The sequence below is a fragment of the Dendronephthya gigantea genome, unplaced genomic scaffold (genome assembly GCF_004324835.1).
Source record: "Dendronephthya gigantea isolate DGI-Jeju-01 unplaced genomic scaffold, DenGig_1.0 000006F, whole genome shotgun sequence".
NCBI classification, from domain to species: domain Eukaryota; kingdom Metazoa; phylum Cnidaria; class Anthozoa; order Malacalcyonacea; family Nephtheidae; genus Dendronephthya; species Dendronephthya gigantea.
This window is the reverse complement of record NW_021163016.1, coordinates 3852792-3990477: the sequence shown is the minus strand read 5'-3', so window position 1 is coordinate 3990477 and position 137686 is coordinate 3852792. Positions and strand designations below refer to the sequence as shown.

Genomic DNA, 137686 nt, shown 5'->3' with positions numbered 1-137686 from the left:
GTGTTTGTTACCATAGTACTGCATTTTATAGTTGTACAGTGGTGTGTAGTGCTGTAAGTTTTGCACAATATTATATATTGCTGTATGATGAGGCTTAGACCACTGTGCTTAAACTTATTAACATAAATGGCGTGCTAAAACGACAACAGGGTGGGTCATGACGTGTATTCATTGTTCACCGCACATTGCCGCCGCTGAAATTCATTTATTTATTTGGCACAGATCCTGTAGGCAGTTAATTTAATAGTCACGAACATTGGAAAACGAATATAGTGATTAAATATAGCTAAATATGTAAATCATAATTCTGCAATTTCACTCCCGCGTCATGAAATAATTCAAGATAAAACGTCTTATGATTGAGGAGGAAATATAAATTATTCAATACTGGGTTTTACTTGTCGCTAAAGAGATGTAATGTTTATGAGCTTTTAAAGAACTGTGTGGGGTATCAAAAAACTGTCATTTTGCCAAAATGTCTGCCGCAGTTATCAACTTTAGTAGTAGTAGTTTGTAAGCGTGAGGCTTGGCAAAACCGATGACCTCAGAAACTGCTACTGGTGGTCATTAGAATGAATGAACAAATTCATTTTATGATGAATTTTTCATAAAATTATTTCGCGTGATATAATGGGGCGACACAATTCAGCAAACTTGACATTGGGAGAACGCTGCTGCATGTTATTCAAATGCTGATAATATTTTCTTGATAATTTAGACGAGGATATGTTAAAACAACGTTGAAGAGTAATGTCTATTTTAATAAAATAGATTATCGGATAAATTTGTTTTTTCCTATAATCATGATAATGTGTACCTCAGGAACGGACGTGGGCAGTGGAAATAACCCAGCCAAAGAATGCTCTGGTTGGTTGCTGGCTTCCTTACTCATATATAGAGATGAAGAATGGGCCTCATGCATGAAAAGCACCTTTAGGACATACTGCATGCACAGACAAAATCAAGTGGAATGATTATTCCTAAGGCAGTAAAAGTATCTTTCATCTGAATAATTAAATGCGAACTAACGAGAAAAGTTTATTATTTCTTCAAAAATGAAATGTATAAATCAATCATCTTTATCACGAAGAAAGACAACATGCAATGCAAATGGTTTTCAAACAGAGACTTGTCTAATTTATAAGCCAAACGGGTGAAACAATGATTTTAATCCTTTGCAGAAAAAAAATGGATCATTGGAATGAGTGACGTGTTTGTCAAAAAATGCCCGACGGATATGAGAATGCACTTTCGCCTCTCTTACGTATACTGTCTTGCATTACAAATATTCGTTATACAGTTTATGCAACGAGTGAAATTAATTAAAATCAATAGCATTAGTTATTATTCTTGGTAACCGCACAAGACAAACGTCTTGAGACTTGATAGACGCCGGTCAACCGGGCGTCATTCCACGCAAACTTTCTTATGAACTGCATGTATATTCTAAAACAATTTATTATTCCGCGGGTTAGTTTGTGTTGTCTAAAAATTCACTGATTGCTATTTATTTTATATCAACATTTATTTTCCATTTCAATTGTTTTGTGTCTCTTTTAAATCCTTCAAAGGTAAAGCAAAGCATGCCATTCGAAACAAAGTTGGCAACGTCATATAGCCGCCATATACATATTATTGGTATAGAGTTAGGTAAAACGGAGACAAATCTTATTCATTTGTGCTCCAATACATAATTGATCCGTTGTGTAATTTCATCTAGCCATGCATTTTTTAAACTGTTTTAATCGAAATCAGTGAAATTTCAATGACGTGAAAATCGCAGCACGAGATGCCGTGATAGACTATTACCACAGGAGTCAATCCTTAACTTACAACCTACTGAACAATTGAAAGAAAAATAAACCCTACTTCTATAATCCTCTGTTTAGTTCACCTAGAGAGAGTTGATATTCCCTGATTGAATGTTATTCAACAATCAAAACAAGAGCATTAAATAAAACCTGAAAGTTCTTGATATGACGTGAACTTGAAATAAACTCAAGAGTACTCAAGTGATTAAACCTTTATTATGATAACCTAGAATTACTTTGACCCAAAAACGATTCATAATCGGTTTTCATGCATTAATCATCTCATGACAGTGGTAGACCTTCTTTAAACTGTCGTGCATTAAACGATTAAAAAAGGTTTCTTGAAAGATTCTAGCAACAATGAAGAACCGCTAAATACGATTACACCTTGTCGATGCGCGCGTGTTCACTCAAATTTCACACAAATGATTTCAATGTGTCAAAAAGACACACAAAGTAATCTCCTATCTATTTAACCATAGACCAATGGTTCATATTTCTACAATCGTATTGAAATTTAACCTACATGCTATGTTAATAATAGTTTGTTCCTGGGAAGGGCGACATGTCAAGTTTCAACACTAAATGAGCTTGTTTTTATTCCCGCGCTGCAATGGCGACGCTATTAATGCAAATGTTTTAAACGGAGACCTAAATTTAAATGCATTTTCCGGTCGGTCTGTGCACAGTAAGATGTCGCGTACTTACGCCATAAAATCAACATCAACTCGATATTAACACAACATGAACCATTTTTTGCATTGCAAGAGTATTTAGACTATTTTCATGTGGTTTCCATGAGTTTGGGGTAATAATTTATATACTAAAGGTCATATACTGTTCAGTGCACACCTTAGACTCAGTGCAGATTTATATATACATATATACAACTTTCATAGATCATAAAATAATTTAAAGCAGTAAGAATGATAACATCCACCGCAAACATTCCGATGAAGCATATATTATATATCATATATATACTATGTGGGTGCTTCTGAAATATTGCCTGGGCCTCATGATAACAGTATACTAAATATTTTCATAGAATGTTTTCTTAAAAGGTTTGAATGTGTTTATTTGACATCAATTTGCATTTGGTCCATGTTAATTGATTTTAAACAACATTAATAGGACATACGTGATATGAATGCACTGGGAAGAACGAACTCAACGGTCATGAATATGAACTGAGAGAGACAAAACTCATTGTTGCAAGTGTAATCCTTCGCATCTACTAAAACTTCCTTGTTTAAGAGCGTGTAAAATCTGTCATGCTTATCTCAAGTAATTGGATAATTATTGTTACGGTGCGGATACACAAAATAATGGATTAGGTATGGCATTATCTGTCTTGTATTTTATAATAGTCTTGCAATCAAAGGTACTGCATACATCAGTGTTTAAAATAGTTTCCATTAAACCCTTATCTTAATGGACACTTTCATCCGCGCTAATTCCTAATATCATTACAGACTTTCCGTAGATAGGCGTGCCTCGCCATATTGTGTGTTATCAAACCCCCTGAGGTCTGAGTATCGCACTGAACGGGCCAATTAATTTCATTTATCAAGATTTAATTGTACAATTGATGTGATCACGACTTAATACGCAGCATTCAAAAGTGTTCAATGTGGGTGGTTGTTCAATCTTTCACATACTGTCACAAGTGAAGCACAGCTCTAGATCTGTTACCAGAACTACCCAGGGCGCGAGTTGTTTTGAGACAAATCAAGATATCAAAACAAAAAATGTCCGCTAGTGTGAAACGAAAGTTGGCAAAATCAACAAACGAAAAACCACCTCATTCTTATATTGCTTTGATTGCTACAGCGATATTGAAATCACCAGAGAGACGTCTCACGTTGTCCGAAATTAACGACTATCTCATTAAACACTACTCTTTCTTTCAAGGACCTTACAAAGGATGGAGGAACTCAGTGAGACACAATCTATCCTACAATAAATGTTTTACAAAGATTCTGAAAGATCCAAGTCGACCATGGGGAAAAGATAATTACTGGACTATAAGTTCATTGAATGATTATTTACAAGAGGACGGAAGCTTCAGACGTCGCCGCAGAAGAAGACCCAAAGGAAAGACAATTAAACAAGAAGGATTCGTCTTAGAAGATGACGCAAGCGATGTGGATTTAACAACAAAACAAGATTATGACATTAAAGAACTTAGCTCGGACTATAATAATTTAGGACATGATCTAAACTCGACAACAGAAACCTCTTCACAACCTCAAAGCTCGTCTGCAACATTCAACAGTTCATTTTCAATTTCAAGTATTCTTGAAGAAAAACAACCCAGGCGACAGTCTATACACGGTAAGCCAGATCAATTATTCCTTACCATAGACCTGTAATAATATTTATGAAACGGTGATTGGACGCGCAATATGGCAAGATACACTGAATATGACCTTTGCAAAACCAAACAGACCCTAGCTGATATTAATTTTCGTAGGAGATTCGAGCACTTCTTTGTGTGCTCCATACGCCAGATTCCTGTCCATTTAATCGTGTTTGATAAATAATATGTAAATTATGTTTACTTAAAACTAATCAATGTCTTATCTTGCGATTTACCTCGCGTTTGTGTGAGGAAGATACCCTCTAAATTGTTTACAAAGTTCCGATGTGTGACCTAGTGTGTATAAACATTGATAAACCCTATGTGTTTCAAGGGAAAACGTACACCTGTGATTTGATTTAATATTCACGTTGTTTAACTTCAATACGCCTGGGAGAATACTTGATAAAGAAACGTAATCTAGTTTGCCGTTATCGCGATTTATGCAAAATAACCCACCCACGCGCGCGAATGCGGTTACACTGACCAAAATAAGGTAGCGCAAATGACACAGCGCAAAGCAGTCGCGCGGAAACTGTGCCCAAAACAAACATTTTGTTTAAAAGTGCAAACACATCACGTATACGCCAAAAATAGGCGAAAATTGAAATAATAAAGTTGCGCAAATGAATTCAACAAATTATTTTGATCTAAGTCAAGCTTTCATCGCGTCTCAGTGAGATCAAATATGCTTGTCAGTTTATCGACATCTGTGCAATATATCAAGTATATCAACGAACAGTGAATATCCTCCAGCTTTTAGCATATAAAATTTGTATGGAACGTAATCATGTACATAGCTCCAGATCAGTCTTTTTGAAAGCACTAAATATCCTCAGCGAGTCAGCGTTTTCATGAATGAAGGTAGCTGGAATATCCGATTATCGTAATTTCTTCAGCTAAATCAACCTTTCACCAACAAATACAATAAGCATTGACAGTACGTCTAAGCTTTTACTTCTGTCGTTACGGTTAATTCCTAATAAGTAGCAAACATTCGCATATTGTGCGCAAAATATGTGTGTCTTTGATGAGGTCTGATTTTAATTCCCCAATATTCTCGTCACTAAATGCGAGAAAAACTAGTACAACAGAATTGCTATTGCTTTTTGTAAGTTATCAGAATATATACACGCAGGTTCGTGCAGAAAAACACACACAAGCAAACAGTGATTATTACACTATAAACATCTGTTCGGAGAAGATTTGTGGGGTAATAAATCATTCAGAATATATATACTTCAGGTTGTGATTATTGCCTTGGGCTGTGATTTAGTAAGTGGAAACCTGATTCTAAAGCTTTTAAGTTAAAGAGTCTGAAAACAGTAGCATATTTCAAAAGCAATAGAAATATCGCTAGTCATTTTGACTAGATTTTCCAATCAAATAGCACAAAAGAACAGGCGGCAATTGTCTAATGAGATTAAACAAAACTTTTCAGGATACAGTCGAAAGTGCTAACAGGATTAGATTGAGATAAAATTTGTAAAACAAGTCAGCATTATATTGCTGCACTTCCCGTGAAAAATAACCTTTTTAAGGATTAAATTTTATGATATTCTCATAATCAATTTCCTTCGCGTAATCACAAGCAAGCACAGCGCAAGAACTCTCTTCCCAAAACGGCACATGCAGAAGTATACCAAAGTCCTGCATGACAATATCAAGTAGCCTTCATTTTCGGCTCTATGGCTTGTTAACCAAATATTTGTCCAACTAAACAAGTGCATGGCTATTTAAAAAGAACAATTATCAACTATGTGCTAAATTCTGGTCATGCATGTTTTCTTGTTAGGATATTATTTCCGTCAGGGACGCATATGTTTCATATCTTTAGCGCTCGCTTTAAATCTGTAATCCATTCAATGAAGTCACATGAAATATTTTTTAAGATATTCAAGCAATCGAGCTGAAGTTGCAATGTTTCTCATAAATACGCAAAGATATAAGCGTTGAAGAGCTGCAGATGTAGTTATTATTTTATTATGTTATTCTTGGCTGCATATATGAAGAATATTCACTGACAGTCTGATATGTTTAGAATAAATCTTAACATGATGCTTCCGCTTTGATAAAGGCCTTCCTTCCGAATTGAAATATTTGTTATACCTCAACTTTATCAAGAAAATATTTTTAATCGCAATATTTTTCATTCCATTTTTTGGACTGTACAAAATTTACTTCTAAGCAAAAAATTCACTTTGTTCGCCCAATTTAATGTGGTGTTCATGTTGAAAAGAGCATCATATGTTGATGATTAGAGGACATCTGTGATAATTACCCTGAAAATATGGCACAATCACAGCAGCAAATGGTGTAAGAATACTTATTAAATACGACTCATTGTTATTTTGCCTTAAAGAGAGCTTTCTAATTTGTGCCGTCAACGGGATTTAGGGCTCACGTATCCCGTATGGCTACAAAACAGCTGAAAGTTGATTACATTGTGTGAGGTAAACGAGTGAACTTTGTGAGTTATCTGGCAAACACGTCAATAGCGTTATGTTGATGAGTGAATTTTATCAAGTTGTGCCAGCTGTTTGTGTTTGACTCCACAATGAGAGTATACAAAAGGTCAGACCAAATCATTAAGACCTAGCCAAGTATTAACACAATGGTCTTCACTAGTTATCGCACGCAATTTATACTCATCTTAATAACCGTGCACAAGAAAGCCAAAATTGACAATATTCTGCATATTCTTTTCTCCTAAACATGCAACAGCTTATAATATAAAGTCTACATATGTGGTCCCTTAGTAATCTCCCGTCTTGCCTACACGCGGTTCTGTGGCTAATCTGTAATCGAGTAGATTATTTATGATAGGATAACAGTTTTCAACTTAAGAGATAAGCATATTAACACAAGTACCTCAAAACATTGAGCAGTGTGATTTCCTGAACCAGAACGGAAATATTGACAAAGAAATATTCGTGTCTTTATATAAAGTATTGTAACTAGACTAAAAACATTTCAAATACTGGGAATCGTAAATACGCGCAAATTATGCAAATGTCACATTGATAGTTTACAAGCAAACGATACCGGCCCGTGTCTTAAAAGATTTTGAGCTGAAAGGTATTAGAATGCTTGATTATGATAGCAAATATTAATTGGTTAATGCTAGGCTATTGATGTTCCACATCTGTCAAAAAGATTAACTTTCAAATATAGACCATTGTGGGTTCAAATTAATTGATTGAAGGGTGTGTTCTGTTTGTTTTTCTCTCTAGGTAGTGTCTGTCGTAATATTGACCTCGGACCACCTGCTATGTACCTAAATCATCCCCCACATCAACAATCAAATGGGATACTTCATGTCACTACAGCATCATGTCCTACTATGTTTAATACTTACTATGGACACATGCCATCCTGGTTCTTCTCCTTAGGACCGTCTTCTCCAAATGTCGCAAATCGTCGCTGATATCAATTAACCTGCCTCTTGTTCAACCGTCGCTCTCTAAACCAGAACAGTTGTAGTTTAGTGAAATAGTAGCTACAATGAAATTGTAAAATGCAGTAAAATGGAACATACCATTTCCACAAATACAATTCCAACAATTTCTAAAGAGGACTACTTCGGTTATCACAATACAGTTTTAGGAAAAACTGTTGGCGGCATTAGCCGTGCATGGGGTTATTCCCAACATCATCTATATTTATTTAAAACCCAGCATGCTAGATAAGATCAGTTTTTACAGTTGAATATATAATCAATGTACATAATCCTTTGAGCTACTTACGTAGTGTGAAACCAAACACTATAACAGGTCGTTCGACGACATGCAAAATTTGTATGGTTTTCAATATATATATATATATACATAATTTGGTTTTCAATTAAATAGATAGGATAAATTATGTAAAATTATTCGTTTCCTCTTTTAATCATGTAACAATCTTCAATCCGCTATCAGGATTTGTTACTATCACAAATCCGCTACATCTGAAATCCTACTAGTATAACTTGGAACACCAAGAAAGACGTTGCTTTAAATTTGGATCGACACAAAGCACTTAATATTAGGGCGTTGTCAATGAACACAGACAGAAGTGTGTGCAAGATCTAATTGTTGAAATAGATTAGAAAGCAGCAGTCTAATGAATTTCGATTTTAGAAGAAGTTGATTTTTAGTCGAAATTAACAAAACCCTACGATACGAAGTTAAGACAAAAATATTCGCCTAAGCATGAAATGAAATTCGCCTAATTACAGGATGATAATTCTACAATTTAAAGCGCAAAGATCAGATCACAGGATGATACTTTACAATTTAAAGCGCAAAGAAGAATAATCCAACGGATTTTCAAGAGTTTTGGAACGCAAGCTAGAAAACAAACAAACAGAACAACCGGATCAAGTACAAATAAAATAAACAAACAAAATCCCTGATTTCTCAGCTTCATTGTTAAGGTTTAACTCTAGAGCTAACCAAACTATTATTTTGAGGTTTGCTTTTCCCCAGCGTCCGGCTTATCAACAAGTATTTCCTTATTTGTCGTACTAAACTACAAAGATTATTTTGCAATAAGACCACTTGTACTGGTGTCTTGTACAAAAGTAGCGCGTACTTGTATTGTTAAGGCTTGACTGAAGAAAGAAATATAATTGAAAATTCGCAGTGTCGCGATTGGACGTCTTAAAATTCAATAGGAGTAAAATTCTATTGTTACATTTCACCAAAAGTTGTCTTTGAAAAATGTCGGTATAATGAGATCAGGAAGCGTGCCGTGAAATGATAAGATGTATTGTCCATAGAAATAACAGGAAAAGAAACATCATTTCAACGACGTAATTTAATAACAAAAACCCTAAGGTTAAAAACGTTGCATGGTTGGGTAAAGTAATCAATATTGTCTCAATTAGACCATAAATCATGGCAAACGTCCAGATTTATAAAATCAGTGTTGATAGTTTACAAGTACAGCAGACTATAGTTGATATTCAAAAACATATCAGGGATAGTAACAAGCCAATATCGTATGCACCAACAGGAATATGAAAAAACCCATTGTCATTGCACGGGATTGTTTAGTTCTAATAATTCATCAAAGGAATTTCCATATAATTTAGCTATATTATGGTTAGTTGCATTACAAGATAGAATCTTGCCCTTTGGCTGACACCAAACTGTCTACACTGCACAAGACAGAAAGCTAACTTAAAGGGACACCCTTTGGGACATAGTCACCTTTTGTGTTCGAATATTTCTGTCCAATTTCTGTCAACATTGAACGCATTAACACTTGAAAAATTGGCAAAGTAATGAATGTTTATGTTGAAACAGGTTAAGCAGAAGGAAATAAATTGATTATATGCACCATCATGAACAATCTTTTGACACTTTTAATGATAATTAATGATGATTATAACAGATGTAGTACGAAGTCTTTGTGGTCAAAGTCCCATGTTCAGAAAAACCACAAAAAAAACATTGCATATACCCCAGAATACTAAAAAACCAACATAGTCCTTGCGTTTCTAATTTCAATATTTTTAGTTGTAAATTAGTAGTTTTCCCATGACAATAGCATAATACCTTTACACCTAAGTTAAAACAATGCTTTATTTTCGGCAAATGAATAATCTATTTCATAGGTTGGGTAGGACAGGTTTAACTCTAGGCAATTTGCAATTATCCATTAATCTTTGCAAGTACATGGTAAGATACTACTTACGAAGTGATACTTTAATTTGCTATTCTAACCCCCAGTGGAGAAAAAACAATCACTTCTAACCCATTCAATTGGATAGTTAACAGTCAATCTTTGAGGACAAAAAAGTTAAGCTTATGATACCCTTAAAGGATTTGTCTGTTTCCAAGTTAAGCTGCTCTGAAACTGATGCATAATTTTGCTTCAGGGTTATTGCTAAGTACCAGCACTAGACTTGTGAGATGACATTTACTTGCATACCATTAACTGTAGTACACTTACCAGGGTATTGCAAGATATTTGACTATCTGCCAGGGCTTCTTGTCAATCCATTAACTAGCAAGTATATATATCCACTTGTTCAGAAGCCAGTCCATTCAACTCTGAGATAAATCCTACAATAAATTAGAGACATTGAATTAAAGACTGCTGTTCCAGTTATATATTAGTTTTTATTTTACACTGGAAACACAAGTCAAGGTCATGGAATACAGGATAGCTCAGTCTTCACAGTAAATTAAATTTGTGAAATATTTACAAAGTTGGAATTCAACCTAAGAACCAGGCTCGCAATTTTCCTTTTACAACTTGCAATGCAATTCTACTCCTGAGCCATCTAAAGTCGACAAACACAAACATTTCTTATGTAGTTATGATCTGCTAACGAGAACACTCTTTGCAAATTAAGATTCCTCAAAACTCTAATTGCATTGCAAGTTGCAGGCTCCAAAAATCTAATCTCATTCACAGAGCCATTTAAGTTATGGGAAGAGATTGTTGTTGAAGTCTAGGTTCATGTGAAATAAGCAAGCTGACAATGCACGACTATACCAAGGCAAGGGGTCATGTGCTAGAACCAAATCAAGTTAATCAACCAATGAACAATATTACAAATCATATAAAACTAGGAATACATACAACATCCTACCAACAGATCAGTGGGATTTAAAGAGTATTTTTAATGATTAAATACATACCAGTTTTACGTAAATATATTTTTGAAGAGAGAATAAATTTCATACTTTACTAAAAGTCATAAAAAAGTACTATAAAATGACCATTGAAGTGATTGACCATGTAACTCGTCCCATACCTTTGACTGTTGCGCGGCATGACATGTGATCAGATTTTTGTTCGGACTTGTCGGGACTTGCCCGAGTATTTGAGTCAGGGAAATACCCTAGACGCCTTTTTCAACCAATCACGGAGCACCATTTCGCGTGTAATGTTTCTATATTCAGAGACATTAGTTGTCTTTTATTGGTCTTAGATTGTCTCAATCATGGCAAGCGTTCACTCATTTTTGAAGGATATTAATCTCGAAAATTACGCTTCCCTCTTAATTGGTCAAGGATATTTTGATGAACAAGATATTTTTTTACTTACCAGTGAAGATTTAGATGCCGTACATATAATGGACCATGCAGAGAGATCTACCATCTTAAACGCGGGTTAGTATACTGTAAATATTTCATACTATCAATTTGTATGCCCCTTGCCCCTAAAGAAGAAACGCGGCGATTGCATTTTCCTGCGTCTTATAGACTTATTCCTCAGTATCTTGAATATATAGGCGATCCAAATAGGAAAAGCTTCTTGCTTTTATCACACAATTCGTAAGTCCATGAGAACCAATTTTACGTTTCCTTTGTTTACTTTGGAATAAAGTATAAACGGATAAAATTATAAAAACAAACCGTTCCTGAATATTTTCTGTTTTTGTACGTGACTGTTCAACTCTATAAAGCGGTCAATTCCATTTACATTTTCAAAGTAGGGCCAGGGGAATCCTCAGGCGACGACACGATAGTAGAAATTTCTTTTCAGCTAATTTTAGTAATCACTAATCACATATCATTGTGCTTGGCGATCAATAGTGATTACGTGATTATTTAGTTGCGCAGATTGATATATCCACATGGCTGACATACTACAAACTAGAAGAGTACGAGAGATATTTCAGAAAACATAAAATAACAACAGTGAATGAACTAAAGAAATGTGTAATGTGCGACGATTTGATGGACGAACTGGAGGTGATGGTACCTGGTCATAGAAAGAGACTGAGAATGGCAGGTAAGTGAGAAATCCACTTCTACTCTTCAACTCCGTCAACGAGCCACCCAGATTATTTTATTGTATTTAGTTGCCGTGAACTTCGTCTGTGCAGCGAGGAAGGTTATAAATAACTAGTTTGGATATTTACGAGAAAAAGAACTCATAGCTATAGCTATAGCCATGGGAAGTCTAGTGATAAAACAACAGGATCCGAAAAACCTTTTCTTTGTCAGAATTACTGTAATTATTCTTCCTTGATTCGTTGCCGGGCGATACGAATGTTAGATTTGTCATACTTTTACTTCAGCAAGCCACATTTGCCTGTCAGCCAACAGCGAAGATACGGTGACGACAACGCGGCAACCGGTAGCGTACGGGTATTGGGGTAAGAACGACGCTGTTCCTACCTTTACCAGCGATTTTCTTTGGGTAAACGAGTGTAAAATCAAATCAAACGTAACAGGACACGACTCTGTTGAATTACTCAACTGTTTAGTGGACACAGGAAGTGAGGTGGTCACCATTAGTGAAAATATTTTACCTGAACTGGACCTAGAGTTTCTACAAACCATCAAAAGCAAAGGAATCCACAAAGTCGAGGAGAAACCTCTCTACCGTGGAGTGTTGTTGTTTGGAAACAAGGAAATTGAAGTCGATGTAAGTTTGAGTAAAAATCAAATCTGAAATTATTTGGATAATGATCAAATACAGGACAGGGAGGAAGTGGATAACATTGTACGTAAGAGGATTGTGATAGCTATTTAAATTGCAATGCAAATTCGTATTTCAGGTAATGCCAGACAGTTATAATTCAATTGGATGCAACGTATTTCAAAAGTTTTCCCACTTCATAAATGGGCGAAATCATATATGGTTAGATTCTCCTCGGCCTGTTTCATCAGCTGACTAACCCCGTTCTTCCTGGTGATAAGCGCGTTATACCCAAAGAAGAAACCTGGAAAACCAGTACCAAGACAAGTCATTACCATTGACTGCAGGCTCGACCAGGTGACGAACCTGTTCCACTGGAAAAGAATCTGCACAAGTTGGGTTTTAAAAAACAATGATATTCTAAGACAATCGTTTACATGAAACAGAGCATTGTTGGATTTTATTGTACATTTGTCATTTCTAAATTCGTTAGTTTTTGCATTTCAATTTTTTCAATTAAATCGTCAAGTTTAGAAAATGTATTCCGATAATAAATTATACTGGCCAAGTGAGATTGAAATATTCCTCTGTCTCCAATATTTCATAGAAATAATTCCCAGAGTAACAGAACTTCAATTCTGAATGCTAGATTTGAGACCATAATTAGACCAATACTTGCTAATGTTATGTTTGCCCAGTTATCCGTCCACTGATCTGAAAACAACAGAAAAATGACAGATTGAACACTCTAACTTCGTTTGAAACATTCTAACACTCTTTGCTTCGTTAAAAATCTCACCATGTCCATGACTATGACTATGTCATACAGTTCATTCATTCTTGAGGAAAATTATTTACATTACTCTACAGAAGTCTGTATAAGATAAACCCTAAGTATTCAAGCCAAAACTACTAACCTGGAACTTCCTGACAAACCAATCTACAATACGACATCTTTACCAACGTGGATAGCAACAATATAAAAATTTGGAAACACTTTCTCATTTTTAAGAAAAGACTTGACAAATCAGAACATCGCGTGGAAGCAATTATGACGTAAGCAACATGAGCAATTAACGCAAATTAGCTCAATAAACACTGCGTGCGCAATTTAGCCCGAGTAATTTGACACAATCTCTGAGTCTGGTCTAATCTCACATCAGTACCTCGAGATAGGTATGGAATGGCGCGGAAAAGGGGGTTGTGTATAAAGCGGCCGGGTTATGCATGCGGTAGAATGAACAACACGGCATCACCGAACGATATGATTAGAAATTGTTGACTACTTTATTTCAAATACTAAATGAATTATTGAAAAATTAAGTCTTATGGCTCTTTGTTTGGCGTGGCTCGTTATTCATTTTTAATTAACTTGAAAGAATTGCTTCATAGGCTTCTTGGACGCCTTTGACTACATCCATTGCTTGTGTCTTCAAAGCCAACTAAACAAGACAAACATGGCGACAATTATAGTCTTGTGAGGGTAAAGTGATCATAACAAGTCTCAATCTTACCTGAACATTGGTATTATTAGGCTCCATCTTCAGTTCAGCCAACACCCAGATGTTATTGGTAAATTTCAAGGATTGATACAACATGTCCTGTTATATTAAAGCATGAGATCACTGTAAGTCGCACATCCCCAAAAATAACTTTCACACCCCATGTACGCTAATATAGAGTCTGGCTTAGCACCAGTGTTTCATTACCTGACCATCCACTGTACGTTTGGCGACAGTGAACACATTGTTTGCAGCAAGTTTTTGCTGAGCCATTTCTGAATTAAAGAAAAACAACTGTCAGTACATTATTAAATAATTTAACACATTAAACCAATTTACAGCATGCTATCAAATGAAATGTAATGTGCTTTACCCGAAGTGATATTACAATGGAACTGTTTCTGGACTTCGTTCGATGCAGGAATCTCTTTCCACATCGCTAAAAATACTTTACGATCTAGAAATAGGAAAATGAAATACATTAAGGAAAACAAATAGATTGGTTGACATATAGATAAATATTAATCCAGCTACGTAAGATAACCAACCCATTTGACCAGTCTCGATGAAAAGAACGTGCATTGGAACAATGCAACTGAAGTAAAATACATCAATGTTGTTCTTAATTGCGACCTGAATGTTGGTGAGAGGATCCATCCGTTGAATTGGACCAGCTGAAAAAATAGAACAAGGTCAGGGAGGCCGTGTTTTGACATTTGAGATAAACTAGCGCTAGCCACAATGTTGATGAATGATTCGTGAATTATGTTAGATTTCTTACTTGTTGTAAGCAACAAAGATGTTTCAGCAGATTGGTTCGCAGGTAAAGGACTTGGAACATGTAATTGAGCTCCAGGGACGAGACCAAAACTTTAAATAATAAAGCATTATTCAACCTACTTTATTTCTTTATTTTAACCATTTCCTAACTTAAGTGCATATTAAACACCGTAAAAAACTGTCGTGTGGATTGTTTCATAACATCACTACCTCTGAATTAGACAGAACACGTGATAGAACACGTGATAGATGTAACGAAAATTTCGTGTAAAGCCATTCGTGATGAAGTTCGTAGGAATATTAGCGAGTCACCTGTTTTTATTGAATTGTATAGCAAAATTCCCAATAGCTTGCATTGCTCGATTGGCGATTGAGCATTCCATAAAGATTTGACCTTGACGTCGTGAGAAGGTTCCTAAGAACAAGAATGACGATGGCAAAAGGCAGAAACGACATTAGGGAGACAGGGATATCGAGGGATAGACAGAGATAATGAGAGACAGACACAGACATAGTATCTTACCAGAAATTTCAAGACCCTTTCCTTTCGCAGCTGGCAACCAAACCTTTGAAAGAAAATAAAGAACAATAATGCATAATTCCAGGAAGCTCTGTTCCAAAAGGCGATTTTAGAATGCCTAATTCAAACCATTAGTGACTTCTGCAGGATACAATGCTTGTTTGCTTGATATTTCTTTGACTTACCTCTTTGGAGGTAACATGACCAGCCGTGAGTCCAGCACCACCAGACAAACTGAATAAATCACCAAGACCACCTGATGATCCTGGTACCACGCCAGCATTGGGTGGGGCTGGAGCACCAGATACTCCACCGCCAAGCTATGAGAACACACAATTTTCCTTATGTAAACACAAGTTTGCTAAAACAGCACCCTCTGCCATTCTTTGTCTCTTGTTATGAAGTTTTAACACATGAAATAATCTTTGGAGAATATACCTGCAAACCTCCAAGATCAGCTCCCAACAGATCAATTCCACTATGGCTGTTACCTATATTAGAAGGCAGTCAATAGATCTCCCCTTCTCATTTCAACAACTTACAAAATAAAAAACTGGAAGAATCAGGTGCTTGGCGCAGTGGAGGAAATAAATTGCTTGCTTGGATATTAAAGAGAGGCACCAGGCATTTTGTCTCAATTGAGCTATATGATTTACAAATATATCATTCAACTTACTCATAGCTGCAGGTGGCATGGGTGCAGCAGGCTGAGCAGGCATACCACCTCCAAAGTCCATTCCAATGAGATCACCAATCAATGAATCTCCTTGTGGTGGATGTGAAGGAATGACAGTAGCTTGTTGAGCAACAGGTGGGGTTGATTCAGTCTGTGCACTAGGAGGGGTTGGTTCAGCTCTTGCAGGCAATGTAAAACGACGAGCACAAGTACGGCCCTCAACAAAGGCACTGGGTGGTTTATGATAGACTGAAGCCAATGATGAAATATGACATATGAGTTCATCCAGTAAGGTTGGCTCCAACAAGTCAGTGTCTTCAGAGATCAGTGGTTTCTCTGCCAACACAACTTCCTACAGTGAGAAGGAGAATATGACACCCAGCATAATTCAGGTCCAGCATATATCAATAATCAATACCTTTGCAGCAGCAGGGTCAGTTGAAAGCAATCTCCAGTATATGTAGCCTCTATCTCTAAGATCAGGATTATCACTGTCTTGTGTGGCAAGACTCAGCACTTGTTGAACCAACTCTTGAGTTTCAGATGGCCGTTTGAGAAACAGTTTTACAATTCCAGTCAACAGTTGTAATTGAACCTAGCAAAACAGATTACAATGTATATTCTACTTATTTATTATAATGTTGTAATGATTATCAAGATGAAACTCATGTCTTGATTTAAGTACAGCAAGTGACATGCACCTGGGTATTTTCATCTTGGAAACCTTCAAGGAAAGATTCAAGTAGTTCAGCTGCATTATCAATTCTCTCTGCATACTCTCCAATGATCCAAATCATTGATGCTCTAAAAACATTGTAATCATGATGCTTTTGTGGTGAAGCTGAAGGAAAGTGAATAAACTTTGAATTTTTTACAATGCCAAGTTGCAAATGTATGTCAACAGTGAAGAGGTCAGCATGGATAAAACTGGACTCTTGTCTGGCAGACTTTCCTTAATTTAGGAAACTATTTCAAACTTAAGGCATGATGAACTGCCTGCCATTATTTGAAGCTTCCAAAGATATTGAAAAGAATGAAAAATTGTGTAACACAGACATTTTTAAAGCACTTGTACCATACCTTGCTTCAGACTCATCAAGAGAGTCTAGGTTTTCACACAAGGTTGATATGATGCTCTCATACTTGTTTGGATATTTACGAAAAATATCCTGCAAGAACAATTATTTTATCACATGTAGCTTATATTCATGTGCGTATTATATCATTTTGCACATATGTTGCATGTATTTGAAGTAAATTTTTAAACTTAAGGGAATAGAATATACCTTGATAACCACAATGGCCTCCTGCACAACATAGTTAACTTTAGTCTGGATAAGATCCAGCAATGTGCTGACACACTTTTCTGCTGATTGCTAAAATACAGAAACACAATACATATATGAATGAATGTAAAGGGAATTATTTCAAAGATGATTAATAAACATATTTTAGTACCTCAACTTTGATGGCACAACGACCAATTGCCCTTACAGATTTCCTCACAAAATCAACATCTACTTCTGTAGCATATCTAAAATGATTTAATATTACTTGGAGATGATCTTTGGATTGTTAACAGGGCAGCTTACCAAGGGTTATACAGTTTACAATGCCTGCTCTTTAGTTGTGTAATGTAAACCAACTGCACAAATTTCTACTCACTCTTTCAGTTCAGCTAAGACTTGTGCGATGTTTTGTTGATTTGCAAGACGAATCATGATGTCCAACTTTTCCAGCTTCACATATATTGGATCATTGTACTTCACAAAAAACACTTTCATCTCATTCCGTAGAATATCAGGTCTAAAACACAGAAACCAAACAAATATAACAGCATAACATGACTTTAAGTTAACACGAAGTAAATCCAACACAAACTAACCTCTTTTGAACAATCAGGTTTATATTCCTCAAGGCCACATACTGAACTTCAGGCTCACTGGACAGTAATGTCACTAATATCAAAGATAAAATAAGTTCAGAGATAAATTTGTCATGTTACAGCATTTAAGGTCACAACACTTGAACTTACAATACAACTATATGATTAAATACACTGTAGCTAATCATTCTTTAAAGATTCATTCTTACCAAGTGGTGGCGCCAGTTTTTTTATCAGGCTTTGAGTGAATGGGGAACCCTCCAAGATTTCCATGTATTTCATGAGAACCTATGCAAAATATATCCATTTATATCTGTAGAACTAACAAAATCAGTTCATGAGTGGAGACCGTCAGAATATCATAGTTGATATATACCTTTACAGCCGAGAGAACAACAGCAGCATTAGCATGAGACAGTCTTGGTGTCACTCTTTCACATACACTAGAATATGAAATTTAATTACCACTGATGCCATAAAATATTGTGGTAAACAATCACTGTGATACCTTTGAGCTTCCTTGTCATCACGAGGATTGTAAGTTGCCAAACAATCCAGAATGAAGATTTGACCCCATCTACAAATATATTCAACAGAAATATTTTCTAAACTGAAAATACATACTGAAACATCAATTATAACAAGTGAGAAGTTTGTTATCAATACATACTCAGTGCATTTCATTTAATGCTGTGCATAATTTGTTCACTGTCTGTGAATTAAGTTCCAATGCTTCAGCAGCAGATGTTGACACATCACTAATCTCACTCAATGCAGCAACAGCATTTGCAACAACCTAGAATATAAAGAATACCATGTTTGATAGAAAATCTTGCAACATTCAAATGAATATTACTTATTGTGAAAGTGATTGATGGCCATGACTAATTACAGTAAAAATTTCAACATTACCATAGGATTAGAGTCAGAGAGCAGTTCTTTCAATTGGTCCAGAAATCCTTGATCTTCCACAAGCTGTGCATTAATATCATGAAGTTTTGCAACACAGACAGCAGCAGTTTTTCTGACATATGGATCTTCATCTTTCAAGCATTTTCTTAACGGCTCACACAAATACTCAGTGATCTTATCCACTCTGATACAACCCATAGTACGCACAGCTAAAGCTCTGATCAGTGGGTTTGGATCATCACAGTCCTGAAGATGAAAATAATTTTATCAGTGGTTGTTACTTCACAGTTTTTCAGAGCGAATCTCTGACTAAGCAGCCATCCATCCATCTCTACGTAGACTGTCGCACAAGCTTTTATAATTTAAAAAAGATTCTAATTTACCTTGACAAAGGTATTTACAGCCATGATAGCCATATCAGGTTGAGATTTAGCGTAATTCATGAGATAAAGATAGACTAATTTCTTTAACTCTAAGTTGTCAGTTTGCATACAGTTAACAACATCAGGAAATAATGAACTGAAAAAAATTAGAACAAGTTTAGTCAAAGTAAAAAAAACCCAGAACAGAATCCATGTTCATAGCAATATAGCTGAATCTATGTAAATGTTACTTTTTGCAATGTCAGCTTTTCTAGCTCTGTAAAAGACTTGCATGGTGTTTGTGAACATGTGAAAAAATTAATTCTACAAAAATCGAATTTTAAACCAATCCAGGCTTAGAGGTGGACCATTGATGTAAAAATAACATAGGTACCTGACATCTTTCCCTACAGTCATACTAGCGATCACTTTTTTAACAGCTTCTTTTTTTCTATCTTTTTTCTCACTGTTCAACTCAGCTTTCAGTTCAAATATTTCACCTGAAATGCATCCAATATTCCAATTGTGTTTGTTGATGGCAATGAAGAGGAAAAAGAACAAAATATTGTCATTACTATCATAATTTCACAAACTTGTCACCAAAATTATATGCTGTACACTGGACAACCCTCAATACAAGTTCTTTGGAATAAAGTTTAACATTCTTATTGCAGACTGCTTGTAATCAGGTGACTCTCAAGTGCCATTTTTACCCAATCAATTAATTTAGCCCCTAAAACCCAGAAAATATATATCATTTTATATTATCATAGCACCTTTCTTGGTTGTTGTAAAATACTTCGAGTCCGTCATTGTTGCAGCAGTCAGTGAATTCTATCAACGTAACTCTGAAATAATAAAACATAAAAGATAAATGCACACAATATTTCAACAATATGGAACTTTATAAATAATATTATGTTGTGTACTTGTGTATACAGTCAACACAAATAGGATAGAAGAAGAGATTATTCGAGGTAATTATTCTCTGTTATAAATTCATATACGATACATTCAGTGACCAAAAGGAAGTTTTACTTGCAAAATTGTAATATACATAATGTTGAAATCTGAGTTCCGCCTGGAGGCCATATTGTATTAAACATGAAATATTGCTAAGGTAAATGTGACAATCCAAGTGTTCTCCATCCAATTTCGTTAAGACCTACTATCCACAAACATTTAACTATCGTGAGAAAAGAAACAACTTACTTTGTGTTAAGATTTAAGAAGAAATATTTGATATTTCACAATATTTCGCCCAGAATTGAATCACCTTTGGAACGCCAGTACGACACCTCTGGCCGGAAATCCTCGAGGGTCATGCCCAGTCTTTTCATGGCAGAGGAGTCGCGAAAACGGAAGAACCATACAACCATAGAACCATAAAACAATAGAACCGTAGAACCATAGAACCATAGAACCATAGAACCATAGAACCGTAGAACCGTAGAACCATAGAACCATATAGAACCGTAGAACCATACAATCATAGAACTATAGAACCCTAGAACAGGACCTCTTTTAACCATAGACTGGGGGCTCAAGGTACCCCTATTCCCCATGTTGGTCCCCCTGTTGAAAGAAAAACATTGATAACAGTTCACAACAATTCGTCGAGAGAGGTCCCACTTTGGCAATCTCCCCTCCACTCGAAATCCCTTAAAAGAGTTCCTGCTATTGAACGACAGTTCTACCATATAACCTAGAACCATAAAATCATATTTCACATTTCACACCGTAGTTCATATTTCATCATAAAATAGGACAGTGCCGGAATAAATTTTAAATTCAAAACACCTTATTTATTGGTTATGGATTCAAAATAAAAATCTACCAATGCGATTGCGAAATTAAGCTGTAGTAAATTATTCTGACTACCCCTACAACCGCGACTGAAATAGAAGTATTTTTGATTTTAAAAATGCTATGGAAATTTTCATAAAAAATTGCACCTTTTTCACACGAAACAATCTCGCTTTTAAAAAAGTAGAATTTCAGTTCTTCCCCCCACTGGTCACTTTTATTTACCAGCTGAATGATGTCGCTGTCTCTAACTATGCTCTAACTCTGAAATGTCTTTCACGTTTCAGAAAAGTTTGTTTAGACACACTTCGTGCATTATCTTTGCCAGCCACAGTAACTGTTTGCCCGATCAATCTTACCAAGTTCCCCGTGTGGCCGTTTTTAACAAACGTGCTTAGTGCTAGTTTGTAAAAGAAGGGTGCATGGTAACGCATAGTTAGTGTTATTTATTGTTTCATTATATAAACACCATATTCTTACTGGTGTTCTGCCTCACTGGGCTCATGTTTGTTTTTTAAGCAAACTTAACAGCAAGTATCAGAAGCAACTTTTGGTGGGGTAAACAGCAAGTTAAGTTCAGAGATGTCATGTATTGCAGCACCCAGGTCGAAACTCCGTACGAAGTTCTTCGAGAAAAACAATCTGGGAGACAATTCACAACGGGTTGTCTTAAAAACCCAAAATTAGAAGAAAAAAAATTGTTGAAAATAATGAAGATGTGAGCGTTATTCTTTTGTCAAACCCAATCGATTTCTTTGAAGCAAACCTTTATAACTAAAAACTGCCTGAAAACGTATGAACTGATATCAGTGCTGTTCTATAGGTGTATGAAACTGCATGATGAAAATGCTAAGAATAATCGTACAACAGTTGGTGACCAACCTGCCAAAACACAAAAATTAAAATTATAATTGACCATTATTATATGTAGTATATTCTGGTAATTGAGACAAACGGATAATTTATTGTCAAAACATTCAGAAACCTAGAACTAGCTAACTGCCAAAATATAGTTAAACCAATTTGATCAGTTGTGTTTCAGGACAGTTCTGTTTTCCTCAATTACCAGGCACCAAGCTAATGATCTTCCTAGCCTTACGTGTGGGATACGACTTACACACAGTCTTTTGATTATATCTTTTAGCAAAATTAGCCTAATTTTAGCTTTTACAGCTATTTGCTAAATTGTTAGTTCCTAGCAAATGACTTATTATTACCAATCGATGTCGTCAGGCAAGCTGGAATACTTTCTTCTTCGTGGTGGAAGCCTACAGACTTTCATATATGATAAAGATTTAAATAATCGCTTGAGATGGTGTCCGGTTTTACAATGAGCTATTGACCTTTTTCTTAGTGCATGAAGCCTTCACACGAAGTCATATTAAACAGCAGGGTGGCATGAGACAGACTTGGCAGGAACATATGATCAGCTCTCAAACAATGCTAGGTATCCTATATAAATGCGTTCTTAAATAGCTGTTAATTGCGACAGTTAAATGTTCCAGAATATCACAAGGAGAAGAGTTGACAAAAAAGAAGATTATCACAAAGCAGAGAATGGCGAACTTCCAACACGTTCCAGGGCAAGATATGGGTTCTAGGACATTTTCAAACCAAAATCAAGTTGATTTCAATTGCAGAACGGAACACCATACCTGTCCTACAATGCATTACTCTTATTTTCCTTATGTTCCTACCCAGCCTCAGGAATATATCTGGTCCCCATGTAAATGTATTTCTGGTAATGAAGACAAGGTGAAACCGCCGTACAGTTATATTGCCCTAATAGCCATGGCGGTTGAAAGTCAACCAGATAAAAAGATTACACTGAACGGTATTTATCAGTTCATTATTGAACGATTTCCCTATTACAGGAAAAATCGTCATGGATGGCAAAACTCTATCAGACATAACCTAAGTCTAAATGATTGTTTTGAAAAAGTCCCTCGCGATGATAAGAAATCTGGCAAAGGATCTTACTGGACTCTGCACCCGGATAGTTACAACATGTTTGAAAATGGCAGTTACTTACGACGTGAGAATAAATTTAAAAAGAAACCAGGTCAAAACTCAGAAAGAAGTTACGGCGAAACTTCATCACGAAGCACCAGTCAGTCATCTCGTGACACAAGTCCTGTGTCAGCACAAAATGAAAACATAGAAGACGATACATGGCCATCTCGTGAAAGAACAAGCGTTATTAACAACACAGGGTATTTTCCTTCTGCTAACACGGTATCAACGCTTTCACCTCAAGACAACAACCCTTTCAGACAGCAAGGTGGAGAGCTTCCATTTCAAGCAGGAGAGAAAGATATCACACTTCCTTGTGAAAACCTAACACGATATCCAACTCACAGAACAGAGCAAAATATTTCCTCGTCAAATCCTACCCTTCCCTATTCAGAATTGTACTATCCACCAACACAAAATCCCCATGCTGTAATGCCATTAAACACAAACTCAACACAATACGCTTTCAACTCAAACGTTCTTCATGGCAAAGATAAAATTCAGCCAAGGTTTTGTCCAAACTATTCCTCTTTAGGAGAAGAAGTCTATCCTAGCCCACAAGTTTCTCCACCCTACAATGTTGTTCCACCCAGAACTAATCCTATCTTGCATAGGTCATGTAATGCTCCGACCAGAGCTTTATATGAAGAAGACAGACAGCCTAAACATTACACAGAAAAACACGCAAGAAATCATGCTAATAACTTTCAATCATCATTCCCAAATCATTCTGAGTACACGCCATTTGACGATATTCTCAACCAAAGATGTTTAGGAGACGGACAGAATTGAATGCGTCAAAAGTGTGTTCGTCAAATGAAGCTCAATGGAGTGGTTTCACTTCAGCAAGAACAGATCAAGGAACTAACTTTTTTGCGCGTCATCCTTTCAAGAACTGCTCATGGTCTTAGCTTTTAATCGACGGACGAGACCCTCAATTGTGTCAGCAAGTTTTGTTATTTTATTCATCTAATTAAACCGAGTTATTTGTCGGTGACTTGGTATAGTTAGAAAGTTAGTGTTTTCTGGTTTCAAGGTCCTTTCCTTGTCTGAAGGTTCATATATTGGGTATGTCGTGTATAATATTAATATAGATACTGCATGAGTCATGAATCCAAGTGAGATAATTTTTGTCTCCAAGAGTTGATGCTATTGTTATTTCTGACCAAACAATTTAATCAATATTGAAAAAAACGTACAAATAGTTTATAGTTCAGACTTCACAACTGCTTGTAGAAAAACCCGTTCATCTCGTTTCGAAGGCATTTGGCTATAGTCTTACTGATTGGTCTAATTTCAAAGAACTGACATTTTCACAGAAGTTGATTAAAGCCTCCGAACAACTCGCGTAAAGTTTGATGTAAATTATCCTTTAATTTCTGTGAGCTTCCATTGAAGAGAACCTGAGAACCTCATGGATAATTATAGCCAATATAACTTGTGACGAGATGAGATGGATTTTAATCACTTTAGAATAGTTGTGGTATATTTTACTCTTAAATAAAATTGTTGTTTAACTGATATTATGTAGAACACTAAAGATTCTGTATTCAATATCTTTAAATTGAACAACTGTAGTGGTGAAAATAAAAAGGGATCTATGTATCAAAACATTCGAGTCTTTGTAATGTGTCTGATCTATATTATTTGACTAATGAACGAAAATGATTTACTCCATCCGGTTGATTAGGCAGGTCAGTTCCAAAAGATTTGGCAGATTTTACGAGCTTACAGTAAGAAGAGAAGATCGACGTCAACGTTGTATAAACAAATATTATTAATCTACTGTATTGTGAAAGAATTGGCATTAATTTTCCATCTTAAGAACTGCAATCTGACCACCTTAGTTCAATCCAAAAAGACTTTCATATAAAGAATTTCAACTCGTTGTAATAGTTGAGGCCGCGAAGACAACTTCGAAATGAAATTACTTTCGAAATAAAGTTTTTATATGGTCCATTGATAACATAGGGAAGATGGTCACTTCGTCAGAGTGAAACCAATTATTTAGATTGAATTATTTCACTTCCAATGATATTTCGAGTAACCAAGAAAATCCGTTAAAATCCTTTCTATAGGAAAAGCGTCGTAATAAGGGAAATCTTAAAAGAGTAATCTGGTTATAAATAAGAGTTGTATCAACATGTTAGAACCTATACTGTGGCTTATACTAAACGTTGTGAGTTTGTACGTTGTGAACGTAAAATCCTGACGAAAACGCCAGTGATTCACGCAAGCCACTTCAACCTTACGATTAGTTTCTTTGTTTAGATTAAATGTGAATTCAATATTTTTGAACATAGCAAAAAAATGCAGGAATTCTATAGTCTGTCAAAATAAACGATTTACGAGTTATTGATTAAAAACAAAAAACAAGAGAGTTCCCGTTTACGTTTATTCAGAAAATACACAAACGCAGTAATAAAGCAAAGCCTTTTAGTCCAATTTTTTGCCATGTTATTCTATACACATATATAAACGAAGTTTATTGACAAGAACGCTTACTCAACGTTTAACTCAACAAAGTTTATGCTGAGCATGTTATGATAAAAAATTATCGGCAGCTAGATAAATTGTTTTGCTTCAAAGAAAATTTGTTCAGTCGTCGCAAACGTACGTTTGTCCGCTGTGAATGACTGAATTGCAGAACGTACACCTTGCCTTTCTTAACGTTTAATTGGGAAACAATTATTTCCAGAGCTAATATTAATGAAGTATGAAAGGGATAAGGAAGTATTTTCACACTCGGAGAGCGAAGGTCATACCTTGTACAGATGATGCATGGTCTCACACTTCATTACAGTAGCACAAGTTTCCTGCAGGCACTGTATAAAGATGCTTTTCTACAGCCTCGGTCAACTAAAGAGTTTTATATCTAAGAAATGGTTGACAAAGTGCTAACTTCATTGCTTCAGTAATATAATCTTATCTTTCAATGCTGCGAGCTTTTGCTGCTGGTGTTAATTCAGAAAAGATTTAGTTTCCATATGGTTGTCGGTGAACCTAGATCACCTCTGGAGTTCATGTTTAATTGGATATAAATGAATCCTTGCTGAACTGAGATGTGAATAAGATATCTATAAAGGTAAGAATGGGTATCACAACCTTAATCTTAGAAAAACCAAACTATATCTTCTCACCTTTTAAAATTCAGTTTAAATCGTAAACCTTTGACCTTATTCTAAGCTTTATGACGTAACGATTTTTATCATATATGATTCAATACCAGCCTCTTCCGAGCAGCAAAGCCTTCTAAAATTAAACTTAGTTTTCATTTTATAAATTGTTTGTCTGGAATCATTTTTCTCTAGCAATGTAAACTAATATAATGTGTTTCCTTGATAACACAACAATTCGTCGAGAGAGGTCCCTCTTTGTCAATCTCCCCTCCCCCGCTCGAAATCCCTTAAAAGAGTTGCTACTATTGAACGACAGAACCATAGAACCTAGAACCATAAAATCATATTTCACATTTCACACCGTAGTTCATATTTCATCATAAAATAGGACAGTGCCGGAATAAATTACACTGCTTAATTTTAAATTCAAAACACCTTATTTATTGGTTATAGATTGGAAATAAAAATCTACAAATGCGATTGCGAATTTAAGCTGTAGTAAATTATTTGACTACCCCTACAACCGCGACTGAAATAGGAGTATTTTTGATTTTAAAAATACTATGGAAATTTTCATAAAAAATTGCACTTTTTTCACACGAAACAATCTCGCTTTTAAATAAATAAGTAGAATTTCAGTTCTTCCCCCACCGGCCACTTTTATTTACCAGGGTCCGGTTGTTCGAAAGGCGTTTAGCTTAAACGGCGGATAAGCCAAAGTTTAAAAATACTCTCATAGATCTTGTGAATGACTGAACCTGCATCCTATGCATTAAATATGTACTTCCATTGAAAATTAAACTATTTACATCGAGAGATTTCAGCTCAGTTGTTCAATAAACAGATAATTTTGTTTTCCACTTTGAACTTATCCAACGTTTAAGCTAAACGCCTTTTGAACAACCGGACCCAGCTGAATGATGTCGCTGTCTCTAACTATGCTCTAACTCTGGAATGTCTTTCACGTTTCAATTCCGAAAAGTTTGTTTAGACACACTTCGTGCATTATCTTTGCCAGCCACAGTAACTGTTTGCCCGATCAATCTTACCTAGTTCCCGGTGTGGCCGTTTTTAACAAACGTGCCTAGTGCTAGTTTGTAAAAGAAGGGTGCATGGTAACGCATAGTTAGTGTTATTTATTGTTTCATTATATAAACACCATATTCTTACTGGTGTTCTGCCTCACTGGGCTCATGTTTGTTTTTTAAGCAAACTTAACAGCAAGTATCAGAAGCAACTTTTGGTGGGGTAAACAGCAAGTTAAGTTCAGAGATGTCATGTATTGCAGCACCCAGGTCGAAACTCCGTACGAAGTTCTTCGAGAAAAACAATCTGGGAGACAATTCACAACGGGTTGTCTCAAAAACTCAAAATTAGAAGAAAAAAAATTGTTGAAAATAATGAAGATGTGAGCGTTATTCTTTTGTCAAACCCAATCGATTTCTTTGAAGCAAACCTTTATAACTAAAAACTGCCTGAAAACGTAGGAACTAATATCAGTGTTGTTCTATAGGTATATGAAACTACATGATGAAAATGCTAAGAATAATCGTACAACAGTTGGTGACCAACCTGCCAAAACACAAGAATTAAAATTATAATTGACCATTATTATATGTGGTATATTCTGGTAATTGAGACAAACTGATAATTTATTGTCAATATATTCATTCAGAGACCTAGAACTAGCTAACTGCCAAGATATAGTGAAACCAATTTGATCAGTTGTGTTTCAGGACAGTTCTGTTTTCCTCAATTACCAGGCACCAAGCTAATGATCTTTTTAGCCTTAGGTGTGGGATACGACTCACACACAGTCTTTTGATTATATCTTTGAGCAAAATTAGCCTAATTTTAGCTTTTACAGCTATTTGCTAAATTGTTAGTTCCTAGCAAATGACTTATTATTACCAGTGGATGTCGTCAGGCAAGCTGGAATACTTTCTTCTTCGTGGTGGAAGCCTACAGACTTTCATATATGATAAAGATTTAAATAATCGCTTGAGATGGTGTCCGGTTTTACAATGAGCTATTGACCTTTTTCCTAGTGCATGAAGCCTTCACACGAAGTCATATTAAACAGCAGGGTGGCATGAGACAGACTTGGCAGGAACATATGATCAGCTCTCAAACAATGCTAGGTATCCTATATAAATGCGTTCTTAAATAGCTGTTAATTGCGACAGTTAAATGTTCCAGAATATCACAAGGAGAAGAGTTGACAAAAAAGAAGATTATCACAAAGCAGAGAATGGCGAACTTCCAACACGTTCCAGGGCAAGATATGGGTTCTAGGACATTTTCAAACACAAATCAAGTTGATTTCAATTGCAGAACCGGACACCATAACTGTCCTACAATGCATTATTCTTATTTTCCTTATGTTCCTACCCAGCCTCAGGAATATATCTGGTCCCCATGTAAATGTATTTCTGGTAATGAAGACAAGGTGAAACCGCCGTACAGTTATATTGCCTTAATAGCCATGGCGGTTGAAAGTCAACCAGATAAAAAGATTACACTGAACGGTATTTATCAGTTCATTATTGAACGATTTCCCTATTACAGGAAAAATCGTCATGGATGGCAAAACTCTATCAGACATAACTTAAGTCTAAATGATTGTTTTGAAAAAGTCCCTCGCGATGATAAGAAATCTGGCAAAGGATCCTACTGGACTCTGCACCCGGACAGTTACAACATGTTTGAAAATGGCAGTTACCTACGACGTCGGAAAAGATTTAAAAAGAAACCAGGTCAAAACTCAGAAAGAAGTTACGGCGAAACTTCATCACGAAGCACCAGTCAGTCATCTCGTGACACAAGTCCTGTGTCAGCACAAAATGAAAACATAGAAGACGATACATGGCCATCTCGTGAAAGAACAAGCGTTATTAACAACACAGGGTATTTTCCTTCTGCTAACACCGTATCAATGCTTTCACCTCAAGACAACAACCCTTTCAGACAGCAAGGTGGAGAGCTTCCATATCAAGCAGGAGAGAAAGATATCACACTTCCTTGTGAAAACCTAACACGATATCCAACTCACAGAACAGAGCAAAATATTTCCTCGTCAAATCCTACCCTTGCTGATTCAGAATTGTACTATCCACCAACACAAAATCCCCATGCTGTAATGCCATTAAACACAAACTCAACACAATACGCTTTCAACTCAAACGTTCTTCATGGCAAAGATAAAATTCAGCCAAGGTTTTGTCCAAACTATTCCTCTTTAGGAGAAGAAGTCTATCCTAGCCCACAAGTTTCTCCACCCTACAATGTTGTTCCACCCAGAACTAATCCTATCTTGCATAGGTCATGTAATGCTCCGACCAGAGCTTTATATGAAGAAGACAGACAGCCTAAACATTACACAGAAAGACACGCAAGAAATCATTCTAATAACTTTCAATCATCATTCCCAAATCATTCTGAGTACACGCCATTTGACGATATTCTCAACCAAAGATGTTTAGGAGACGGACAGAAATTGAATGCGTCAAAAGTGTGTTCGTCAAATGAAGCTCAATGGAGTGGTTTTACTTCAGCAAGAACAGATCAAGGAACTAACTTTTTTGCGCGTCAGCCTTTCAAGAACTGCTCATGGTCTTAACTTTTAATCGACGGACGAGACCCTCAGTTGTATCAGCAAGTTTTGTTATTTTATTCATTTAATTAAACCGAGTTATTTGTCGGTGACTTGGTATAGTTAGAAAGTTAGTGTTTCCTGGATTCAAGGTCCTTTCCTTGTCTGAAGGTTCATATATTGGGTATGTCGTGTATAATATTAATATAGATAGGCTACTGCATGAGTCATGAATCCAAGCGAGATAATTCTTGTTTCCAAGAATTGATGCTATTGTTATTTCTGACCAAACAATTTAATCGATATTGAAAAAAAAAACGTACAAATAGTTTATATTTCCGACCTCACAACTGCTTGTAGAAAAACCCGTTCATCTCGTTTCTAAGGCACTTGGTTATAGTCTTACTGATTGGTCTAATTTTAAAAAACTGACATTTTCACAGAAGTTGATTAAAGCCTCCGAACAACTCGCGTAAAGTTTGATGTAACTTACCCTTTAATTTCTGTAAGCTTCCATTGAAGAGAACCTGCATGAGAACCTCATAGACAATCATAGCCAATATAACTTGTTACGAGATGAGATGGATTTTAATCACTTTAGAATAGTTGTGGTATATTTTACTCTTAAATAAAATTGTTGTTTAACTGATATTATGTAGAACACTAAAGATTCTGTATTCAATATCTTGAAATTGAACAACTGTAGTGGTGAAAATAAAAAGGGATCTATGTATCAAAACATTCGAGTTTTTGTAATGTGTCTGATCTATATTATTTGACTAATGAACGAAGATGATTTACTCCATCCGGTTGATTAGGCAGGTCAGTTCCAAAAGATTTGGCAGATTTTACGAGCTTACAGTAAGAAGAGAAGATCGACGTCAACGTTGTATAAACAAATATTATTAATCTATTGTGTTGTGAAAGAATTGGCATTAATTTTCCATCTTAAGAACTGGAATCTGACCACCTTAGTTCAATCCAAAAAGACTTTCATATAAAGAATTTCAACTAGGGTTGTAATAGTTGAGACCGCAAAGACAACTTCGAAATGAAATTACTTTCGAAATAAAGTTTTAAAATGGTCCATTGATAACATAGGCAAGATGGTCACTTCGTCAGAGTGAAACCAACTATTCAGATTGAATAATTTCACTTCCAATGATATTTCGAGTAACCAAGAAAATCCGTTGAAATCCTTTCTATAGGAAAAGCGTCGTAATAAGGGAAATCTTAAAAGAGTAATCTGGTTATAAATAAGAGTTATATCAACATGTTAGAACCTATACTGTGGCTTATACTAAACGTTGTGAGCTTCAAGCAAGGCGGTAGGTTGAACAGCCTGGAGCCAAGCATGAAGTTTGGTGCAGCAACAATTTAAGACATTTCTGAGAGGGAACTGAGAATTCATTTTCAGTTTGAGCACAACTATGAATGATGTTTAAAAACGTTGTTAACTCATGATAATCTGCGGCGGTCCCATGCATCAACCGCCTTGGCATCGATATTATTCTCATCATTTGCGCGCGCATCGTATCATTCGTATGTTAATTTGCGCAGTGTGAAGTATTTCCAAATGTTATTTTAGCACGAAATTCTTTTTATATCCATTGCACTAAAATATCAACATGCAAAATATCTCAATGTCACCCCATTTTGACATACGTTTTGAATTTAGTTGGCCGGGCTGGATATTTATTACAGTGCTATTGTCCTTGCCTAGAAGTAAATCAGTTAAACACACTAAATTCGTAGGTAAATGCTAATGAAGACGCGATGTGGCAAAATACTTGAAGCAAAAAGGTTTCACTTCAAAATCCTGACGAAAACGCCAGTGATTCACCCAAGCCACTTCAATCTTACGATTAGTTTCTTTGTTTAGAATAAATGTGAATTCAATATTTTTGAACATAGCAAAAAAATGCAGGAATTCTATAGTCTGTCAAAATAAACGATTTACGAGTTATTGATTAACAACAAAAAACAAGAGAGTTCCCGTTTACGTTTATTCAGAAAATACACAAACGCAGTAATAAAGCAAAGCCTTTTAGTCCAATTTCTTGCCATGTTATTCTATACACATATATAAACGAAGTTTATTGACAAGAACGCTTACTCAACGTTTAACTCAACAAAGTTTATGCAGCATGTTATGATAAAAAATTATCGGCAGCTAGATAAAATGTTTTGCTTCAAAGAAAATTTGTTCAGTCGTCGCAAACGTACGTTTGTCCGCTGTGAATGACTGAATGGCAGAACGTACACCTTGCCTTTCTTAACGTTTAATTGTGAAACAATGATTTCCAGAGCTAATATTAATGATGTATGAAAGGGATAAAGAAGTATTTTCACACTCAGAGAGCGAAGGTCATACCTTGTACAGATGATGCATGGTCTCACACTTCATTACAGTAGCACAAGTTTCCTGCAGGCACTTGTATAAAGATGCTTTTCTGCAGCCTCGGTCAACTAAAGAGTTTTATATCTAAGAAATGGTTGACAAAGTGCTAACTTCATTGCTTCAGTAATATAATCTTATCCTTCAATGCTGCGAGCTTTTGCTGCTGGTGTTAATTCAGAAAAGATTTAGTTTCCATATGGTTGTCGGTGAACCTAGATCACCTCTGGAGTTCATGTTTAATTGGATATAAATGAATCCTCGCTGAACTGAGATGTGAATAAGATATCTATAAAGGTAAGAATGGGTATCACAACCTTAATCTTAGAAAAACCAAACTATAACTTCTCACCTTTTAAAATTCATTTTAAATCGTAAACCTTTGACCTAATTCTAAGCTTTATGACGTAACGATTTCTATCATATGATTCAACACCAGCCTCTTCCGAGCAGCAAAGCCTTCTAAAATTAAACTTAGTTTTCATTTTATAAATTGTTTGTCTGCAATTATTTTTCTCTAGCAATTCAAACTAATAATCCTGTGTTTCCTCGCAACAAACAAAACAAAACAATTAATTTAACATCCAACCGTACTTGGCTGGAGAGAGTTTCCTGTTCTCACTGCACTGCATAAATAACTTTTAAATCAAGCCAAGCGAAAAGTCTATTTTTGAAAAATGCTGTCTTCCTGTAAGATTATGAACGCAATTAAAAGAAAGGGAATTCAATTGTTTTCCCGACATGAAGCATTAAGACTGGAAGACCACCACGCTGAGAACTGACCCTATGAAAGACCAGTCAGCAAAATTCTATCGAGAGTTTTTCACAAGAAAATGCAATTAAAAACAAGAAATGTAGATATTGTTAGAACTTGCTAACAATCAGACGATAAGGCAAGTTAAGACTGCAATTGACATTTATGATCACTGACATATGATCAAATCTTTCTACAGCAATTTTTCACAAAAAACAATTGACAACTATTTTTTTATGTTAGTTTATAATGAGGAATTACTAGAGAAGGGTTGTGAATATCGCACAAGTCATTTTGAAGAGCAAATGTGCTTATTAAAACTATGACTTCCTATCCCAGTATGAATTTTATTGGCGTCCTGCATTGAGCTGGTTAACAGCTAGGGAGGTCTTTCTTTCACAGACATTCTCACAATATGATCAGCGTGAACTCACTTCATGAAACTCTTTGATTTAAAAGTTTAGAGAATAAACAATAGCATGTGGTAAGAAGGAACTAGTGTGTTAACTGCGCCGTGAAAGGTATTGTTTGGGACGAAATATATATAGCTACAAACATGTCTGATAGTTTACTGAACACTTCAGAGTTACTTCATAAATGTCATCTCTTACAGATAAACTAATCGATGGATTAAAGACTGACGTATTATACATATATATAACTTGCTATATTTAGCCTATTCGTTTGTGGGCCGGAATGATACAGGAGTCCAGATACATCATGAAGCTCAGAGCTGAGTTCTAATGTATAGTAAATTGATGAAATTTCCAAAGTTAATCCTAGCTATGTATACTGACTGTAAACCTAATCCAATCCCAATCTCTAACAGCAGCAATCCTAACCATTCCCATATAGTTCTAGCTCTATATGCCCGCTATGGGAGATTCGTTCCATGTCCTGTCATGTCGAGAGCTGATAGAAAACAATTTTTTTGATTGCGTGAGCAAGTATGGCAAAAAATACGTCTGACATTTTAACAACCAACTAATCGTTTGGTTTAAGAAGGATTAATCATTATATAAAACTTTATAGTTCTTGACGTTTTAAATATGACGTTAATCTGATGTGACAAAATGCATGTATTCATGCACTAGAAATTGATGAACACGAAACACTGTAAATAATTCAAGCGATTGATTCGTTAGGTCATAAATCATTCCTGAGTTTTTCATAAATCATTCTTCCTTTTATAACGGTTTTTTGTTTAGCAAAATTTAAGTGCTTTCTTATAGTTTGAACTTGCATGCATGGTGGTCAATCAGGCAATATAAGAAAATATCCGTCTGTGATTCTAAATGTTTGAACTGAAAGATAAGTCAAGTTTTTTACCAAGGATGCTTCGTTTTCCGACACTTGGCTTGGCGGCCGTTCATGTAATCATGAATTATAATTCATGATAAGCAGATTACAAGACAATTTAAATGTTCTTTCCATTAAAGAAATAAACCTGAGGCATTATAATAAACAAATAATCTCAGCGAATGAATAAGATGGATGGAGTGGAAAATTACAAAAAGCAAAATAATAAAAACGGATTTCTGGAACCAGATCCAGAGAAAATCAAAAGATTAGTCAGAAAATAGCGTTTAAGAAGATTGTAGGAAAAAGTCAAGAACAGGCTATTTTTGACTGGTTGGTAAAGATGGTGACAGATGTCTGTAAAACAATAGATACAAGATTTTTCAGAATAGGATGTAACAATGACCATTTGTAACCACTATTTTCCAACATAAAGAAAACACTAGATGTCCAATTAATAAAACCGTTTTTTAATGCTGCTGGTTGGCACAGAATGCCTGAAACAAACAATGGGTCTTTCACTCGTCCCAACCCGGATGAGATTAAACAACTAGCTCACAAAAGGCATGGTAAACCATTCTTAATCAGATAATAAGCATTGGTTTAAAATCCTTCCTGTCAAAAATGGAGTTAAGGCAGGAAATCACGCTCGCAATTTAATTAAGCTTTGCTTTGTCTTTTGTCGCAATCTAATTCTCTACAAAAGCTTGATGCATCTGCATGGTTCCATTATTCCATTTCAAGCATGGCTACTGCTTTATCAGCTGACATGATCACTTGATATTCTGCTATTAAACTACTTTGAAAAAGCTCTTGTGAAATGGGTTGAAATATGGAGGGAAAATTTGCGGGTTGAAAAATCAGTAAAATGATATCATGGCCAATCTCTTCTCTTATTCTCGGGATGAATAATATTTTTAGTAGCTACTGAAAATTACGTTAGAATATATCCCCCAGTCTCCATGGGATTCTCCGGTGAACATCCTCCAGGACATTATTGAAATTATTATAGAGTTTCATCAACAAAAGTGGAACTTCTATATTATCTTGTAAGAAGTGTTTGAAATCCTTTAATTCAATTTTAGTTTTTCATTTCTGCGGTAGATCTTCGTTCACTTCAACCTTGCAGCTCTTTATAGTCGCCTACGCCTGCGCTGTGACCAACGGTATATCACGTGGTTTCAACTATGGCAACTCCTATTCTAGGTTTTAGTGGCGCTTAAAATTGTAATAAATCATCTTCGTTTGTGAGTGTTGAAACGTTGTTAAGAATTGGTATTGTCTTCCCAAAGGCAAGCCTTTCTTTATAACATAAAAACACCGAAAGTTTTATAGCTCTATCTTTTCTGCATGCATCTAACCGTTTATCTTGAACGAAAAATCAGAATTCTGATATATTTTTCCAAGTTCCAACTATTACAAACAAGTTGTCAGAAATCGCAGATACACAAAAATACCAACCCTACGTTTATTCATGAAATTATTGTTTTGAATTAGGTGACAAGGAGAACGCTAGATGAACTGATCTTGCTGCAAATGTGAACAAGTTAAGCACCATCTGCTGTCCCTGTAATGCTTATTGAATTCCGCCATCACAGGCCACTAATCAAAAAATATGAAATGAAATTTGAAGCATATATTCCATGCACCACATGGTTACATGATGTCTTGTTTATGACACAGCTGCTTGGGTGGCCTGTAAACTTTACGAGCTTCAATTTCCTGAATCATGTCATTTAAGTAGAAGTGATGAAAGGTATGCAGAAGGTGGAGATCATCTTGGAGTTGTCACTTGGTTGCCTGGCCTGACATGAAATAAGATTGGCTTAATTAATCTTATTAGTAGCTTTTTGGCTTCTAGCCTGTCATAAAATACAAATGACCAGCGTTAAGGTGTTCTGCTGATTGAGCATTTTAATGAATTTCCCTGATAGTTGACAGGGTGTGAAGTTAGGCTGTGTCCTCTGTTGGGAAATCTTTAGACACAATTAAGCGTCTTGAAAATAATTTGTACAGAATGAATGCATTCGAAGTTGTGAATAAAAAACTGAGTTGCCTTTTTTGGGAATATATTCATTTAACACACAACTTTGTCAAGTCTATCAAATGCAAGCATATTTGGCAACTTAGAATAAGACAAACATTCTGGGAGGTGTATTTACTAAGCTTGTCTGCATCTGAAGTCCTTTTAAAGTGAATAAACATCAACATAGGAATTTATTCTATTTAAGTGTTCGTGACTGCTTGCTTGTGAAGTTTGCAGTAGTTTGCACAACGAAAATTATTCGAGTTTTTAGGCAAGTTCTCTGGAGTCTCAGTCACCATGGTGGGTTGCGGCACTTAAGATTACTAGTAATACTGATTCCATGCACATTTTTAATCTTTTCAAATTCTGCTTTCATACTATATAGCACCTCCCTTTTCCGTATCATGTATTTAAACCGTGCTAACGGCAGGTTTTTAACAAGCTTTAAAAACCAGGCAATTCATCTTATCTCGTGTTGGTCTATCATATCTTCAATACAATTTCAGAGCAAATTTCATTTCCTGGGTGGCCGCTTACTTGACACAGAACGATGGAGTTGAAACTGCAACACAATTAAATTATTCTGGTTTCTTTGAGAGGAACATTCAATTGCTTGTATATCATAAACAGTAAAACGTTAAACGGGTTTAACAATGTTGACCCTACCCTAACCTAAAATCTATTTTATGCATGTCATGACACACGATATGAAACAATTTTCATGACAATTCTTAGTGACCACCACTGAAGTGAATGAATGATCATATTTTGCCCAACAAGTGGAGACCTCCTCATGATATTGACCTTCAAAATCCGGGGCAAACAAAGTTAAATTTCTGTCAGTAATTTTTCACATATCCTTATCACAATGACCCAGCGAAAACCTAGACACCTTGGGAACCCGAACCCTTGTCAATGCTTAAGCTTATATTTTTCCTTTTTACTGTAACATTGTACATTAACTTTTTTAACCCTAATCCTTATTTAAACATGGTAGAAAACGAATATTTGTGGCGGCGAGGAAATGTAAAAATGATTGAGAGATTGATTGAAGCTCTGGACTTGTTATGATAAATATTTTCATATTTAGGAACAGAAATCTTCGTGTCAGCTAGGTTACCCAATAGGAAGCTTATCTATTCTTTACGACGGGACGTATAATATTCTTATAAAGCTTAACTCGTGTATATTAGCGTGGATATTATCTCCCGCATTGCCGCGAGTTAAAGAGGATATATTCTTCTAACATTGACCAGCTACGACAAACATGAAAAACACCAGTGCGCACGAAAATACGAATAATGTTTAGGTTCATGATCGACCTCTCGAATCATCCGCTGGTGTAAACATGAAGACAATGAGTTTGATTAGTGTATTTGGTTTAGCCTCGAGTAAGAAGATAACTCTGCGTTTATGCAGGATGCAATAACTGGGTTCTACCTCTAGTTTGACGAGAAACCTGAAAAAATTTGCTGGGTTTAGTTTTAAAAGTGAATGCCCTAGCAATACATAAAACAGAGCACTTGATTTTTCTATAAGTATGAACGCCCACACAAAATGAAGAAGCAATGCTTTGTTACTCAGTTGGTTTGTGTCCGTGCAAACACAGTTAATATGGTGCAACGCCCGGCTGACTTGAGCCATCTGAGTCACGCAAGGCCACAACCGAGTACTTTGATCAACTCCACTGCACTGATGCACGCACCGCCTCAAACTCTATTGAGCTTTATCGTACACGAGCTTAGATCCACATTAAGTAAGGGAGGAAAATTTTAGGTTGTCTCTTAGGTTGCCCAGCGTTGTCTCTTTATGAACTAATGCAGTTCAACCACAGTGTAATTCCTAAAAATTATTAACATTTTTCACGCATATGAACGCGTAAATTATGTTGATTTCTCCGCAGCTCGGAAATGAATATTTAGGGTCATGCAATGTTCGTGTGTATGATGGAGGTATTTAACAATATGTGTTGTGATTATTTCCAGGAAGGAACTAGTTCATCTGCGGAGTTTAAATTAACTTCTCAGTTTCATAATCTTCGGTCCTAGTGTGACTGTAAATTAGCCGTCATTCATGTTTCTATTTAACGCGCTGAAGTATGAATTGTTCCCCCGCAGCTCAGTCAAAATGAACGAGAATTTAATTTTGTCTTTATTTAAACGTTGCTGGCTTACCATTGAAACAATATCAGACTGAAATGACGAACGTAAAAAAATGAATGATTCATTTTTATGCTCTTATTATAGTAGCTATAACCGCCGGCAGGTGGAGCCCGGCCTCCTGCATAGTTGAACATTGTATTTACTTACTTATTCAAAAATCGAAACCACGAAGTCATATTTAGTAAAATCATCGAAGTCTGTTAAAATTACAATGCAATCGCGAAATACGCAGAGCCACAGTTTCATTTCTAGCAGTTGCGCGTGCGTAAGTAGCATTGTGAAATATATACATATAAATAAACACATCAAAGACGTTGCTTCAAAAGTTATTAAAGCCATCAAAGTGTGCCAGATGTTGAAAATGCAAGTGGTTTGAAACCATTCAATTGATTAGTAGAGGTTTAAACGCTTTGACGCAGAAACAACGAGAAATATTTAAACACCCAGTTAAATGCATGGATGTTTTTCAGTAGCATTGACCGCAGTCTGATCTTACACAAACAACATCAAGTTTTTTCGTCAATACTTCTGATTTGCAAAGAAAATTCAAATCCAGTATTCTATCTTTTCTAAAAGTACTCACATAAATGGTATTAAAACGATCAAGTGCATGGCAACAGAAGAGTTTTTAAATTGAGAGGAATACGAGATATCTTAACTCGGCAACGTTATTTGCAAATGAGTCGTACGTGCTTGTCTGCACTGAAACAAGAAGTTACTCATGATGGAATAGACAAAGATGGTTGGCTAATTTAACAACATTACGTTTTCACAGAAATAATTTCTATCGATTAACCACAGTTTATACAACAATCTATGATTCAAGCAAAACTTTATCAATTGACGCCCTTTTAAAGTTCGAGAAATTTTGAGGCCCAAACCTGTCACAACTGTGCATAATATAGTTAAAAAGAGAGTTTTCGTTGGCCACTTTCGATAGCCTTTTAATTTGGAACAAAATCACGGCACCCAACTTTGAGGCTAAAACTAATCCAACTGTGCCTTACTACAGTTGATTTCCTTTAGCTCAGTTCACCTGCGGTTGTCATTAAAGAACACAAGCAGTTTTTGTGGGAAACAATTATTCAGCACAAAATAGTGCGTGACTTGTTTGAAAACGCACGACTGAAGAACGCAAAACTGTTGCCACCTTGTTAGTAGCTTAGTCTTAAGAAAGCGGGCTTAACGGCTCTCCAAAGTTTATTTCGCAGACTGAATGATATTAAACAAGGCAGATCATTTCTAGTTTACTCCTTAAATAACAAGTCCGGCGGTATCGTTCAGCGACCATGCAAGGTATATATATATATATATATGCATGCATGTATATTTTCACTCGGCGAAACACAATTTTATACTGCCGCAGCGTAACTCCGTCGCTGATAGTAGCTACATACAAATAATAAGTATATTCATCTATTAATGTTTTATATCTTACAAATCCTATGCACAAAATAGCATTTTTACAACAGAATTAAATACTTACGCCAAATAACGGACTTATTTATAAACACGCATGAAGAAGCGAAGTTTAACTATAGTTGATTATCCCAAAGCGGATACGGGAGAAATTGTCAAATACTATCAGTTCAACCGTTCTTATATTATACTAAATATCAAGATACTTAAAACTATATTTTACCAACTATTGCTTGCTTGAAAATAACCTGATTCAATGTTACCGTAATTTGAGTTCATTAAATGTTCTGGGTTTTGTGAGTTTACTGCTAGACGTTGCGCTTCAAACATTTCCCGTACGTTAGGAAAGCCTGATGCCGCGGTGTTTTGCATAATTTGCGTGTTATCGGGGCTAGAATATGGCGGGGTTGTTTGTTCGCGTAGATACCACGAATTTGTTGTATTCATTTGTGTGTTAGCATTGCGTTGACTTTCGTTGTAATGATCTTGGCTAGGATATTGTGGTAAGTATGCATGTCTGGATGGCGCAGTTTCCGATTGTACGATGTGTGGGGAATGATTTGCCACACGAGGCGAATGTGGGATGTAACCATTGGCGTAATTTTGAGGAATTTGTTGTTGTGGGTATTCACATTGGGACTGGTAGTTATTTGTGACTTTTTCCATTTGGTGGTAAGGTGTTTGAGGATAATTGTAGGACGAGGCAGGGAAATTAAACTCGTTATAACCACCAGGTAGACTACACGAAGGATTGATGTGATTTCCTCGACTATCTTGGGCTGGCGATGAGCTGTTTGAATGAATAGGACTTTGTGCTTCTAGTTTTGGACTTTTCATAACTGGTGAAAGACTTGTGATATCTGCGTCTGTTCTGAGACAATGTTCTTTATCGTTTCTTAAAGTACAATGTTCCTGCTCATTTCTTATGCCACAATGATCTTGTTTCTTCATACAAGACGATTTCAGTTCTTCGTCTTTGTTATTATTTAATAAACTTTCATCATTTTCTTCGCTCTGCAGACTTTCAGCAGAGGTGCTGGCAGCTCTTTCGGTCTTATCTTCATTTTTACCCGCGTCGCTTCCCGTCTCAATTTCGTCCTTTTTCGCTTTTCTTTTAAAGCGTTTTCTTCTTCTTAAATAACTTCCATTCTCAAACATATTATAACTATCAGGATCTAGCGTCCAATAACTACCTTTCCCAGGCTTTTTGTCATCTCGAGCGACTTTGACAAAACATTCATTTAGACTGAGATTATGTCTAATAGAGTTCTGCCAGCCTTGTTTATTATCGCGGTAGTAAGGGAATCTATCCATAATCCATTGATATATTCCTGAGAGTGTGATGCGCTTGTCATGTTGATTTTGAATGGCCATGGCTATTAAAGCAATGTAGCTGTATGGTGGTTTAACCATATCTTTAGCGGCGGTACTTGCCCTAACCATAGTTGCATTATAATAAGGATCAGGTCTGTATTGAGAACCAGGGTATGTCATTGGATAATGCATACTAGGGTAAGGATGATTTGGACGATAGAAATCATAACCTTGGTAATGCATCATTCCGTTTGCGCCCGGTTGTGTTGATGAGTAAGGATACATCGCCATCATTCTCGCCTCTTTGACTGTTTTAATCAACTGCTCACTTCTCTACTCGCTGAAATATAAGTCACGCGCAAGCCCAGCTCAGATATATGATTAAGTTACATTGTTTTCACCCGTCTATTGTTAATGCCTTTAGATCTCAGCCAATCAGAGCTTCCCTCCCGCAGTGTGACCACACACATGCACAGAAGCCAGCAAAGGCAATGGCCGTTTTTCTGTGACTGTCATCAATTAAGTTCTTGTCAACACCATTGCTATGATAGCTGACCAACCACGAGAAAGATTCCTCCCACCCATCCGTCGAGAAACTTCAATGCATAATTACCAGCACAGAAGATTCAAGCAGTTCGAGAAATAAGATCTGGCTTGTTTTGTCCATGTTTAATCAGGGTTTAATCTGAGTCTTAGAAGCTTTTGAAATGACACTTATCTTACGATCATTCCCGTTGTCCCTGAAGTATGCATAAGACTCCACTTTGCGCATATTCACTTCTTGGCACTGATCAAAACCACGGCTCTATTCAGCAACTGTAACCTAAATACTTTAGTTTAAAAGAACTTCCCACTTCCCGCTAAACTTGATGTCACCTAATGTCTTGAACTATGCAGTTTGATCGGAAATTATTGAATCGTTTACTTCAATGGTCGTTCTCAGTTCATACGAGAGTGCAAGGTGTTTCAGTTGGCAAAGGTTTTTACCTTGATAACTGCTATTCATTGTTACGATATTGGTATATATTTTAGAATATTGCCATAGTTTAAACAACACTCGTGTGTTAATCCGGACACTAAACATACTTTAACAATCCCGCATGACATTTTGAAGAGAAACAGCTTATTCTCAATCTGACGTATGGATACAGCCCTCAGAGGCAGTGCTGTGGTAGAACTGATAACTTTCCTCACGACTGCGCTAACCGATGCCGTTAAATAACAAACTTTCTTTACGTATTACGTCTGCATGTTTAAATTGACAATACTCCAAGCGAGCGGAGACGTTTCTTCCTCTTTGAGAGGAAGGCGAACACGGCTGTTTTGCATAAAGATATAAAACAATAAATCGCAAATTATTAGGAAAAATCGCTGCTACGGTTAGGAATATTAAACGATTGGATTAAAGCTGACAACAGAAGAGACTGTGTGAGAAGATACAAGTATAGGATTCATTCAAATGATACGATTTCGAAGCAGTTTCAGAACTCACAGAAATTACATGAATAAACTTGGTTTCATTTTCAAACATTGCGCAAATTCTACTAATGTCTCGCCGGTCCGAATAAAATTTTTAAACGTGATAAGCGCAATTTCGCCCGCGCGCGGCTTCTTTACAACCGCAATTCAAGAAGTAGTTATCTTTCACAGTTCACCGACAAATTGCTGCTTCAAGTGCGTTATCATAAGACGCGCGACCGCCGCGTTGTGGTTGGTTAGGAACGAGATCTTATCAGGACATCCGAACATATCTCCAGGGCTTTTGAACATCAGTGTTCATTTCTCCTCTACTCCAAACTTGTCAGCAATATGTTTACAAATTCATAAAACCTATTAATGACTGCTCAGATGCAATTTATGCTTCGAAACCAAAATAAACAATCATTTTTCTTAATCATTCTATCGCTGTTTCACTTTAAGACTTTATGTTTTGCACTTCGAGTCATGTACATGCAATATCACCACGCGCAAAAACGTTTACCCTTAAACTGCTATTCCATTTAAGATCCGTGTTTGGAGCTGATAAGATGGTTTAATAGGTATAATGGACGGAGGTGTAAAATTACAAGTGCTATGCTATTTTTGACAAGGCGGGGTAGACGTGATCTTCTCACCTTCAATGATATAACATTACATTTGCTTCGAAGATAATTTAAGTGGAATTTTGCTATACTTCCTTAGTCCTGAAGTAGTTACAAGTATTCTCAAGTATTTTGTTAAATGTTGTGATATTTGATCAGTTAGATTTTCCTACACTGGCTAGTTCAGTCATGTTTTCATATCATTCACTAAAATAGTCGCGCACGATTTCTTCAATTATAACCTGAATTTTGAAATATTTTACAACAGGCAGTTAATACGACAACATGTAAGCAACGAAGAGCAACTCCGTAGACCGAACGAATAAACTATCAACGTTGTATATAAACACATGACATAGGGATATATATGACCTTGAGCTCTCAAAATCAAATTTCACCTATCGTCTGACATTAAATATATTGCGCAACTTTTAGTTAAATGACGCAGAAATTAGCATTAACTACGTAAGGCTGCGTGAATGTTTTAAACAATATTTTAATGCTTTACGATAATTGCCCTTTCGTTTTGGCCACAAAAATTTGATCAATTTACCGATTGTTTGAACATTTTACTAATTAGAATTTTTACTGTGCCGGTGATAAAACTAACAATGAAATTACAGCTGCTATCTTAGCTGCCAAAATAAAACAAAATTCCAAGGTAAAAAACAAAAGCATATTTTACAGCGCTGGGTGAATCTGTTCAATTATTTACTTGGTCAATAACAACCCTTTTAGCTTGGCAATTATTTACGTTTGTTTGCCAACATTCCAAGGGATGACTGATATAAATACCAATCTCTTTAAGAGAAAATACCTTCGCAATTCCTAAACAACGACACAACCTTTTTTTGGAAGGCTGGTTTCCGAATACACACAATCGCCACCTTTTACATTAAATCAGGGTTGACTTAGGACAATGGCAGGTGTAGCTTCCCCTAGTGTACTAGACTATGGTGATGTCGTTTTTGACTGAATCATTGTCAACGCTTTCTTAAGTGCGGTCCAGTCGGTGATTGTTATCTTACTTGCAGACACTTCAAACTTCAAGTTTTGTAAAGTTATCTCGACAATACAAATACCATCACGGTCGTGCGGAGATAAAATAGTGCGGAATTCCGAGGCTGGGGACATATGGTTACAACTTACACATCAGTACAGCAATACAATATTATATATAATAAATAGCAGACTATATGAATTTCCTTTCAGAAATAAGAAATTAAATCTTAATTCAGTAAATATCGAAAGATAAAGTCACACCAATAAGCCGACACTATACCAAACTATCATAAATCTTAAGATATCTATCAACTAAGGACATTTCATACCTTGGTTGTACCTTGGATATATATATGTATCAAACAGTTGATAGCTGACATTAGCTGTAATTCATAATGGTGAAGACAGGTTGAAGACAACAAATCTATTTATCGTAGAAAGGTAAGAAACAGATCAAATTAGTCATTTTGTGATACCTGGAGCAGGCTTATAAAAAATTAGTGTTTAGTATTATTTCCAGGCCCTAGCTTTACCTCTGAAATCTTGGGCGTTTTCTCCTTTATTCCACGTCTTATGAGAAAACTACCCTAGATAAAAACCAAAAACAAACTTAATGTTATGAACTTTTAATACAACAACATTATCCTAGCCGTTTCATATCTTTCCTTCGAATAATATCAATTCTAAAAAATGCTAAAATTGCAACCAATTTAATGTAATAGTGAAAACTGATTGAACTTCGTCAATCGTCATCTCGAGCACAGACAAAGGACCTACTTGGAAAGAGGGCACTCCGCCAAAAAAGCCTGTAACGCGCTGCCAAAAACTTCGTCATGTGCGCGTTTGAGGGGCATTCATTCCCCCATCCTCGCTCCCGAACTTAAATTTCAAGATGGTGAGATTTTAAACCATTTAGAGACTAGATGATCAGGAAAAAGATTTTTGCGGTATTTTTTCTTGTATAATCGCCCGCCATTTTTCACTGAAGTTTTCGGTTGGGTGCATGCTTCCCAAACGCGCATGCAGTGGCCAAACTTTTCGTTTGTACAACAATTACACCTCTGGCTCTGTCCAAGAAGGTCCTCTGTGTCCCTGGAATCCCGGCAGATATATTTTATTTTTCTGACAACAGCGACCAGATCGTAGAATAAGATTATTCCTTTTTAAAATACCCTCAATACCTTTCATAGTTTGAAGGATTTTTTAAATAACATTTTTTGTTTTTCCTCGCATCAAGTGTTATTATTTGCCACAAAATGATTGTTTTTAATCTAAACAGGTAAAACTTTTTGCAGACATATAAATCCTAAATATACAAACAACTTATTAAGGATTTATCTTACTTATAAAGTATACTAATCTAGGTCGTATTATACCGCACGATTGCACTCAGAGCAGCCGAAAAAACATCGATGGGGTGATTGGGATCATTGGATTAAGTTATTACTGGTTATTACCAACCTACCACGCCAAAATATTGAAAACATATTTGATACTGAATGCCATCATACGACATCGTCAATTAATGATGTTGTCAATAACATTGTCAAAAAGAAACGTGTGTTTAATTTGGGATTATAACAGTTCTCGTTCAGGGAACACAGCTTTTTCTTTGTTTCAGAGAAAAGTTAAGCCTATATTTCCCTACTTTTTTTTGAAAGTACTGCAAAATATTTTAGTTCGTAAAATTGTTTCTTACTGTTAAAAAAATAAAACAAAGAGACTACAAAGAAAGTTCCGAGGTTCTTTTTTTTATACCACTTGTAGACCATTGACCATTTTATTTTTTATCTTAATTTATAAATCAAATGGCAGCCATGTTTTTAATACTGATACCTGGAATAACTTCATCTTCGCCAAGGTCTTTGCTGTTTTCAAAGGTACGCAAAACACACTTTTTACATATACCCGAGAGGTTTGTGAAGGATATTTCTTCTTTAAAACTTTTCAAGCATTTAATTTTCGTGGGTTGTAGTAAAAAGACTAAAGTGTTTCAGTTCGGTGGTTCTTTTACTGTTTACTGTGTTTTTACTAGTCTCAGGCTACCAAAACAGTGACCGCGCATTAATAAAATTGCCAGGAACACAAGACAAACGTCTGTAAGAACAAGTTCATAAAATCACCTGATTCATTCGGTAAACGACAGTGATAAACTACTCTGATAGTTCGTATTGTGTTTATATACAAAGACTATCAGACGAACTCAGTTCTTTCCAAATTTTGACCTTCGCAGATGATTTATTCCGACCAACCTGTAACGACATCAATCACCCAATCTTTCCAGTTTACGGTACGATTCGTCTAGAATTCATCGATTAGATTGCTCCCCCCCTCAGAACGATTTTGTTAAAGCTTTCAGACTAGCACCTCGGCCTTTTAAAAACTAAAAATTGAGCTTTATAAGCGTGTTCTCTCAAAAGAGACTTAATATGAGTTATGAGGCTAGGTTTGGCAAAAAACTCATTACAAAGAAATTTAAATAACTTAGTGCATGTTAGTGTCTTTGATGATACCCTTGTGACAAATCACTTGACTTGCGCTGGCGGTAAGATTGTCGCATGGAGATTACCTTCTTCAACGTCACAATGAGTGGAAACAATACATTATTTCCATAAGGGATGTGTTTGGAAAAAAATTAATGAATTTTTTACTGCAGGATGGTCGAGACAACATAACATATGTTTCCTGTTAAAATTTCTAGATTCAATCTTTATGGAAAGCACAAAAGCATATGTTTTAAATGTTTGCGAATTCCTGCAAGCCAGTCAGAGACCACCCATACATACAAGACCTGTAGCGTTGAATTTTCTCTTAAACTACCCTGATCATTTTGACTTGTTTTAAATCGATTGAAGAACAACCTATACAGCTAAAGACGTATAAATATTGCACTTGTATTTGAGTGTCAATAACAATATATAGTGATGATTCGTAGCAGGATGCATTTTAACTACAGTATTGTATAAATTGGGGAAATCTATTTTTGTTCTGACGACTTGTTGAAAGTAGATTAAATTGATTTGATGCAATTAATTCACGTGAACATGTTTAAAAGTTCCCTATGCAGGTCAGATAAAAACTCAATCATTTCACTCTTTCTTAGCTGTTGAAAATAAAAAAAATTGCGTGGTGTTGTATTAAGAAGAGAAAATTAAAATGAACGTTGAATTCACCATAGCTGTAACTAATCTTTGAACTGGATGTGTTTCGTTTCACATTCACGGCTGTCGAAGAATTAAATGAATCCCACACAGGGTGAATTAAACGTAAAGCAATCCAATATCTCATTCTATAGTCTATGCCAGGCATTTACTAACTACGGAGTTTAAACAGACCAAACACGAAGAGAAGTTTCTCGAACGATTAACCAGTTCATTAGTCGAAATGAACGTTTTATCGTTAGTGTATGTTTGATACATGATTTTGATAACTTATCATACGAAATAAATATTCATTGTGATCTGAAAAGTGTTTCAAAAACGCGACAAGCATTAGGTACTATGGAAATGCCGCATTCATGTTTACTGCAAAATATCAGACTTATCAAGGCAATTGAAATCACTGAAAATTCTTCCCAGAATCGTTTTTTGTATACCTCGTTGCCTCTGACATTCTGTGAGAAAAATGAAGATGTAAAGGCTCATATAGGGGTAGTTCATGATCTGGAAATTCTCAATGATAGCTTGAAGTGCGCGGAAAATGTAAATTACTAATGAGGTTATGAGGTTATGAGGTCAACTACGCACCCAGCATGAAGCTAAACTGTGTTGACAATCTTGCACCACAGACCTCGCCTGCTTCTTATTTCAGCGCGTTTCTTCTCTGACGTCATGTCAACCAAATGCGATCTCCAAATAAACCAAATTTTACTGTGACACTGGAATGAATTAAGACCGCGCCATGAGCGTTCAATAATTTCTAAATGAAACATTTGGTGGCAGGAAATACTTTCGTAAAATCACGGAGTGATATTGAAATGAAAAAAGGAAATCCGCAAGATTGAACTCATAATTTTTTTGGACGTTTCGACTACGTTTTGGCCAACATGAGGAAATAATTGCGAAATAAGGTCTTTATTTAATGAGCTGGTGTTGATTGAATGACGGGCAGAATTTTCGATCACGCCTCCGGAATCATACGACATCCTCTCGCTCTAAGGAAACAAAAGACAAGATGAGACAAAATTTACCGCACGAGTATAGTAATAATAAACTATCTCAGCACAATCCTAAAACACGTTTTTAAATTCGCATCAGTTCACAAGATTGGTTTAAAATAAATTGTTTAAGACTTGCAAAATTGTTCCAACTTTGTAAGTTGTTAAATTACAGAATTATGACAAGAATATTAACTTTTTTAACAAACAACATAACAGCAAGAACACATTACAATACAGTGTTTCAGGTTAAATTCAAGCACATAAATGTTATCCATTTACCCATTAATATGAAAGTCTATGATTTAAAGGCAACTTTTAAGGTAGAAAATTGATCCAAGCATGTATTAATTGTTTCTAAGACATTAACATAGTTGACTGAATCAGTAAAATAAACAAAAATCGATATTATTTTGTGCCACTATTTCGTACGTTTCCAAAGCATGTGAAGCACTTGTCTTATTTGTCCAGAGTGCATTTAGCCTGCCTGATATTGAAAACGACGGATTTTATACGATGTGTGTTATATAAGTGATTGTAAATATCACCACAACTGTTAAAGAGAACATCATTCCTCATCATCTCCCCCCTGGGCTTCTGGTGCTGGATAAGGCAATACGGGGGCTCCAGGTAGAGGTATACGTTGTTTTATCCCCTGAGAAAAAAGAAAGAAAATAGACATGATATCAAAGGTAAACTTTCCATTTACGATGACAATAGCCAGTCTACTATTCTTTAGTCAAAGTAATTACCTGAAGAAGTCGTTGTTGGTAATTTTCATCAGCTTCACCTTGCTGTTGAGCCTCGACAACGACACCAGCTCTGCGAAATATTGCCTCCAATTCACGAGCATCCATTTTGTCTACAGGATCAACTCCATTTTTATTGATCAAATCCACCAAATACTCCTTGTAGTGTTTTCTAAAACAATTTAAGATTTTTAAACTTTCTTCGTGGTTGACGTGCGAGACAACAAGTTTTGAACAAAAAATATTTGATAATTTGGAAAAAAAACTCAAGTAATAGATTCGCGTGAGTTCTCATCTGGTATTGCAGGAAAAGAGACAAATATTGTAAAATATTTGATGGAATACTCACTCGCATAAGCCATCATGATCAGGTTGACAAAGACGTTCACATGGATGGTCTTCTCCAGTCTCCAATTGCAGCATAACATTACATATTTGAGCTGCCTCCACTGCGCCAGCGTTCTCATCACCATCTATACAGCGGAGAAACAAATATACCGTTAGTGAATTTATTTAAAAGCCACAGCGACCATTCAAATGAAACTGAATTGACCAAGGTCGGCTGAGTCGTAGGCTTTGGCCGTACCTTGCACATTTAATCGTCTTGCTTCGGCCTTATAATCCACTCCATTTTCTTGCAAGAGCTCCTGCAATGTCTGTATTTCCCAGTCCCTCAGATAAAACAGACAGGAGCGCGGATGATGAGCATGCATACCTTTTACTGTACAGTTTGGTATTACAGTACATCTCTGAAGACAAACAAAAAACAAATGTAAATAAGCTTTGTAAAGATAAAAAACCTTTGTTTCCATGTCACAGGTATGAGACGACCTCAGTCAGATATCGACATACCTCGCGTTTAAAGGGATTATAGCAGCCACTACAAAACTCGTGTCCACATTGATTACACTTGAAATGCATACAACCACCTCTCGCAAGATCATAACGAAATTTACAACCTGGACAATCTAAATTAAACAGTAGAATTATTATCCCCAAGGAACTATCAACGATGCCCTATGTCTCAAGAGGAACTACAGTATCTCGTGAGGGGGCATTGAGTTCTGCGATGATGCTTACCGATGCCATTTCGTGCAAGATGACCAGCAAGGCCTGCCATTTGATATTCCTCATCGTTTTCTTCTTTCCATCGAGCAAACTCTTGACAAGTGATTCCCTCATGTTGGTCCTCCCACTAGACAATGACGCAAAATGAATAAAACATACAATTTTATAGACTCGTTGTCAGACTGAAATTATTATCAAGAAACACAAAAACCTGTTTTTTGCACGTGAAGCATGTGTATTGTTGACAGTTTGGACACTGCATTTTGTTTACGTTTGGCAACTCGTTGATGAATCCGTAAGAACACTGAAAAGAAATGATATTAATCCCCTTAATTCCCCTACATTTCTTCTCTAAAACCCTCTCATACCCATTCTATTTTTTATTCCTCTCCTCATCATCCCTTTCCTCTTCATCTTCCTCACATTCTCCATTCACCTCCCCCATAATCCCCCATAATCCCCCCTCTTTTTCACTCCTTCCTATCTCTCCATCCTCTTCTCTTCTTCATTCACCTTACATTCTTCATTTCCTTCCTATTCTTCATTCCCCTTCAGTCCTCTTTAATCACCTTCTTTTTCGTCACCGTAATATCTCTCTATCACCTTCAATCCCTCGTCTTCCTCATACAGCCTTATACATGTATCAACAATTCTCGATGTACTTACATGTGCACACCATCTGAAGTTCTCTTCTTTTCTTAAGGCTCGATCGCGAAGCTTCTTTTGAAAGATATCGTGTGTTTCAGGATCCACAAGCTGTCGAATCTAATTGGAAAAATAAATTTTGGTTGATTGGTTCCATGTTATGATTGAACAAACGCTTGCTTCTTACCATAATATCGAGATTGTTGAAATAATCCGCCGCCGTAGCTTCGTCACTGAGGTCTGGTAAACTGCAGACAGGACAAGTGATTTGATGAATCTGCTTTTCTTTGATAAGACCCTTCAAGTATTCAGTCACACAATCTTTGCAGATTTTGTCCTGACAGTTGAGAAATGTTATCATCTAAAAATCGTAAAATCAACAGCAATTCATGGCATTGTCACAGACAACATCACTTTTCACACAAAACTTCAGCATGACATTAAATTAATACAACTGAAAATAGACTCCAGCATCACCAGGGTTACTGCTCTTGGGTGACACCAGATCAAAATTGAAATATCGTCATTCCACGCCCAGGAAAAACAGAATGTACAAGGGATAGTTGTACGAGAGCTTGATAGCGCTATTCATCGAAAAAACGTTTTTACAATCGCTCTAAAATCACCTTCGAGTAAACCTTCTCAGATGGTTATTACCTGACCCATTGGTTTCTGTTCAACACATATTGGACAATCTTGTTGTAAATAAGCAAGAGATCGCTCCATATCACCAGAAGCTTCAGCAGCCTCGATACAATCTTCAACATCGTAATCTCCAAAATCCACTAGTCTTACAGCCGTCTCAGCTCTTCCCCAGGACTTCATGTTTTTCTCCGTATAAACGATTCGTACACGACGCTGAAGATGGGTTTAAAAATATATTAACACATTATTGTGAAAGATTTAGAATGAATAACAATACCGAAACTTGCAGTTAATAATGTGAGAAAATGAGATGGTTTCAGTGGTACACTTGCAATTAATTGCAATTACCTCAAAACTGACATTTTTATTTCTAATAATTTTCTCACAGGCTTCACTTAGCCTGGAATTTCGCCTTCCCAAATCTTGAAGACGAAGAACTCGTTGTCTGATCGGTTCTAAAGCTTGGTTTTCAAGCTCAAGCAAAGCTTTCTCTAAATTTCCGTCGTTTCTGTCCAAGGCGTTCAAGCAATCAACTCGAGTGAAAAAAGAAGTTTGCCCCATTTTGGCAAGCTAAATAAAAACGGAACTTCAATTAAAATATAGTATTACTAAGTAATTTTCGGACATCAATGATCTTAGCCAGAATCAAGAATCTATAATGAGATTAACTTTACTATTCTCAACAAATGTACTTCAAGGTCACATAACTCGTATTGATTCCCCAACAATATCAGTCTTAATTGCTATACAAGAAAATCGTATCGAAATAACAGCGTACAAGATTTGAAAAATAAATTCTTACTTTTTCTCTTCGTGATTCAATACATGATTTACATGCACTTTCAACACTGCCATGATTCTCTAACAATGCTTGCTTCGCTTCGTCTGTGCTGAGATTACCAATACAATCATTTTCATTACTTGTCCGTTCAGTTACTTTACCAATAACCTCAGCGACCCGATCTGACCACTCATCTTTCAACCATTGTACGGGATTACGTTTTTTGGGATCTTGCCAGTTAAGGTGGTTTGCAAGATTCAACTCTTCTGGAGTGAAGCCATGTTTCTCTGCTTCCTGGTGACAAAACATGAATAAATTATGAACTATCTGAGAAAGATATCTCAAACGTGGTGGTCCAGTGTAGGTAGTATTCTACAATAAACTGTCGTAAGAAAGATATCTCAAATTGAAAAAGTGTCTAAACTACATGAAGGAGATATCTTATATATACTTCACTGTACCTTTATCCACTCGACGTAAAGTTTGCTTTGTTCATCAATATTTCTACTTGAAATAGTTTCCAACGGTGTCTGAGAATTCTAAAACAGAATGTATATTTAAGTTCAAATTTCATTACAAATTTCACGCTTTCTGCTGGCATTTACCCTTTCAAGCACTTACAAGATAACTGGAGAAATTGTCTTTTGATCCACTTTTGACAGGCATGCTATACATTCCCTTTGACGACCGCTTATCATAGAGTCCGTGTACCACTGGCGCGTCTCGTATGACATTATAATTTTGGAAGGTTTTATTCTTGAAACGATCGTAATTTTGTCCTTTTGTTCCTTGGTCACTGAGCAGATGAAACTCCGCCATCATTTGCTGAATATCATCAGGATTATAACCGGGGGGTTCATGCCTTGGAACATTGTATATTTGTTCCGGGGGGGATGATGATACACCTGCTTGAGCCAGAAGATTTCGTTCTTCATCAGAGAGCGCGCTTCCAGGACGAGCTTGATTGAACTGCTGAGGTGGATGGTTCCTTGGATTACAATTTTGGTTGGGTCCTGGTAAATGCCTGGGTGGTGACTTTCCTCGAGAAATCCCCCCTCTCTGAGCAGTTTTTGAAGTTGATCTTCACTCAAGGACAGGTCATTTTCGTGTTCATAAAATCTTTCATTTGCTCTGGGATTTTCATATAAAGGGTTACTAAATTGGTTCTAGTGAAAGAAAACACTTTGTTATTATTCTCCATAATATCATGGCAATAACCATTGGTGTACCAGACAATAGTGTTTAAAAGTCGAAACTGGAAGACAAACGGAAAGCGTGGAATGATGTGGCTACGTTTCCAAGCAAATTTTTCAAAATCACACTTAAAGAAATCTTTGTATTTTTATAAAAATAAAACCATGAAAGGTCGTTTCATGATTGTAGATGATCACTGTAATAAAGTTTTGGAAATAACGCTGAGTGGTACCTGTCTCGTCATTGTATCACGGGAATTACTCGGTACAACCTTCGTCTTGTTCACCAGGCCATTATTAATAAGATCTTGTTCAGTGAGAACTCCTGACTGCATTAATTGCCTCAACTGTTCATCATTGAGATCGTCAGCAGCACTTGTTCTAGGATATTCAGCCTGGCCATAATATCCCGACCGTTTTCTTTCTTCAACTATCCTATGCAACTGATCTTGACTGTCAATAGTTAACGTCTCCTTTTCACTTATCAATCCTTGCCTGTGGAATTCTTGTTTCTCCTCATCAAATGCAGCCGCTTTCTTTTTTTCTGATATTTCCTGTTCTCGGTTTTTTTGAGCATCGCGCACTCTCCCCCCGGGAGCAGAGTCATCACTGGGTTGTTTCTTTGCCGGTAAAGGGGGGGCATTGCTGTCATTTCTCGATACGAAGACGCCTCCATCAAGCGGATGATCTTTTGGAGTCATGTAGACAGCTCTGTGATCTTGCTGTCTTCCCGGGTTTGTTTGTGAACCATATGCCGCAGGTGGAGTCATTTGTTTTGCTGGTGGATACGAGGGTGGGGCTGGCTTTGATTGTGGTGGTGTTGACTTCTAGAATGAAATGTGCTGAAGAATTAATTAATTGAGACATCACCGCTGAATTATGACAGGTAATCACAGCCAATGTATTGAACAAAGCCAACTTTTGAAATAACCCGTGGGAATAAACGAAAGTTGATATTAAAAGATACGCCGTCTTTCGATTTCATAGTTATCCAAAGTGAAATTACTACAATTCGAGTTAGATACACAAGAGAAATTGGGAGTGGCTTACCTCAACAAGATTAGGGAACTTCTTAAGATCAGCTGGTGTTTTACAACAAACTTGACACACCTTTGTTGAAAGAGGATTTCTGCAGGTACAATGTTCACAAACCCACTCAAGCATCTCATCAATATCTTCATACATTTCTTCATTAGCTTCATTTACACGTGTTGCCAAACCTGGAGCTCGTGGGGGATCAGGCAGAGTTCTTGTCGCTAGTTCACTTGACTTGGCTAAATCTTTCAGCAATACTTGTTTTTCACTATCACCAAGCAACGTATCAAGTTGCACTTTACAACTTGGACATCGTTTTTCATATTCATTATGAAACAAAAATGAACAATTAGGACATGACAGGACCCGACGAAGAGTCTTTGCTTCGTTTTGATCCATGTTTTCTGATTGGTTGTAATCACGAGGCTCACTTCCTGGTTGGTTAAAACCTTGGTTATACACAGAATGTGGATTTCCTGGTGCAAAAGCTCCATATTTATCACTCAATCTTTGTTGTGAAGGATTAAGATTGATACCCTGGTTACCAGATGACATCCTTGGTGACGTCATGTTGCCAGGTGACATAGTTGATGATGTCATGTTGCCAGATGACATAGTTGGTGACATCATGTTGCCAGGTGACATCCTTGGTGACGTCATGTTGCCAGGTGACATAGTTGGTGACATCATGTTGCCAGGTGACATAGTTGGTGACATCATGTTGCCAGGTGACATCCTTGGTGACATCATGTTGCCAGGTGACATAGTTGATGACGTCATGTTGCCAGGTGACATAGTTGGTGACATCATGTTGCCAGGTGACATAGTTGGTGACATCATGTTGCCAGGTGACATAGTTGGTGACATCATGTTGCCAGGTGCCATAGTTGGTGATGCCATGTTGCTGGTCGATGTTATATTGCCAGGTGACCTTTGCGGAGTGTGCTTGCTTCCCCAGCCAACAGAATAATTATCTTAAAAATTCAGAACATCTTTTCAATATTTATTTCGACCTTTCAAAATGAATGGCTCATAATTGATATGAAAACATTTTACTTACATGATTCTGCAGGATTATTTCCTTCATTACGAACACCTTGGAGTAGGCTTTGATCTTCCATCTTTTGGCCTTTGCGTTGTCGTGGAACTGGAACAGGTCGGAATCTGCAAACATGACTTGAAGGCTTAAATGACTTACATACTGTATGATGGAAAGATCACTACCAGTGGAATACAATATCACGCTAGGTTCTTATTATAACTTGATGACTATGTGGCCACTAAAATGATGGCCACTAAAAGAATGATCAATAATTTTTTTTTCTTTACCTCTTTTCCTCTATAGTTTTATTTCTTGTTGGAGGAAGTGGGGTTCTGATATGATCTCTTCTTAATTTATGACAATGCCATCTTTCATCACACTGCAGACAAAATTGCATATCACATTCCTCACAGTTCCTAGCAAGATTCTGCTCACTGCAAACACCGCAGTATCCAGCATTAAAGAGAGCCTCTCCTTGGCAAGCTGTACCAGATTTGTCAAAAATCAGAAATGGATGATTATTTTTCATTAAAGCATCAGTTTCATGGCGAGCCACACAAAGGTCAGCTGTAAGGACTAATATAGTTTGGATGTTTGGTTCATCAACATCAGGGGGAAATGATAGAGCATTTTCTGTTTCCTAAAAAATTGAAATGAAGTTTGTACCACCAGCAACATTTCAAATATCAATTAAAAAAGATCAAATTTTATATCATCATAACTGATCAGTAATGTACCTGAGTGTAGCCCATTTTTTTCAGAACATTTAGAGCTCCATTGACTGGAAGGACCATGTTCTGAATGATGCTTATGTTATATTTGAGCACTTTCCATTGGGGAGGTTTGTCTTCTCGTAACAAATTGACAGCATACTTCTCTAAGATTGAAAGAGCCGCAGGAAGTAGGTCAATGTCATCCTGAAAAGAAAAGTTTATTCTCTCTCAGATCCCTGTAATACACAAACAACTTTGAAGAATTTATGGCTATAGCTTTTCCTAGGGTATATAAAATAAAAACTGTTATCCTTTTTTTCATATAAAATAGCTGACACACTAGCAAACATTTATCTACTATATGTACATGCAGTTCATATTATATACTGTACTATACCTTGTTATCCTCCAGCAGCTGAAAATATTCCAGTAATCTATATTTTCTGTTTGGTGAAGATGCAGCTTGTATACACAGGTTTGCAAGTTTTGATTTATCCTCATCATTTGAATATTTCTTGCATGCTTCATCCAGGAAAAACAGCAATTGAGGGAGTGTACCATCTTTGCTTTTTTGCTCAGCTGATACATTGATTTTCTTTAGTTGCACACAACTTGGCAATCCACTCTGGCCTGAGGAGAAATCTGAAAATTGCAAAGGGAAAATAAAGAAACATAGTTGGGCCATAATCATGTTTTCCTGTGGACTATAAATATAATATAATGTACCTGGCGGTAATAATATAATGTACCTGGTGGTAATAATATAATGTACCTGGTGGTATTCTGGGGGTTCTCTGAACATCTTGGCCACTGCCATATAGATCTAAAGTTGAGAAATCCCCACTTCCTGTTGCTCCAAGATGTGCTGATCTTTGCTTAGGTACTGGTCTATTCCTTTGATCTGCCATGTTAATCAAGCATCATATTTCATTTTTGTTACCTACAGTAAATAATAACAAAATCATCAGAGAGATTTTATCAAAATCTCTTGAATATTAAAGGTTTCCAAGCTTTCACTAGTCACAAGCAAGAGTTTAGTTTCTGTATTTATAATGTATTTTCAGTTCATAGATAATTTGAACAATATATTTCTGAAAACAATGCTAATAACTCTAACACCAAAATATTTTTCTGCATACAGCTTTTTAACAACTGGAACTACCTTTCTTAGGATTATTATCATTGCTAAAATATTCTACTGTTCATAGTCATACAATATTAAAACATGGTTTGGATTTTGTCAGACACTTCAATATGTAATCACTTCTTCCTGTCTGTTTGTGTGTTGTGTCGTGGTATCAAATTTAAAGCAAAATTTTCATGGAGAAAATTTAACACCAATTGTCAAAGCTTTTGAATCACAAATCACCTACGTTATACAGTATATCAAGGACTTAGACATAAATACTTAAATGTGTACAGTATTTACGACAAAAAAGAGGCAGAAGACTTTATCAATTTCCTTGATAATGATGAAATATGAAAAGAATTAGGACGTTTCGCATGTCATTGTGTAGACAATAACAAATTCATTGCAACGCATAAGCTCACGATTGCGAGTATAAGTAAAACAATTATATGAAAGAAAACCATACCTTTCTGTGTTTGCTGTTTTATCTAAACACATGAGGCTCTGCAATTTTACCAAGAAAAACATCGTTATTTCGGGAAAGGGAATAACCCTTCGATACATTCCACAAAACCATGTCGTAATACAATTTATGACGCCAGGGGAGGACAGGTATGCAAAAAAGAAAACATTTGTCCAAACTATTAAAATATCCTACTAAAGCGATATATTTTAATTCCAAAAAATTCCATTATATTTCTTTTACAAAAATTCCAACCAATAGCCAATTTAACACAGGAATATCACCGGAAAAAGTCAACCTCTTTTACCTACTAACCACTAGTAAGTAGTGTTTTGTCGTAAGTGTTGATTAAAGTCAAAGTGAAAGTATTACAAGCACCGGAAGTCACGAGTACAAACTTCTTAGAAACAAACCTGCATAGGCAGGCTAGATTCTAGAGAAGCATCGCCGATGATTTTCCCTATTTTTTTCTACCATAGAAAGATGAAGATTTACATTCAAAATTTAGGCTGCCCAGCACAAACTAAAACTCGGTTAACTCGCTAAAATTGAAGAGAAACTTCACAACAGCCTTGGCAATAAAGTGCTGACTCAGCAAGATTGTGGTGATTAGTGATTACGGTCAAGCACACAAGAACAACATGAGTTGGATATTTTGGTATTGTGTGATTTCTCATTGTGTTTTCACTCTGATTCTCTACAAACTCACTGAAAATTTAAATAATCCTTTAGTAAAACTAACAAAAAATACAGACAGAAACTGCGTGGAGAAGCATCAGAAAATACAAAACAATTCAAATTTGGTGCGAGAGTCAAGTGTATGGTGTTATGGTGAAACCAGAGACAATCGTATTTGTCAATTTAGAAACTTGTATTACTCACCTTTCGATAGGGAGTATATATTTTTTCATGGAGACTCTAGTATTATTCAAGGAGTGCCTGACAAACGTTGTTCTCCAGCCTTACTTGATCTGACTTCCATCAAAGACCATAATAAACAGTATTTTAATTTTCAAGATGCACCATTGTCCGCCTTAAAAAAATTCACAGATATTGTTAAAATTGATCAACCAAGCTTGCTATTTAATAGATTTAACCCAGAGAACATAATGCATGTAATCCATGACGATTTGTTGCCACTCTTCTATACATTAAGACATTATTTCCAAGATTTTCAAGGAAACAAACCATTTAACATGGACATACAACTTATATTTATGGAAGGAAGAGATGAGGGGCCTTACTTTGAACTATACGAATTATTTTCTAACAGGAATCCAATCTTGTTATCCAAACTTTTACAAAGAGCTATTGACACATTGGTATGTTTTCAAGAGGTGACTGTTGGTATTTCAAAATTTACAACATGGTATGAATATGGTTTCCACATGCCTCAAGCACCTTTGCCAAACCATACTGCTGATGGTACAATTATTCGTCAGTTTACAACATATATTACCAACAAACTTGGAGTAACACACAAGACGAAAGACTCAGACTATCTCATCTTATTTTCACGAGAATCCAACAGACTCATACTTAACGAGTTAGAGCTCACATTTACAATAGCAACAACCTTTAATCTACGCATTGTCCGGCTAAGTCTGGAAACAAATGAACTTGGTGAAATTATAAAACAGATCCAAGGTTCAGCAGGAATAATTGGCATGCATGGATCAATTCTAGTCTTATCCATGTTCCTTTCTCCTGGCACTTTTGTCATCGAGCTGTTTCCTTATGCCATTAATCCTCAAAACTACACACCTTATAAAACTCTTGCTGAGATCATGGATATTAGGTATAGATCGTGGCAAAATAAATTCAAGAACAACACTATTGTGTATCCTAACAGATCAAAAACTGAAGGTGGGATTATACATTTGGATAAAGAGACACAAACAGAGATCATAAACATGGACGATGTTCCTCCTCATTTGTGCTGTAATGACCCCTACTGGTTGTTTAGAATTTACCAAGACACTGCTGTTGATATTCCATCTTTTATTGGAGTTCTAAGAAATGCTTTAAATGAGGTGAAAAAAACACAAAAAAGGAAATACATAAAAAAGTATCCTGGCAAAATAAGAAGTATTCTCTGCAAATGTTTGATATCTAAGGATGGTGTTAGTTTATTTGTATCCTGGGAGGGTTCCTGGAATATGCAGTTTTACAACAATATTTCCTATGAAGTTTGGATTCAAGATACTTCAGACCAAAATTACATGGCATATTTATTGTCAGGGGTTACAGAACACACATTTCATGACAATATAACATATAATACAACATATAGTATCTGGATTCGTGGGGTTATAAATGACAACTATGGTCCATTTTCTAATTCATGTACCTGTTCACCATAATTCATTCCACTGATATATTCACATATTTAACAAAGAGTGCCCATAATTTTCCATTTATAATCCTCCATTCACTCTCCGTTGATTGAAAAGATTCAGTTTTTAAAGTTGTATATTCATAGCAATACACAGCTCCATAATCTGGTACCTCAGCAGCACAGAATATTAGACCAATGAACAATGTTTCATTCAAAGGAAATTCGGAATATGATTGGTTTGGGTGAGGTAGAATCAGCCACAGCAATTTCATGACCATCTGTTATACCAAGTTCTAAAAAAATTGATATAGTGCTGAACTCCACAACATGACAACTTTTTTTTGCACGAACCAGCACAATTTAAGACAAGCACCCCATTATCTAAAGTGGTCAGTACCTTGGAGTTTCTTTTCTAAGTTAGGTCTAGTCATTGCTTCAATTGATGGAACGCTCTAAGAAATATATTTTAAGGATTGATAAAAAACCAGCAGTTCATTAAATGGCAATATTTTTAAGACTTGAATATGCTGATGCTCACCTTCATGTATAATGTCTTATTTTTTCCATTTATGGATGTAGTAATACCTGGTGCTTTCATTTGACTAAAAAGCAGAATGATCAAGATTTTTTGAACACTTGGCTCAGAGTTGTTTGTTCTTCATTACCTAGCAACTGTTAAAATATTAATTTCAAAATATAAGTACAGTATATTAATTATTATACAATTTACTTACAATAATTGACTTTCTATGAGGTAATCTATAAGATTTTGTAGTGTATCATCCTGAGAGAATTTCAGACGTTGAGGTATTCGACCACATGCAGAACAGTCTTCCTAAAAACATTTATGATAAAAATCAATTAATGCATCATCAATTAATGCATCATAATCAATGCATTGATGTTTCTCCAGGCAAGACTGCAGTGAAAGGCATCAGCATTCATGTAGAACAAATTATAGCAATCAAATATCAACCAATTACCTTTTTCTCTGCTTCAAATGTATAAGTGTACAATCCATCAGAATCATTGAAAACCATATAATTATTAAGAGGCTTGCAGCAACTGGAAATGCATCAGAATGTTAACAATACATTTATTATACACTTCCTCCATTACATACTGTACATAATAATTTAAATGTTAACTTACTTGGTTGCTAATTTGAAAACTTCCAATGCACATGTAGCTAAAAAACAACAATTAACATTTTACATTACACACATATTGTGGATAAAAATTGAAGGCAGAAAGGCTCAAATCTGGTCAATTACCAGCAATAACTGCATTTGTTGATGCAACAGCAGGAATTATATGTTTGATAACACCTGAAAAAATCATAAAACATCATAATGTAGCTTTGGTTTTACTAACAATGACTTCATCATCAGTTATGTGTTACCTTGTGTCAGTCTGTAAGTGACTCCCCTGATATTATAGTCTTCAGACCGCTTTAGGGCTTGCTCATAAATCCAATGAACATGTTGGGGATTGTCACCATCAACTGGAGTATTATCTTAAAATTAAATATTAAAATACATCAAGGCATGTATGTCAATCAGTAGTGGCAGATTACAGAGAATAGAGAAAGACTTTAGACACAGATGAATTCTCCATCTCTGGTATAAATATGCTGTATGGTCAATACTCAGTTTCTGAACTACAAAAGAAAAAAACATTGTCCACCTCCAAATGGTTTTTCTTCTGACCACTGAAGAACTTTTGCATACTCAACACAATGTTCAGGCAGTCTTGGTGTGGAAGCAATTGTACACATGGGATAGTTTATCTAAAATTTACAGAAATATTTTTCCGTCGTTGATTATGCTTCATTATTTTCAGACTATTGATTTTTAGGAATACCTGGGAATACCGTTGCTGGGAATTACCTGGGGTGGAAAGAGATCCAAAGTGCATTCAATGCAAGCTGTGACACCAGGGATGACAACTCTTGCATTGCCCTTGAATGCTGCAACCAAAAGATTATTATTTGAATTGTGCAGCTAAGATTAACTACAAGATATGTCGCGACCACATATAAAATACCTTCAGTTCCACCATCCACCATAGGTATTATTGTACTGTGGTCAACATTACCATCATCATCATAGTCCAGTAAACTAACCTGCAAATAGAAAATGCCATTCCACATGTTATATTAAGAACCTATCTTGAATTTGCACCAATTTTATGCAAGGTAAATTACAAGTCTAAAAGTAGCATTAATTGTCAATTCAAATTTTGATTTTCACATAAAATTTAATTTCCACTCACCAACATTCCATTTATCCACCTTCTAGCAACTACAGAATCCAGACCACACACAATAATATGAAAACCTGCACACATTAAAAAAATAAAATTTACGAATACTGTTGCATGATATTGATATCAACATTGAATCAATTAACCTTTATAAAAATCATCATCTTTGTCTTGTATTTTACAGAAATGTCTTGTAAGAATTAAGACCAAAAATAAATATATTTCCTAATGCTTGGTCAGGATGCTATAATGATTTTAAAGGATACGGTGTAACCTGACATCCCTCAATACGGTTGTTTAAAAACTCAGCTGCCACTTTTGCTTTTGATTGACCAATATCCTTTGTTCTATTAAAATGAGTAGTGACCAGGGTTATTAAAGGTTGGGTTATTTGGTTGTATAACATACCTCATATAGTAGTCATTAAAAATAATTCTAACCTAAATAGGAACTGTCTGTTGAGATTAGAAAGGTCAATTGTGTCCATATCAATGACATCAATATTTTGAAAACCACAAAGTGCCTAAAAACATATATAATTGAATATTGGAGATCTTTCTGTCATATCAGAGAGAAGGCTTTATTAGAGAGGTAACAAAAGGTGACAATATCAAGCCAGGATAATTAACATGACCACCCTTATAAATTTGAGATATCTATTTCTGATATCAGAGGTCTTCATACCAAATCTTTAAGTAATTCACACCCCAAGCCACCAGCACCAATTACAAGAATTTTTATAACTTCTTTCACAAACTGGAAAACCTGCACAATGATGGAAATCTGCTGCAAATAATCACACAACCTCTGAGATATTATATAATTAGACGATTTAGATCTGGACAACATAGATTGTCACCAATTTTGGATCATAGCTAGATCTTACGTCAGGACCAGGCTCAAAGTCTGGGTGAGCCATTGGTCCGTTTCTGTTCAATATTCTTTCAACGTCAGCCCATCTTTCACCTTGCTCACTTTTATCAACAACCATTCTGAAGAAATATAACATAATTGGCTATATTAAGGTCTTTAATAGGTTTTAAAACATGATCTAGCATTTTAAATTTCCACCTGACGATTGTACAGAAATATTTCCAGATAAATTAGGTTTATCACTACCATGCATCACTTGTAAAACCTAAAAATTTCAAACTTACGGAGATTCAACACTATTTTCCGGATTAACAACTAAATTCTGGACTTCCACATTAGCAGCCATTATTGGATTTAAATGTTGACATTCAACCTGACCTTTCATGAAGTTCTCACACCGTATAGGTAAAATTGCAGGCGCCTAAATACAAGATGGAGAACGTCGAAGGAGTGAAAAAAAGAAAAGAACAGTATTTTTTTGGTTTTGGAAAGTTTTTCAGCTTTTCAAGAGAGCAAAACAGCTCAAGAGAGGAGAATGAGTGTTTGGGAAGTAAATTAAGTTATACCAGTCCAATAAAGATAAATTGCTCCCCAACTTTTGACACAACCTGTGTATGTTGGTCAACTATTTTTCATTTGTGTAAGAAGACTGGCAAAGTCCATGCTTATGGTTGGTTCAATGGGAAAAAAGTTGCTGCTATGGAAAACATGCTTTTACCAATTCCCAGCAAAATCCTAAATCTCCAAGCTGACTGGGAAAAAGTGATGTTAATTTGCAATGAAGGAAAGTGTCATGTCATCTCAAACTTGCATGGTGATTGGAAAACTAGTGTTTATGAGAATGAAACGAAATTTAAAAGTGCTGATGTTGGTCAAATGCATGCAATTACTGTTGATGAGAATGGCAAAGCATATTCATCAAAAACGGACATGAATATTGATAGTTCAAAGAGTTCACCTTTGCTTTTTTCACCAATACAAATGAAAGTAAAAGTTGATGAAGTCAGCTGTGGAAAAGAACATGTATTAATATTAAACAAAACATCTGGACATGTCTTTAGTTTTGGCATTGGTACTCGAGGGCAACTTGGTCATGGTGGTGTTGATGAAGAAACCATTCCTAGACTTATTGATGCATTAACTGGTGTTCATATGAACCAAGTGAGTGCTGGTGGCTGGCATTCACTTGCATTGAGTAATATTGGGGATATCTATGCATGGGGCTGGAACAATCATGGACAGTTGGGGATTACATGCCTTCCTCCAGAGGTTCCCGAAACATTTTACACATTACCCTATATTGTTGATTTTCCACAAGAGGTTAGTGTTAACCATGTTGCTTGTGGTGCAAGGCATTCTGGAGCTGTGATGTCAGAACCAAGACAAAGTGTATTGACATGGGGCTGGGGGAAATATGGTCAATTAGGTCATGGAGATGACCAAGATAGGAACAGACCCACTGTAGTTGAATATTTTGAAAACATTGATGGAAAAATATTGGATATGAATTGTGGCCCATGGCAGACTATTGTAACTTTAGAAAGAAAGATATAATGTAGTCAATGTGGTTGCATGTGGGTGTGATCTCATTTATTTCAGCCTTTCGGTAATTCTTACTACAACATCCAACATTCCAGATCAGCTTCATGCAAATATTATTATCACAGTGCATTAACATATGGTTTTATATTGTAAATGGTTATATACCTTAAATGTATATATTTTATATACTTTAAGTGTGATATATTCTAAATGGTTATATAATATGTTAAATGGTTGCATACAATAAAGATATTAGACACACATGCAATGCAAAGTAATTCTATCATATATTATAGCATACTTTGTTTTTTTTGTTTAGTTTTTGTTTCTTTAAAGTTTTTTTGTTTAGTTTGTTTAATATTTGCGCATACCTGAAATGTTCCACGTGATAGTGATGAAAATTGGGAATCATAAAACTGAAATTATTTCCTGAAAAAATGTAGCGTTTTTGACAAATAAGAAAGTTAAGTAAACCTTTAGTACTTTTTCAGTTTTAGAACAATAGTTACAAGGCCAATGAGGCCACGAGGATAAGAACAGATTTTAGAGATCAGAAAAAGATCTTGCGTCAGAAACTTGTCAGCTAGGATAAAAAATTTAAAAAGACATTGTAAAAATCTAAAACAACTGCAAATAGTTTCGATAAAATTCGCCTGCAAAAAAGGTGGGTGCTTTCAACGGCCATGCATCCGTTTAAAAGGATATATGCAATAAAAAAGAGTTTATGGTTATATATATAGTTTGTTACATAGCGCACGATAAGACTGTGCAAAATAATGAAAAAGATTGGACTACAAGGCCAGCGAGTTAATCCACATGAGGCAGCTCAGCTGTTTGACGAGGACTGGCTTGTCCTGAAGACCCTGCAAAGAAATAGCATAAAAAACCATCAATACATTGAGTTCACTTCCTGCAGTTGATTTTGTCTGATATAACCTCGATTAAACTGGGTTTTCTTCAGAGAGTGGACAACAAGGATGTCCTTGCTAAAGTATATAGCCTGTTTCCTATTTCGGTTTCTTCAACATTATTCTATAACGAAGGTTAGTTATAACCTGAAGAAAGGCGTGCTTCCAGTGGTGCAGCGTTCCCAGGAGTCTTGTCGACAGATCCCTGGTAGTTTTCATTCTGAGCGGTCATGGCAACGTCTTGTTGGATATTTCCATGTGAAACCTTCGTCTGCTGACTAAGATGACGTCGGAAGAGGAGAACTCCAATAATGACGACGATCAAAAGTACACAAAATACAACAACAAGAATGACAACCAAATTACTTTCAACTTCTTCAGACTTGGTCTTAGCACTCGTCTCATCCGGGGTCACGCCAGCCATGGTCGTGCGAACATACTTCATTGTTCCATTCTCGGCTAAGCAAGAAGAGAATAATTTGTTACAAACAAAACGTGGATGTCACCATTCCTGTAGAGTTCAATAAACTGTCTTTTGTAATAAGAGGAGTGTAGCAGTGTAGTATTAATTAACCGCACCTGTCAGTTGCTGATTGTTGAAGAAAATTGTAAATTTTCCATCGTTGACAGCGAATTGAAGTTTGGTCAAAGAATAATTCATACCAATGTCAGGATCTAAAAAGTTTTTTGATAAAATTCAGATTTTTGACGAGCGAGTGTTGCCAAGGACGTTAACGAAAGGTAATCCGTGTAAAACAACTCTGACAAGCAAATGATATCAGATCAGATTTGGCCATTATCAAGCAATCTAATCCTTTCAACTTACTTTTTTCAGGGGCCAAAAGAATAAATTTGACCAGGATACTTCCAGGAGTAATGGTAACGTTTAAGATCATGGAGCGATCAACCGTCATCGTATCAGCAAGTTCATCTTCAATGACGTTCAATAGTTTTTGTTTTGTCTCATCATCCCGAACAACAACCTTGTAATCTGCGTCAAATTTGAACTCAACTTTGGCAACACGGCGTTCTAGAGAACATAGAATCATATATATTAACATGGTTTTTCAACGGTTTTATTGAAATATACCACATAACGCACCATTAGCGGCTGTCACTCTATTTCCGTTAGTTGGCTGTGATGTTGGAGCCTGGGTAGTATTAGGTTGTTGGGTAGTTGGTTTTTTGGTGGTTGTAATAAACTGTTCGTCACTCTCATGAATTGTGATATAACCAAGTTTTGTGCAGCTGCATTCAACAAAGACAACGCCATCTTTAGTAAAAGATCGTGTTCTTTGGCATCCTGATGTTGACCACTGATCTTCGCTCTCACTCCAGATCACACACTGAAATTACAAAATGATCCATTTTCGATGACCATTCTGCTTTGTACAATTTATCACTCGTGAAATGATAGACAGAATAACGACAAATCTCTTAAATCCTAACTTAAATCCTAACCCCATCCTGAATAGCCAATCATACCTTGTGTCCGCTGCTTTCAGAAAACCCAGCGTGCAATGGTACTTGGAAGAGAATGGGTTGCGAGATATTGACTGGAATAAAGTCCTGGGTCTCCGGGTTCTTCAACTCAAGAAACAAGACATCACTCATTCGCACAGGAGATTTTACAGCCGTGATGAAATCATGAGGGTACTGGACCATCGCTGCACACAGACCATTGCAGAGTTCATCCGTTCCAGAACAGTTCCATTCGTTGTACATCTGTTTTATCTATTTGTGCAATGGAGAAGCGGTATTTTCACCAAAATAGAGATTCGGGTAATTGAATCAGGGCTGGGCGGGACAACGATTACTGTGTTAGAAATATTCAATTTGGAGCATTTGTACAGCTGTATATTAAAGTGTGGAATTTTACCTCACTGCCAAACTTAACAAGTGCGCTTTGGTTTAACATTGAGCAGTTGGTACACGACATATTTATGAATGTTCCGTCTGCATTATCCAAGTAATTCATATCGGTCTTGAGGATGGCAATATTCGACAACGCCACAGACGTGTCTCCCAAAGGCAGATCTTTACACATGTTAATCAAGAGACTATCAACTGATTGTAAAAAGTTTTCAGTGTTGTTGTTTACAACTGATGTATCAATGAGATTCTCAAATGTTGCTAAAGTGTCTTCGATCTGAAAATTCATAAAAAAAATTATTAATTAGGAATTATTAATTCAATATAATAACACTTAAAAACCAATAATCAATTGGTTCAATCACATCTTCCGGACCGTATTTTATTCACCTCATCAATGGACATTCCTGCATCGTCATCGTCATCATCACCACTCTCTTCTTCAACGGCACGTCTTCGTCGCGACTTGCCACCAGTCTTCTCAAAATCATCTCGGCGTTTCACTGTTTTAGAGACTGTCTCCTCGACGGCACCACTCACTTCATCCGCCAAAGCTTTTTTTGTGTCTTCGTTTTGAGGTTTGGTATTTCTGGCGAGGGCAAACAGGACTTTTACATCCGCGGTCCCTTCTTTGCGTTTTTCAGCCAAAAGAACGACCAGCACTTGCGCAGTGTTTTCTTGAAGTTCATTCACTTTGTCTGCGAAACATGAATAAGTCAAATTAAAGACACAATAAAACACTTTTCTTCCTGAAGGTCGAAAATAAGGCAAAAAATGAACTAGTTTTACCTTTAACTTTTTCTTGACCCTAAAAATGAAAAATATATAAGACTAATGTATAAGAGATAAGACATAAAAAATATACTTACTTTTTATTATAATTTGAGGTCGGTATCTTGCATAATACAAAACACTAATATCATGATTATTTGAAAAATAATTTACTTACTTTAGCAGTGGATGCAACACTAAGGGCAAACACGACAAGAGCTGTCTTGTCGCCCTCGTTCTCGTAGTTCGTCATCGTCTCCTCAAAACTCTCGAAATCGCTCGTGTTAAGTTGTTTAGGACGGCTTTTAATATTGGTTCTAGACTCAGATTTTCCAAACTCGTTTGAGGCAACAACAACAATAATAAGATCATAATCATCATTATCTTCTCCTGGTGGCATTTGAAACTCTACTGAAGCTTCGGTGTTTGATACTAATTAACAAATGAGAAAGATTATTAAATCGCTTCTTCAAAGTACTGCTTAATTAATAGAGGCCATCTCACAATGAGAAGATATTTCTAAATATTCTAAATAAGTCGTCACAAGGACATTTAGTAGAACTTACCGAGCAACATACGTTCTCCTTTTTTGTTTTCGGTGTAAAAACTGTAGGAAATGGATGAATTGCTAATGAATTCTTCTGCAACAATACTGAATGATGTTTCTGAAGAAATACCCTCAGCAGGTTCGGCTGTCAGTAAGCCTAAAAACACAGAGTGATAATTATTATAGCGCAGTTAATATATTATAATTAATATATGACAGTTAGTATATGACTTTTAATACATGACAGTTAGTTTACGATAGTTAACATATGATGGTTAATATATGATAGTTAATATATGCTAGTTAATATAGGACTATCACAAATTTGCTGTAATCTCACCTCCCTGAGGTGGACTGGGAGTATCAATCAATGACGTGCTCTCTCCAACTTCATCAGGGGCGTCAATGTGATATGCGCGACATCTTATTTTATACGTCACACCAGGTGCTAAGTCTTTCAATGCCAATTTCAATCTTCGTCGTCTAAAAACCATATTCTCCCCGCGTGAATTTCCTCGAACTTTGCTCTTGTCTTGGAAATCAATGAAGCCATATCCTGTAAGAATAAATAAAGAATTCCATTTTTCCTGTTCTATTTTCAGCTTATTTCTTTGCAAAGTGAGGTGAAATATTGCGATTAATCCTTGAACAAATGTATTTATGTTACCACATTCTCAGTCATTCTCAGTCATTCTCAGCCACAACCACAGCGAACGAGAGTGAAATACTCACCTGACTCAACAACACCTTCACAGTTGAACGATATTGGTGAATTTGAAGACGACTTGATAAAAACAATGACGATAGGCTTTTTTCCATCCTTGGGTTTTTTAATCGTAACTGTGGGTGGAGTTCCCGGAGCAATTGTGACTTTTACTGATGACTCACTTTTATAAGTTCCTCCGAAGACGGCAAGCTTGAAGGTGTAGCTGAATATTATAGAAAAAAAAGAAAAATCATGCTTCAAGTTCATGAATAGTTTTACTGTTTGTCGCAGGAAGACACAATCATATTGGTTAGTAAGACGTTCTGTTTGGGATCACACTGCATATTTCAGCAGTTTCTCCGCAGTTTACATGATCTATTAGTTATATTATTCATACTTACGTTTTGTTTGATTCAAATAGGTTTGCCTTCATGTTAAGAGTATCACGATCAGTGTCATTCATTAATTCATATTTTCCATCCTTGGTTTTCACCAGACACGGCATGTCATCGTCATCAACACATGAGAAAATGTATCTCAATTTCCCAACACATTCCGGTTTACTTATTTTTCTGTAAAGAAAGAACGCATCTTTCGAGGTTGGAAGATGATAGAATGACAAAAAAAAAATATAAATACCTGGCTTTTAGTTTGAAATCACCACCAGAGGGAACAGTTCGGTCACCTCCTCTTATTGTGTACACCAAATCTGAAGCTTTCGTTGTGATGTTGTAGGTCAATTCAACTAAAGAAATGAATAAAAGAGATTTGAAACTAAGCAGAGATAACAGAAGAGATTATACGAGATGGGAGGAGGGAAGTTATAGAAACAGGTACCTTGCAAATCCGGATTGCTGTCAGGATAAACGCTAATAGAACATCGGTATTGTACACCGCAATCCAAATCCCTGAAATATATTAAACAAACTAATTTAATACGTTAAAACAAACATTTTATGTTGCATCAATGCAATTACTACAATAAAAACTTTCACTAACCTGGATAATAGTATTAGTTCCGGTTTATTACTAATTAATAATTCGACCATAGGATCACAACTCCAAGAGTATTGTAGTTTTGAATCTTTAATACCCTCTGGTATTTTGGCTACAACCTTTATGCGAAACTTTGCTCGTCTCATATCAAAAACAGTGGCTTTGGTGATAAATCTTACAGAAGGAATTTCCTTGTTTGAACGTCGTATGCTATGTTGTGCCTCAGGACTTGAGACTTGTCCGTTTGACACAACAAGTGTCAATACATACGTATACCCTGCAAGAACGTTGGTCTTTGAAATCTTGAACATACATCGATCTTTAAATAGAACTCGGAGCGAACGCAAGTCGGCTTTAACCTCACTGCTCAAGCTACTTTCATCATCAACTCCTTCAATACTGAACTGCCAACTGCAATTATAACGTTTGCCGGTGTTTTTCGAGTTTTTGGCAGTGATTCTAATCCCATGACTTGAGCCAACTTCTTCCGGGCCTGTTATAACTGCAGTCGGGATCTCTTTCGGTGGAGCTTTAACAGTGACAGTGAGTTCCCCTGAAGGTCGGCTGAATCCCTTTCCCGCCTTGATGACGTCATTTTTGAAAACGAGTCGAAGGTCTGAAAAAGAAAATAATCGTGATATCTTGATAAAAGAGTGCGCACTATATTGTCGTCAGCGGTAAGCATTGCATTAACGCTGAATAAAGCTAAACTAGAGTAGATTACCTTCATCAATTGCAGCCCCAGGTATACGAATATACAGCTCGTTTGCTTTCTTGAAATTACAAGAAATTTTCCGCTTCCCTGCCAAATCTTTTAGCTTTTTCATCGTAGCTTCATTAAAGATTTTCTCACATCCACGGATATTTTTCACTTCTCTTTCAAAGATTATAGAAATCGTCTTGGCTCGATTGTTTAGTGTGTACCTCATGATATTTACGGCTTCGTCTTGCACTATAACTTCCACGTAAGACTTCGAAATACCTTCGTTTCGGTCAAATGTGATAGAAATTTTAATTTTTCGGCTTTGTTTTCTGCTAACATTACATTTGCATTCAGTAGGACTGACAAATATTGCTGGAAGTGACTCGTGTTTTCGGCCAGAACCATCGCTGTATATACAAGAAAGTGCCTGAGAATCCATAAAACCCTGTCCAGTTATTGTAACTTGTTTAATTTCCTCACTATCAACGTCGACTTCTCTTGGATCAACCCTGGAGACAATGATTTTTTCACGAAGAACAGTGACTGCTTTCTGCAAAGCATATTCCTTCCCAGAGATCGTACATACTAGGTCATAAACTCCAGGTTTATCAACTTTTTCAGCTGTTAGTTGCAAAGATTTCACCGATACTTGTAATGGAACGCGGACGTCGCCAAGACGGAGCTCACAAGTTGCGCCACTTTCTGAGAAACCACTTGCTTTAATTTTGTAAACTATCTTTTTGCCAGTTTCATGAGATTTTGGTGAAATTGCTCCCAACTTAATACAACCTATGAATATAAATACGGATGTGCATGTTGTTATGTTACAGTATATCATCATTGTGGTGTATGTTAGGGATGCATGGTATGCGGTTGATGGTATACAGTATGATGTGTTGATGGTATACAGTATGATGTGTTGATGGTATACAGTATGATGTGTTGATGGTATACAGTATGATGTGTTGATGGTATACAGTATGATGTGTTGATGGTATACAGTATGATGTGTTGATGGTATGAATGGTATGATGTTTGATATTATGCACATCCAATGCGCTCTGTACATCCGAGGATATCCGAGTTCCGGACGACATGATGAAGACTTCATGTACGGAAATCATATAGCAAATTATTTTTTACCTTTGTTAAACTGTGGTGATTCTGGATCCAAGCAATTATTGCATCTATCCCATTTTTTCTTACTATTAGGCACATTATCACATCCAACACATGTTGAATTATCTCCCCCACACACGCCACAGGCATCTTCACCCGCCTTCTTGTCATGTGAACATACTTTACAACGTTGCATTCTCTTTGTGCCAAGACACGTTCCACTGCAATCAGTTACCTAAAATAGATTTCAAAACAATATTCTTATTCTAGTTTTCATGCTGACGAAATACACCAGGGGCAAGTGAGTGCATTGATCGCAGACTACCTGGGATAATCAGAGATATATTAGGACGTTAATCACCTGCTTTCCTTTGGATACACATTTCTTGCATTTTTTATGCATGATGAAGGATCCCTTACAAATTCCTCGGCAATCTTTCCCAGCAGATATATTTTTGCCTGTGCTACCAAGCACACATATTTTACATTCGTTCCAAACCGCATCAGAGTCGGTACGACCATCACATTTCACACAAGTTTTCTTCCCACATTCACCACATTCATTCTCAGTCAAACCAGAACCGGGACGACCGTCACAGCCTTTTATCTTCATAAATGTAGTTAAGAGTTGAGAACTGAGAGAACTGCTTCCTGCAATAAAATTGAACATGACTTCATTTATTTGTTAAAAAAGCGTTCTTAAAATAAATTAATCAAGTTTCTGTTCGTGTCATATTTCGCTATCTTGCATACGGTCGTCAATAGAGGTCTTAAGATGTTAACAACGGGCTATGGACTTAGATTGAAACGTTTTCATCGACTTGCAACTGCTGAGTATTTGTCTTGGTTATCAGACACAAACCTTTCCAAGAGATGTTATGAAGTCCAGATTCCAAACCGTCAGATTGATCCCACAAAAGAAAACGTAACATAGTCCTCAATGCTTCACGTTCGCGCCAAACTGAATTGTTTTTTGCTGGTTTAAATCTTATCTTTCGAGCAGGTGTCAAAAAAAGCAGTTCTGCTTGGTCGCCTTCAATTGTTCCTTTATTGTTAACATTTACAGCCATCTGAATGTTCTGCCAAACGTCATTTTTATCACGATATTGCCATTGTCCGATTTCAGATCTTCCTCCCTTCACCACAGCAATCCCGAGGCTATCACCGTCTGCGTCAGTGCCAGCTAAAATATTTATGCACTTTGCGTTAAAAAAATAGATCGGTGCAGTCGCACCATCATTAATTTAGTAATGATTGCATTGGTGTCGTTATATAGTCAAATTTTATAAAATTTATACCTTTCCCTGCGAATTTTCCAACCGGAAATCCTTCATTTGCCAAATCGTTTTCCAGTTTATGAGGCAGGGGGGGTGCATCAACAATAATCCTTAGTTTCTTTGGGTTTCTAGGATCGATGGGACGAGGCATTGGTCTGTCATTCACATTGGCAATGTTGATAATAAGCTCCACTCCTTTTCCAACACCACAAGAATTTCTAAGAAAAATTATGATATGAACTGAATAACGTCATTTATATACCTTCAGCAAATTGAAGCTCTTGCTTCTTACGTCAGTACAATTGCTGGGTTTTTTTCAAAATCTAATATTCTCAACTCACTTGAATTCTTTGCTCTCTGGCGGTAAATCAACAGGGAAGACAATGATTTTGACTATACCAGTTTCATCTTTTGCAGGTCGAAACGCCAGCTTACTTCCAACATCAAATCTCTTTGGACTGAAGAGAAATAAACATAATCATTTGGTTGCCCACTTAAGTTCCATCGAGGAGCTGGGTGGAGCTCTTGGTTGTAAATACGACTAATTTTTGCCGCAACTGTTGTGTAAATACTTACAATATTGGTAGTAGTCGTTTATCAGAAAACCCGTCTTTATCAAGTTCCTCTTTCTGTTCCATTAACATATGTTTACTATTCAACATGACCATAATGCCGAGGTTTGAGCCAACAGAGGAAGCTTTCAACATCTTGGCGTATTCATCAAGTGTTTTATTAGGCACAAACTCGTTGTATTCATCAACAAGGTTTGATACAAGATTTTTGAGTGGCTTTCGAGTGACAGAAAAAACATCATCAAAATTGAATTTCAAAAGCTCTTCCTCCGTCGCTAGAAAGAAAATAAGTTTAGCATAAATTGTGTTTATTAATTGCTTAAGAATGGCTGAGAGTTGTTATAAAGTTTTTCTACAGGCTAGTTGACACATATTTTATGAAATTATACGAATCAAATCGATTAAAATCACCGAATCATACCTGATAATTCTTTCTTCACTTGAAGTTTTGGAACAATGCAGGGGAGGATTATTATACCAAAGTATTTTGATTGATCGTTAATTTTCACTTCCACACCTTCAAAACCATGAACTGAAAAGTTGGCCGGAAGAAACCTGATGCTGTCTCTTAGAGAGATCTTGACTCCTGGGGAGAAAAAATATTGTAAATATATTGTAAAAAATTACACAACAAATACTGAGAAATAAAGCAAAGATTAATATAGATAAAACTAAATAAAAACTGGAGTAGTAAAACAGTTGATTTATTGAATCAACCTTAGATCTCAGACAAGACCGTCTGCTAAAACAGATCTCTACATGGCGAAGCTTTTAGCATGACCACGAATATCAATCATCACAATAACAATTTACCTTTCTTAACAGAACTCCAGGTTGCTTTTGCACGACTTCCTACGGTACTCTTCTTCATCTGCCAACGACCATCGACATTACCTAGTGTTCCTTCAAATAAAGCCTCCTTAAATTTCAGACGCTCTCCAAGGACAAAACCACGATTATGCTCTTCAGCAATGTTGCCATGTATGGTACCAAGAAAGAAGTAATTATTTTTGTCTTTGGGAGGTTTTTTAGAGATCGGAAGAGGTTTTTCAGAGATCGGGAGAGGTTTTATAGAGATCGGGAGAGGTTTTCTAGAGATCGGGAGAGGTTTTATAGAGATCGGGAGAGGTTTTCTAGAGATCGGGAGAGGTTTCTTAGAGATCGGGGGACGTTTTGAAGATTTTGGCACGCAAGACGCCTAAAATCGAAAAAAAACATTCATAGTATTTGAAAATAAACACATGCACAGCACTAGCGTGTGTAATATCAATTTGATTAAAAGTTACATCAATTATTGTTTTGTGTCATTTATTCCAGGATATTTGCACAGAACAACGTGATTAAAATAACCAACCTCTCCTTTTGGACACGGATCACTCGATAAACTGGGTTGACGTGTTAACGGACCTTCATTTGCGCATTTCTTAGCTGTTGTACAAACTCTTAATGCTTTGCAAAATATCTAAACAAAAGAAAAACATTTTTTAGTAGACCTATCCTTTGCAATTCTCGTTGAAATCAGCATGAAATCAACGTTAAACGCAAGACGCTGTTATGAAAAATAAATAATTCCAAATATCTTTAGCTACGAACTGTCTTGGCCACCTTATCACGATTCAATTAATTTTCGAGAAAGAATATAACATAACCATCCTTACTTCGCCTTTTTTACAGTTCGGGGGTGGTCCAGACGGACGAAGGGTTGGAGGACCAGGACATTTCTCCCGCGTTGTACATTCTCCAGTCGCCTTGCAAAATATCTAAACATTCAACACAAGTATAAAAATAAGCTTTTTCGACATGCGTCTCGACCGAGCTACATTAGTCCTTCTACAGGGTTATCAATGATAAACGAATATTTTAAAACAATATTTCTCGGAATACGCAGTGATTATTATGCATAGTTTTTTTATGTTATCAGTAAACAACCTCATCTTCAGAACAATCATCTTTGCGGCAACCTCCAGCTGCACATTCTCCATTCCTTGGACAATATTCTTGACCTTCTGGACACGCGCATGTCTCGTCTTTGTCAATACATCGCATTTGAGTCAAACATTTTTTCTAAGGAAAAAATTAAAAAACAAACAATCACTATCGTGTTAAAAGATGTCTTCAGTGAGACTGAAGCAAACTCTTGTTATACTGACCTTGGTATCCGAACAGTCACATGCGTCTTCATCAACGGTAATGTTTGCGCAAGCTGGCATCTTAGGATCGCGTCGAAATGGACAGAATTTCTAGGAGAACGACCCAAGTATGAGAAAAACATTCTAAGTTTCCAACTACTGGACTCGTGGTAAGCAAAACTGAGTATTAAACATTTAGTTTTTCATATATCATGACAAGCTGTGACTGTTGCATGATCTCCAAAGATACTCACAGTGTCTGCCGGGCATCCACAATCTTTTTCACCAGAAATACAACGATCACGGAAAAGACAGTATTTCTAAGAAAAATAAGCATGTTCTATGAGATACTTCAACCCGTTATTGGGCTGATAATCAACACAAATGACTCAGTTTAATTTATTATGCTTGATACTATAACAAAGTAAGACTTCTTCAAAATTTGAGTATTCCTCCCACCTCTCCTTTCTCACATAAAGGACATTTCTCTCCCTTTGGTAAACATCCCCAGATATTTTTACAGAAGGTGTGGTCTTTAGGACAAGGGCATGTTTCTGTGCTATTAATGCATGTTTTCAGTACTCCACAAGCGACCTGAAATTCAATTATACATTAGATTATCCATCTGCATCCGGAAAGACCAGAAACGTGTCCTATAAGCTGATATTTTGTCATCTAAAAGACGTCCTTGGAATTGCAGCAAAAAGATCGCGACTTACTGGTTTGTCGTCTGGACATTTGCATAACTCGTCTCTTCCAATACATTTTTCTGAGAACGGACAGTAACGCTAGGAAGAATAATAGTTATTGAGCTTAAAGTCAGCTAACATACGGTCAATAGAGACGGGGGTATAGCAAAGACTAAATTATCTTCGATTGGGCATGGTCTTACTACATTAAGAAACCGTGGACCTGCACCATTTTTAGCGTTAAATAAATGAAGATATCGTGATAATGAACTGAATGAAACAAACCTCCGCTTTCCCACGACACACAGGTGGACATTCAAATCTGTCTTTCAACTTCCATTTTGGCATACATCTTTCTTTTGAATCACAATAAGTCATATTCTCCCCACAATCACATTTTTCTTTTATCTCAATACATTTGTCTTTGCATCTTTTCTGCCAAGAGAAGAAACCAATCATCGAAAATAAGGAAGACGTCGATTATGAATAAGATTTTGTTCAGTATTACCTGATCATGCAGTTACCCATTGTTTATTCATGCACCCTTACCATGGATCATTTTACTCCAAAGCAGATATTACCTGGTCATCTCCACAATCAGGACGTATATCGTACCAAGGGACTTCTCGACAATTCTTTGGGGCTGAACAATTTTTGTAGAGGAGGCAATAGATCTATAAATTTAACAAAATATTTTTTTTCTCAAAACAAAATTACCCAAACCAGATATTATGTTTCTTTTTATTCAACTCCAGTTGTTTTTAGTTGTCGCTGTCTTGGTAAATGAAAGTTGAAGAAAACTTACGAGATTTTTCTTTTCACAATCCTTTTTCTTTTGTTCTAAATCTGCCAATGCTGCGTCGCATTTTTGTTTAGTTGTACAACCGCGAATAACTTTGCAAAATATCTGAAATAAATTTTAGAAATGTGTTCAGAATATTCACATTACTTTTCTATACTCTGAGAGTTCCTTGCACACAGACCTGGCCATCTGGACAAGCTTTATCGCACATCTCTTTCGTAGTACAAGATTTATTCATGGGACAGAAGATCTAGATACGAATTCGACAAAAGAAAGTTAGTCGATCCAACAATGAAAATCGTAGCCTGAAAGTTATTTCTCCGATGACTTTTCAAAATCTCTATTGTCTCTATTTTGTAGTACAACAAATGAAGATTATTGTTTCAAAATCAATCTTACCTGGTCATCTCCACAATAAGGACGTATATCGTCCCAAGAGCCTTCTCGACAATTCTTTGGGGCTGAACAATTTTTGTAGAGGGGGCAATAGATCTATAAATTTAACAAAATATTTTTTTTCTCAAAACAAAATTACCCAAACCAGATATTATGTTTGTTGTTAGTCAACTCCAGTTGTTTTTAGTCATCGCTGTCTTGGTAAATGAAAGTTGAAGAAAACTTACGAGACTTTTCTTTTCACAATCCTTTTTCTTTTGTTCCAAATCTGCCAATTCTGCGTCGCATTTTTGTTTAGTTGTACATCCGCGAATAACTTTGCAAAATATCTGAAATTAATTTTAGAAATGGGTTTAGAATATTCACATTACTTTTTTTATACTCTGAGAGTTCCTCGCATACAGACCTGGCCATCTGGACAAGCTTTATCGCACATCTCTTTCGTAGTACAAGATTTATTCATAGGACAGAAGATCTAGATACGAATTCGACAAAAGAAAGTTTGTTGATCCAACAATGAAAATCATAGCCTGAAAGTTATTTCTCCGATGACTTTTCAAAATCTCTATTGTCTCTATTTTGTAGTACAACAAATGATGATTATTGTTTCCAAATCAATCTTACCTGGTCATCTCCACAATAAGGATGTATATCGTCCCAAGAGCCTTCTCGACAATTCTTTGGGGCTGAACAATTTTTGTAGAGAGGGCAATAGATCTATAAGTTTAACAAAATATTTTTATCCTTAAAACAAAATTACCCAAACCAGATAAGATATTATGTTTGTTGTTAGTCAACTCCAGATGTTTTTAGTCATCGCTGTCTTGGTAAATGAAAGTTGAGGAAATTAAACTTACGAGACTTTTCTTTTCACAATCCTTTTTCTTTTGTTCCAAATCTGCCAATGCTGCGTCGCATTTTTGTTTAGTTGTACAACCGCGAATAACTTTACAGAACATCTAAAATCAATTTTAGAAATGGGTTTAGAATATTCACATTACTTTTTTTATACTTTGAGAGTTCCTCGCATACAGACCTGGCCATCTGGACAAGCTTTATCGCACATCTCTTTCGAAGTACAAGATTTATTCATGGGACAGAAGATCTAGATACGAATTCAACAAAAGAAAGTTAGTGGGGAATATTAACCATGAATAGAAATGATTTCACTTTTAGTTATCCGTACTTGGCCGGTTTCACAGCTCGGAGGTGTTCCAGACGGACGAAGAGTTGGGCCAAAACATTTCTCCTGAGTTGTACATCCTCCAGTTGCCTTGCAAAACATCTAATAAATAAATAAATTCAAAGATTAAATAAAATCATAATTAACACTTCGAAACATCTTCATTTAATAGTTCTGTATAGCGGCCAATACATTACATCAAATATTGTTTAGCGTTATTTTTTTTCAGGATGATATATTTTTATTTCACGAGAAACCAACCTCTCCATTTTGACACTGATTATGACGTGGTTGACTTGGTCGTTGTGACGTTGGAACCCCCTCCGCGCATTTCTCAGCTGTTGTACAATTTTTCAATGCTTCACAAAATATCTAAACAACAGAGCAAAATTTTAACAGATCATATCTCCTTCGTAATTCTCGTTCTAATACTAACGCATTAAAACATGAATTATGAAGAATGAGGTTTAAAACTAGATTTGGCCATCTTACCACAGACCGACAACATTTCCTTTAAGATTATTTCAGAAATGTATTTTAGAAGAAGTGTATATATGAAAGTCACGCATTTTTCAGATAGCTTTCTTAAATAATTGACTTTGTCATGCAGTAACTGCTTACCAGACTTTTCGCTACACAATCCTTTTTCTTTTGTTCTAAATCTGCCAATGCTACGTCGCATTTTTTTTTAGTTGTACATCCGCGAATAACTTTACAGAACATCTAAAATTAATTTTAGAAAATGTATTTAGAATATTCACATCACTTTTTCATATTGACTTGACTGCGATACTTCCTAGCAGCATCTTTTTCGTAGAATGGTTTATTAGACAGAAGATCTAAGGATTTACAATTTTACGTGCATGAATTATGTGTATACGTGCAAACACAACCGTATATAAAATGTGTAAATTAAAACTTATGCAAGCGAAGGAAACTTGCAGTTGGACAGGTCATACTGAGTTTTTATGCAATATAAGGAAAAAGATTGAAACAAACCTCTCCGTCTTTACAATTTTGTAAGGAAAACACCCAGGCGTCATAGACACAAACTACAAAAAAAAAGTTATAGCTATTGCAAAAGACAGATCCATTCAGGACTTATTGAGTGATCAGGAAATCTGTGTTTAGCAAGCTATCGTTGCACCTCCATCCTTTTTGGGTCAGTCAAAGTCGTCCTCAACTGACCAGCTCAATTGTTTACCGTCACTTTCAGACAAAGCATCTTCGCATGTAACTTTATTTATACTAGATGGATAACTCTATCAGTAATTCTAAACTGTTCTTTCTACGACTTTCAACAAGCATTTTTATATCAACTTATTTCTTTCTACACTTGTGAAAGAACCACTTTTTCGCTCTACGCAAGAAGATTGCAAGCTTGCCATCTGCATGGAATAAAATGCCTGCGGAACGCGATGGGACACATTTTTAAATATAGTTACAAATCACATGCCAAATAATTTTACTCACCAAGAATTAGCAGAAACGTCGGGCTCAAGAACCAGCCCATTTCTGCGACTCTTTTTCAAGTCAAGGAACTCTATTTTTTCAAAATTTTGTCCGGTTGCATGAGAGACAGTTGCCAAGAAGATTGCTTCGTTGAAGTGCCCGCAGGATATTAACCGGTGTTAATAATTAATATCCGCACGATAAATCGAATATCATTGGTTAACTAATCTTTGTTGTAGCGACAATGACAGGTATATGAGAAAACAGAGAACCCACATAGAAAATCACTCAAGACGTATCTTGTCTTATCTGAGTAATTGAAAGAATTTTAAAGGCTGATGTATGCATTCAGTTAGATATCTGATAAAATCTTTTTGAGAAAATTAATCTGCTTTGTTTGTCCATGTTGAGGATAAAATATTTTATATAAAAACACCTGCCTGTCTAAACCTCGTTTTAAATTAAGCTTAACTTCCTCCTCCGTGAGAAAAAAACCCCGTCAGGTGGAATTCCCTCTAGGATATATTTTAATTGATGTCAAACATATATTGAAGGAATATGGGATAATCTATGCACATGTTACAATAAAGAAAATTATTTATAAAATAACATGTGTGTAACATGCGTTCTGATTGGTTGAAGCCGCCAATGTTTGGATCAGTCCATCTAAACACGGAAATTTAATTCGCGTATGGAAATTAAACTTGGAACAGTACACCTTGTTGTTGTTATTTTTTTGATGGCCTAATTTAAACACTTGAGAATGATTCTTGAGTTAAGAACAGCTCGCAAAATCCCTCGCCTTCGTTTTGTGCTTTGCGCTTTTCTAAACTGTCGCAACACTCCCGCGTGTTTGGATCAGGCCATCAGACACGGAAACCATTAAGTAATTGTTTATTAAATTAGATCATTTCTATGTTACTATGGTATCATCATCGCCAACCTGACATTTATTATTTATTAAGTAAGACCAATTAGTAGCCAAAAGCTTATCAAAATATTTTTTTGTCAGTGAACGTGTCCTATTAGGATACGTAATTTACCTGATAATGTTTCATCCACACTTTCAAAATGTACATATACACTTTCAACGTATTTTTTGGTATCTAAGATAAGATATTTCCACATAACAGACATGAATCATTATCAAAAATACGCGAGTTTTTATATATTTCTTCTTTCAGAGTTCTACCAACCATCAATGATATTTGCTGTCCACTCCACCACAGTCTTAATTGGTTCTTCTAAGTACACAATCTTTTATATTTGTACACATCATGGCATGGAAAAGAATGTTTCTTTCACTAAACTACATTCTTCCTAAGCTGCATTACCTATCTTCCTGGCTGTCTTCTACATAATTTCTGTATTCTAACATTTCTTTCGGAAATTCTTTACTAAGTTCACTCATTAACTCTGTCTTGAAATTCTAAATAATTCAAGATATTCTAATTACAACACATCAATAAATGAGAAAATGAAAATTGCACATTTAAAGAAAATAGGACACAGAGCTAGCAACTAGCCATTTGTAATACTGGAACAATTTTTTTACCTTGTAAGAGTCAATTTTTCCCTTAACTTCTTTATTCTGTGCCAGAGCTTTTTCTAAACAGTCTTTTGTATATAACTGTGGGTTTTTTCCTTCATCAATGTATCTGTGAAACACATAATCAATGCTTTCATTAAAGCTGCAATACAACCCTGATTGATAATAAGTCAACCAGCAGCAGTACTTTGTTTGTTTACATTTTGAACTTACGAGAAAACATCCATGGGAACTTCAACATTTTGAAAATCATCTTTGCACTTCTCAATTTCTCTTAGGTTTTCAACCACGGATGTTCTGTCAAAGTTATAGAAACTGACTGTAAATATTTCAGTTCCAATATAACCAAGGAGCAGTGTGGACAAAGCGACAAAAGAGACAGTCAGACAGCCAGGTTTAACAGCTCAGTGACCTGGTCAGAACATCATTTTGAACCAATAATCTGATTAGACAATCATATTCAATCAATAATATAATCAATTAATTGTGTTCAACCAATCAATTATGCCAAGAGGACTGGGGGCAGGTAGATGCAGTGCTATATCAGTTTGTTTCTGGATATGGTCAGATCACTATATTATACTGTACAAAGGATGATGTACAAAATGTATAAAGACGTAATAACGAAAATAACACTTGAAAAAATATTGTCTATTTTTAATTAAATAATACTAAATACTGTACAAGTAGTACAACTAATAACTAATGTTTCTTACATTTTTTGGTTCAAGACACCTTGACTGCCAGTCTGAAAGTCACTCACGATAATCCCAATTTGTCTTGTCGTTTCAATGAACTGTTCAATGGACTGTTCCAAAGCTTCAAAGCGATTTAATCCAGTCTTTCCTTCATCTTCAGCGGCAGCCATATTAGAAAATCCTTTCTTTAACTATGCTTCCACATTCAAGCACTTGATCTCTTTGGAAAATACGGTGACAACTTAATATGAATATCTAAAATGTTTTCTTTATCGTTGCTTTTTAACGGTCTCGTCGCGTGTTTATTAATTTCTCGGTTCAAATACTTACCCTTTTGGCCAAACCTGTATAAAACGTGTTCTTTGTTTTAGATATAGCAACAGTAACATCGTAGGCAAAATTTTCCCCTAAAATTTCCTTACAACTCTGGTGTAGTTGTCATGCGCAAAATGCAAAAACTGGCGTTCTTTTTTTCTTTTTTATTTTCAAGCATATTCGAGTCTTCGAAACTTTCATTTTCTTTTTTTCATTCAAAATAAATCAGAATGTCTTTAAAGACAATATATGAAGGCGAGTAGAGTTCATTTAGAGCTGTTTTGAAACTGAACTTCCTTTTCGCAAAAAAGATAACGCTAAAGTCTTTACTTTCTGGCTTATTTTTCTCGTGTTTTTTTACTGTACGATTGATAAAAGTTTTTTGTTTATTTAGGAGCTGTCTCGTCGTAAGTGACTGATGCCAATAAGAAATTCAGGCAGTGTTAAGTTTATGTAGAATTTTAGATCAGTAATGATGTTTTTTATAAGTATTAAATGCAGCAGTCTTAAGTTGAGAAACTATAATTTTCAGGATAGAGGATGCTGCAAGCGAATGTCAGAAAACAGAAAATGTTGATATCAATAAACTTATTTCAAACTGTACCGATTGTATGAACAGCATTGACGCGTTGTTATCTATGGAGCATGATTCAATAAGATTGGTAAACAAACTTTGGTTTTCTCAACTGTTTCATAGCGGTCGTTATATTATTAACCCTGCTGAGATTGAAAACTCTCTTTCAGACAGCTTTAGAACAAGTGAACAATTCATTACATCACCACACGAAACTGCTGGTCAAGAAAAAAGAACAGTTAGCTTCTGGCTTGAAAATCTCTTCTGAAAGTAAGGAAATATACGATTATCAAATAAAAATGACTACTCGAGATTTATTTCTGTTCCATTTTACTTGATACAAAGGGGATGATGCTAGTTCAAATGAAAAGGATGGAAGCAGTCATGAACGAAGGTTCGCTTAAATCACAAAGTTCAAACAGTCTAGAAACAAGACACAATGTTTGAGTGTTACATTATATCACGCTTTTTTATATGTATAAATCTCGTATAGTCGTCGTATTGCCATAGAAGACACCATCATAAGCAAGGGTCACATCAGCTTTGCAGATGTCGCTGGATTGGAACAAGCCAAGAACACATTGAGAGAAGCGATTGTTTTACCACTCCAGTATCCCCATTTCTTTACAGGTCTGAGAGAATATTTTATTGATATATACTCAGTTGTACATGATCTAGATCCATCCTTGTCTATCCAGTAATACCCATCCTTGTCCATCCAGTAATACCACTCATATCCCAGTATTTATATCAAATGATTCCCCCCAATCCAGGTGGCCGTAAACCTTGGAAACGAATTCTACTTTATGGTCCACCAGGCACAGGTACAGGAGTGGTAATGTTGGATGTACTTCCATTCAGAGTTGTGGTGAAGTTTACTGATCAAAATTTCATTTTTTTCATAGGGAAAACACGTCTAGCACAAGGTGAAGATCTGATGTGCAAGTTATGTGGAACCAACCAAGTCATTTTTTCATTTTTTTTCCTTTTATCATTTGCAGCTGTTGCATCTGAAATTGACTCGACATTTTATTGTGTCTCAAGTGCTGATCTAGTTTCTAGTTGGGTCGGAGAGAGCGAAAGGTGTGAAGGTGGTTGTAAATTACCAAGATTCAGTGATGATTCTGTATAGAAAACACTTTCTTTCATCCTCCTAGATTGATAAAGGAACTGTTCAACCACGCGAGAAAGAGGGATGGGAAATCAGTGAGTTATCGTCAGTATGAACACGATTTTTCGTCAACGTTCCACGGCGCCTGATTAACTTCTAATTCTATTTAGAATGTCAATTTTCATTCTCGAATATTTCAGCTGATCTTCATCGATGAGATCGACAGCATTTGCAGAAAAAGAAACCTGAGAGAGGAGGAACACACGAGGAGAATAAAGACTGAGCTTCTGAAACAGATGGAAGGAGTGGATAGTTCTTTCTCTAAAGATGAAAGAATCTTTTTCCTCTGTGCAACAAACTGTCCGTGGGAATTAGACACCGCGTTCTTGAGACGCTTTCAGAAACGAGTCTACATTCCTTTACCAGACAGGTAGAAGTTTTGAGTAGATTTTTAGTTTTCCTTCGTGGTAACCCTTGATCAATAAGAACTGATGTTTTACCAGGATCTCTTGGAAGAAAATGAGCGTTTATTTGTTGTAGAGAAGCGAGGAGAGCGTTGATAAAACTTCATGTAAAGGAAACTGTGACATCATTGAGTGAATCAGATTGGGAGAAGCTGGCTGGTGAAACTGAAGGATTCTCTGGAAGTGATCTCGCCTCGTGTGTCTCTGATGCCATGTTTGAACCATTACGAGAACTGCGAGATGCACATTTCTGGGAAATGACAACAGGTACATAAAACAATACAGTTTCTGGTAACTAGGTAAGATATGATATCCGTCACCGAGTACCTCACATCTTCACAAATGGAAGTTCTACGGAACGATGTTTATCTTCAATAGGAACGAGACAATTTTCATCCTCCTGTGAAAACTTCATTGATAATTATGGTGGTTTTTTATAGCTAAGATTGACACAAGATTTGACCAGGTTTTACCTCATCTTTGTTTCAGATGGACACTATATTCCATCGCCCAAGAAGACAAAAGGTTCTGTTGAACTTGACATTGGGAAAATGTCCCCAGCGATGGTAAATGAAAAATTAAGTTTAATGATCCAGTTCGTTTACTGTTGACCTACAACGTTATTTACGTTTCTTTGAAGGTTCAACCACGAGCAATATGTCTGAAAGACTTTCTTAAAGTGATAAGCAATAATCACAGGACAGTTACACAAAAAGATTTGGAGAAATTTGAAGAATTCACAGCCCATATGGGGCAAACTGGTTGACATACTGCTCTAAAACAGGGAAAATATTTGCACATCAACATGTCTCTTTTAATATTAATGTTAAAAGTTTTAGTTAAAACATTTTAAATAAATAATTTACCTTCACAAAGAAGAACTATGATAAGTCTATGACAAACTATGACAAAGACGTTTAAAGGCAAAATTGGCCAGGAAACACCAGCACCCTGTAAGTTCATGTCTGTTGAATTCAGGGTGAAAGCCCCTGACTGTGTATTACTGGTTATGTTAGTAATAAAATAATGTTAAATTAATCCACATTTATACTGAGTTCATGGCTCAGTTTTTAAATGTCCTATGAAAACTCCTGACTTCTTTCCCATCCTATTGCTTCAAGAGAAAAATACCACCAACAGCACCCATCCACACTTTTGGCATCATCTAAATTACTTCCAAAGTACTGTGCAAACGGCCCTAAACATGCTCTTTGGTATACATTCTTCATTCTTTAATTCTGTCATGAAGTAGACTGTTCACAAAATGCTGTATTTATCCTTGCTGCTTGTTCCAACCCATTTTTAGCACCCTGTGCAATATCATTTAGCTCAGAGTTTATGACAGCTGTTGCATGTTCAAATTCTGTATTAAGTTTTGTTGTAGCCTGTTCAAAACCTGCAGCTAAATCAGATATTTCTTGATTTATCACTCCAATAACATGCTCCATTGCTTGCCTGCCCTGGAGGAAAAATGATAGGAGTGTTAAGGGTGTGCCATGCAAATAGGTACACAAACACTAATGAAAAAATATATACAAAAAAGAGAAAGGCTCTTACTTTTCTGGAATTATTCTCATATGTGTCTGTGATTAGTTTTTCACAATAACTACTAAAACTTAAACCAAAAACAGTCACAACTGCTTCTTGTTTCATTAAAGTTCTGAAATGAGAAAGATTAGAAAGATTATAATTTTGAGATAATGATTTAGACACAAGTTGAGAGATAATCATCTCGTTAGATTGATAATTATCTTGGATTATTGTGTAATTATCATGGATTATTGTGTAAATAAGAATAACTATTGCAAAATGGAAATATCTTACGCATTCTCATCATCCGGATGCTGTGAATACTCTAGATTTTCTTCAATCCCCACAAGTCCTGAGAATGTTAAATTTCTGCCTTTTAAGGTCATTGTTTTGGCCGTTGGGTCAATAACTGAGTGTTCAATGCCATAACACATGTCTTGCAGGCCCAGTATGTATATAGCCCATGAGGGTAAGTTCCATTGAGTACCCATAACTCGTTTAGTAACAAGACGCCCCTCATTATCTACATGTCGGTCAATGACATCAATAGCTTTTACATGAGGATTATAATCGTTAGGATATTTCCTCCAAACAGCTTGCGTCACTGTCTCCCAAGCATGTCTGGAAAGAAGAAATGTGAATGAATTTTTTAAATTTATTTTCTAACTTTGCAGTATGTTGTATCATGAATAGTTAGTGATTTTATTATCCATGGTTGTATATATATGTATATTCTCTCTAAACTACTGTTACATTTTAAATTGATTAGGACATTGAAAAGTAGAATAATTTTACATATTTCTAAGGAGGATTTAATGAGTAAGATTTTTAAGCTATAAGTGTTTTATAATTTTGAACGTGGCAGTCCAAAGTTCACCCACAGATAATTTCAAAATGATAAAAATTATGTTAGACGCATTCCCAATTTTTTGTATGTTGTAGAGAAAACAATCTCTTAAATGCACATCACGACGTTATATTCAGTAGTCATATGTACAAATTACATTACACTTCGGCGTTTAAAAGTTTACCTAACCATAAAATTTCTGTCAAGTGTAAAATACCTAAGCAGCATGGTCCACTGACAAGTGTTAAATTCACTAACCTCTAGTGTGCATAAAACCTTTTTTGCTTAACAAGGTAAACAAAAAGATAACGTAGTATTATTTACCTGAACGTGTGAGTTGTAGACCAAAGTTTCATGTCTTTTATAAAGGTTTTTTCGGCAGAAATTCCTATCCCACCGTCTTCTTATATAATTTCCTGCCAGCTGGGGTGACGCAATAGTCACATCCACTGACCTCATGCTGTTACCTGGATAATGCACGGAATAATCGACATTCATCGGAAGCTCACGCTAACTCATTTCCGGTGAGGTTGTTGATTGTTGAACTTTGTTGTTGTTTATTTACAAACAAAATTCATCATGTTTCGAGAGAAAGATCGAGTGTAAAATAGAGCAAAAATGCTTTAGAATATTGTGACTAAACATGGATGATTATGGAGAGGACGGTTGGGAAGAAGAGCCTGTAAGTTACCAATAAATGATTGGGCTTTTGTAGTTTTGTAGTTTTGGAAATTGGAACATAATTGTGGCATTCATGGTCTTGCAAAAGTCATAGTAAAATCTCTATACATTTCTATATACATCTCTATACAAGCTCTATACAAGCTCTATACGTTTTACAATAGCCAAGAAGTCCACAAATAGTTCCCCAGTTGGAAGAAAAGGATGATGAGCTTGTCCTGCAAGATTGTCTTGAACCTTTCAAAAATAAAGATTACGTCATGGAACCAGAGATATTTACAAGTATAAAAAGGTGACATGAGTTTTGTAGTCACATTTTCAAACATGTAGACAGGCAGAAAAACTGGACCAAGGATGATAATAAACTGATTGAATTCTATCATTGCACATACGTCAGTTGCATCACTTGTCCTAATTATTTGGTTTGTATGTTCCATAACTTCTATCAGATTTTTCCAAGCTGGTGGTGAAACAGAATCCCTGATTGATCTTCTTGCTGATAATTACATTGGAACAGCTCAGTCAGCAAACCTGCTGGCAAACTGGCTTATCTTTACAGGTAATTACCTTTACCACATGAGTTTACAGATAATATCAGCATCATATCTCATTCTTATTGTGCACCATTCACCAATATTGTTGGTAAATTTTAAAATTTTCTTCATCAAAACCCAGGAGCTGATGTTCATGATGTTGAACAAATTGTTGAAGACCATCTCAAAACATTGATTGTTCAAAATTTTGATGTCAAGAAAGCTGACTCAATATTTACAGAGGAAGGAGGAGTAAGATTTATAAAACACAGTTATTTTGCATGGACTGGGGTGTTTAAAACCCATCTCTAGTGAAACTAGATAAATTTGAAGGCAAACTACAATGGAGAAAAATTGGTGATTTAAATACCTTATGTTTTTAGACCCCTCCATGGTTAGAGCAGATGATTCAGCACCCTACGTGGAGATCAATGATTTATAAATTGGCTGAACAGTATCCAGATTGTCTGATGCTTAATTTTACTATCAAGGTTAATAGTTAACAACTGACCTTACTAGAATAAGGATCAAAAGAATTGCAATTGAAATATTTTGAATATTTAGTTGATCTCAGACGTCGGCTATCAAGATGAAATAGCCAGAGTTTCATCAGCTTGCCATCAAATTGATGTATTCTCACGAGTTTTGAAGACATCTATTGGGACCTTCCTGGATGATGGAACAGATTTCATGCAAAAACGATTAGAAGAATTTACAGTGAGGCTTCTTGAACATTTTAGACTTTAAAACAATCAATCACAATTCCCCCTTTCTACATGGAAATATATCAACGAGTGGGTTATTTTTCTTTTTCTTTTCAGAAAATGGTATCACATGGTTATCACACATTTCTTTACACTCAATGTGTACTTCATTTACTCTCACAAAGCAGCGAAGGTGGGACTGGAACCCGTAGATTGGGACAAGAAATTTGTGTTGGCGCACAAAAAGTGTAAGTTGATCATTTTGAAGACGTGCATGTCGTATTTTTCACCTTCAACTTCATATACAACTTGCCTTTGGAATAAGTGTTTTCTAGGTTGTCCTGTCTTGTCCACCCTTTGAAAAAGCAGCAATATTGCAAGTTAAACGTCAATTTAATCCTAGCATCGCTGTTTTGTGTAGGGGGCATGATGTCGTTCAAATCTTACTGGCTCTAAACGGTTCATCGAAATACCCCAGAGCAAATTCAGCTCTTTCTTCAATACTGACTCGCAACGCTTTAAATCCTGGTGATATTACTGTGCTTTACAAACTATATTCCAGTCAAGACCCTCCGCCTATTGAACTCATTCGACTGTCCCAGTTCATGGGTAAGTGACGTATTCAATGACGTGTCAATGACGTGTTCAATGACGTGTCAATGACGTGTTCAATGACGTTATTAATACTGGTATATAATAATCGTTCTAATGAATGAATGCGAGAAATAAGTTCCAAACATGAATATTTCTACACCGAAAACTACTAAACAGGTTCTACATTATCACAATTTTCATTCCTCTTCAGAGGAACTGTCAGCTAACATTTTTTTCATATCTGGCTCAAGGACTTTAGTTCTAGATGCAGCGCCTTGCTTGTAGTTCCCCACCATCGTCGTAATGCAACCAACTAAACAAAATAACACAAGCAATGCCGTAATAGCCACGAGAATCCAGAACAAGACCCTCACATCTTCTGACATTTCCATCTCGTCTGTGATTGGCTTAGGTGAGATCTCAGTAGTGTGTGCGTCATCAGTGGTGACGTGAGAGGTTGTCGTGTCAACAGCAAATGATGTCATATCGTTAAACATGGATTTGACTACGTCATATGACCCATTATTAGGCCTGGGAGTTAGTCCTAAGATATGGCAAAGCACGCCATATATATCGACATTCCTGATCGCTTGAAATTTTAAACCACGTTTGAAAGAAGGACCATATCCTATAAATACCCCACGCATCACCTTGAACCCTGGATGGTACCCTGTAGCACCCTTGTGTTCCCCTGCGGACACACTATGTACACGTTTACTCGACCTTACGACAGCACCAAGAGGAAGGAAAGCAACAATTGGCGGAATTCTAGGATTGTTTGAAAAATGAAATCTTTCTGGTAAATCTTCCTTTAAGTAAACTTTCACGTGCTCGCATCTTGTAAGATTCTTGTAAATTTCCTGGACAGTATAACCACGCTTAGGGTAGATCAGCAGAGTAGCCTGGGGTCGGATTAAGACATAAGAGGTCGGATTGAGACATCGGTCCAGGTTTACAATGTAACTATTAAGTTCAGACACTCCACTATCTGACATAAACAGAATATTCACATTTAGATCACGAGTCTTTTCAAGAAGATATTTCATGAGTGAATCAAGGTTTTTAACTTCATTGATGACCTGTTGTGAGAAGGGCCCCCATTTTACAGCAGCTTTTTTAATATCATCAGAGTAAAGTAGAACCAGTTTTACACCGTTTTTGAACCACTTCGCTGCCTGATCGATGTCTGATTTGAGCGATTTTCTTTGCCCACAGCGCAATGTAGGAACCATTGGACCATAAACACCAGGCCAGCGACACACAGCACCCAGTCCTTGTCCTTGGTTCTCAATCTCCTGCCAGATTGGATGCACGTTGCTCCACCATTCAGGCTCTTCGCGTGTTTCACTATTAAATACACGGTTCAAAATCGGGTCGAACATGGTGTGAGATATAATCCCATGACTCTCAGGAAACAAGCCAGTGACCATGCTATAATGGTCAACTATATCAATCACGTTCACCGAATTTTGAATATATTTTGCCATTGTAGCATTCTGAATCATCTCAGCAATATTCGTGTTATTGAGCAAATACTCTTCACGAAGTCCACCAATTGAGAACAATAATACATTGGGTTTTGATTCCTTCATTCCACTGCTTGGTTTCACAGTGACTGCGTCTGTGCTATGTCCAAATAACAACAACAGCAGCAAAGTTGCACGGAGAAAATACAGCGCAACATTCATTGTTCGTTTATAAGAAGTACTTAATTAATATAGAGTACGTTCGTGAGTATGACTGGTATTTAGTTCTGTACAAATATCTTGAAATACCTGAAGCCTTGTAAGGAATGAAAGCTCTCCGCTGTTCGGCTGGCGCTGTTCCGTGTGAATGATCGCGTAATGTGTGGCAGTTTCAGACGAGAGGTCGAGAAGTCTTTATAAAGAAATCATAAATGTCTTTTGATAAATGATAGAGGCATCGATGCCTTTCACCAGGAGATATCAGATTACTGCCAAATGGCCACCCGATGTTGTGATATCAGGAAATGGCAATAATGTTCATTAATTGCAGCTAAACTGAAATTTGCATATAGATATGTATATATGTAGATTATCTTGCAGAGGGCTTCGCTTGATAGATTCTGCACAATTCTGTCAACTCGTACAATTATTATGTGGCTGTTGAACGCCTGAACCTAACGTGACCTCGCTAGATAAAAATGTATAACAAAACATTGAAACATGGCACGTAATTTTTTGGCAAAGCGTATAAATATTTGATCGTTTTTTTTTAATTATCTCATTCGAAACGATTATTTATTTGCACGGACGTTGCCTGTCTGTTGAAATCGACCGGAACGAACAAGACCACTTAACAAGGCTGAATGCCATTAATCCAATTCGTCATATCATCTTGTTTTTCAGATTTGCTGTTAAATTCCTTATTCAAGCCAGGTTATACACCTCACCAAGATCATAAACACAAATACGTATTCCTCTTGGCTTATGCAACAAGTGTTCACGAAATATGGGGAGAGGTAATACAGAAGCAACTATGATGCGTGCTATCGACCACCATACGTTTAATGAATTACTTTTGCTCTTGTAGAGTTCCAGAGAATCTTTGAATAAAGATGATTTAAAATCGACAAGACAAGCTGTAGAAAGAGTTCATTCAGTTTGCTCACGAGAAATAGCAGTAGCCTCACAAGCTTCATCTGAGATCACCATGTTATATCAATGTGCCAGGTGAGTGCATGACCTAACTATTTGCTTGCTCGGGTTAACGACATCTAAATTACTAAGAGTTTCTCCACACTTTTTCCAGGTTCCCAGTGGTAGCAATGGGAATACTGAAATGGGTCGACTACACTTTGTCCGAACCAAGTTTTTTCAAACTGATGACAGACTCGACTCCACTACATCTGGCATTGTTAGATGAGGTAATGGTTCAAAACACTCAGCTATTTAGTCAGATTCTTCATTCTGAAGACGATTCATTTTATTACCTTAGATAAGCACCTGCCATCCATTGCAACATTCACAAGTCTTGTCATTATTAATAAGAATATTTGAATCACCGACACACTTAGACACCTTGGTCGAGGTAAAGTCTTTTTAACTTCTTGCATGCGCTAATTGCTGAAGATAGGTCCACCAGATCACACAGAATTTGAACTGACGCCTCTAGTTTTTTTGTAGCTTGGCTTTAAAAAGACAATTTTAGATCGTATGGTTCACTTGGTCAGTCGAGGATACGTTGTGGCCGTTGTTAGTTATATAAGAAAATGTTTGGATACTCAAAAAGTGGACAATTCCTTGATAAGGCATTTCGTCACTGAGGTAAGCTGTCATGGGCATCAAATATCAATCTGGTACCACAAAAATGAGGGTGCGAGATCTGACCGTTATGTTTTTAACTGAATTAACCATGCCTTGCTTCTTGTGTTCTCCAGGTGCTCGATATAATCGCTCCGCCATATTCTGACGAGTTTGTGGATCTGTTTTTACCCGTTGTTCAAAATGAAGAGATCACGGGTTCGTTGAGAAATGCCGAGAAGAGTGATGATGTCTCGATATTTATAGGTATACGATCTTTCTTAAACGTCATAGTGTTTTAATGCTCATAAACAATGTCAATACTCGTTACTTTTTATATTTTAGATCACTGTAGTCAACATCATAACTAGCCGTAGCTGTCTTGGCGTTCTGAAAATCAAGAGTCAAATTGACCAGAGACTATTACATCTTCAGTGTTAACTTGAGTGACAGAGTAACGAATTTGTTAACAATAAGAAATGCCTTTCAAAAAAATGTCAATTTTACCAACTAGAATTAAATTTGCTCACGTTGATTCAAGTGTCCTCATTTCATGCATTTTAAACTATATAAGGTTTCTGACAAAATAATACTGAAACATAAAAAAACTTTAAAATGTTAACCGGTAAATATTCTTCATATAAAATCCTTTTGGCTCCAGGAAGTGTGTTAAAACAAGCATCGTTATATCATCGAGGTTCTGTAAAAGGAAAACACAACACTATAACATCGCTATTAAACAATGTGTGATAATAAAATATGTTCAATAATGGCTCATGACTTACCATCTTGTGTACTGTATCTTAGAAAAATCGGAGTTCTTCGAGATCATAATTCGCTAGGTTTGCTTGATTCGACCAAGCTGGGTGTAAAGCACCATCCATCTCCGGGGCAAACTGGTTGCTTGCTTCTAATGTGTGATGTTCACCTCCTATAACCTCGTGACACTCCGGGCATACTCCCCTTTCCGTTGCCCCGCCACACTCACCAATGGCGTAGAAATGACCATTAGGACATTTAAACCAATGACCCTTGGTTAAACCAACAGCTCTAACAATCGCAGCCCTCTCCTCAGCTGTGATGGCCCCCAGACCAAGATCTTTACAGATCTTATCCAAATCTTTGATCGCTTTTTCTCTGACTTCGTTCTTTATCTTACTCTTGAATTGAAACAACGCTGAGATTTCATCAATGTTTGACTGTATCTCACGTGGAACAGACTTTCCTGATGCGGCAATATCGTGTTGGACCATTCTCAACTTGCAAGCAAGACCAATCCGTTGAACTTCTTCATATAAATCCGACATAAGTTGGCTGCTAAACTTCGTAATCGCCATCAGGAAGGTTTCTAAGTTTGTCAACTTCTGACGAAGATCATCAAACTTGGAGTTACCTTCCATTCGTTCCAAGAACTTTGTCTTGATTTCGTAAATGGAAGGTAAGAGTTGTACTTGAAACATCAAAAGATCAAGTTCCTGGTTGCTAGCAGAGTCCATCTTGGACACAATAGTGGAATAAGGCGAGTTCTTTTGTGGTAATTGTGCCGCCACACGGAGATTTACTTTTCTACGTCGTAAGCCAAGATTTTCTTCGGCAGTATCATCACTTGATTTCGTAACGAGTGGATACTTGGATCGTAAATCACTCAATTTGCTATTCAACTCTGTTATCTTTTTCTTGCTGTCTTCACCATTTTCCCGTACTTTCTTTTTTATCTCTTCAATGTCGCGGAGGACTTTCTTGATTACGTTTCCATAACGGAAACTTTTTCGTATCGGGGTTTTACACTTCGGGCAGGACTTGAGTTGAATGTTGGTGACATCATCTTCTTCACGAGCCATCCACTTGTCAAGGTTTTCTACTTCAAACACATGTCCGCAGTCCAAGAGTTCGACAAATCGTGCACGGTAGTTGTCTTCATCTCCGAAGAAAATTTCGGTTAGCTCTTCTTTATTGCAAACACGACAGAGTCGTGGGCACTTCTCGCCACAGAGACCAACGCATTTGTGGCCACAGAGGGGCAACTTTTTCTTGCAATGCACGTTGCATGGCTTACGTTCACAAATCTCTGAGCAAAGCTTCTTGCATTTCTTATGCTTGCACTCCCAACTGCACGGCTCTTGGCATGGAGCACAGGCTTCACCACAGGTTTTACGACATTTACTGTGGAGACATTGGTTTTGGCAGTCCTGCTGGCAGGGGGGGCAGTCCCTAGTGCATGGCTCTTTGCAGGAATGTGAACAGATCAAAGTACGACCACAAGGATATTGACAAGGCAAATGGATTCTTCCTTGTTTACATTTATGACAGTTTCCTGCGCACTTGTGTTCACAATCTAAGTGGCTTTCACAAGGTTCTTCGCACTTGTAAGTTTCAATCGGAGTTGAGCAGGAAATTTTTACTTTATGGCCACATTGGAGGGTCTTCATGACTTTCTCTTCGCATTTTTTTACGTTACAATCTTGACCACAAAGACTATGACATGGGTGACCACATTCGAGATATCTTTCACAAGGTCGGGTGCATTCAAAAGTACGAACATCATCACTGCATCGCATGGCCACCTCGTGGTTACAGAAAGGAAGGATCTTGGTAACCAAGTATCGGCAAGGCCCACATGTCTCTCCATGGTGGCATTCTCTTGTACAGCGGTGTTTAAAGGTACAAACTTCCTTGTTACAGGGTTTGATACACACGTACTGTTTGTGATCACGATCTACCGGGTGACACGCCATCTCACATTTATGCCCGCAATCCAGGCGAAAATCACACGGGAGGGTACAGCCGCCTTCTGGAGCTTTCTTAAAATCTTGTGCAGTAACCATCTCGACTTTTGTGTCCTTGTGATTCTGACAGTAGGTTGGTAGAGCAGATCCGATTGCTTGTTGTTGTTCTAACTCGTTCTTAATCTTCTGCCAAAGCTCATTCTTTCCGGCCATCATTGAGATATTACCAATACAGAAGAATCCCATACGTGCTCTTGATAAGGCAACACAGACGCGGTTTGAGATTCCAAGAAATCCAATCTTACTCTCCTCGTTACTGCGAACTAAAGACAACAAAATAATATCATTTTCTTCTCCTTGGAAGTTATCTACAGTGCATAACCGAACTCCTTGAAACTGCGCCTTGGGCATTAGCCGTTTTAGTTGCAACAACTGTCCAGTGTATGTTGTCAGAACTGTAATTCGTGTTCTGTCGTAACCCTGTCGTAGTAAGTACCCACATAATGCCACGATATACTTCGCTTCGTGTTCATTCGAGTGACTTCGTAACTCATCGTCGCTTTTCTCTGGCTTTTGATGATCGATGAAGAAAATGTTCTTAGAAATTCCTAAGATGTCTTCAAAATTTTCAACGCTGACGTGATTCTTGAGATCGTCATAAATGAACTTCATCAGACGAGCAATCTCGGGTCTCATGCGATGCTGGGTGTCCAAAGTGTGACATTTCATCCCATTTCGTACCATCCTCTCAAATAAAGAAACTTCTAGATTATATTTCTTTGCCAAGGTGTAAACACTTGGATTTGGTTTCAGTTGTTTGTGATCACCGATGAGAATCAAATGCTCAGCTCCTTGCGATAACGCGGTGACGATATGAGCTTCAAGAACTTCAGCAGCTTCTTCAACAACAATGATTTTCGGTCGAATCTTTTGCAAGACATTTCTATATTTTGCTGCGCCAGTTGTGGTCATACCAATCACAGTTGCTCGGCGTAAGGCGTCCTCTTCTTGTCCATGTTTTATCTCCGTCATTTGGTGACAAGATACTTCGTATTCTTGATAAAGTTCTTCCAATTCCCTCAAATGAGTTTCTTGGTAGCGTCTCACCCAGTGTTGGTATAATTGTCGACGTGTGTTGAAATCGAGACGCCACAAACTGATATCTGGTGGAGCGAAGTTTTCTTGATTTCTCTGTTCTTCCTCGAGTTCAGCAATTCTTCTTCTGAGGTTGACAAAATTGAAGTGATCCTGCGTCATTCCTTGTCCTGCGTCTTCTTCATCCCGTTGTATAGCCGCGAAGTCGTCCCCAAGCTTCCGCTCATTTTGTAAGCGTTCTGCATCTTTTTCAACATCCACCGTTGCTTCCTCTTTGTCTCCTTCATCCTCTCTTACTCCTTCGTATCCTGCTTGATCCACATCATTCTCCCCCAATTCTTCACTATCATCACTATCTGATCTAACATCATCATCATCATCATCCTCTTCCACTGTATCACCCTCTACGTCCCATCTATCACCCTCCTGTTCTAATCTATTCATCTCGTCTTTCTCGAGACTCACATGGGCATAGAAAGGCAAGGGCTGCATATTGAGCCACGCTTGAAGAACAGTAGTGTTAATAAACGCAGCAACATTAACATAAGGCAACAATTGATTCATTTCACTCTCGCCGATGACTGGAAACAAATCTTCGAGCTTTAGATTAAAAAAGTTAGCCTTCTTGAGACAATTTTTCTCTTCTTGTATTTGATTAGACAAATCCTTAAGCCGATCTTGTATATTGTACCAGGCAACAGTACGTCGCGCTTTATTCCACAGATTATATTCTTTGAGACGTTCACTGTCACTTCGTCCGCCAACCCGAACGATGCCTTCCTCATCAAAGTCGAGGATACCTGAAAAAAACAAGCACAAATAACTTAAATAAATAATAACACAACATTGGTTTACGAAACCGATATATTTCTCATTTGATTGGACGGAAATCAAAGTATTTACTGCAAAGGATATTGAATGGCTTCGTAAGCGAATGTTTGCAATCTTTACAAACGGGATCCTTCACTTACCCTCGAGAAATTGATCCAAAGCATGATTTGTGTAACAAACGACAAGCATTGGGGAACCGACTGTTTCGGAAGCAAATCTTTCATAGAACCCCATTTCTCTACGATCAATGTTTCGTGGTTCGATTCCAGATAAACGCCAGTGCTTCTGATTGTTTAACAAAACTTGAACAATTTTTAATCCCACGTACGTTTTCCCAGTCCCTGGCGGACCTTGGATGACCACAAACTCTTTAGTCAACGCGGCTTGAATAGCATCGAGCTGTGATTGGTTCAATTCGACATCATCCACCTTTGGCCAAGCTGATGGCGATAGAATATTCACTGGAGGAAGCCACTGTTTACTACTCAATATATCTTCAAAATCGTACCTTGAAGAATAAAGAAGTTCGTCTTTGAAACAACGTTATTACGTAATTCATACGGCAAAAAGTAGGGATTAAAAGTCGATGAAAAAAGACAAACCTTGCTGATAAAGGTAGGTGTGGATTGTCAACCATATCATCATCATCTTCATCATCATGCTTGTCTTTAGACAGATATTTTGGTGGATGGACATCTGTTTCGCAATACACCAAATATCTGGCGAAGGGCATTTTATCATCAGACAATTCTTGCAATCCTTGCAAATTATGACAATAAGATTCGTAGTATCCTGGGGACTCGACCATTTGAAAGTGATCACCGCGGTGAATGTCAGGAAGTTCGCCAAGAAAGCGCACCTGAAGCTCGCCATTCAACAATTGCTCGGGTTTGCGTTCAGTAACGGTGGCAAAAACAAGCGTCTTGAAGTTATCTTTTGACAGACAAAGAAACGTGCCAAATATCAATCTTTTCGAGTTCTCCCAGTTCACTCTACGCAATGGACGTATGTCGAATCCTATGCTGTAAACTATGCCAGAGTTCGTGCAAACGGTATCAATTATCTCAATATTTCTGTAAATACGAAGATTTTGATTACGTTCATCTCGAGTAACACCTCCAGCTATCTCGTTCACGCCGTCACGGAGCGGTCCGACAAAATCTTCGCGTAGAAGTCGGAACTGGACGTCAAGATAGTGCGTTACATCTTCATATTTTCCTTCAACGATGTTCTTTCTCAGAAATACAACTTTGTTTTCCTGAAGATCGTCTGTGGTCGGATACACCGAAATTTCTCGGAAGTCATCAGGGGGTTTTGGTTCAGGCTGGGGCTCTTTCATTTTGGAACGGGGCTTCGATTTTTTTTCAATAATACGTTGCCTCATACTAACCAGATTCTATGGAGACAGGAGGAGCTTCACTTGAATATAGAGGAATGCGAAGTAAAGGGATTTCTACAACAAACTCCAGCGTGCAGCTCAAGATTAGTAATTACTATTTATCAATAAGATCCAACACTAAATTTATTGACTTTTTTTGAGATTTATTGCAACTGTTTTAAAACCTGGAGGAACATTACTGTCAGGCACAAGTCTTATTCTTATGTCGTTTATGGGTCGAAAACAGATTAATATATATTTCTTTGACAGGGGAATATTTGTGCTTCAACATGCATGCACAGTATTTTTTTATTCACAGACGTTAATAGTACTGCAATATGGAACCGAGATTTAACTGTCATTTTTTACCAACCTGTACTTGTGTTGAGACTTGAGACTGCATCTCTGAACCAAGGCTCATCGTGGCTACCACAAGCGAATCTAAGGGAATCTCCGAATAATTATCAGGAAACCTTCGTAATAATTGATCAAAAAACAGAATGATATTTTTGACATGTTTTTGTGGCGTTCGTCTTCCTTTCATTGGTAATTGCATGACGTAGCGAGGAAGAGAACTGCGTATAAATACTGTGTTAGGAAAAAGAGCCATAATTTTGATCAAATTTTCTTTCATATGCGTCTCATACACCTGTTTAAAAAAACCCGAAGTGTTGAACATGAGGGAAATAAGCATTTACAAGTGTTTGCAAGTGTTATATGTGTCTTAAATTCTGTGTACAGTGTGTCCTGCAATAAAGTTTACCTTTGCCAGGATCTCAAGAAGCAGTTCTACGAAATCATCCCTGATACGCGGGTCTTCCAGAACATTCTGAAGTTGTTCTTCATGTTTAAGCAAATCTAAGACGACATCCGTTGGATCCGCAGTCAACATTCGCTTCAACTTTTGAAGATGAAGAGGCGATGGTTTGTGAGATTTTGCGCTGCTCTTTTCATTCGCAGCTGGATTTCTTGGAGATTTACCAACATCTTTCCTGGCTCCTTGCAGCTCAGCGTTTTGACCATTCCAACCAGCCCTACCACCTGCTCTCTCGTCGTTATTTCTGCGTTCATCAGTCCCTGCAAACCGACCACTTCCTATTCTGTTTCGCTGGTTTCCATCACGTCTCTGTCCTCCTCTTCTGCTCTGCCCTCTACTGTTACTGCCTGATGGAACAAATTGAGCCTAAAATTAATTCATTTTCTTTCTGAACGGTAAATACATTCAGCATCGTAATTTCCTGGCGCGAGTCGTTAGCGAGAATGCTTGTATAACATTCTTCGTTCCTAGGCACTCATAACTGGGAGGGAGCGATCCGCTAAGAAAGAATCTGGGAACGAGAATACATGGGAGTCTACTCTGATGCCTACTCCAGTACAAGTTGTATCTCGAAGTGACGAACACACTAACATTTAAAATGATTTCTTAATGCAATTCAAAATGCAGTCAGTTGTAAAATATTTTCCGACAGGGGGCGACGTATTTCGCATATTGACACATATGTCAATACATGAATAACGCAACTAACAATCTTTCAACGATCAGAAGTTATAAATAATTAAATCAAATTGTCTGTAATTTCTTCCTCCACTTTTAAAAACCTCTAAAATAAGTCCCCTTGCATCGCTTAGAAATGTCACTTAGAAATGGCTTATATTCAGTATTTTAGAGCTCAGACAAGCAGCAATATTTACTTTCACTTTGTTATATTAGCATATACATTTCTGAGCGGTTTCATTCTCTGAATCTGCTTGACAATTCTTAAACATCCAACAATGATATCAAAAGAACTATGTCATAATTTGCAAAATTACCAGGAGAAAGTTCCATACAGTGGCTTGTCAAAATTCACTGTCTAATATTAAACCACATGTTTACACAGTGAAAACATTGAAATCCCTCGTCCTACTATCATTCAAACCAAATACATGTAAACTCACCAAAGCCTCTAGTAGATGCAAATGCCATAGTTTTTCTTCTACTTTAGCTTTCCTTTTGCAAGTCTTATTTATGCTCTGACTACTGTGAAGCCATTAAAGGCTTTCCTAGAATTAAACCGGAAAAGGAGTTGCTTGCAACACGTGACCACTTCAAACACAATGTTGAAATATAGCGGCGTCTGAGCACGGTTATTTACATACGCACATCTGTGGGATTAATTTCCAAACATCAACAGAATAATTTTTTGATCCAGTGCTCACAGTCGATCACGGTAAGGCACCACACAGCGATCAAGGGTCGAGCCCGGTTTCAAAGAACCAACGTCAATAACTGCGCTGCCCTCATTCCTCGCCCCAATTCCCGCAATTTCAGCAAACCCCAATTAACCTCCTCAAAACAGTTTTTCTCCCATCCGGCATAAAATCTACTTTTTGAAGGGATGTGTTGAATGTTTTTTTTACGATTTTATTATATGTCAAATTTCAGTTTTCCGTCCTACCTTTTCGGCCCTGAATCATTTGTTCCATAATTTATCTGCATGTTGCAATTCAACCGCAATTTCATCAACGTACATAACAAGTAATTTTAAGCATTGTCGTGACTGCATTCCTCGCATACCCTAATTACCCTAATCTATCCATTCTTCCTCCTCATCACTCCCACCTTCCTCAATGTCCTCACGATATGTCATAGTATTCAATAATTCTCTCATTGCAGTCATTAAATGTTCAACACCTCGTGTTAAATCATCTCGCGTCAAATTACCCCTAGCGCCCCCTTCTTCTCCTGCATTCTCCTCATGTACAACATCGTCCAGGATGTTCTCCAAGCCAGTGTTAGGAGGCTGAAAAATATTAAGTATACTTGTGAGTTTTTAGTAAAGCCATCACGACCATAGATGAATGTTGAACCTTAGACTGATGGACTTGCGTTTAGTTTAGTTTTTATAAACAGTGATTATAATCATTTACTGATGATAAAAACTTACATTGAGAGAATAGGATGGCCAAAGTGATCTTAAAAATTCTGTCATCATACTCGTTTCTGCAGTTCCTCTTGGTCTTTCGGAAAAAAAATAAACTGCTTTGAATTTACGTTCATGTTTAACTTAGCATCGCTCTTAGAGAGAGGGTTGGTTCTAGCATATGATGTTGTTTCATTATGATATTATCGGCTCGTCACTCCTGGAGGAGCTCTTCTATTCTCGTTTTTTTCAAAATGTCTAGTCTTCAAAAACTAGTTCTCCGCCAGAACAGCCTTTATAGCGCTTTGTCGTAAATATATTTTGCACTGGAAGAGCTATTATGCAGCGTACTCATTAAGTATAGAATTTCTCAATAAAACAGTTTGTTCTACCTTCCAGGTCTTGAATAGCCAGCCACAGAATCTGCAGGAGGTAGTGGATCATACGACATCACTGGAGAAACTGTCAATTCCTTTGCAACGAGAAGATATTTTATTATCCTCTTAAACACCTGACACAACAAAGAAAAGCCAAAGTGAAAGTGACATACCATAGGAAGCGACGTGGAAGCCTCCTTTATGTCTACAATAAACATTTATAAAGTTTACTGAAAAAGGAAGATGGACAGAGTGTGTTGTTCATGCAATGGTCAGGAAGACAACACTCAAAATAACATGTTCTATCGCTGATTTTCACCTGATAAAATGATATGTCTGTAAATATTTCTCGGTGTTCCTTGATAGCGAATTTTACGGCTGGAAAAAGAAAAGACGATTATTTTTATTTCAGAAAGAAGCTAAGAGTCAATGTAGTTCAACTTACTTCTTTTCACACTCATTTACGTATGAATCATTCTTGTTCACCCTTTCTAGAACTTTACCAACGTTCTTCGCTAACCAATCAACAACCTGCAGGAAGACGAATCATGGACATGTCAAATATTGCCACAAATGATTGTTTAATATTCTTACCCACCTCAGGATCTTTCCATTCGGAATACGTTCGTCCAACAAATAAAGAAATCAGTTGTTTCAGTCCAATTGATTCGTTTGCGTGTGAAGTCGTTGCAAAGAATGAATGCGATGTCATTCTTGAATCAAATGCAATCGCACATTTATCCAACAAAGCCACCAGCGCCTGGAATATGCAGGAAAATAGCAAAGTTTGATTAATCCAGGATTAGGTTGAATTCTTAATACGGAAACTTCTATTTCCTAAACACTCACACAAGACGAGATCAAGCTTACCGAAGGAAAATTGATCAGAGCTTTCTGGATCTAAATGATAAACAAATACATGTAGTTAGTATCATCGTGGTGAACAAAAAACAAATTTAATGAATATTCGTACCAAATCATCGGCCGTTTCAACAGAATTAGTGGCTTTTGAACGATGGAAATGAGCCAAGGCAATGGAGAAAGCAAAATTAGGAAGCTGGGATAAGTTTTTGTGAGCCTGAGAAAGGAAATTTAGAGAATTGGTAAAACAAATAGATTACATAAACCACATTTCTTTCAATGTGTAATTTTTGATGCAAATTTCAGCAAGTGCCATAAGATGCTTCCTACCTCCCATTCATCATAAAGTCTGATCAGAAAATCATATTCCCCAGAATGCAATGCATAGAAGTCAATCATGAGGAGAACACAGAGAGGATCTTCATCAGGAGAGAGACTGGGGAGAGGATATGATTTCATAAGTACAATAATAAAACTATTTTAGCATTATGCAAAATTAAACATCTACCTTAAGATTAGTTTGCATAACTCCAGAGCAGTTCTGTAGCAGCCTAATTGATCAAAATGAATTATTATTAACCCAATATTTTCATATTTCTTTCATATTCCATCTCCTTAACTAACATTGTCTACAGCATCCCTTTTAAACAACAAAAGAACACACCTTTTTGACCAACAAACTTGAGATGATGAAATAAAGCCAAAAAGAAAGGTCTATAAAGAAGCAAGAAAATTTTAGTTTGTGCAACTTATTTTAAATTTAACTGTAGACAAACTGACCTGTTTTCTGCATTTCTATATTCGATTCTAGATTTTCCTTGAGTCACATTAAACAAGGGGTGAAAACTGCATTCAAAGCAGTAGAGTGCTCGCTCTAAATTGTACAATTTTGAAAGTACCAATTTTGGTATACGAAGTAACAATTTTGAAATGTTAAATCAGAATTTTAGTAGGTAAAGTCACTAACCAACAAGTTCAGCTGCCATTTGAGTATCTTCAGCCATCTTGCAAACTTCACTTAACTGTAGCAATGAATCAATGTGATAACCATAGAGGCTCAGAATACCCTAGATGTTGTAGACGCAGATGAGACATTATAAAAGCGAAGATATTTTAGTGGTAAATGAAGGCAGCAGCATAACAATCTTTAGCTTACTGAAATATTATTTGGATCCATTGACTCCACAGCATCCAAGAATTTAAATTGAATAGCCTGGTAAGCTGGACTGTGTTCAAATGTAAAATATGTATACCTAAATATAAACACACAAAAAAATTATCATGATGTTTCGAAAATATTCAGCATTGGCTGGTTTTTATACCTACCCATCTTTACTTTGTAATAATTTCATCTGAATTCCCGATTTCCCAACTTTTGGCCAGTTGTCACGAGGATGAATCAACCTAAAAAAGTTTTCATCTGAGTTCACTCTACATTAAATCAAGATATTTACATGCTAAGAAAATAAAAGTGTACAATACTAACCATGCTGCACGTTGTGTTCTACGATGGTTAGCCCGCCTATAATATAAAGTACAAGATGTCAAACCAAGTAGTAAATGTGAGTAATACCACTTGGAACACCTACAGGTGAGAACCTCAAAACACCAACCCTCTATCTCCTCGCACGATCCGGGAGCCAAATCTTCGGCATAATTCATTTTCAGCATTTAGATTTCTATAAGAAAATGCAGTCGTTAAACAGAAATTTGGAAATTTACTAAACACATTTGTTTCAAATCTATATATGGCACCTGTTTTCTATCATAAGCAGTGGTTTTGTGTTCATCACATCATGACTGACAGATGTTGAACCTGGCAATAAAAATGAGGAAGAATAAAATTAAGGTATTTTTGGTAACTGTTGTATCTAGAGTTGTATCTTTTAGAGCATAAGGCTCCAAAGTTTGTTACCAATTAAATGAGGTAAATGACTAGCTAACTGTCCAAACCTGTAGAATTTGATGCAGCTTCAGTTTCCAACAAAAGAAGATCATCATCTTCCTTGATTAAAACAAAATAAAATGTTTTAAATATGTTTACAAGGAAAGGTTAAACTCCTGCATACTCACATCTTTTTGAAGCTTGGGATCATCATGTTGGCGTTGTTTCTTTTTCTTTTTTCCTTTCTTTTTACTTTTACTTCTTGCTTTCTCACTTGAACCACTTGCCTGAAGAACACAATATTCAACTGTATTTCCACCTATACTCTCTATGGTCTATACTTGTGGTTTACAATGAAAATAATATTCTCTATTAAAGGTCACCTCTAAGTGTTTACTAGCTTCACTTTCTTTCTGATCATCCTTCACAATGTTTTCTTCATCTTCAGATGAGATCACACAGTCATCATCACCATTGACTAACTACACAACAAAGCAATACAATATACCAGCTACTAGTCTGTTAAACACACATCCTGACTTATGATTATAAATTAAGTAGAGCCCATTGTATATATTTATACCAAGCTGATTCACAATTTTTTTTTCACATACCACATCAAATGCATTACTTCTTTTATTTTCAGGCAAATTCTTGTTCCTCTTGTGAGAACTTCGTGAATTCACTAGTAAATCGTCATCTTCAAGTTCTTCGCAGCAATTTCCAGTTCATCTTGGCCTTTCGAGCATTTTAAAAATCACAAATGATTGAAATGAATGAAAATTATAAGACTACACGTCTACAATGACCCTACAGATAAACATTTGAAACAAACAGTTGGTGTATTTTAAATCAGCAGAAAACCAACCTTTTAATTTCCTTAGAGCTCTAGAGGACATCACTTTAAAATCGTTATAAACATTTTTTAAACTAAATCTTAGATTTTCACAATGGGCAGTTGACCAGAAAGTGAATCTGAAATGTTCGCACATTCGCCATCTTGAATTTGACCGCGCACGAACCGGGGCGAGAAGAAAAAGAACAACACTGAAATGAAAAATAAAGACTAAAAGACAAAATATGTTTCCTAAATGAAAAAAAAGAACCTTGTCCAAGTTCCTTGTCCACTTGCTCCTCTATGTGGGAGATGCACTACGACCCCCAGATCTATCAAAGGGACCAAGAACCCGCGCAACTGGACCTAAATGACGTGGACGTATTTTGAAAGATTGAATTTTGGCAGTATCGCCAGAGCTTGAGGTATTTCGCAATTAATGATAACTAATTGCGTTAGTGCGACTCCGAAATCCAAACATGAAGATTGCACTATATTGGATCTGCTTCATTATTCTCACAGCTTACTGTACAGCTTTAAAATGGCAAAATTTTGAACACATCAAGTCTAAGACACCTGCCAAAGACCAGGAGTTAGCAGTGAGAAACCTTATTTCACGGTTGCTTCCTGGCAGAGCGTCTGAATTCAGCGTAATCGTGGACCCAGACCTAAGCACAACTGGCGATGTTTTTATGTATCAAACGGTTGGTGATGAGTTGGTATTGAGCGGTACCACAGGTGTGGCTGCTGCCTGGGCATTTCATCATTATTTAAAATATTATTGCAAAGCGCACATCTCTTGGAGTGGAAATCAATTGAAAACTATACCAAAACCACTTCCGGTTGTACCCAAGTCAAAATTCATAGTTCCTAATAGGTACGTTTCTGAAGATTTGAACTCCACCGGTGCCTGCGACCCCCTTTCCTCTTATTAATCGAGTTTACTTGGTTATGCTAAGATTTATTCTGATTTTAACAGATTCAGATATTACCAAAACGTCTGTACATCCAGTTATTCATTCGTTTGGTGGAACTGGACGCGTTGGGAACAGGAAATAGACTGGATGGTCATGAATGGTATTAATTTGCCACTGGCGTTCACAGCGCAAGAGGCAATCTGGCAAAGAGTGTATCTTAAACTTGGACTCACCCAGAAAGAATTAGACGAACATTTTGGAGGAGCTGCTTTCCTTGCATGGTGCGTTATTACAAGGGTTATTCTCTTTAACGGACACTCTCGCACTTTTTTGAGGGAGCGGCACCTTACCATAGAATACTCACTAGAATGGATAGCTTTGAACCGAATAATTCAACTGTTACAGGTCACGTATGGGCAACGTTGATGGCTGGGGTGGACCACTACCCAATCCCTCCTGGTATCAAGACCAGCTGGCTTTACAAAACCAGATATTGAAGCGCATGCGAAGTTTTGGTATGACACCTGTTCTACCAGCATTTGCAGGTCATATACCTAAAGCTCTGACGCGGGTCTTCCCTAATGCATCTATATCCACCTTAAGCCATTGGGGTCACTTTAGTTCACCGTACGTACCTACGTATCTCCTGGATCCTGCAGATCCACTGTTTCAGGTGGGTAAATAATTTCTTAATAACGCACACGCCTTCGCAGTAAAACTGTAAAAGAAAAGATGGTTAAGTTTGGAATAATGGAGTCAGATATGACATACAAATTTTAGAGCATTGGCAAGGCATTTATTGAAGAACAGATATCAGAATACAATGGCACAGATCATGTCTACAATGGAGACACATTCAATGAAATGCAACCAAAGACATCGTCTACAAGTTATCTCGCTCAAGCGAGCAAGGCTGTGTATGACGCAATAACAAGTGCTGATGAAAAAGGCATTTGGTTAATGCAAGGATGGTTATTCTTCAGCGATCCTGCGTTTTGGCAACCCGCACAAGTCAAGGCGTATCTGCAAGGTAAGGTTCATCTTAGGTGTTCAATGAACTGTGTAATATGTAATACAATATACTCTAATCAAGGTACTCTACTCATTCGACTTTTGTACGGTGTCATGCAGGAGTGCCACAGGGGAAAATGATCGTATTGGATTTGTACGCAGAGATTTTTCCAGTTTGGGGAGAGACGAAATCATTCTATGGTCAGCCATTTATCTGGTGTATGCTAAACAACTTTGGTGGTAATATTGGGATGCATGGTACTCTACAGAATATCGCCACTGGTAAATACAACACAACTCACTTCCAACATGCCATGTTTCCAGAAAGAAGGAAACCCATATATTCTTTCGTAGCTATAAAAAGGTGCTTGTATTAAACTGGTATTTACAAGCTTCCATATTTCATAGAACCAGTGAAAGCACTCGCTGCTAACAATACCATGGTAGGAATTGGTATCACTCCAGAAGGGATTGAGACGAATTACGTGGTGTATGAGCTCATGTTAGAAATGGGATGGCGAGATGAGCAAGTGGAAGCACAGGAATGGCTCAAAGGTTACGCTACACGACGTTACGGAGCGCAGAATGACGATGCAGATTCCGCGTGGGAGGTAAGGAGTACAAGAGAATAGTCCTAACCGACTAACGAATTTCTTCCATAGGTTCTGACCCTTTGTCTTCATTTTGCTCCATTTAGAATCTGCGGAAGAGTGTTTATGAAGACAGCCAAGGTGCTGGCAGCCACTGTCGGGCTGTGCCTGTCAATAAGCCTGACTTTAACCTCAAGCCCGACATTTGGTACGAGCCAGATCTTGTATTAGAATCCTGGGACAATATGGTTGAAGCAGCAAAAGATCTTAACGATTCTTCAACATTCAGGTAAGATGTTTCTCAGGTTAATGTCGCTGGAGCGAGGAAGAATAACTCGTTGTAAGATGACTGAATTTCTTTGTATGATATTAAATATTTAAGGTACGATCTTGTGGACTTGACAAGACAGGCACTTCAAGTCATTTCAATCTCATATTACAAAGACCTCATTGTATCTTATCAAGCAAAAAATCGCGAAAACTTCAATAAGGCTGCTGAAAACATATTGCTGCTGATAAATAACATGGATCTTGTCCTCAAGACCAACGAATACTTCCTACTTGGCAGATGGCTGAATGCGGCAAAACGGTTGGCAACAACCTCAGCCGGTGAAAAACTACTCGAGTTCAACGCCCGGAACCAAATCACCACATGGGGTCCACATGAAAATATCGAGGACTATGCAAATAAGATGTGGAGTGGTTTGTTAAGCAGTCTCTATCACACTCGCTGGTCCATCTTTGTTGATTTCATGACACAATCCCTTGATTCAGGCAAACCGTTTAACAAGACGTCATATAACCAAGCCATACTCACAGCGGAAACACAGTGGAACACTGATAACAATAGTTACCCCGAACATCCCCAAGGGGACACTCTCACAATCGTCACGAATCTTTACGAGAAATATAGAAAACATAGCAAGGTTTTCTAAGAAAAAGAACCTTAAGGTGAACTTTTATGAGAACAGCGGTAAATCACTAAATGATTATGGGAAATATTGTGGCGATGAGCTATAGGAAATGTAATAGGAAAATTAATCCAATAAATATCAAAATCACTTCGTACGGCGTACACGCTGAAAACACCACAGATCTGCTAAATATTTGTTCATATAAATTAATCACTACATGCAGGAATTACATAAAATTCTACCAGTGCGTTCAACTAAAACATTACGCTATGTTAAAACACAACGATTTTATCGTTACTTTATGTACTATCTCTCTTTGTTTTATCTTGAACCAGAGTCATTTCATCTTATTTTTCCCACTATTAAAAAGTTAAAGTTATTAACTTCAAATTAATTTTCGGTCCTGCAAAATCATACCGGGCTCATCTTCATCTCTTGGCGGGAGTTTCTCGTTCAGCCAACATATCCTGTAATTTTCGTGCCATAAAACCATTAGTTGCACTTTGTTTTGCTGATTTTTCATAATCGTCGTCATCGTCGTTGTCGCATAGCAACCGTTTTCGCGAGTTACCATTGCAACTGCTCAACAATGCGTTAATATTTTGTAAGTTCTGGAAAAAAAAGTGAAATTAAACTTGCAGAACTTACATAATTTCTAAGCTGTTCTTCCTAAAGGTCCATGCAGTAAGGATCATCTCTTATTGATGCAGTGTTACTACAGGAGGAAACCTAAACTAAACTAACTTTATTTATACTAGATAGCTCTATCAGTTATAAACCGTTCTTCCTAGAGATCCAGTAAGGATCATCTCTTATTGATCCAGCGTTACTACAGGAGGAAACCTAAACTAAACTAACTTCATTTATATTAGATAGCTCTATCAGTTATAAACTGTTCTTCCTAGAGATCCAGTAAGGATCATCTCTTATTGATCCAGCGTTACTACAGGAGGAAAGCTAAACTAAACTAACTTTATTTATACTAGATAGCTCTATCAGTTATAAACTGTTCTTCCTAGAGATCCAGTAAGGATCATCTCTTATTGATCCAGTGTTACTACAGGAAGAAACCTAAACTAAACTATTAGGGATATATCCCTAATTCAAACTAGATATATGCATGACTCTCTATCAGAAAGGATCGTGTTTATTGATCCTTCTTGGAAGTTTCTTACCTCCGAGGGACTTTCTTTAAAACTGTATGATATTCGAGGCGAATTGCATGTCAATGGTATGCCTAAAATGCAATGTATTTCATTGAAATATTCTGTCCAACTATTCTCCAATAAAATCATCAATATCGAGGAATTCTTACCGTTCTTACGCGGCGATATGTACACAGGTTGACCCGAGGTAACTCGCTAAAGATAATAAAAGAAGTGAAATCGTCTGTATTGTCAAATAATTTCTGCAAACGTAATGGCGACAATACGTGAATAAAATACAAACCCTGCGTGGAGAATGAGGCTGATGCCTCGCGACTGGCAACGGTGAAAGTGGTGGAGCATCAAGCTGAAAATTGTGGAGAAATGTTGAAGAATATTCCTTTTAATTAATGCCACTGACTGACATTGACAGCATGGATGGATACACATTTGATATGAGAATATAACAAAGTACTCACAGTATTATCATTAGAAGAGAACTTGCGGGCAAATTTCTGAATTCGTTTGATGTAAACCTTTGGAAATAAATGTAGTTCAAGTTAGAAATTTTCAAACTAACGATATCTCATACTAAACTGGTTGACAGTAGCTACCAACCTTGTTATAAAACTCAATCAAATCCCCGCGGTCGTTCTCATTGGGACTGGATTGTGACATCCCAACAGGGGTCATATGAGACGGAGGGGGTGTTGATGGGATAGCACTGGCACTGCGCATTTGTGGACTGGTACTGCGGCTTGATGGAGCACTACTGACAATGTTAAGAGTAGGACTGGCACGAGCGCTGTTTGGTTCACTTTTGACTAAAAAGAAATACCAATGAATGTCGTGATGTAAAAAATCTTCAGTCGTCAATCTTTATTTCTTCGAGTCACCAACCTTTGACGCTCTCATTGCTGCTCGTACTTCCAGATTTTGTTTTCTTCGCTTTAAGAAGAACGTTACGATACACCTAGTGAAAAAAAACACATGAATCTTATCAACCAGTTCCGCTAGGAGCTTGTAACGTTGTTTAATTCCAGGACGATATTGAACATGAAGTGTAAATCATCTTACATGACTTGCTGCCTGGGGTTGAGTGCGATAATGTCTCATAATATCTTGAAATTTTATTTCACTGTTTGCAACCTAAAGCAGAACAAAATGTTTGATAAATCTCGCAAAATATTTCCCAGCTCTTCACAACTTGAAGGCACGTATAGTTCTGTCAGTTAAACCAAGGTAATGTACATTATAAAGAAACCAGACATTCACTCATTTCCAGGAAATATTACTGACCTTTCCCATGACATATATGGAACACATAAGAATCTGATCCAAATGTCGATCCTTCATCAACTCTGTTGAGCTCATCAAAGAATGTTCAAAACACGTCCAGATCCTAAAATAAAAACAATTTTTAGAAAAGTAACTGTTTTTTCCCATTCCGCCTGATCTCGTCTAAACTTACTTTCCACGTAAATCATCCTTGATGTTTAATTTGAGACAAAGATCTCGAAGACGAACACTGGCTAAGTGATACACCTAGAAATTAAAAACCCAATAATGTTATTCCTTCCGTCACTCTTGAAGTAAAACAATGACCAGCGAATCATGGCTAACAAAAAAGAAGGAAAACTACAAACTTTTCTAAAGAACAGCGCAATTGACCCAGTTTTCTTCGGTCTTAACATCGCTTCTTTGTCCGGAGTTGCGGGGGCTGACGTCAGCTTTACAGGACTGGGGAGAGGGGAGCGTGCTGGATTACCATTGGTTGATTTATCAGCCGTGTTAATTGGAAGGCTGGCTGGCACACGCGGAATCTCTATAAGAGGAAATTCATTCAACAACATGATAGTGTCTTGAACGCGCAATTTTTTCATCATTACCTTGTTTTTCAGCCGATGCTTGATTTGTTGACGAGGACGAAGTGTTCAGCGAAGCTGGTACAGCGGTCATTGCAGACGTCCCAGAACCTCCTGAGAAGAGATTGCGACATGCTCTACCTGGGTGAACTGGAGACGAGAAACGGTCGTGCGCAGAGACCGCAGGGGAACTAGGAACACCTGGGAAATGAATCATGGATGAGACATGGCAGTCTAACGAAAATAATGAGTGTTGTTTCGTAAAGACTCAGACCTCTTTTTAACGACTCCTCTCCAGATATTCTCTCGACTCTTGGATGAATGATAGGAGACCTTAGGGAGGCTACATGTTCTATATTTTGTGGGATTGTGACGTCCTCACATGACGGTACTTGATGTAAGGTATTGATAGCCGCCCAGAGTGGTGAATCACTTTGCCAAGCCATCGTCTCCAATATCTGTTCTTCAATCTTAAAATAAAAATTATTCATTGATCTAATGTTACCACAGGAGGAAGTCTGGTAAAAACTACATTCCATCATTTCATCATTATCCAGAAAACGAGAGAAATTAGGAAATGCTAACTATAAAACGAAATATCTTCTTACATAATTCAAATGTTTGACAACATCTCTAGACAAACCATCTTCAGCCCTGATTAACACCTCAATCACCTAAATAAAAAGAGATTTGCACCTTGAACATTCTTGGAAAAAAACTATTCAACTTTCGGATAATTCTTACCTTGTAAAAGAAATATGGACTCAACTCATAAACTTCCAGGATCCAGGGAAATGTTCTGTAGCAGACGAAAAATAGTGAATTAAATTGTTGACAAGTAAATTAAGAAATACAGAAGTAACATTGACCAGGTTAGTTTGCTGTAAGCTTTAATCCCTCACCTTTGCGAGTTGTAAGAAAATATGACAATTTCAAGACAGCATGCAACCAGCGAGCGGTGAAACACGTCTTGTGCTAGTAACGTCTGTTCAATGGATTCACGAAATATAACTTTAGACTAAATTAACTCTTCTACAATCCCCAGCGGAAGATTCAAGAAAACCGTTTTGTAAAAACCTTACCGTTAAATCTAACTGTGTTTGAAGACGCTTTTTCTCTGAGCGAGCAATGGACTCCAATGCCTGAATACAAACATTGAACGAGTATTAAACAAAATTAAACCTTGAAACACAACGCAATTGAGCTCTGAGAGTCAGCCTAACGACAACGTCTATCTCATAGGTCACCTTGTAATATAACGTGGCTGCCAATTTCCAACGATTATCTGCAAATTCTTTAGTCGAACTAGGTGAATCTGGTCGAACACTGGACGGCTACAAACAAGCAACAACCACGTTCATACCGAGGGCAATAAAACTTCCACTATCTCTGTAGTGATCATACTTTAATAACCAGCAATAGTGATAACCATTATGTTTTCAAAGCTATGCAGTACCTGGGTATATTTAAGACTGAATTGTTCGCCCAACTCATTCACACGATTTTCAATTTCCTGCTTGCGGGTTAGTTTTGCACTCACTGAAACAAAACCACAATCCATTAGTTCAGGTCATGGCAAAAAACGCGAGAAAAAACTACTTACTTGAAAATGGCTAAAAGCCCTTCACTTGGGACTGGCTTACATCTTGCTAGTAACGACTGAAGACGGCTGACAGATTGTGTAGCCGTCGAGACAGGAGTCACACTAAAGAAGAGAAGACGTTTGCTTATACCACAAGACACTACATAAAGCAATTGTTTTATTAAGGTAGTTAAAATACCATACTTTGGATCTTTGTCTTTGAGATAACGTCGTCCAGTAAGTGGTGTTTGAGGAGCCAAACTTCTCGTCTAAGTACAAAAATACCTTGATTCAGCGTACGTGAATCTCGACCCATGAAAATGCTATTTATGAATTTTGTTATCCACAATACCTTTGTTAAATACTCTTCCACGTTTCTTCTATCAATTTCTGATTGGTTGATTTTACGAGGCGTCCCAATCTCGTCGTCAGCATTCTCGGAAAGAAAGACTCGTTCATCAAAATCTCCAGATGACAGAACATATTCCTCATACTCATTAGAAACACTTTTTCTAGGGTAGAAAAGTACCAAAAATTAATTCAGCTGCAGCAGAGGTATCTTACTGCATGAAGGGTGTTGGAAGATGATCGAGAGACAACGTTTAAAGTCACCCTTTAAACTATCAGAGAAAATCAGGGGAATCCCCTTATACTCTAAATTGGCTGGATAACTGCAGAAAAAACCTCACCCATTTGCTTCAAAGTTGTTCAGCTCCAGTAAACCTGCAAAGGTCCTTTCCACACCTTTTAAAGTCTATTAAAAGAAAAAGTAATTGACCATAAATACCAATTATGTCACTTTGAAATTACAGTTCGTCCATCAAGTACCTTTCTTTTGAACAGTTTTTCAATGTAGGGTTTCCAATGATGTTCTCTGATTTGCTTGGCTTCAATGGGCAAACCTTCAAAGAAAAGGTGAATACTCAGCTTGTAACACAGAGAATTTTAAAGCAAATAATTCTTGGAAATTAACTCATTTACTTACCATCATAACTATCACATAAATAACCCACAATACAAGAAACATTTGTAGCAACTTTTGACTCCTTTTGAATTGTATAATTGAGCACAGCTATACAGAAAATAATGATTTTTTTTATTACAAACTCATCATCTTTTCTTTAATAATGCAATAAAACTTTTGATTGTTGCTACCTTCCATGAACTCTGGTTTAACCATGTCTTTAGTGTGTCGTGTTGAAATGGCATTTCCATAAAACAAATCAAGACATGACAGAAGGAGATGATAGGAGTTAACCAAGTCATCACTTATGGCTGGAAAATTACCTGAAAAGAGTAATCAACCTTTTAATTATCGATGTCTGATGTAGAGTATTGGGTGAGGTTTTTTCCAAGGTCACTAGCTAAGCTTTCTGTCATCTCTGTTCAAACTAATATATAAACTTCCTTATATGGTAATTTAACACTTTGCATGCAAATCAAATTAATCAAATTTCTTTATAAAAACATGTCTTAAGCCAATAATGTTAATCCTAATTAATATGTACACTGATTATAAATCAGCCAATCATATCAATTTAGAGCCAGGCATGATCTGGCACGAATATACTGCTTGAGTGGGCGTAACCATTGTCTGATGTGACCACTGTATGCAAACCATATGGTAATCGTTATTTTCAAAAATTGAAATATATTTCAATTAATTTGCTAGTAAATGCATGACTGATGTAGATATTTGTATATACGAATGTAAAATAAAGGGTAATGTTTCTCAATGATGTGTTACTGCTGGTAGACTAACAACTATCATACAATAGTTAAATGATAATAGTTGAAAGATCAGATTACAGCAACTGACATTGTTCCATACATTGTTCTGAAATTCAATATGTACACAGAAACTATGGGAATATAATACAACTTAGCAATATTTCTTCAAAAAAAGGACAGATGTTATTGGAATAAGTTGACATTTGTATATTTACTACAGCCTTGCCTCTGTGAAACTGCACAGACATTCTTTAAATTACTGCTTGAGAGCGCGTCTGTCTGTCTGCAGAGGGAATGACCCTTGAATACAAACTAGAAAACTCTTTCTTGAATCTCTTCATGCCATATACCAGCAAATGTTCATGATATTCAGTCACACCAATAAATATTTCCTTTCAATGTGCATTCAAGTTGTTACAAATATATCGTTTTTTCTTCACAGAATGAATTATTTTATACAGTACAAGTTGTAACCATAGCACGTGTAACCTTGGGACATTTAAATTTTAACTTACCTTTTGCAAGCACAAAAAGTGTCCAACAGAACTTATAAATCTCTAAAACAGTACACGGGACTTTCCTGTAAAGAAATGCGAAGTTTTATTACCATCATTTTGGTATTAAAATATTACAATGGATGTATCTTTACCATCACATGCAATATCAAGATGCAACCTAATAAACATCTACCCTCTTACTCCATAACCAAGGCAAGAATGACGATTGAAATGTTTCATACACTGCAGTATTCACTATTTCAAAGTAGTTTCACCAGCTTTAACTCACCGTGGTTTACGAGACCGATGAGTTTTCGTTGTCTCCACTGGCACAGGTGGTTTAAAAATTTGGAAGAATATGTTGTCATATTTTTTAAATATGACAGAAACCACGGCAAAATTTCGATTCAACCGTTCGATCTTCTTTCTAAAATCCTCCGAGTTTGTCATATCCAGCCACTTCTTCATCTTTTGGAAAAACTGGATCAAACTGTAATATAAAAATGAAAAACAATTATTGTTTATGGACGGGCCGATGTCGCTGGTTATGCGATTTGACATAGATTTGCCGAGGACGGTAAACACTAAACAAGTCACGAAAGGACTGTTAACTCACGAAAGGATTAATAGAAACTTGCAAAACAGTGGGTACTGTGTGCAATAGAGAATGTATTTTTGAACTCTGAAATATAATTTCGAAGTAGATAATTTACCTCAATTTCGTAGCCCGGAGAAGTCTAGTGAGCGAGACGCAATTCCCCCGAACTACAGCGCTTTCGTCTGCAGTCGGTACAACCATTTTTCGACCAGATAAATACAGTCCACAAGCAAGCCAGTGTAAACCATCTCCCTAGACCATCAATCAGAATATTATTTTTATTTATTTACATCAATTCCCCCCTGGGATTAAAACATTACTCTAATGAACGACGGACGAAATTTACCAATGTATTAATTCGAATATTTACTCCTTAAAAAATTTGCCGCGAAATAAAGTCAATGAAATTCAACCCACCTCTAGCGTATAATTTCGTTCAATCCTTTCATACGTTTCCCAGGCAGACACTGCCGTAGCTTCATCCATGTTAAGTTCATGGCAAACATCATCAAATCGTTGCTTTATCTCCGACTTATTTGAGTCGTTCGCTCCCGCCATCTTCTTTGGTAATATCAACAATAGAAGAAAGGGTTTTCCCGATAACCAATCAAATCGCAGGATGGCAAAAAATGGCGGGAAAGGGGGAAGCCAATTTAATACCCGATTAGATTAATTATAATCCTAAATCCTCAATTCGTATTCAATCCTAATCATACCCAAATCTAATTCGTCTGCCTCCACTTTGGTCGATTTTCTTATGCACTTTCCAGAATAATGGTTCGTCAGCTCCAAGCTAATCATACTTCAAAACGAAAGAAAAGACCAACTAGTCTTGAATAATACTAAGTTTTTAAGGTTCATTTTACAACATTTTCGTTGGCCTAAATATTTCATTGTTTCAACATGGTACTTGAACACTAAATATTACATCAATTTTTTTGAAGTTTACAGTCTTAAATTTTCTAATCTTAGCCTACACCAACGTTCGTTTACTTGCTTATTTTAAGCTTAGCAAACTCTCCAGCAAGCTGCAACGCATCTTTCAAGCACTCGTAATGTGGACCTGACGCTTGTGCGGACATTTCTTTCCCACCACCTTTTCCTCCAAGCAACGATGAAACGGAGTCAACCCATTCGTTCGCTTTCAATCCCTGATCAATAAGTTCCTGGATTAAAAAGATAGTATAAAGATATTTGAATAATTTCGACAGACAATCGCTTTATCTTTGTAGACAGGATATCTTTTACCCAGATGTGCTTCCTGTCAATTTTTCTCGGGCGTAAGCTGAGGGTAGAAACATCATTGAAATATCATAATACCTTTGGCACTTGGCACATGCAAATAATCTTTTTCTGATCCTTATCAACACTGAAGAACATTGCTGCCGTCTGTGTGGAGCTCTTCTTTATATGTTGTAGACAACTGTCTAAGATCTAAATCGTGGATGAGATCAAACAAACTTGATTATAGCTCAATCAGTTCTAAACTGTTCTTCCTAAAGGTCCAATATCAAAGATCATCTCTTAAGAAAACTTACTTTAGCGTTTGCAGCAGCATGAAGAGTCTCGATGATAATCTTTCCACCTTTGTTCTCCAAAAGTGTCTTTGTTTTCTCGAGAGCCTGGAAGAAAGCAGAAAGATTATTTCAGAGATTTCACTGCGATTGTCTATAGCAAATCATTTCGCTGGACTGCCCCGTATCGCAATACTCCAGTGAACATGATGAGTTCAGTTGCCAGACTTACGGCCTCAGTCATCGCTGCTTTCATTGCTCGGTCTGCATCGTCAGCAATTTTTTTCACATCCTTCAAAACGTTTCTCATGTTATCTTTTTCACAATATGGAATGATTGCACTTGAAATTTCCTGCAAAATATACACATGTTTATTGAATAATGGCAATGTCGTAAAAACATTCTTCTCAAGTCACAAGAACTTACATCACTCAATGCCGTGATCTCACGAATTGCTTCTTTAGGGTTCAATGTTTTTGAGTTAAACTTCTCAGTAATCTTTGCTTTTAGACTTTCAACATGTTGGTGAAGAACTCCTGCACGATTTATTGCCTGATGAGAGAAAAATACAGAAGATTGTACTCGACAAAGTTGCGAAAAACGAGAGCTGTGAAATGACACTCACTCTCTCAGCGTCTGGTCCTGTGATTGCAACGATTCTTCGGATTCCTTTTGAAATGGCTTCTTCTGAGATGAGAGCGAATGCTTTCATGTGACCAGTATTTTGTAAATGCCTGGAGAGACACAGAAGAGTTAATAACTCTATAAACGTGGAGCTCGATGAAGGAAGAACTACTTACGTTCCACCACAGAACTCAACAGAATGTTTGTAACCAGCCTGAGGATCACCAACAAGTTCATTCAGAGAAGCTCCGATGGTGAGGACGCGAACTGGGTCCGGGTAAACCTGGAATTAGAAAACACATTTGAGACACAGACAAGGTTTAGTCAAGCAAGATAAAAGTATGGTGTCCTTGATTGGAAACTAGCGACGTACCTCATCAAATATTGCTCTTAATCCCTGGATATCTTTAGCAGCAGCAAGACTTGACTCTGACGCGAACACTGCAAGTTTCTTGTCAACAATATCCTTACAAATCTTCTCACATTCATTGATTTGTTTGGTGTTCATGGCTCCCTAAAGTATGAATATTAGAACGTCTGAAACCCTGAAAACGTCACGGGATAATAGTTATAGAATGTGAAGAGAAATGAAGTACACTTTGGTTACCCACCTTTGCTGTGAAGTCGAAGCGCAGCCTGTCTGGGGCAACCAAGGAGCCTCGCTGATCTGCCTCACCAAGAACTTTTCTTAGAGCAAAATTCAAAACATGGGTAGCCGTGTGATTGTTCATACTGTGACGTCTTCTCGGCTGTAAGTGAGAAGTGCACATTAATCTGGGGCAGCGATGATGCACAGCGTTGGAAGGAATAATTTACCTCATCAATAAAGCATTTCACTGTATCTCCAACTTTTAGCGTTCCTTCGAGTGCCCCTACATGAAGTACGTAACCTCCATGCACCTGGACATCCATGACTGCAAATTCCACTTCTTCATCATCAGTTTTCGTCATGTATCCTTGATCGTAAATCTGACCACCAGCCTCAGCATAAAAACTTGTTTTATCCAAAACAATCCCACACTTCTCCCCACCTGGAACTTCATTCACGAAATTCTTGTTTAGAAGTAAAGCCTTCACTTCACCACAACTGGATTCAAAACCTGTTGAAAAGAAGAACGTGTGAAAGTTGTTTAGATTGCTGCTAAGTTGTTGGGTAAATGCTTTTAAATACTTGTTGCTTACTGTAGTTTCCATCATTATCTGAAGTATATTTGTATTTGAAAGAGTCCTCCGTTGGAGGAAGTTTCATGACATTTTGCAAATGATTTATTGAGTGAATATCCAGGGTGATTGTTTCTTCACCAGTTGATGTTTTGCCACGAGCTATTTCCTGGAAGATAGAAAAGGATGTTTAACAGATAAGATGAGAATATCCAAGAATGAAATGCTTGTTGTATGATAGTTGCAGACCTGAGCTTTAAGTCTGCTCTCTTCATAAGCTTTCATATCAACAGAAAGATTTCGCTCTTCTGCCATTAATTGTGTTAGGTCAACAGGGAAGCCATAAGTGTCGTAAAGACGCCAAGCTACGTCACCTGCGTAATCAAAGACAAATATCTTAAACATGGTATTCATTGGTTTATGTTTGAATTGCATTAGAAACTCTGGCAAACAAGAATCCTGATGAACTAAAGAACAGAAAAACTGACCAGGAATAACTTTATCTTCTTGATGTTTGTCTGCAGTTTTGTTGAACAATCGTCTCCCTCGAGCCAGAGTCTTTAAGAACTGTTGTTCTTCTTCATTAATTATTTTCACCACCTTTAATCAGATGATATGGCATTTCATCTCTACCAACATTGTATTCTCTTATTTGCTGTAACATTATTATCAACTCACCTGCTGTGGATTCTTAGCAATCTCTGGAAATGCATCACCCTTTGTAAGATACATACAATACATGATATTAGATGCATTGGAACATTAATTAAATCCAACCTAGGTTTCTAGCTCCTAGTAGATCACATGAAGTACTAAAAGAGGCAAAATAAATTCTTACCAAAGTCTCAACAACAACGGAAACTAGCGAGGCAAGGAAACCAGGAGGTGCATGTAACTTTTCTGATACAAAACGAACTGCTCTTCGAAGAATACGTCTCAATACATACCTACAAAAAAATTTTATATATTGTGCTACTGAGCCCCACTTGTCTAACTGCAGGAATTGATTTTTCCACATGCAACTGAGGTTAAATATATCAAAGAGGCAGATACCATCTACCACCAATTGTAGGTACTGTACTTACCCCCTACCAGTATTGTCTGGCCTTCCTCCATCAGAAATTGCAATTGTCAGAGTTCTTATATGATCAGCAATTACTCTGTAGGTCATATCAATCTTGTCCTTATCTTCTTCACCAACCTTGCCAGTGTAAGGACGTACATCTGTTCCCTAAAAAACATGTTTGCTGGTCATGCAAGTTATGAACACTGTTAATGGACACTTTTATAAACTACTATCATGTTAGGATATATGAAGAAAAAAATTGGGAAATACCTCTTTGATGGCATCAAATATTGGAGCAAAGATATCTGTGTCATAATTAGATCTTTTTCCTTGGATAACTGAGACAACTCTCTCAAACCCCATCCCTGTGTCAACATGTTGGCTTGGTAAAGGTTTTAATGATCCATCCGTTTCCCTGAAAATTCACACAAGTTGAAGCAATTAAGTGTCTAGTATAAATAATTTCATAGAAACTTGACTCATACCTATTGAACTGGATAAAAACCAGATTCCAAATTTCCAAGACATCAGGATCATCCATGTTGACCAATGATGCAGCATCTCGTCCCCCAATGCGATCAAAATGAATCTCAGTGCATGGTCCACAAGGACCAACATCACCCATTTCCCAGAAATTGTCTTTCATCCCAAATGGAAGCACTCTTTCAGGAGGTAATCTTGAAATGAAACAATGAAAAAGAAGCATGTTAAAAGATACAATTTTAACACAACACCATAGTAGAATACTATCAACAGTGATCTATTAGCAATATCTATAGTTGCAAATACCTACCCAACACTTAACCAAAAGTTTTTGGCATCCTCATCTGGGGGTAGATCTTTATATCCACCAAAGTAGGTTGCATAAAGACGATCTTTTGGCAACTTCCAATGGTCAACCAGAAGTTCAATTGACCACTCAATTGCCTCTTTCTAAATAATTGAAATAATGAACTTTGCTAGAGCAAAAATTTAACACCTGGAATTCAGCTTTCGAATTTGTTTTTTAAACCATGACATACCTTGAAATAATCACCAAATGACCAGTTTCCCAACATTTCAAAGAAAGTGTGATGATAAACATCCTTCCCCACATCTTCAAGGTCATTATGTTTGCCACCAGCTCGGATACATTTCTGGCTATTTACAGCTCTTTTCAATTTTGCGAAATCACTGTTTGGATCAACTGTGCCAAGGAAGATTGATTTATACTGCAACAGTGATTAAAAATATTGAAATAAAACAACTGATGGTCTGATAGTGTGAAATGATGTGTGTTAATCATTAACATTATTAACAATATTAATAAAGATGAACAAACCCCTCTGTGTATAAACAAAAGAAAATTGTACAAAATTTCAGGAACTATTTCATGGTGCAGTAAGAAACGAATATTCTTGATAGAAGCTACTCTCAAACAACTATCAACCCACCTGATTCATGCCAGCGTTCGCAAACAGCAGGGTAGGGTCATCATGTGGTATCACGCTAGATGAATGAACGAAGGTATGGCGTTTCTTCTCAACAAAGAAATCGATAAATTGCCTGCGAATATCCTTGCCACACAAACTGCTATCCATTTTGTGGCAGTTTGAATAAAATACACTGCAGAAATAGTAGAATTGCGGTCTGTGTAATCGAGAAAACGGGAAAATTCGAGCGAAACAACACAGCATATACACACAACTGATGCAATTCACAAGGAAAAGTGAAAGAATTTTAGTTCTTTTCGGAACACCGCTGTGTAGGATACACGAAGGCGTTACGGTGATTATGCTAATTATGCGTTTTCAATGGAAGTACAAATTCTATAAGATATGTAAAATTGAAAACTGAACTGTTTGGTAAAATTTAAAACTGAACTGTCTGGTAAATTTAAAACTGAACTGTTATGTAAAATGTAAAACTGAACTGTTTGGTAATTTCGAGTTTATTGTAATGTATGGTCAGCAAGCGCATTTATTTGTAAACAAAACACGAACATAAAGTCTCTAACACTTTTAATATACAACCTGAGTTCATTGATTGCTGCATTGAAGATCCAAGCTTCGTTGCTGGCTCTCATTTTTGAATAAACCATGATTTTCTGCTTGCTTTAGGCTGTGGTGTGAGCGTGTTATAAACTAATCGCTGATTGGCTAATTACATAAGCCCATCACTGAATGGTTATGTGTTAACATACGGTACGTTTCCCATGACAATATATCTGCGTTTCGCAGATACAAAACATAATAAACAAATTATGAACAGTTAAGATAAAATCTTGGTTACTTCATTTATCACAGCTACATTTATTAGATTGTACTTTGTACAAATTAATTTACCCACACTGTCTTTTCAAGTAAGATTTTTATAAGAAAAAATCAGTGCTTGTAAAACTACATTATAATATAATCTATAGTTATAGAATATACTTACTATTAATCTATTGTCATTCATAGAAGTTTAAATTAAAATAATTTACTTTTTAAATAGGTCATATAATGTCCTTCACTCAAATTTCATTGGTGTTGTATTGAATGGAAAATCCCAAAGTTTACTAGATATGCCATAGCCTTAAAGAAAAAATCCAGATTTATTTATGGTTGTAAGAGCCAGGTGAGAAAGTCACAATCAATCAGAGTATAATACTAGAGTAAGGCACATCTGTGTGCATTGCAAGTCATAAGGTTAACAAGACATATTGACAGATAGTTTTGTTAACTGATCAACTGAAAGTGCTCTTCCACTGAAGAGTAGAGTCATCTGGCATTGGACAAAGTAAAAAATATTACATCCTGGTGAATTGCAAGCTCATGGGTTGAATAGCGCAAAGAATAGGCAAAATACAAACCTTTCTTAGAATCTTCAAAATGGTGTGCAACATGGTAGCTTTTCAGGCTGTGAAAATAACTGCCATGATTTGGTGATCCATGATGTAAATAATAATGGATACAGTCGTACATAACATAACCAAGCAATCCACCAGCAAACAATGAATTTGCAATACCATACGGCAATGTTGAAATAAAAAGGGTGTAAAATGTTACAGCGAATACCGAAGCAGCAACAGGTGGAAACACCAGTCGTCCACTGTCAAATGGAACCTAAAATATTGTTGATAATGGTTTAACATAGTTTTCTATGGGTACATCACTTCTTTGGCCAATTTGTGATGATGTTTCATTTGGACAACAAAGAAGACAATTTGAATTTAATAGAGCCATGCACATAAACAAACTTAAAAACTCATCAAACTGACCTTATGATGTTGTCCATGGATAAAAAAATGAAACGTTATCCAAAACGGTGAATCATCTGGTGGAGTGATATGGAAGAGATATCGGTGCAGAATATACTCCACCAATGTCCACAAGAAAGTTCCAAATAAAAACAAACACAGGAAGATGACAAATATGGAGTACATGTTAGTTAAAGCACTTGCAACATCATCAGATAAATGCATCAAACCAACAATGGATAGATACAAAACAACTGGTAGCCAAACAATAGGTACAATGTACCATGGTGTCTTGGAGAAGAACTCAACAATCTCTGGACCAAACAAACGCAGAGGACGGTTAACAGGCGAGTGAACCCATTTCATGTATTCAGATCCAAGCTTTCCAACCTGGGCTACCATTGGCTTACTCCAGTCCACCAATTCCTATAATATTGGAAAATAATCCAGTTTGCTGATTTGGAAACTGCCTAAATTTTGTATGTTTCTAATTTTTCTGGACACAAACTCTAGCTCAAGCAACCATAGCAAAAAGAAAGTTCATTAAACTAAAATAAAAAATATGACAGTTCAAAATGTAAACAAACTATTTGTTTACATCAAGACTGGACATCATTATCAATAATTAAAACCAAGAAACCCAATCTTTTCCATGAACAAATAACAGCCTAGTTAATTAGAAAATTATCGTTTTTCAACTGACTTTTATGACAAGAAGTGAAGTCATCAATGAAGTATTAAATGACCTCAGTCAGATGTCATGTGCCCAACTTGCAAATAAAACTTCTTTCAACGTACATTTTCTTTATATCCTTCCATATTCAGTTCTTCATCTTCATCCTGAACATTATTCTAAATCAAAATAAAGATTTTAACGTATGTCTCTACACTGTAAATTACTGTAGTACACTACAAACATCAATATCATAAGGGTCAATTATAGAATTAGGCAAGACATCATCTCATTTTCGCCTCTTCTTTTTATAGTATATCAGGGTGTACAGTCAATATTTGAAATATTATTAATTCAAATGTTGTTGTATTTGTAGAATCATAAAATAAAGAATTCGGAGTATTAAAGTTATTATTATAAAAATACATTGAGTATTCTATATTTTTTTTACCTTCGAACTGGACAATTTTCCAATGCGATATTTGTTCATCATATTGTAAGCAACAGCAGAGTGCTTATGCACGCTGGGATCTTGCATTATTTCACTGACATCTTTGCCAAATTTTGGCAATAAAACATTTCTGCCACCAGGATGATGACTTAGAAATTCAGTTACATCAAAAACTCGTCCATTATTTACCAACCAAGCGCTGTCCTCTGAGTTATGTTTGCTGACTTCTTCCAAGCTATAAGTCTCCATTTTTGTCCTTCTTGTCAATAATTCAAACGCGAAAACACGACTTCGTCATAAATATTTTATTTGAAAGCATCTTTGCATCAAAGCAATTTGATGCCAGCAAATTTCATGCAAAATGTGGAATTTGAGAAGTTTATTGACGCGTGGCCATTGAACGGCGACAGATCGCGATAACACTCCGACAGTATACGAGGAAGGAAGGAAATCACTAAAATTTAAAAAAAATACTAAAATATTTCATAGATAACCGATAAAACGATAGAATTAAATTTTGCGATTATTTTACGACGGAAATTTAATACGAATACTTCAGGAGTATCGCAATATTCACATTGTTTACATTTCAAGAATTTACATACTGCTAAACTAGATACACCAAACAGTGCATATTTAAGTCACAAGATACCATAACAAAAAGTGACCCAAATATTTCATTGAAGAAGCCTTTTTCTTCCAGAACACACTGAGAAGATGTAGCCTAACAGCTAACCTACAAAAGCTAGCCCATAAAGTTTAGGCCAGCTAAAATTTTCTTTTCTGTAAAGGCAGAAATTGAGTTGGGCTGCACTATTATAAATTGCGTCGAGTATGCTAATTACTTTCTGAGTTATGTCAAGTTGTGATGATCGAGCTGGACAAAAATAAAACATTACAAAACTACGAAAATTACTCAGCAACAATATTCCTGAATTTTTCAGTTTCCTAAACTGATTAGATCAAGACAAGATGAGTTTCAATGCGTTAAGGTAAATCATATTTCTATCCAGTCCAGTCTAAATTTTAGCGAGAAGTATGTTAGTGATGTTACATATGTTTGTATTTCTGTTTTGTCAGTTTTGATGTTTACCATAGTCAACAGTGCCATATTTACGAATAGTTCACACAACACACCATAAGTTTAACTATTGGAGTTCGTATTGTTGAGGTTTCTAGTACAAGGCTTCTTGTGGAAGCTGTGAAAAGGCTGGATTTTTTATTGCTATCAATTGACTGCCTACTTTGCCTAGTTAATATACTGCCCTCCTAGTTTCAATATCAAAATATCAGAATGATTTTTTACTTTCCAGTACAAGACAGCTCATGCAAGATTACCAGATATAGCTTAATTTTTCAAAATTCTTAGAAAAACAGTTGGTAACTTCATTGCTGGAAATGACACATCCTCAGAGAAAAAGCCAGAGACTAAACCAGAAGGGGCGTCAACAAGTAGTTATGATGAGAAGAATGCACCACACAGTAAACTACCATTAGATACATATTACTATCCTGGTACTAGGTTTTGTTATTATCTGATGGATATTGAAGTGACTCGAGTTGGCCATTGTAAGTGAATTTTGAACTTTTTAAAGCTTTTCGTTGGAGCCTACCCTAACCCTTGCACACAGTCCAAATGCAATTGAATGCTCTTTGGCTTCATTTATCATGTCAACCTCAGTTCATTTTCCCAACAGCTGGTACAATGGGTTATATAACTGGGAGCGCAAAACAGGACAGTGACATCACCAAGTTTTATGGTGAGATCTACAGACATTATGCTCATGGCTGGATGTTGGACACGTTTTATGAAGTTCCTGGTATCGGCAAAATTGGTTGGAGCGCTTCTTCTTCACCCTTTCAATTTGTCTATATCAAGCCAATTGCAAAGTAATTCTTTATACCATATTAAATTCTTGTATGCCCGGCTATCTATCAGGCTAATAAAACTAATATTTTATGGAATGAAGAACTAGAATGATCTCCTACTCTGATCATTCAATTCATCCATTTTTGACTACCTTTTCCTCCAGCATAATTGTGCTGAAAAAATACTATAATACTATAATATTAATTGAGGATTGAATGGTTTATTTCAGTGCCCCAGTAGCTCACACATGGGACCTAAAAATTGGAAAGTGTTTCATTCATACACAGTTAGTTTCTGGTATCATTGGAAGACAAGATCATAATGTTGCCAACACTACTGGAGTTACAAATATGGTTAGTTATTCTTCTTTCTATGTCTCATAATGACACAATATTCAACAATGTTTCCTATCATCTTTATGAATACAGATCAAACAGTTTGCTGCGACAGGTGGAAGAATGATTGGAATTGAGTTCACGGGTGAAAGACAAAAACAATCTGGAATGGCAATTGGGAAGAGCGATTGTAAGTAGAGTGCTAATTCATTATTGTGTTATTCCAGGCTTTCTTCTCTCATCTTCTCATTTCATGTCTCTAACCAGACTCTCACTCCCTCTTCACATGTTCATATCATCTCAACCTTGCTTCTCTCATATTCACATTGTAATATTTTGTGTTTCTATTAGTGATGGGTGTAGACTTGCTGTTCAATGTCCCAAAACATCCCAAACCAACCTTGTACAGTTATCAATGCGTGAATGTCCCGGTTCGTATAATGTATCTTGGAACAGGAAAACTTGTGAAGGTTGAGTGTGATTGGATGCAACATTTTGCAGGACCTTTACAGCAAGGTTGGAAACTTATTGATATTTTTTGGGACCAGAGCAAGAAAAGTCATGGAGGTAATATGCGTTGTGTATAGAATGGCATCATTTTCAATGAAAATTTGTTATAATTTATGTCTAATTTTATTTATAGATCTTAGTTTATCAGGAGACCACAATTCCATTTGGTTTTTTGAAAAAGAAACAAGCAAGCTGAGGATAAATGCACCTGTTTGGGAAGGAACCATTGTGGAATATAAACACACAGTCAAGGTAATGCACTACCAGTCAAACTCACCTCACTCAGAAAATCTCTAGTGGAAGCTGTTTCAACAACTTCTGAGATGTGGCCATCCAGCAGTAAAATATCATTTCATTTATGTAGATTGGTCTTGGCTCAACAAAACCAAAAAGTGATTGGACGCCAATGTTTACAGAAATGGGGAATCGAGGCTGGGAGCTTGCCTGCATGCTTGAATCCCCTGAAATTACCAGCGTTGGTCTTGGAACTATTACATATAAAGTTTACTTCTTCTTTCAACGTCTAATAATGCAACCAGCTCCAGGGGGGTACCCCTCTCAAGCTTATCCTCAAGCATATCCCCTTGGCCCTCAACCTAACCCTCCTTATAATTACCCTGCCCAACCAGGTTACCCTCAAGCACCACCCCCTTATGGACAAGGTCCTCCTGCAGGCCAAGGAGCAGGTGCATATCCATATCCTCACCCCACCGCCCCACCTCATGGCGGTGCTCCAGGTCGACCAGCCCCCCCAGGTGGCATTCCTCCTGGTGTGCCTTATAAGCAATAAAAAAATTAGCGGAGACTGGATACGTGTAGCGCAGCTTAGATTTTGACTTCATTGTTATGAACAAGTCGTTTTCACTGGTGTCGAATAGTCCGGATGAAATTTTTCCGGTTTTTTTTTATATTCAAATCGTTGTCGATTGAATACACCAAGCAATATCAACCGTGCACCTTGACATGTTCATGACAATGACAATCAAATTGGAAATTAATGGAAACCAGGCTTTCTAAGTGTTGAAATGAAAAAGACAGCTTGTACATAAGTAACCCTACCTAATTAATCTTCTGTTGTATCTCGTATTTCACCCTTATTGCAAGATGACGGGGTGAAACCTGAGGATTCAGGGTCTCGAAAATTGAGGTTTCAGATCACCGCAGAATAACTCGACATAATTCACAAATCTGTATAAGATAAATAATCGAATATTGTAACAAATATACGTCACATTCTAACGTGAAGTATCGGACTTATACATGCTTTGACGTTCTCTAAGTAGTGAGTATTCCGGTGTTCCGATATCTGTTGTTACTACAGGAGGAAACCTCAAGGATAAGCTAAACTAACTTTATTTATACTGTTCTGTCCGTCAGCCCTTAACGTCAGCCCATACCTCTACCAGTTCTTAATTGTTCTTCTTAGAGATCCAGTAAGGATCATCTCTTATTGATCCAGTGTTGCTACAGGAGGAAACCTAAACTAAACTTTAGTTCTTTCGATTTTATGACGTCACAAATAGGCAGAAATATTGGGCGATAACTAAACATTTGCAATTTTGCAGTTAGGAAAGTTATTGTTTATCGATTTACTTCCAACTAACAGCTTGTGAAGAAACCTGCTGTTAAACGCTCGTTATTAACAGTTTGAAATTTTTAAATCGCCTTCCTATTGTGGTATTAAACATTCTGTTTTGTCGCCATCCGTCTGAGAGGCCAGCTCAGCATCAAAACATGATACCACGTCGCCATATCCTGTAGTTATAGAAATTACTGCACAAACAGAGGAAAAAACAAGCTGGTACATGTGTCCATTTTCAGTATGGATCATTCCATGTTTTTCAAGTAGATCATCTTGTTACGTGAATACCTTGCGTAGGAGGGATGTGGGCAGATCATATCCGTAGAAGGGAAAATCCCTGAAGTACGATGTGTTTTATTACCAAATTTATTCTAAAAAATACTTCTCACATCCTATCTGGGCTGTGTGAGTAATAGGAATGATATATTCAGCGTAAAGTACATTAATCAATGCAATAATGTCCTTAGTAAATAATTACCTCGACTCCCCGTGAGATCAAACATAGCCAAATGACCGGTATATATTTTCATTCTTGGTTGTCAAGTATTCAAATTAAAGTTACTTTGTCTTTAGACATCACAAACAGATGATTTAACCTGTTTTTACTAGAAAAGCATAAAACACGAAAAATCAGAAATATTGGCTCGAATATTGGGGGAAACTGTAGCATATGTTATGTAGGCAGTCAAGACTTGCGTTGGCGCAAGACCGACTATAACATTAGCAACGACAATGTTATTATCAATATTTTACATCAGCTTTTCAATTTGCGTTGTTTTTCACAACAAAGTACAAATCATCATAAGTATCGGAAACGACCACTTGGCAATGTCGACAACCGTGTTAAAATTATATGCCCCTTATCAAGAGCACTATTAATATAGGGTCATTAATATTCATCCAGACAAAAAAAAATGCGTTTCGCAAAAACAAGAACAAAGCAAGCCTTGGCTAGCTATTATTTGTAAGCGTCTTTCATAACGAACACACGACCTAAGATAATGCCAACACAAAAAGGATTTTTTGTTATATTTGTCTAAATGCACTCGAAATTGAGATAAAGCATTGTAATGCGCGCGATTCATGCCAACGAATAACAATTCTGACTGTTGAGTGTGTCTTCATGCCTGGTCGTGTTTCCGGTTTAATCTGTTTACAAGATATCTCTGTTTTGGATTACAATCACCATTGATTTCACATCTTGAAATGATAAATGAAGACAAATCCTTTTTACTAGAAGTGTCATATATAGTGGTATTGGTCTCCCAATAAATCGATGCGAAATAAATTATCAATCAGAGTGTCCTCTGACAAAAATGTTTCTGGCAATTTTTTCCACATGTTTTTGCAATTGAACCATATGGTCTTTCTAGTTTACGTCAATATGTCCAATATTAATGCACAAAACACATAATTATAGTCCTTGTATGTGTTCTTCAGAATATAATACAAAAAAATACTTTTTACATGATTCGTATCTCCACTTTACTTTAACTTAAAGACCTAATACTTAACCTATATGTAGGTTTGACTGTCATGAAAATAACATATTTACAGGATTAACATGCATTGCGCCATTTATACATTCAATTAAATTTACAAACATATTTTGAAGGCCAAAAATCGTGCTATAATATAAACACACCAACCTATCATGAACAATTGTTAAATATTTCTATAGTTTTATACCCAAGAAAGCATAGGAAGGTAATATTTACATAATATTAGGATTGATCGGCGAGTGCCCTTGATTCAACGGCAAATCGCATTATTAAAGTAAGCTTTCGGCTGTTCAATCATTTCTGTAGCCCATGCAGGTGTTATTGTTATTTTAAAGTTTCTATAGAGGTACTGAAAGTCCATATCCTAAGAATTCACTGATACTATACTGCACATTTACATGTTTAACTATAAAACCTGGAGAGAAAGCATATGAATCAAAAAGCACGCGATTTTTGCGCTGGTAATAGAGAAATAGTTGACATCTCACTAACTAGCTCCGTCTATTTTTTATTTGTGGTTTTTTGTATCGTCTCATGGATTCCCGCTGAAATTTTTTATCACAACAATCGTTGAATCCATCATATCTTTAAACAGTTTGTGATCGAGGCCGTCGTTCTATCGGTAGGTGCGATTTCTTGTATTTCTTCTTGCGATATTTCCGATTTTCGTCTTTGGAAAAACAACCTGAATTTAAAGCCTTCTCGCGATGTATGGCCGAGAGAGTGAGGTCAAATTTGTCTTCTACTTCAGCCAACTCTTCGCCATCTACTTCTTTAATGTCCTCCAAACTCGGCTGATAACTAACGTCACGAAAGATTTTTCGAATTGGTTTCTTACGTCGTTCGCAAAGTCCATTCTGAAAGCAACTATCGATGCTTTTCTCCACAATTTCTAATTCCCTGTTACCAAAATATGGCAATTTCTTGTGACCATCCTGCCACTCGTCGGCTTTGATGTCAGGAATGCTCCAGGTATTGTCACTCGCAACAACCATTCTTCAGCAACACAGGAATACAAGCGATGTCAATATATACGAAATCTACATCGCTGCTTGGAATTGCAGAGAGAGTTACAAAACTAAGACTTTACGGCGTAAAATGACTGGAATGAAATCTACATTTTCTACCTGATGAAATAAACATGACAAAAACAATGGTCACGTGTCTCTACTATCCCCAATCTGATTGGTTCAAGAACTTTGTTTACTACGCGAAGGGAAAAAATTTACATTTCACTTGTAAAAACAAAACATTGCTTCACAACAATAAAGCATTTGGACGCTTATTTGGACAGCTTGGGACAAAAGAGGCTAAGTGATATAAGAACTAACTTGAAATACAAAATCTCCAAGATGATAATCCGACGAACAAAGGGAAATAGACAATCAGTTGTACAGTACCGATATCTTGAAAACCTCAATATTACTCACGTCCGTTGGTTGACTATAATTGCATTTGAAATGATAGATCAATCATCATTCGATAAACACCAGCAATGTCGAAATTAATTGTTAACAGATTAGCACAATTCTCTCGAATTACCGGTGGTGTTGCCATAAAATTGTACAGTCCAAAAACAATGTGCCCGCTCTTGTAGCTTCGTACTAAATTTAGTATCTGACCTCGCTTTTGTTTTACCATATTGGTCTTGATGGATAGCCAAAGCAAACTTGTTTAGATTTTCCCACTTTTTTCAGACAATTGTCAAAATATGCTATCCAACGAGCATACATAGACGTAAATGCCAAAATGTGATATGTCATTACTAAGAAGGCAAACTACAATGTAAAAATTTAAACTCGCAAGATAAGGGATGTTTATATCTGGAGCGGGCATTTTAAAATATGTGCATATACTCGAAATATTGCAAACCACTTGTATACAAGTAAAAGATCTGTTTCTTTATCTTAAACCCTTTTAGTGGTATTATTGGAGGTCCAGATTTGTTTGTAAAGAATGTCATGATATAATTTTCGATTCTTAATTTAAATTCCGCCGTTTCTAATTAGAAATTGAAGACTAATTAAAAAATGGAAATTAATTTTAAAGTAATACGACACTGACTTGATACCCTCACTACATTTACGGTATCCTAGACAGCAAATAGAAAGCTCTTGAGCCTTAGCATTTTTATTCCATTTGCATGCTTTTGCATTCACAGAAAGGCTCGTATTTGGTTTGTTATGCTGACTCGTATATTTAGTTAATTTGGTCTAGAGTCTATTCATTATTAAAATGTTTTATTGAAATCCAATAGTTGCCAAATTACCGGTGAACAAATTAGACGACGGTATAGAAATAGTTGTCAGTCAAAGTTCTAGGAAGGACGGTCAGCCACCAACAGGGCACATAATTCTAAGAAGGCTGGGCAGCTACCACCAACAGGGCTGCATTTTGCCAGTCGAGGTGGCAGAGAGCGAACACGTCATCCCTACGCGAAAGAGCCATTTATATTTCGTAAACTATTTTGATTATTTCTGTGATTTCCTTCCTAAAACACTGTATGCTTGAATATATCTGCCCCCACGATTGATTTATAAATATCCTTGAAATCTTCTCCTTATATGGACGATAGCCGGAGATGTAGCCATATTAGAATGACACAACAAAAAATGTGTGAAAATCACTGGTATTAATCTCTCTGTGTACGTATGCTAGGCCGAATAATATCAATGACTAAAAATCATGGACGACTACTGAAAGAACAGCCACTAATGTACTAGCTTAGTAACCTACACACTCGGTTTTAACTGGAAATATTGAGCACAATCGAAGTACAAATACTACGTTTTACGACCGACCAACTCGGCCCAGACTTTCGCTCTGCCTGAGCGGAAACGAGGTTACTTTTCGACGTGCACTATAACATACATGTGCGTCATTCTTAACCATGTTTTCTAAATCCCTCTTCTATCGTTTCCAGAAAGGTGGAAGGTGGTATTAATTGCTGTCGATTGGCAATGTTCCACTTCTAAAACCAACCACACTGCCGGCACACATGGACATATTACCTTGTTTGCCTACGTCATCTCTCGTCTTGCACACCCTGCTTAATTATATTTTCCAAAGAAATTCTTCTAAAATGAATAAATGCACACGAGTGTCAAGTAGTTCCGATACAAACGACAGGAAGCCTTCTAATGTCTGATGAATTATTGAGAAAGACTGGCGAATGAAAGAGATCACTTCGAACAAATAAATTTGTAGATTGTTGCAATCCGATTACCCCCCGTAATCCGCGAAAGTGCTTAGCAACAACGTTTCTTGGGAAGTTAAAATTCTCAGAGAGCACTTGGAATAGGTCAATTGCATCAGCTGAATAGTCTGACCATCTCAATCAATAACCTAAAATCATTCATACACAATCAATCATCTCCTTGGATTATGCACGGGCAGGTAATGTGCCATAGTGCCAGCAAGTGTGCTGCATGTCATTTTAAAACAAATTTTCTCCGGTGAATTAGGTACAATGAAACGATCATCCCTTTTTATCCAACACGGCCTTGCTTCGTGTTGCTACAAGCCTTATTTCTTCATAATCATAGGATCAATAACGAGATAATTACGATAGATGAGTAAGTATTTGACACGCCAAACGAGGCCATGCCTCCAAAGAATAAGGTCTATTGACTCGAACAATAGCATTTTTTTGTAAATTTAACTCAAAGGCCCGAACAGACAAGAACATCGACAATCCTAATCTAATTAAATGGCTAGATTTTACCATTGCATTCCATGTTCCCATCAAATCATGTAGGAAGATAAACACAAAATGCTGACAACCGAATAACTGAACTTGTTTGCCTTCCTCAAAAGGAGAACAATGCATACAAAACCTCTGCAAAATGCATCTACTTTTTTTGTACGATATAATTGCACTCGGATTTCTTCACATATTTCATCAGACGCGCTCGCTTTTTAACCCACACTTGTATTGATAATTGATAAGATATATTTTTCTCACACTGACGAGGATAACAATAAATGCATGTAAAATCACTTTGCACAAGTCCAAGAGTTCAATTTATCCCAAGGACGTCATAACATCGAGTCTAAGTTTCAACACAGTTAATGTGGTTCACAGGCGCAGTGGTAGTTTAACCCCATGATGTTCAATCGCCGTTATGAAGTTTCGCGTTCAAACGTGAAACACCAGAAAAGGCCTTAAGGCTTAAGTCACTCGAAAAGGAAATAAATAGGAACTGAGTTTCATTAAAATCCATGACCATATTCTTGAGATAAAAACATGTGAAGTTTATATATAATTATAAGTGATTGACTCTATGTTGGAGTGCACGGGGAAGCCTATAATCTATACAGACAAAAACGTACTACGATAGTACTAATGCCGGATTACCCGGTCAGTGAAGGAACAAATATTGTCTGAAACACGTTGTTGAGAACAGGGAAACAAAGTTACCCATACAACAGCATGCAATATAAATGAAGAAAATTTCAAAAGACACTGTCGATATATATTGATGATGCATGAAGTAAGAAGCTGACCTATATAGACGCGTTTTTACCGAATGATTAAAGCCAAGCTTTTCCCTCAACTGTTCAGTTAAAATAAAGGCAGAGAAAATATCTGAAGTTTAATCAAACAGCCAACGTCCATGTTATTTACCGCCGTCTTCTGAGACCTGAGTTCTGACAAGACCAAACCATCTTGGACTTGCAAACATGAAAAAGCAATTTGCGCTGTCTTGTGGTTTAGTATTTGTAAAGAGGGGAAATGGAACCTCGATTTTGATCGTTATCGACATGTTTTAAAACTCAAACATTTTAATCTATCAAGACTTATATGGACGATCATGAACTACATTTTGCCTTCTGGTAGATCAATCACCGTCATATCGAAACCTCTGGACACCAAGGCTACAGCCAGGTTATAAGAATGGTGCTTAATCAAATTAACGTTTGAACAAAGTGTTAAGGATTCGTTAAACTATAGGCATAGCACAATACAAGCCATTTACTGGCGAAGGAAAACGATGATAAAACCCTAACCTTAACCATTTATTCGAACCTCCTATCCAGCAACCAGACGATTCTTAAATTCTTAATAAGGCACAAAGAATCATTCTATATTTTTACACGACAACTCACGAAATATTTCCTCTGTTATAAATAAAAATGACCATATTCCATCCGCCGTTTAAAAAACAACAAGATATTTTCAAAATTTGCATATTTTAATTCTTTTTTAATTACTGCCATATTGAAATTAGGTATGAAAAACAACACGATTTTTAAAACGATCAATAAAGATTGATTTTTGAAATTAAAACTCCCATAACTATGTACATTAGACGAGCGATATCTCGACTTCTAAAAAGTGTATAATTCATAACTATTTTTCGATAGTTTTTTGTTTTGTTTGCGCAATAATAAACTATGTATACTTGAATGTTAAATTCCACATCGTCTGGTATAATGTTACAACGAATAACACATATCAAAGAATCAAGTCAAATTGTTTTATATTATCAGAGAACGTCTAATAAAAAGCTACTTTTGTCCTTCTTCTAATGTTTTTAAACATGTGAATGTTGATTTCGGCACAATACTGCCTCTGTTTTGCACATTTGGTAAAACGTGCGATGTTCAACATGTCGTGTTATAAACATAAAACCTTGTTGTTTGAGTGTTC

The 137686-nt window shown here is 36.6% G+C and overlaps 22 protein-coding genes and 1 long non-coding RNA gene across 26 annotated transcripts; 9 read left to right on the top strand and 14 right to left on the bottom strand.

Moving 5' to 3' along the window:
- Positions 1–731: 731 nt before the first annotated feature.
- Positions 732–10913, bottom strand: LOC114516434. The gene is made up of 4 exons (XR_003686294.1): positions 10809–10913; positions 10114–10226; positions 7532–7636; positions 732–1446 (listed from the first exon to the last, which is right to left on the bottom strand). It is a non-coding gene; the product is annotated as an uncharacterized LOC114516434 (long non-coding RNA).
- LOC114516432 (forkhead box protein Q1-like) lies at positions 3259–7959 on the top strand. Its single transcript, XM_028535906.1, has 2 exons — positions 3259–4148; positions 7407–7959. The coding sequence occupies exons 1-2, from the start codon at positions 3563–3565 to the stop codon at positions 7598–7600; spliced, it is 780 nt and encodes a 259-aa protein (XP_028391707.1). The 5' UTR covers positions 3259–3562; the 3' UTR covers positions 7601–7959.
- A 189-nt stretch (positions 10914–11102) lies between the features above and the next one.
- Positions 11103–13098, top strand: LOC114516499. Its single transcript, XM_028536000.1, has 4 exons — positions 11103–11282; positions 11728–11907; positions 12197–12546; positions 12680–13098. The coding sequence occupies exons 1-4, from the start codon at positions 11114–11116 to the stop codon at positions 12797–12799; spliced, it is 819 nt and encodes a 272-aa protein (XP_028391801.1). The 5' UTR covers positions 11103–11113; the 3' UTR covers positions 12800–13098.
- A 710-nt stretch (positions 13099–13808) lies between these two features.
- LOC114516498 (AP-1 complex subunit beta-1-like) lies at positions 13809–20499 on the bottom strand. Its single transcript, XM_028535999.1, is given in 28 exon segments — positions 13809–13982; positions 14055–14141; positions 14250–14317; positions 14416–14499; positions 14591–14716; positions 14824–14912; positions 15135–15237; positions 15346–15388; positions 15528–15662; positions 15781–15833; positions 16019–16370; positions 16437–16613; positions 16720–16822; positions 17099–17187; positions 17305–17394; positions 17477–17552; positions 17684–17824; positions 17904–17976; positions 18113–18191; positions 18280–18346; positions 18412–18480; positions 18574–18581; positions 18583–18699; positions 18816–19061; positions 19199–19334; positions 19572–19677; positions 19954–20025; positions 20390–20499. Coding segments are annotated over 27 exon segments (2829 nt in total). The 5' UTR covers positions 19991–20025; positions 20390–20499; the 3' UTR covers positions 13809–13907.
- A 7794-nt stretch (positions 20500–28293) lies between these two features.
- On the top strand, positions 28294–30194 carry LOC114516720 (forkhead box protein C2-like). Its single transcript, XM_028536271.1, has one exon. It carries the CDS (start codon positions 28367–28369, stop codon positions 29732–29734), a length of 1368 nt encoding a protein of 455 aa, XP_028392072.1. The 5' UTR covers positions 28294–28366; the 3' UTR covers positions 29735–30194.
- A 9105-nt stretch (positions 30195–39299) lies between these two features.
- On the bottom strand, positions 39300–41456 carry LOC114516602 (forkhead box C1-B-like). The gene has a single exon (XM_028536129.1). The coding sequence runs from the start codon at positions 41371–41373 to the stop codon at positions 39985–39987; it is 1389 nt and encodes a 462-aa protein (XP_028391930.1). The 5' UTR covers positions 41374–41456; the 3' UTR covers positions 39300–39984.
- Positions 41457–48399: 6943 nt separating this feature from the next.
- Positions 48400–58178, bottom strand: LOC114516423. Its single transcript, XM_028535895.1, is given in 23 exon segments — positions 48400–48973; positions 49071–49239; positions 49417–49540; positions 49654–49816; positions 49920–50035; positions 50148–50262; positions 50347–50439; positions 50802–50900; positions 50968–51141; positions 51438–51638; positions 51774–51995; positions 52228–52500; positions 52668–52745; positions 52828–53031; positions 53034–53372; positions 53633–54226; positions 54450–55408; positions 55495–55598; positions 55764–56116; positions 56214–56393; positions 56587–56831; positions 56962–57129; positions 57785–58178. Coding segments are annotated over 22 exon segments (5028 nt in total). The 5' UTR covers positions 57098–57129; positions 57785–58178; the 3' UTR covers positions 48400–48886.
- A 17-nt stretch (positions 58179–58195) lies between these two features.
- LOC114516421 (protein O-linked-mannose beta-1,4-N-acetylglucosaminyltransferase 2-like) lies at positions 58196–60166 on the top strand. Its single transcript, XM_028535892.1, has 2 exons — positions 58196–58439; positions 59055–60166. The coding sequence occupies exons 1-2, from the start codon at positions 58423–58425 to the stop codon at positions 60142–60144; spliced, it is 1107 nt and encodes a 368-aa protein (XP_028391693.1). The 5' UTR covers positions 58196–58422; the 3' UTR covers positions 60145–60166.
- A 138-nt stretch (positions 60167–60304) lies between these two features.
- LOC114516422 (NEDD8-activating enzyme E1 catalytic subunit-like) lies at positions 60305–63617 on the bottom strand. 2 transcript variants are annotated; one of them, XM_028535893.1, is made up of 18 exons: positions 63542–63617; positions 63271–63376; positions 63069–63149; positions 62825–62907; positions 62651–62731; positions 62531–62574; positions 62394–62458; positions 62166–62244; positions 62009–62088; positions 61806–61908; positions 61522–61635; positions 61394–61447; positions 61272–61308; positions 61103–61184; positions 60854–60954; positions 60658–60721; positions 60517–60571; positions 60305–60412 (listed from the first exon to the last, which is right to left on the bottom strand). In XM_028535893.1, exons 1-18 carry the CDS (start codon positions 63601–63603, stop codon positions 60327–60329), a joined length of 1377 nt encoding a protein of 458 aa, XP_028391694.1. In that variant the 5' UTR covers positions 63604–63617; the 3' UTR covers positions 60305–60326. The 2 variants fall into 2 exon arrangements, with proteins under 2 accessions (XP_028391694.1, XP_028391695.1); XM_028535894.1 differs by having other exon boundaries at positions 63456–63545.
- Positions 63618–63699: 82 nt separating this feature from the next.
- Positions 63700–64842, top strand: LOC114516527 (RCC1 domain-containing protein 1-like). The gene has a single exon (XM_028536046.1). It carries the CDS (start codon positions 63957–63959, stop codon positions 64809–64811), a length of 855 nt encoding a protein of 284 aa, XP_028391847.1. The 5' UTR covers positions 63700–63956; the 3' UTR covers positions 64812–64842.
- A 163-nt stretch (positions 64843–65005) lies between these two features.
- LOC114516639 lies at positions 65006–81168 on the bottom strand. The gene is made up of 48 exons (XM_028536166.1): positions 80943–81168; positions 80469–80521; positions 80091–80192; positions 79731–79841; positions 79473–79571; positions 79323–79391; positions 79144–79245; positions 78911–79003; positions 78693–78761; positions 78514–78615; positions 78290–78382; positions 78072–78140; positions 77894–77995; positions 77670–77762; positions 77374–77523; positions 77119–77187; positions 76859–76993; positions 76654–76719; positions 76421–76510; positions 76200–76334; positions 75929–76030; positions 75625–75732; positions 75084–75468; positions 74692–74856; positions 74275–74545; positions 74040–74156; positions 73720–73916; positions 73284–73604; positions 72783–73072; positions 72446–72656; positions 71324–72091; positions 70603–71215; positions 70441–70511; positions 70243–70348; positions 70005–70175; positions 69630–69826; positions 69238–69453; positions 68917–69054; positions 68529–68782; positions 68369–68387; positions 67970–68277; positions 67587–67856; positions 67193–67441; positions 66810–67053; positions 66534–66737; positions 66287–66382; positions 65855–66166; positions 65006–65662 (listed from the first exon to the last, which is right to left on the bottom strand). The coding sequence occupies exons 1-48, from the start codon at positions 80980–80982 to the stop codon at positions 65607–65609; spliced, it is 8301 nt and encodes a 2766-aa protein (XP_028391967.1). The 5' UTR covers positions 80983–81168; the 3' UTR covers positions 65006–65606.
- A 304-nt stretch (positions 81169–81472) lies between these two features.
- LOC114516724 (mediator of RNA polymerase II transcription subunit 10-like) lies at positions 81473–83343 on the bottom strand. Its single transcript, XM_028536276.1, has 4 exons — positions 83187–83343; positions 82684–82767; positions 82477–82579; positions 81473–82350 (listed from the first exon to the last, which is right to left on the bottom strand). Exons 1-4 carry the CDS (start codon positions 83336–83338, stop codon positions 82252–82254), a joined length of 438 nt encoding a protein of 145 aa, XP_028392077.1. The 5' UTR covers positions 83339–83343; the 3' UTR covers positions 81473–82251.
- A 778-nt stretch (positions 83344–84121) lies between these two features.
- LOC114516638 (protein SUPPRESSOR OF K(+) TRANSPORT GROWTH DEFECT 1-like) lies at positions 84122–86450 on the top strand. The gene is made up of 12 exons (XM_028536165.1): positions 84122–84145; positions 84228–84327; positions 84403–84451; positions 84551–84687; positions 84831–84881; positions 84963–84983; positions 85059–85140; positions 85215–85263; positions 85369–85598; positions 85709–85899; positions 86122–86198; positions 86273–86450. Exons 1-12 carry the CDS (start codon positions 84122–84124, stop codon positions 86396–86398), a joined length of 1137 nt encoding a protein of 378 aa, XP_028391966.1. The 3' UTR covers positions 86399–86450.
- LOC114516487 (PRELI domain containing protein 3B-like) lies at positions 86434–88462 on the bottom strand. Its single transcript, XM_028535978.1, has 4 exons — positions 88334–88462; positions 87457–87783; positions 87190–87292; positions 86434–87092 (listed from the first exon to the last, which is right to left on the bottom strand). Exons 1-4 carry the CDS (start codon positions 88363–88365, stop codon positions 86874–86876), a joined length of 681 nt encoding a protein of 226 aa, XP_028391779.1. The 5' UTR covers positions 88366–88462; the 3' UTR covers positions 86434–86873.
- An 86-nt stretch (positions 88463–88548) lies between these two features.
- Positions 88549–94213, top strand: LOC114516484 (negative elongation factor C/D-like). Its single transcript, XM_028535976.1, has 15 exons — positions 88549–88691; positions 88855–88982; positions 89140–89249; positions 89366–89475; positions 89607–89714; positions 89788–89940; positions 90045–90175; positions 90349–90536; positions 92891–93003; positions 93075–93214; positions 93294–93408; positions 93480–93572; positions 93668–93808; positions 93922–94051; positions 94130–94213. Exons 1-15 carry the CDS (start codon positions 88653–88655, stop codon positions 94153–94155), a joined length of 1725 nt encoding a protein of 574 aa, XP_028391777.1. The 5' UTR covers positions 88549–88652; the 3' UTR covers positions 94156–94213.
- LOC114516486 (bis(5'-adenosyl)-triphosphatase ENPP4-like) lies at positions 90530–92495 on the bottom strand. Its single transcript, XM_028535977.1, has one exon. The coding sequence runs from the start codon at positions 92207–92209 to the stop codon at positions 90719–90721; it is 1491 nt and encodes a 496-aa protein (XP_028391778.1). The 5' UTR covers positions 92210–92495; the 3' UTR covers positions 90530–90718.
- Positions 94214–94307: 94 nt separating the features above from the next.
- LOC114516479 (NFX1-type zinc finger-containing protein 1-like) lies at positions 94308–102081 on the bottom strand. Of its 3 annotated transcripts, none has more exons than XM_028535969.1 (7): positions 101753–102081; positions 100578–100978; positions 100188–100463; positions 99039–99832; positions 98577–98944; positions 94570–98405; positions 94308–94484 (listed from the first exon to the last, which is right to left on the bottom strand). In XM_028535969.1, exons 1-6 carry the CDS (start codon positions 101778–101780, stop codon positions 94588–94590), a joined length of 5685 nt encoding a protein of 1894 aa, XP_028391770.1. In that variant the 5' UTR covers positions 101781–102081; the 3' UTR covers positions 94308–94484; positions 94570–94587. The 3 variants fall into 3 exon arrangements, with proteins under 3 accessions (XP_028391770.1, XP_028391771.1, XP_028391772.1); XM_028535970.1 differs by having other exon boundaries at positions 100578–100997; positions 101753–101829; XM_028535971.1 differs by lacking the exon at positions 101753–102081 and having other exon boundaries at positions 100188–100255; positions 100578–100620.
- A 138-nt stretch (positions 102082–102219) lies between these two features.
- LOC114516483 (transcription factor 25-like) lies at positions 102220–107159 on the bottom strand. The gene is given in 25 exon segments (XM_028535975.1): positions 102220–102597; positions 102742–102814; positions 103110–103189; positions 103268–103299; positions 103414–103472; positions 103540–103625; positions 103693–103854; positions 103965–103994; positions 104068–104172; positions 104286–104391; positions 104464–104506; positions 104620–104669; positions 104736–104829; positions 104923–105022; positions 105112–105208; positions 105282–105359; positions 105442–105477; positions 105569–105634; positions 105711–105771; positions 105909–105960; positions 106029–106127; positions 106224–106322; positions 106455–106555; positions 106558–106578; positions 106709–107159. Coding segments are annotated over 25 exon segments (2070 nt in total). The 5' UTR covers positions 106833–107159; the 3' UTR covers positions 102220–102381.
- Positions 107065–110289, top strand: LOC114516482 (alpha-N-acetylglucosaminidase-like). The gene is made up of 8 exons (XM_028535974.1): positions 107065–107552; positions 107655–107873; positions 107998–108265; positions 108373–108622; positions 108724–108885; positions 109012–109214; positions 109301–109482; positions 109576–110289. Exons 1-8 carry the CDS (start codon positions 107155–107157, stop codon positions 110126–110128), a joined length of 2235 nt encoding a protein of 744 aa, XP_028391775.1. The 5' UTR covers positions 107065–107154; the 3' UTR covers positions 110129–110289.
- Positions 110290–110309: 20 nt separating this feature from the next.
- Positions 110310–118332, bottom strand: LOC114516480 (retinoblastoma-like protein 2). Its single transcript, XM_028535972.1, is given in 32 exon segments — positions 110310–110718; positions 111283–111344; positions 111423–111468; positions 111557–111619; positions 111732–111788; positions 111871–112076; positions 112153–112225; positions 112330–112401; positions 112552–112654; positions 112724–112797; positions 112899–113077; positions 113142–113318; positions 113392–113587; positions 113726–113791; positions 113862–113916; positions 114020–114102; positions 114200–114259; positions 114365–114451; positions 114574–114633; positions 114635–114656; positions 114721–114822; positions 114904–114968; positions 115052–115211; positions 115389–115453; positions 115528–115601; positions 115685–115771; positions 115855–115986; positions 116946–117010; positions 117217–117417; positions 117641–117777; positions 117943–118086; positions 118242–118332. Coding segments are annotated over 31 exon segments (3153 nt in total). The 5' UTR covers positions 118084–118086; positions 118242–118332; the 3' UTR covers positions 110310–110535.
- A 25-nt stretch (positions 118333–118357) lies between these two features.
- Positions 118358–123616, bottom strand: LOC114516481 (alanine--tRNA ligase, cytoplasmic-like). Its single transcript, XM_028535973.1, has 21 exons — positions 123324–123616; positions 122913–123101; positions 122684–122823; positions 122376–122567; positions 122161–122305; positions 121910–122055; positions 121663–121771; positions 121503–121541; positions 121313–121424; positions 121074–121198; positions 120846–120993; positions 120480–120763; positions 120275–120412; positions 120037–120177; positions 119840–119946; positions 119665–119773; positions 119466–119591; positions 119272–119391; positions 119064–119147; positions 118846–118959; positions 118358–118691 (listed from the first exon to the last, which is right to left on the bottom strand). Exons 1-21 carry the CDS (start codon positions 123564–123566, stop codon positions 118515–118517), a joined length of 2988 nt encoding a protein of 995 aa, XP_028391774.1. The 5' UTR covers positions 123567–123616; the 3' UTR covers positions 118358–118514.
- A 520-nt stretch (positions 123617–124136) lies between these two features.
- LOC114516450 (fatty acid 2-hydroxylase-like) lies at positions 124137–129263 on the bottom strand. Its single transcript, XM_028535935.1, has 6 exons — positions 129227–129263; positions 126235–126688; positions 125909–125962; positions 125132–125536; positions 124724–124976; positions 124137–124445 (listed from the first exon to the last, which is right to left on the bottom strand). Exons 2-6 carry the CDS (start codon positions 126481–126483, stop codon positions 124381–124383), a joined length of 1026 nt encoding a protein of 341 aa, XP_028391736.1. The 5' UTR covers positions 126484–126688; positions 129227–129263; the 3' UTR covers positions 124137–124380.
- LOC114516449 lies at positions 126992–130039 on the top strand. Its single transcript, XM_028535934.1, has 8 exons — positions 126992–127226; positions 127604–127803; positions 127932–128124; positions 128334–128457; positions 128533–128629; positions 128791–129006; positions 129083–129201; positions 129314–130039. Exons 1-8 carry the CDS (start codon positions 127207–127209, stop codon positions 129737–129739), a joined length of 1395 nt encoding a protein of 464 aa, XP_028391735.1. The 5' UTR covers positions 126992–127206; the 3' UTR covers positions 129740–130039.
- Positions 130040–137686: the final 7647 nt, after the last annotated feature.

Coding starts and splice junctions, on each gene's coding strand:
- LOC114516639 (XM_028536166.1), bottom strand. CDS start 80,982: ATGGGCTGGTTCTTGAGCCCGACGTTTCTGCTAATTCTTG. Junction 77,763..77,893: donor ATTGTGAAAAGAAAAATCTC/GTAAGTTTTCTT, acceptor TTAAATTTATAG/ATCTATTGCCTCCTCTACAA. Junction 68,783..68,916: donor AGGAGAACGTATGTTGCTCG/GTAAGTTCTACT, acceptor TTTGTTAATTAG/TATCAAACACCGAAGCTTCA.
- LOC114516486 (XM_028535977.1), bottom strand. CDS start 92,209: ATGAATGTTGCGCTGTATTTTCTCCGTGCAACTTTGCTGCTGTTGTTG.
- LOC114516720 (XM_028536271.1), top strand. CDS start 28,367: ATGGCGAACTTCCAACACGTTCCAGGGCAAGATATGGGTTCTAGGACA.
- LOC114516638 (XM_028536165.1), top strand. CDS start 84,122: ATGGAGCATGATTCAATAAGATTG. Junction 84,452..84,550: donor GGAAGCAGTCATGAACGAAG/GTTCGCTTAAAT, acceptor AATCTCGTATAG/TCGTCGTATTGCCATAGAAG. Junction 85,900..86,121: donor TTTCTGGGAAATGACAACAG/GTACATAAAACA, acceptor TCTTTGTTTCAG/ATGGACACTATATTCCATCG.
- LOC114516422 (XM_028535893.1), bottom strand. CDS start 63,603: ATGGCTGCTAATGTGGAAGTCCAGAATTTAGTTGTTAATCCGGAAAAT. Junction 61,636..61,805: donor AGAAGAAAAACCATTTGGAG/GTGGACAATGTT, acceptor TTTAATTTTAAG/ATAATACTCCAGTTGATGGT. Junction 60,413..60,516: donor CTTAGAAAAGAAACTCCAAG/GTACTGACCACT, acceptor CAATTTTTTTAG/AACTTGGTATAACAGATGGT.
- LOC114516450 (XM_028535935.1), bottom strand. CDS start 126,483: ATGGAGACTTATAGCTTGGAAGAAGTCAGCAAACATAACTCAGAGGAC. Junction 124,977..125,131: donor TCCATGGACAACATCATAAG/GTCAGTTTGATG, acceptor ACAATATTTTAG/GTTCCATTTGACAGTGGACG. Junction 124,446..124,723: donor TTTTGAAGATTCTAAGAAAG/GTTTGTATTTTG, acceptor TTTTTCTTTAAG/GCTATGGCATATCTAGTAAA.
- LOC114516602 (XM_028536129.1), bottom strand. CDS start 41,373: ATGATGGCGATGTATCCTTACTCATCAACACAACCGGGCGCAAACGGA.
- LOC114516527 (XM_028536046.1), top strand. CDS start 63,957: ATGGAAAACATGCTTTTACCAATTCCCAGCAAAATCCTAAATCTCCAA.
- LOC114516484 (XM_028535976.1), top strand. CDS start 88,653: ATGGATGATTATGGAGAGGACGGTTGGGAAGAAGAGCCT. Junction 93,004..93,074: donor TTCACGAAATATGGGGAGAG/GTAATACAGAAG, acceptor TTGCTCTTGTAG/AGTTCCAGAGAATCTTTGAA. Junction 93,409..93,479: donor ATCTGGCATTGTTAGATGAG/GTAATGGTTCAA, acceptor TTATTACCTTAG/ATAAGCACCTGCCATCCATT.
- LOC114516432 (XM_028535906.1), top strand. CDS start 3,563: ATGTCCGCTAGTGTGAAACGAAAGTTGGCAAAATCAACAAACGAAAAA. Junction 4,149..7,406: donor CAGGCGACAGTCTATACACG/GTAAGCCAGATC, acceptor TTTTCTCTCTAG/GTAGTGTCTGTCGTAATATT.
- LOC114516487 (XM_028535978.1), bottom strand. CDS start 88,365: ATGAAACTTTGGTCTACAACTCACACGTTCAG. Junction 87,784..88,333: donor TCTACAACTCACACGTTCAG/GTAAATAATACT, acceptor TCTTCTTTCCAG/ACATGCTTGGGAGACAGTGA. Junction 87,093..87,189: donor ATGAGAATAATTCCAGAAAA/GTAAGAGCCTTT, acceptor TTTTTCCTCCAG/GGCAGGCAAGCAATGGAGCA.
- LOC114516499 (XM_028536000.1), top strand. CDS start 11,114: ATGGCAAGCGTTCACTCATTTTTGAAGGATATTAATCTCGAAAATTAC. Junction 11,283..11,727: donor ATCTACCATCTTAAACGCGG/GTTAGTATACTG, acceptor GTGATTATTTAG/TTGCGCAGATTGATATATCC. Junction 11,908..12,196: donor AAAGAGACTGAGAATGGCAG/GTAAGTGAGAAA, acceptor CTTTTACTTCAG/CAAGCCACATTTGCCTGTCA.
- LOC114516481 (XM_028535973.1), bottom strand. CDS start 123,566: ATGCTGTGTTGTTTCGCTCGAATTTTCCCGTTTTCTCGATTACACAGA. Junction 120,764..120,845: donor AGATAATGATGGAAACTACA/GTAAGCAACAAG, acceptor TCTTTTCAACAG/GTTTTGAATCCAGTTGTGGT. Junction 118,960..119,063: donor ATGCTGCTGCAAACGCTAAA/GTAAGTTTTCTT, acceptor TCCACGATTTAG/ATCTTAGACAGTTGTCTACA.
- LOC114516724 (XM_028536276.1), bottom strand. CDS start 83,338: ATGGCTGCCGCTGAAGATGAAGGAAAGACTGGATTAAATCGCTTTGAA. Junction 82,768..83,186: donor GGTGTCTTGAACCAAAAAAT/GTAAGAAACATT, acceptor TAACTTTGACAG/AACATCCGTGGTTGAAAACC. Junction 82,580..82,683: donor GTTCCCATGGATGTTTTCTC/GTAAGTTCAAAA, acceptor TGTGTTTCACAG/ATACATTGATGAAGGAAAAA.
- LOC114516449 (XM_028535934.1), top strand. CDS start 127,207: ATGAGTTTCAATGCGTTAAG. Junction 127,804..127,931: donor AGTGACTCGAGTTGGCCATT/GTAAGTGAATTT, acceptor TTTTCCCAACAG/CTGGTACAATGGGTTATATA. Junction 128,630..128,790: donor GGCAATTGGGAAGAGCGATT/GTAAGTAGAGTG, acceptor TGTTTCTATTAG/TGATGGGTGTAGACTTGCTG.
- LOC114516482 (XM_028535974.1), top strand. CDS start 107,155: ATGAAGATTGCACTATATTGGATCTGCTTCATTATTCTCACAGCTTAC. Junction 108,886..109,011: donor TCTACAGAATATCGCCACTG/GTAAATACAACA, acceptor CATATTTCATAG/AACCAGTGAAAGCACTCGCT. Junction 109,215..109,300: donor ATGCAGATTCCGCGTGGGAG/GTAAGGAGTACA, acceptor TGCTCCATTTAG/AATCTGCGGAAGAGTGTTTA.
- LOC114516479 (XM_028535969.1), bottom strand. CDS start 101,780: ATGGCATTTGCATCTACTAGAGGCTTTG. Junction 100,979..101,752: donor TGCATCTACTAGAGGCTTTG/GTGAGTTTACAT, acceptor TTGTTCCATCAG/GCAGTAACAGTAGAGGGCAG. Junction 98,406..98,576: donor TTTGGATCAATTTCTCGAGG/GTAAGTGAAGGA, acceptor TGTTTTTTTCAG/GTATCCTCGACTTTGATGAG.